The sequence below is a fragment of the Pelodiscus sinensis genome, chromosome 5, assembly GCF_052426305.1.
Source record: "Pelodiscus sinensis isolate ZL-2025 chromosome 5, ASM5242630v1, whole genome shotgun sequence".
Classification (NCBI taxonomy): Eukaryota; Metazoa; Chordata; order Testudines; family Trionychidae; genus Pelodiscus; species Pelodiscus sinensis.
The window spans coordinates 125,782,803-125,920,742 of NC_143056.1; the positions used below are offsets into that span (position 1 = coordinate 125,782,803).

General features: G+C 50.4%; 8 protein-coding genes across 15 annotated transcripts in view; all 8 read left to right on the plus strand.

The window, feature by feature from the left end:
- The window catches only part of LOC112546334 (membrane-spanning 4-domains subfamily A member 15-like), a 10,402-nt gene extending 1,417 nt beyond the window's left edge, over window positions 1–8,985 (plus strand). For 2 of the 3 annotated variants that reach the window (XM_089778732.1, XM_089778731.1), the window contains exons 3-6: window positions 20–134; window positions 3,363–3,488; window positions 5,015–5,128; window positions 7,704–8,985. In XM_089778732.1, the coding sequence (XP_089634858.1) occupies window positions 90–134; window positions 3,363–3,488; window positions 5,015–5,128; window positions 7,704–7,880 (462 nt within the window). In that variant the 5' untranslated portion in view covers window positions 20–89 and the 3' untranslated portion in view covers window positions 7,881–8,985. The remainder of the gene's footprint in view (window positions 1–19; window positions 135–3,362; window positions 3,489–5,014; window positions 5,129–7,703) is intronic. The other variant, XM_089778730.1, reaches the window with a different exon arrangement.
- Window positions 8,986–17,476: 8,491 nt separating this feature from the next.
- Window positions 17,477–32,868, plus strand: LOC102461505 (membrane-spanning 4-domains subfamily A member 4A-like). Of its 3 annotated transcripts, none has more exons than XM_089778734.1 (8): window positions 17,477–17,635; window positions 18,943–19,109; window positions 22,617–22,736; window positions 23,554–23,610; window positions 25,323–25,475; window positions 27,547–27,666; window positions 28,145–28,424; window positions 28,857–32,868. In XM_089778734.1, exons 2-7 carry the CDS (start codon window positions 18,954–18,956, stop codon window positions 28,151–28,153), a joined length of 615 nt encoding a protein of 204 aa, XP_089634860.1. In that variant the 5' UTR covers window positions 17,477–17,635; window positions 18,943–18,953; the 3' UTR covers window positions 28,154–28,424; window positions 28,857–32,868. The 3 variants fall into 3 exon arrangements, with proteins under 3 accessions (XP_089634860.1, XP_089634862.1, XP_089634861.1); XM_089778735.1 differs by having other exon boundaries at window positions 17,489–17,652; XM_089778736.1 differs by lacking the exon at window positions 22,617–22,736.
- Window positions 32,869–34,218: 1,350 nt separating this feature from the next.
- CCDC86 (coiled-coil domain containing 86) lies at window positions 34,219–39,080 on the plus strand. The gene is made up of 4 exons (XM_075928388.2): window positions 34,219–34,534; window positions 35,266–35,395; window positions 37,213–37,287; window positions 38,118–39,080. The coding sequence occupies exons 1-4, from the start codon at window positions 34,239–34,241 to the stop codon at window positions 38,235–38,237; spliced, it is 621 nt and encodes a 206-aa protein (XP_075784503.1). The 5' UTR covers window positions 34,219–34,238; the 3' UTR covers window positions 38,238–39,080.
- Window positions 39,081–42,248: 3,168 nt separating this feature from the next.
- On the plus strand, window positions 42,249–55,416 carry LOC102461871 (bile acid-CoA:amino acid N-acyltransferase-like). 2 transcript variants are annotated; one of them, XM_075928391.2, is made up of 5 exons: window positions 42,249–42,306; window positions 43,237–43,330; window positions 48,505–48,986; window positions 52,236–52,438; window positions 52,874–55,416. In XM_075928391.2, the coding sequence occupies exons 3-5, from the start codon at window positions 48,524–48,526 to the stop codon at window positions 53,462–53,464; spliced, it is 1,257 nt and encodes a 418-aa protein (XP_075784506.2). In that variant the 5' UTR covers window positions 42,249–42,306; window positions 43,237–43,330; window positions 48,505–48,523; the 3' UTR covers window positions 53,465–55,416. The 2 variants fall into 2 exon arrangements, with proteins under 2 accessions (XP_075784506.2, XP_089634859.1); XM_089778733.1 differs by lacking the exon at window positions 42,249–42,306 and having other exon boundaries at window positions 43,143–43,330.
- An 11,256-nt stretch (window positions 55,417–66,672) lies between these two features.
- Window positions 66,673–79,789, plus strand: LOC102461463 (acyl-coenzyme A amino acid N-acyltransferase 2-like). 2 transcript variants are annotated; one of them, XM_075928392.2, is made up of 4 exons: window positions 66,673–66,852; window positions 74,440–74,566; window positions 76,668–76,870; window positions 77,364–79,789. In XM_075928392.2, exons 1-4 carry the CDS (start codon window positions 66,697–66,699, stop codon window positions 77,952–77,954), a joined length of 1,077 nt encoding a protein of 358 aa, XP_075784507.1. In that variant the 5' UTR covers window positions 66,673–66,696; the 3' UTR covers window positions 77,955–79,789. The 2 variants fall into 2 exon arrangements, with proteins under 2 accessions (XP_075784507.1, XP_006116714.2); XM_006116652.5 differs by having other exon boundaries at window positions 66,721–66,852; window positions 74,088–74,566.
- Window positions 79,790–86,102: 6,313 nt separating this feature from the next.
- On the plus strand, window positions 86,103–90,728 carry LOC149524378 (uncharacterized). Its single transcript, XM_089778737.1, has 2 exons — window positions 86,103–86,252; window positions 90,026–90,728. The coding sequence occupies exons 1-2, from the start codon at window positions 86,223–86,225 to the stop codon at window positions 90,377–90,379; spliced, it is 384 nt and encodes a 127-aa protein (XP_089634863.1). The 5' UTR covers window positions 86,103–86,222; the 3' UTR covers window positions 90,380–90,728.
- A 5,684-nt stretch (window positions 90,729–96,412) lies between these two features.
- LOC149524379 (uncharacterized) lies at window positions 96,413–109,837 on the plus strand. 2 transcript variants are annotated; one of them, XM_089778739.1, is made up of 2 exons: window positions 96,413–96,641; window positions 109,193–109,837. In XM_089778739.1, the coding sequence occupies exons 1-2, from the start codon at window positions 96,633–96,635 to the stop codon at window positions 109,538–109,540; spliced, it is 357 nt and encodes a 118-aa protein (XP_089634865.1). In that variant the 5' UTR covers window positions 96,413–96,632; the 3' UTR covers window positions 109,541–109,837. The 2 variants fall into 2 exon arrangements, with proteins under 2 accessions (XP_089634865.1, XP_089634864.1); XM_089778738.1 differs by lacking the exon at window positions 96,413–96,641 and adding an exon at window positions 105,078–105,223.
- Window positions 109,838–121,389: 11,552 nt separating this feature from the next.
- Window positions 121,390–129,684, plus strand: LOC102443439 (zona pellucida sperm-binding protein 1-like). The gene is made up of 12 exons (XM_075928393.2): window positions 121,390–121,630; window positions 122,973–123,094; window positions 123,367–123,946; window positions 125,056–125,199; window positions 125,859–126,043; window positions 126,128–126,225; window positions 127,082–127,209; window positions 127,303–127,492; window positions 127,581–127,731; window positions 128,440–128,524; window positions 128,949–129,071; window positions 129,507–129,684. The coding sequence occupies exons 1-12, from the start codon at window positions 121,390–121,392 to the stop codon at window positions 129,653–129,655; spliced, it is 2,196 nt and encodes a 731-aa protein (XP_075784508.2). The 3' UTR covers window positions 129,656–129,684.
- The last annotated feature ends 8,256 nt before the right edge of the window (window positions 129,685–137,940 follow it).

The window sequence follows — 137,940 nt, forward strand, 5'->3', positions numbered from 1 at the left end:
CCCTCTCCACACCACAAAGGTTCCAGGGAGCCTGAAACAAAATAAAGGGAATCTAGAAGAATTAAAGTAGCCAGAAATATATTAAAGGAATGAAGAGAAGGGGACTTCAAGCATGGTTCCTATTGAGCAAAACAGTTAAGTATCTGTGGGTGTGTCAAGACTACAGTTTTTTTTTTTTAAAGTGGCCTTTTTTCAAAAAAACTATACCTGCATCTAAACTACCACCGTGTTCTGTTGACAATAAATCAACAGAATGCAGCAGTTTTGTCAACAGTGGTAAACCTTGTTTTACAAGGGAGAACGCCTTTTTTTGAAAGACATCTTTTGAAAAAAGGTGTTATTGCATGAAAACAAGGCTTTTTCAAAAGAGAGCATCTAAACTCTTTCGAAAAAGCGAGCCACTTTTTTGAAAAAATCTTCTTGTTGTCTAGATGCTCTTTTTCGAAAGAGGCTTTTTCAAAAGATACTGTCGAAAAAGCCTATGTTGAAAAAGGCGTGCAGTCTGGACGTAGCCTGTGAAACTTCAGGAGGTGCTAAAAATTAGGCACGTGTCTAAGTTTTTGCTTGAGACCTACCACAGATCAAATAATAGGGGAATGAATGAAAAATGTTGTAGAAATGTATTCACCATTTCCCCCCCACACACACAAAATCACAATTTCAATGAAATTTTGAATGTTTCAATGCTTCTTATTTTTTATCATCTATTTTCTTTTCTCTGCATAATAAGAACTGTCTTTTCTAAGGGGAAAGACACATTGCATAATTCGCCCCATGAGCCATACGCTGATAACAATGAGCCACTCCCAAGAATATGTTAGCTAGCCAATGGCAGACTTCGCAGATAACCAACTGCTGGGATTTATTGTTGTGGTCATAGGTAACCTTCCCAACGTCACAGAACTATATGAAGCCCTAAAATTCAGGCAATTCTTTGAACTCCAAAAATTACATAAGCCCCAAAATCTCATTTTTAAATAAGAGGACCGAAGAGAGAAAAATCAGGCTCACTTTTACCCTAGGATCTACGCAGCATGTGTAATTGACTGTTAAACCAGCCACATGGCTTAGATCTTTGGAACCTTGACACCCAAAAGAAAATTCTTTGCTACTTGAACTAGCAGACCAGGAGCCTTAAGTAGCTGCAGTAGCAGCCTTAAAACCCTTCATGTGTCTCCGCTTCTAGAGGGAGACAAAAAAAAATCCATGTTTTCCTAGCATGATGGACAGTGAAATATTAATCCAATACCTGCCGTGACCACCTCTGCAAAGTGAGTGTATAGATCAGCATTCCAGCCCTATTTCCTGCAAGAAGCACCTTGTTCACCTGGTTCCCTCTTTCGGTGCCAGGCTCTTGCAGGTTTGGAGGCACAACTCCTCCAGCTCAGCAAAATGTAACTTCCTTATTTTCTTCCCATATGAATTTACTCAGCAGCGCGTCCACCCCTTTACTCCTTCCAGGGCATCTTGGAAGGAAAATTGTAACTGCAGAATGACCCATACTTGGTCCTTTGAACCACCATCAGAGTGTAGCTCCAGGTGGTTCTGAGGACTGGAGGGAAGGGCGCATGCTGCAGTCCATGCGGTGCTGAGGGCTGTCTGTCCCCCAGCCCTGCCCCTTATGCCGAGGCCCTGTCCCTTTTGGGCATGGAGCCAGGACCACCCCCGCTGGTGCACTCACAACTCCATGAAGGACCCTTGGGTTTAGAGATAGTCGGGACCTCTCAGTCACTAAAGAGGGGCTGATGTTCACTTCTGGCAGGCGTCCTCTTCAGACAGGAGTCAGGCTGCTGCTGGTGCTAGGATTTCCCTTCCCCCACAAAGGGGTGCAGGGCTCAAGGTGCAGATTTTAAATAACTACACTAAAATCCAAAGTTCAGTCTCCCAGACTCTGACGCTCACACAGCAGGCAGGCAGCTGGTAGCCAGAACCGTGGCACCAAGCAAGGCCTGGTTTTACCTAGGCAGCTGAAGCGTTAATGGAGCTTGGCTGGGGTGGGGTATTTTCCCAACAAATCTCCATAAACTCGGAGTCACTTTTAAGAGGGAAAGTGCCTCGTTGAGGGATTTTGCTTCCAAGTCCTCGAAGAATAGTTCTCAGAGAATCCTGCATGCAGGCCTGGACTCACCGCTCTGCTCCCCACCTGGGCCGGATTAAGGGGGGGGGCTAGCCGGGCAGTTACCCAGGGCGCCAACCTATAGGGGGTGCCTGATGGCAGCTGTAAGGGGTGCCACATGCCAGGTCACGCGGCACCCCTTAAAGCTGCAAGCAGGTGCCGGGCGCCCAGGGCCCTTTCAAGTAGGAATAAAAGATCCTCCGGAAAAGGGTTTATTTTCTGGAGAATCACGTCTAGACTGGCGCTAAAGTAGGAATAAGAGATCCTCCGGAATAGGGCTTTATTCCGGAGGATCGGGCCAGTCTAGACGCTTTTTTTCCGGCTTTTCCCCAAGCCGGAAAAAAAGCGGCGGACATGTTTATTTAAATCCGCGGGGGATATTTAAATCCCCCACGGATTTCCCTATTCTCACTTTCAAAATTAGCATGGCCCTTCCGAAAAAGGGGCCAGTGTAGATGTAGCCAAGAGGAAATGTCCGTAAAATAGCTTTGCAGTTCTCCTGGGTGTACCATTCTCAGGCCTAGCTGCCATAACATAAGACTGTAGGAATGGACATATAGGGTCGGATCAAAGGTCCATCTAGCCCCGTATCTTGTCTGCCCACAGTGGCCAGTGCCAGATCCTCACAGAGAATGAACAAAACAGGGCAATTTCCAGATGATCCATCCAGCCCTAATACCTGGCAGCCAGAGGCTTAGTGTAAGCGGGCTACTATTTCTTTCCTGAAACTGAGTTTTTTGGGTTTTGTTTTTTGGCTCTATTCTAATATCAAAAGAAAGGGAAGAACCAGGGCTGGTTTCTATTTTTTTTTCAAAATATATTTACAGAAAAGTAAACTATATATAAATGTCCCATAATACATAAACTCCTCCTAGTGTATAATCCATTTGCTACTTCACCTTGGCTGTGCTTGAATTGTGTATTTAATGTGAATGGTTAAATTATAAGCTAATTATTTGTATTCTATAATTTACAAACAAACATTTATTTATAAAAATCCAATTAGCTAAATCAAAATGATTACGTTAACCTACAGAATAGAAGCAAAATCTATTTGCAGACAAGCTCATTTAATAAGATCATTCAGATACTTCAAGGAGAATATCCCATATCTGTGAGAAATTTTTTTGTGTCTATCCATGGTGGCCATACAGGGGTTCAGGAATGATCTCAGAACTTGGTTCTTATTTCAGCTAAACCTGTGCTATGCCTACACACAGCCTCACCCTCTGCACATCTTTCTCAGGTGAGAAGCAACCAGAAAATAAACAACACTAGTGCTACTGTTTCATCTTTTGGGATAATTATCTTGATAGCGGATCTGATTTTGAATCCCTCACGTTATGATAACCATGAAGAATACCTTTGGTGGGTAAGTGGCCAGACTCTGCCATAAAATTATAGACGTATAAGGCTGGAAGGGATCCTAAGAGGTGTATCACCCTGCACTGAGTCTGAGTTAAGTCTACCAAGACCGGCCCTAACAGGTGTGTGTGTGTGTGGTTTTTTTTTTAATACTGGGAATTGTTTTAAATCCTTAACTCCAGGATAGAAATTATCCGTGCGTTCAGTGCCAGACTTTTGATCTGGGGAAAAACTGACAAAAATTCACTCTCTTGTGTAAAGCATGTGTATTTGTATCTGCATCTGGATACAAATGGACTTTCACACTCACAGTGAACTTTCACGCTGACTTCCGTGGATATCCACATTGATATCCATAGATGCAGACACCCATGGATATAAAGTGGGTATCTGCAACTTTGTAGGGTTCTAGATACAATTTTTGTAACTGCATCTGCAGCCATATCCACAAAACTGAGCTGCGGATATAAAGTGGATATCTGCAGATTTCCAGGGTTCTACTAATGTGCTTGATTCTGCTCCTGATAAAACCAGGGTCAAAATTCCTGCCAGGGTCAAAATCCAGGCAAAGATCATGCTTTTGTTCTGTGTTTCCTACAGATCCTATCCCATTAGGGTGCTAATCCATGGCTGGGGTTTCCAGCTGCTGTCAACATGCAAATTAACAATAACTCCTGTTGACTTCCGTGGGAGCAAGATTGGACCCAAATGCCTGTTTTACTTTGTTTAAACCCCACTTCACACAAATGAGGAAACAGAGGCACGGGGAGATGAAGCCACTTGCCTAAAGTCACCCAGCAGACCCAGTTTTTCTTAATCCTAGTTCAGTCCTCTATCCACTAGACAACACTGCCTCCATAGTGCATAATCCTGCATCTTGACAAAAGACTGCCCCTATTGAGTGATAGAAATGTAGCCGTGTTAGTCTGGGGTAGCTGAAGCAAAATGCAGGACAATGTAGCACTTTAAAGACTAACAAGATGGTTTATTAGATGATGAGCTTTCGTGGGCCACACCCACTTCCTCAGATCAAATAGTGGAAGAAAATAGTCACAACCATATATACCAAAGGATACAATTAAAAAAAATGAACACATATGAAAAGGACAAATCACATTTCAGAACAGGAGGGGGATGCAGGGGGGGGGGGAGGAAGGAAGGTAAGTGTCTGTGAATTGACGATATTAGAGGTGGGGAGAGTGGGATGTTTGTGAGTTAATGGTATTAGAGGTGATAATTGGGAAAGCTATCTTGAGAATCTCAGGGGCACAGATCCCTATAGATGCAGGAAAAAACAGAGCCCTATGATCTCTGATAGTGGAATGGTTCCATACCTCACAATTAGTGGGGCTGTGGAGCAGCTGGAAAGAGGAGGAGAATTCTGTGTGCCCGGGAAAAGGAAGGAACCGGAACCGGATTTCTGCATCTCTAGAACTGGACACCCCTGTGTGTTACCTCACGCCAGTCCCGTGCAGTGTGTTCCCACTAGCAGTCAAAAGTAATTAGCATCCCCTGTGATTTTGTGCTCCCCAGAGTGCTAGAACGGGGATCACAGTCATGCTGCTCTTCATGACCGTGCTGGAGTTCTGCATTGCGGTCTCAACCTCGTATGTTGCGAAGCAAGCCATCGGCTACACCCCCGACACTGTGAGTCTTTCTGCCTCGAGCAAGTGTTAAAAGAGGGAGGGGGAATGCGAAGCACCCTCCTTGATGGGAGGAACATCCTTTAGGAAGGTCCTGAACTGAAGGCATATCAGGGGACAGTGCAAGGGAAACTGACTGGCCCTGAGATAGGACTGGTTGACAATTTTGTCAATTTTTTTAAATGGGAAATTGAGGTTTCCACTACATGAGAATAGTTGTAGAAGGTGCCTGATTTTGTCTGAAAATATTATTTTGCCAAAACTCTGAACACCTGAAAACCAGGCTATTTAGATTCAGAGTGGTGCCACTGTATCTCACATCGGTTGTAGTTCGCCGCGTGCTCCAGTTTCTATGGGCCATTTTCTCTAGCTGGACTACATCTCCCATGTTGCACCATGGGCAGGTTTGCTTGTGACACACCTCCTCCCTTCACCACTAAGAGGAAAGTGACAAATCATGAGAAATATAATCCTGCCAGTGAACACAGCCCGTAGAGGACAGTGGAAGTATAAGGCACCCAAATGACAATTTCAATGAGGCACTATGGCTCTATGTTGAATCAGAATGTTCTGGCAGTTGTTAAATTTTTGTTGTCATTTTTTGCAGACGAAGTTCCCCACTTTCTGTCCTTTTTTACCTCAGTTCTTAACCAAGTCAAATCATCCCCCTTTTTTGGTTATACAAGAGGAAAGTAATCCCAGTTCTCATTGGCTACCATGCTGATCTTCATTGTCAGCATTTTAATTTCTGTGGGGCTGCATTTCATCTTCCTGCACCTGGTGGGGATGGAAACAGGAAACTGTAACTGGGCCAGATCCCAAGCTGCAATCCCACCCTTTTGTGCTCTGGATCTCTCCCGCAGAGAATTCCCATGCCAGGTGGGAATTCTGTGCCACAGCCAGCTCTTACTCCCTTGGTGGAGGGGATGTACAGAAAACACTGCCTGAGTCCTTTGTGCTCCAGCAATACCTGACTGGCAGTCAGCTCCGTGGGGGTAGCCACTGTGTCAGTGTTTTAGAGCAGCTGCTGGATGAACAGCTAACTAGCCATGAAATCATGATGCTGCAAACAATGTTCCCTCTAATCTTTTAAATCCATGCACAGATTTTTTTTTCCTGTCCATGTGTGGAATACATTTTATGTGCACTGAGGCATGTGTGAACGTGCACCACCAGTAGAAACAAAAAATCTAGGTGTGGGCTGTTAATCAGCTGAGCGGCATATGAATCTCTCCTACGTGGTCACACAAGTGCACAGTTGACAGGGAACACACTGCCTGCAAACTCCCCTCCCAAAAGCTACGGCTGTGAACATTCTCCCAGGGACAATGTTTCTCAACAGACAGCAACATAAATGAATCCAGGCGCCAGGAAACTCCTTATTTGGGGCACAACTCACAGCTGGAATCCTGGGATGACTGTGACTCTCCCAAAGGCTGACTGCCTCCTGTGCAGCAGTTCCCCTGGCCCTTCTTCTGAGCCCCTTTGTGAAGGAAAAGGGGCAGCTGAGATAAGGTCACTCCCTTGTTGACCTGGGAGTAGGTAGTTTCACATATGGATAGGCTAATGTTTTCTCAAATGTTGAAAACCATGTTAACTTTTATGGAAAAAAAAACCCTTTTCTGTCTAAATTTTCCACAGACATTTTTTCAGTAGCCACTAAAATACCAAAATATTTTGAGAAAACCCAAAAGATTTTGATTTGGAAATGCTGCCATGGGGCCTAATGGGCTTTGTAGTTTGAATGCCTCATGTTGCCATTCTCCTTTGTACACCAGTCTCCTTGGGCTGACTACAACTCCCATGATGCAATACCATCTCCCCTCTTGGTGAGGCATGTTTTTGCATCCTGGGAAACCTTGGCCATAGTGTGTCTTGGGAAATGTAGTCTAATCTGGGAGGCTGACCTATAGCAAAGAATGGGGACAGCAGGCAACCAAACTACATTTCCCATTAGGTATTGTACCAGAATCTCAGTTTGGGGTTTTATCTTTTTTTGATGAAAAATTTTTTCCTGGGAAACTGGATACTTTTTCATAAAACAATTTGTTTACTCAGACAGAATAGTTTGGCAATTTGTTTTGTGTTGTCAAAAAGCAGCTTTTTTTTTAATAGGACATTTTCAAGCAGGCCTAGTCATGAGCACAGAGAGACGCTCTCTGACATAGTGAGACCTATCACATCAACCCTTTAAGTGCCTCTCAGCAAGCCTGCTGAGTTAGGACCTAAGAGAATTTATTATAGTGTCTGTATCCAAAAGGTAATCACTTCAGCAAAAGATCAGGTTATCTTCTCTCACAGCTGGGACCCATTCACCTCCACAGAGAAAATCCTACCAAGATGGGGGATGATAATGCAGTTAGTGAGGATGGCATAGATTCATCCCTGGTGCAATGCCACCAATCACAAAGGGTGACTTACCTCAGGGATGCACCTGCCCTAGTTATAAGAACTCTAGTGATGAAGAAGATGATGGTGGTAGTGGAAGGGTATGCTGATAGAAGGGTGAGGAAGGCGATGGTTGTAGGAGTGGGAATAGAGATAATGTTATCATTGAGAGCTCACCTCTTGTTTTTCAGTCCATGTTGTACATGCCATATGCTGTCAATACAAACTTCGGGGTTCCCTCCGCACCAATGCCCCCTCCGCCACCGTACACCAATGAGGCTTATGACCCCAAAGAGGAGACTGAAGAAGGGGCCTCAGGAGGAAGTCCTGTGAGAGACGGTGCCAGCAGCAGCTTCTCTGAGAAGTAAAAACCATCCCCATCCCACATGATTTAGCTCATTCCACTTCCTGAGTGCAGGTCTAGAACCCAGCTCATCGCACATCTCAGAAGGAACTCGTTTCGGCCAGCCTCTCCCTGGCTCCACACCATCTGTAGTTCACACTGTACAGAATGAAATAATATGATGACGCACCAGCACAATCCAACTCCCCATGTTTTGGTCCTGAACATTTCCCTGGCAGCTTCTTCAATAAAGCTTCAGGATGGACCCTGAATCAGTCTGAAGCACTTGTTCACAGTGGTATGTCCGCATATACGTGTGGCATTCATGTCGGCGTGTGCATGTGGTACACAGATGTTGTTTCTGGGTACATTTGTGCATGTGTGGTGAGTGTGTGGCATATGTATATCCACATGTAATTCTGACCATGCACATGTGGAGGAGCAGGGCGTCTGCTTGCATTAGTATCGTGCATCACAAAAGCGACTATTGTAACTTGCATTCATTTTCGTGGGTCGGGCCCCAAATTCTTTTATACACTTTTTTCCTTGGGAATCTGACGGACGCAGATTCATAGTGCTTTCATGAAGATGCCCCTAAGCCAGTGTTTCTCAAACTGTGCTCCGCAGAGCCCCAGGGCTCCGCGAGGTTGACAAACTGGAAACATCAATAGGTACAGCACATACAATCAGTGGACAGCTGGGGCTCCGCATAAATTTTTACGCATGCAAGAGGCTCCGAAGCCCAAAAAGTTTGAGAACCGCTGCCCTAAGCTAACAGGAGAGCTTCTCTTGTCAGTGCAGTTAATCCACCTCCCCAAGAGGCGGCAGCTGTCTAGATGGGAGACGCTTTCCTGTCAACATAGGTCTGTCTACCTGGGGGTTTGGTCGGGATAACTACAGCACTCAGAAGTCTGTGGATTTTTCACACCCCTGAGTGATGTCATTATAGGTCTGTAGAGTAGACCTGGCCTGCAGCCTTTTAAGTTGACTTAAGTGACATCTACAGTCATAAGCCACTTTAATTACATTGGCTGTGCAAATCCATACAACGCTCTTAGTGTCAATGGAATGCATCCATGGTCACTGCTCTTGCATCGACAAATGCAACTGTGCAACTTGCCACTCTCTGCCATTGGGACCTATGGGAACAGATAGTGGTGCCTCACGGGGGCATGCTAACCATCACAGTTCTTTCCATCCCATCATTCCATAGGCTTCTGGCTTTGCTTTGCACCTTTTTTTCACCAGCCCTTGTAAATGGTGGGCCTGAAAGCGTGGCTCCTGAACTACTGACCAGTCTGGGGATGAGTGTAATGAACATAACACAGCCGGTGCTGCACTACGTCATGAGCTGCAAAACAGAGAGTGAATCAGAACTCTTGCGTAAGTTCCTATATGGCTCAGTGCTGGGACCAGTGCTTTGATCAGTACTTGGATCTGTTCTGGGATCAGTGCTAGGAGTAGTACAGTGGTCCGTACTGGTCCCAGTAGTGGGATAAGCAAGTCATTAACCAGTATTAGACTGAAGCATTACAGTCCTCTGGAGACTAAGCTGTTGTGGCAGAGGCAAAGAGCAGGTGGGACCAAAATCTGTCAATCCCTGGGGTCCATGCAGTGGCAGGGCATTGATTCAATGAGCTACATAAGGTAGAGACTAAACATTTTTCCAATGGAACTTTTTTCCCATCGGTTGAATGCCAATTCATCAAAAAAGAAACATGGCGATTTTGGCAACATTTTATTTAGAAAGCCACCGTGTTCTGATCTTCTGTTTCACCCGGACATTTCATTTCACTGCCTGTATTATTATTGTTTTTATCTAATAAAAAGGTTACAAAGTAAAAAATTGGAGCTGCTCATTTTGATCACTCAGTGCTTACTTTTGAGTGCAGGCCGGCATGATAAAAGTCTCTGGTTTCCATGCCTGACCCAAAGTCCTGAAACATTGTGCTTCCTACTTCTTCAGCCATGGAAGCCATGGGGCTGGCAGCAATAACTGGTCACATCAGCATACCAGGAGTGTTTCCCCTGCCCACAGCAGAAACGAGGAGCTGTTCTAATCTGTTGTACAGAGACTTGCATGAAACACCCTGCCTGGAGAGGGCCTTTAGGAGAGGAGACCTCCTCCACTCACCAGACTCCTTCTATAAATCATCCAAGTTCTCAAATATGTGGGAGCCAACTGGCATCAGCTAGGAAATGCACCTTCCCTTCTACAGGCAAGTCTGGCCATTCCAGGCGATTGTAGGGATGTCTCTGTGCTGTAGGATCAGGATCCCCTTCACTCCCTTTCTCTGGTTCAGATGGGGAAAGAGGTGTTCCATCTCTACTTCATGCCTAGTGATTAGCCCTAAGACTTTGGAGATGGCTATGAATGGCTGACATTCAGAGATCCCTGTGGTGCTTCATGTGCTGCTGCTCGGACCCCCCTGCCAAGTAAGACCCCTGTACTGATCCCAGCATGCACCCTTAGCCTTCATCCTGCACACACAGGCTATGTCTAGACTGCAGGCTTCTTTCGAAAGAGGCTCTTTCGAAAGCATCTTTCGAAAGAGCCTCTTTCGAAAGATCGCGTCTAGACTGCAGGCGGATCTTTCGAAAGAGCAATCCGCTTTTTCGAAAGAGAGCACCCAGCGAGTCTGGATGCTCTCTTTTGAAGAAGCCCTATTTACATTGAAGAACGCCTTCTTTCGAAAGAGGAACTTTCGAAAGAAGGCGTTCTTCCTCGTGAAACGAGGTTTACCGCCATCGAAAGAAAACGAAAGAACGCGGCTTGAGTCTGGACGCAGGGGAAGTTTTTTCGGGAAAAGGCTACTTTTCCCGAAAAAACCCCTGAGTCTGGACACGGCCACAGTCACACTCCATGCTCAGTTTTGGGTGTCAGTCTTTTTCCATCAAAGAAGGGTGATGGGTGGGGCAAATCAGCTGAGTTCAAAACCAGCCCTGAGATCTTCCAGCTGGATCATCAGGTCAGGGGCATGGAGGCGAAGAGAGTTCTAGGTCACCTCTATGTGCATCCTCCCCACAACCCCTACGTAGCATCTCACTGCCGTTTCGCTGTTGGGGGTTGAGCAGAAGAGTGCTGAGGTTAATATCATCTCCCAGGTCAGAGGTTCACTTTTCATGGGAGTGGCCAAGTTTCCTGCAGGCCCTCAAAGTTTGTTTGCAGACACCAGTCCTGGCTTTCAGTGCTCTGTGCTGTAAGTTAGCTCTAATTTACCCCTAAATGTTTTCTATCAGCTCAGTAAGCAGTGCAAGTGTTGGTAATGCTACTGGACAATAGTGACCTCCATGGTCTGGCAAATTCTCTCGTTCGGAACCAGTCAGGTCCCAAGGGTGCCGGACTAGAGAGGTTCAACCTGTATTTCAGGTGTTGGCCAAAATATTTTTTTTACTGTAAAATGAATTTATTTTGTGGGGAAGGGGGGAGACTTGTTTTACAACCAGCTTTTATGACTGGGAATTATGTAGTGAGGCTGAGCAAAGCCAACTTTAGGCACAATACCAGGAAACATTTCTGAACAATGAGAGCCCATTGACTGTGGACTGAGCTGGAAAGAGCATTATCCTCTGAGTCACTCAGTGTTAGATTGCACAGGAGTGTGGACTGTAGAAAGAAGCCAGACAGTGGAGTTATGCAAGCATAGGGCAAGATGTCTGGAGTCTTTCCAACTCTGAGATCTGTGATCTAGAGATGTTTTCTCCTTCTTTGTGGGCAAAGCTCAGGGGAAATTAACATTTACTTGGTGCAGTAATGAAATGTGTGATTACAAAACTCTGATGAAACCAAATCCTGAACTTGCTTTTTTTTATGACTTTTATACATCCCCACTTTAACAGGGAACTTGTGGGATAATTCTATGGGGAGAAAGTGACCCCTAGTGGTCATTTGAGATTGTGCCTAGTGTGTGAAAGTTTCAGAGGGGTAGCTGTGTTAGTCAGTAATTGAAAAAATTTAAAGAACAAGGAATAGTCCTGCAGTACCTTACAGACTAACAAAAAAATGTAGATGATATCATAATGTATGGTTACATAGATATCATGGGATATGCACATCAATACTTTTCCTAGAAGCTCTTGCTGTCTCATATCTTTCTGACAACATTTTTCTATTGGGCTGACATCTCCTAGCTTGAGCATGGAATTTCTTTTGGAAATATGGTAAAATTCTGATCTGATTCTTTTGAATTTAGTTCAGTATGAACAACTCAACCAAAGATGATCAAATGAAGATAGACCACCATGGAGCACCACAGACTGAAATAATCAGAGGGGGAGCAAATCTACTAGCAGCATATAACTAATTGATCAAGGTTCTTCTGTTTTCTGCTTGCAGAACTTCTTCCAGAAAAAACTTTTAAAAAACAATGAATGGTCATGTGGGAGACTAACAATATATGTATATGGTATCATGAGCTTTCATATTAGTTATTCACCTTTACTAGACACTGTCCCGTCAGAATTTTCCATAGACTAATTTGGAACAGTTTGATATGAGTAGTCCCTGTCTATCTGTCAATTGCTCTGTCTGGCTGTCTATCTGCAGAGCCTCAGCTCGTATAAACTGTCATAGCTCCATTGACTTCACCAACTGAGGATCTGCCTCCTGCCTCTTGCTAGTACTCACAGTTGACAGAATTGGAGAGGGTGCAGAGAAGAGTTACAGAAATGATTTGGAGTCTAGGGGAAAATGTATGCTAATGAGAGAAATGCCATGCTGTTGTAGTCATGTCAATCCCGGAGTATCAGAGAGACAAGATGAGTGAGGTAATAAATTGTATTGGACCAATTGTAATCAATCACTTTGATAGACACTAAAAATAATGGTCTTAATAAAGATACTGGATTTATGGCTTATTGCCACCATAAGTGCTGACTCTATGGGTGCTCAGAGGATGGAGCACCCCTTGGGAAATCCCCTTCACCCTTCCCAAGCCTCCCACACACCAACAGGTCCTATGGATCAGTGCCTCCCCTCTCTCCCACCCACCACAGTCAGCTGTTTTGTAGCATTTAGGATTAGGGTTGCCAGATGGTTTAACCAAAAATACCGAACACCCCCGCCCCCCAAAAAAAACACTCGGGAAAAAATTCTGTTGAGAAAAAAAAGGGGGGAGACCAAAGTTGTTGTTGATCAAAAAAACAACAACAAAAACTGACAACTGGCAGCCCTATTCAGGATCCTCTGGATGGGAGGACGGAGGAGCGAGGATACAACGTGCTCAGGGCAGGGGGTGGAACTGAGCAGGAAGAGGGGGTGAAGGGTGGAGTTCAGACAGGAAGAGGAGAGACCCATCTCCCAGGATCACAAACCAGTCCTAAAACAAACCTTACAGTCTCCCTGAATCATGGGGTTTTATTCTATTTGGGTATGTCTACACTACAAAGTTAATTCGAACTAACAGACGTTAGTTCGAATTAACTTTGATAGGCGCTACACACGCGAACCGCTAGTTTGAACTTAATTTGAACTAGCGGAGCACTTAATTCGAACTAGGTAAACCTCATTCTACGAGGACTAACGCCTAGTTCGAATTAACTAGTTCGAATTAAGGGCTGTGTAGTCACTTAATTCGAACTAGTGGGAGGCTAGCCCTCCCTAGCTTTCCCTGGTGGCCATTCTGGGCACCATCAGGGAAACTTGTTTGCCCCCCTCCCGGCCCCAGAGCCCTTAAAGGGGCACGGTCTGGCTACGGTGCCCGTGCCAGGTGCAAGCCTGCCAGCACCCAGCTAGCAGACCCTGCACCTGGCACGGCTCAAGCCAGCCACCCGCTGCCACCCAGCCCTCCGCCTCTTCCCGGGACCAGGCTAGCGGCTCCCGGGAGCCTGCCCAGGTCCGCAAGAGGCGGGCGCCCGCCTGGTCTAGTGCAGACATCGTGGACCTAATCCACGACCTCCGCACTAGGCACAGGAAAGTGGCCGTCTAGGAAAGTTGGCCACCCAGGAGCAGGTTTGCATGAAAATCAAGGTGGTCCACTGAGACCCCCGACCCTGAGCCCTGAGCTTAGAATGGCCGTACTGGGTCAGACCAAAGGTCCATCCAGCCCAGTAGCCTGTCTGCCGACAGCGGCCAACACTAGGGACCCTGGAGGGGATGGACCGAAGACAATGACCAAGCCATTTGTCTCGTGCCATCCCTTTCCAGCCTTCCACAAACAGAGGCCAGGGACACCATTTCTACCCCCTGGCTAATAGCACTCCATGGACCCAACCTCCATGACTTTATCTCACTTCTCTTTAAAGTCTGTGGGTATGTCTACACTACCCCCCTAGTTCAAACTAGGGGGGGTAATGTAGTCATTCGGAGTTGCAAATGAAGCCCAGGATTTGAATTTCCCGAGCTTCATTTGCATAAAGCTGGCCGGCACCATTTTTAAATGCCAGCTAGTTCAGACTGCGTGCCACGCAGCTACAGGCGGCACGAACTAGCTAGTTCGGATTAGGCTAGTTCGGATTAGGCTTCCTGTACTAGCTGTACGCCTATCATATCCCCCCTCAGTCTCCTCTTTTCTAAGCTGAAAAGTCCCAGTCTCTTTAGCCTCTCTTCATATGGGACCTGATCCAAACCCCTGATCATTTTAGTTGCCCTCCCCTCTCCCACCCTCTCTCTTCCCCTTTCCCACCTCCTTTTCCCAGTCTCCCAGAGTTTTGTTCAATAAAGAGAGTTTCTATTTTTGAACAGACGTGTTCTTTATTTTGTACATCAGGAAGGGGGGCTAGGGAGGGGTAAGTGGAAGGAGGTGAGGGAGGAATGGGGTACGAGCCCCCGATGGGGAGGACTGGGCTGGCTCTGCGGGCTCCTCGGGGTGGAAGCTCTCCTGAAGCCCCTTGATTGACCCCCCTCCTCGGATGGCAGCCTGCGGCAAGTGCAGCCGGGCTGATGGCCGAGTGCTGTGATGTGCTGAATGTGGGCACTCAGGGCACTCCAAGCCAGGACTGCTTTGCAAGCGGGAAACCCCTGAGAACTGTCTGTCCGGGGTGGGGGTCAGATCCCTTTAAGCACAGCCCTCGGCTAGCCTGAGACAGCATCTCCACGCTCTAAGTCCTAACCTGATGCCCTGCCGGCACTGCTTCCGGCCATCCTTAACCTCGGTTCAGGGTCCACTCAGTGTGGACATGCAAGTTCGAATTAGCAAAACGCTAATTCGAACTAGTTTTTAAGTCTAGATGCGCTAATTAGAATTAGCTTAGTTCGAATTAACTAATTCGAACTAAGTTAGTTCGAATTAGTGCTCTAGTGTAGACATACACTTTGATATTTATTTTTGGGTCCATAATTTAATTGGACCCCTTACATTTGGGGGAGGGGAAACTCACACACAAACACACATGCATAGCCAATAGGTATATTCTTTTTCCTTTTTCTGTTTTTCTTTTTACTTTTTTCTTATTTTATTTTTTCTTCTTCTTTTCTTCTTTTTTTCTCTTTCTTTTCTTTTTCTTTCTTTTCTTCTCCCCCCCCCCCCCTTTCTCCCTTTTAGGTATTAGATAATAAAGGATTGGCAACAGCATGATTATTGTGTAAGATCTGAGCTATATATTGACCTTGGTGTTTGGTGGGTCCTTTGGGTTGAGAAGAACCCTTTTGCTTGATGAAATTGTTTTAAATAACCATTTATTATTAAATCTAGTATTTTTTTATGGTGAACAAGGATGGGAATGTCTAAGGAAACTGCTTTTCTGACTTCTTGTTAGCCACTGTGGTGAAATAGAATTTTACTTTTGTTGCTGGTTTGGTATATCTTATGAGAGACTAACCACTCATTTCTGTGTGTATCTGTCCTATTTCTCAATAGTTTGCCCTGAATTTGGTATTCTCCACTGGGGCCCCTGGAGGCAGAGTGACACACCCTTCCTGTGCCATGTCTAGTGACTATTGTCAGTTCCAGGGGGGAAGAATAAAGGTTGTGAGATGAGGGTATCAGGTACTGCAACTTCATTTCTTAGTCTTTAGAGGTTTAAGTTTAATCTCTCTCCATGATCTGGAAGGTCATGAAGCACCACTGGGCAATCTTAACTCCACAATAATAAAGTTTTTGGCAGTTAATTTTCACTAGCTCAGGCTGCTGTGCTGGATAGATTTGCCTGGTCCATCAGCTCAGACACTGGTCGTTTTTTGTTTTGTTTTGTTTTGTTTTTTTCTGAAAGCTCTTTGCTGAAAATCACAGCTATGAGATCCTTTCAAATCCCAGTCTCCTATCATGGGTACCAAAGCCACCGTGCTCTGTTTGTTCACAGCAAGCTCAGGTGAAATCTTCCTCTGCACTCTGTTGCGAAAGCTCGTCCGTTTGTGTCAAGCACTCCTTTTAGGGAATGAAATGCTCGTCAGGCGTCTGAAGAAGGATGTGAAAGTTATTCATATTTCCTTTCTTGGCAAAGACAAATGATTTCTAGTCCCCATTGCATAAGCTGACAAACTGTTCTACCAGGACAATCCTTTATCTTTATTTGTCAAGAGCACACAGCCACATCTGCTTCTTGTTTCTCCCTGGAGACTTTCTTTCTGATAGATTTTGAAATCCCTCAATGTGTTTCAGGGTGCAAATAGACGTCCAGAAAGACGCACACAATACACAAACGGCCTGACAAAGAGAGAAGTGTCTATTACTTCTTGCCCGAAAGGAACATATCTGAGGGTATGTCTACACTACCCCGCTAGTTCGAACTAGCGGGGTAATGTATGCATACCGCACTTGCTAATGAAGCCCGGGATTTGAATTTCCCGGGCTTCATTAGCATAAGCGGGGAGCCGCCATTTTTAAATCCCCGCTGCTTTGAACCCCGTGTAGCGCGGCTACACGAGGCTCGAACTAGGTAGTTCGGACTAGGTTCCTATTCCGAACTACCGTTACTCCTCGTGAAACGAGGTGTACAGGGGTAGTTCGGAATAGGCACCCTAGTCCGAACTACCTAGTTCGAGCCCCGTGTAGCCGCGCTACACGGGGTTCGAAGCAGCGGGGATTTAAAAATGGCGGCTCCCCGCTTATGCTAATGAAGCCCGGGAAATTCAAATCCCGGGCTTCATTAGCAAGTGCGGTATGCATACATTACCCCGCTAGTTCGAACTAGCGGGGTAGTGTAGACATACCCTGAGGTAGTCACTGTCTGGTGACCAGCCTTGATTCAAGACTTTAAGAAAAATAGTTTTTATTATTTTAGGTATTAGATAATACGTGTTTACTTAAATATTACCCACTTCACAACGATGGTCACAACCAATAGGACACTGGCTCTCAATAGCCTTCAGTGAGCTGACCCTTCAATGAACTGTATGCAGACAGCCATCTTAGAGGATCCCTTATAAACCGTGAGGTCCCCCTAGGCCCTCTGCCAGAGGACATCTAAGGCTCCCTGGGTCACAGGGCCATGCTACATACAGTGGATAAACTGGGGATACAGAGGGGCCTTCAAGTGCCCAGGGCTATGCTGTGGGGGCACCACAAATTCATGGAGAAACGGTTATTCGCATTGTTGTTTTCGCCCTGCATGTGCAATCTCCAGCTCCGGAACATATTGTTTTCTCTCTTACAGGCACCAAGGTCTGCTGATCCTCCCCCTCTGGGAACCAGGCCAGAAAGGCAGATTTGGGGGAAAAGGAGCCCTCACACATGTCCACAGACACACTTCCTGTCAGCGCCGAGCTGCCAGAACAGCACTGAGTTCCCCTGTCAGGCTCCCTGCACTCCCGCCCACCCCTGGACACCGGCCAACAACCTCTCGAAAGCTACCAAGGCAGAGCGAACCCTGAGACACAACACAGCAGCCACAGCACAAGGCAGAGTAAGTGAAGGCAGCAGGTCAGCCCCCGATGCTCACTGCACTAGGGAGCCCCTGGGGAATGGGAGATCCCCAAGCAACTGGGGGGTGATTGTTAGGTTGGTGGCAGGGGACAGAGAGAGATCTCCAAGCAGCTTGGGGGGAATTATTAGGTTGCGGTGGAGCTGTGGGTAGAGGGACATTCCCAAGGAAACCGCCGGGGGGGGGGGGGGGGAGAGGAATTGTTAGATTGACACTTGCATTGTAACCTTTTTGAATCCATCAAGTGTCCTGAAAGTGTCTTTGTCAACTTCCCTCCTGAGTTGATCATTTCATTTCTCCCTCCAGCCGCCTTTTTTCCCTCTGTGCTTCTCCTTCCCTGCTCCAGCTCCTGCGGTCATATTGCATCTCTCTGATCTGTCCTCCTCCTCCTTCTCACCACTCGCTGTATCCCTCCCTCCCCTAGGGAGCTCTGCTCTGGGGTCCCCATGGCTAGCAGAGCCGTGCGATCTGGTCTCCTAAATACTTTGTCTCTGCTCCTCACATTTCGTCTTTCCTTTTTGTTTTCTTCTCCCGTCCTGTTGCTTTTCTACTGTGGCTTCCCCTCCCCGCCAGTTCAGTTTTTCTCTCTCCCCCTGTTTCATTTCTCACACTCTTCCCCCCATCTCTCTGGTGTGTTCCCCAGACTCTGCTTTCTCCCAGTGAATGGCAGGGTGGGGTCCTAGTTCCCTGTTTTGGCCTCTCTCAAACCCTGCCCACCCCCTTATGCTGATCAGGGGAGGACCCGGGAATTTTTTCTCCCTTTGCCAAGGCAGGGGGCATGATGGGAAGTAAACAGTGTTTGGCAGGGAATGCATCCATGCTGCTGTCACAGGTCTGTGGCATATCCATGCTTGCTTTGATCCAACTAGCGTGGAGCAAATTGCCCTGAAGATGTGGCAGGCTCTAGTGTGAGCTGCCCACGCCTGCCCTGGGTCCTAGGGATGTTCTCGTATTGCCAGTCTGCCAGTCATCACCGCGGTCTACCCAGAGAGGGGTTATTAGCCTGCGCTCCATGACCTCCTTCCCGTACCCCAAAGCCTGTAGCCTGATTACTTCTAGGTGCCTGGGATAAGATCTGACCTGCTGTCCCCACAGGATGCAGCCACAGCCCCTATGAGCTCCCTCCTGGGATCTCTCCCCCAGGATCCTCTGGGAAGGAATCAGCTGCCCCTTTCCACTGGCAGGAGGCAGAGGCCTCCCCTCTACTTGATGTCCACTGCAGGGAGCTGTCATTCCCTCGGCCCCGTCTTGTCCTGCTGCTGACCCCAACTTGCCTCTTCTCTCCACAGCTGGCACCAAAATGGCCACCACGGTGACAGAATCCCAGGGGGTGAAGCTGGTCACAGAGGTTGTCTCACAGACCGACTCCCGGGCTGCTCAGCTGGCCTCAGTGGTACCACAGCCCACCTCAGCCCAGGTCAAAGGCTTCCGGAAGGCACAGCCCAAGGCACTGGGGGTGAGAGTCTGATGTTTGTACCGGACGAACGGGTGACTGAGGGGGAAGGACAGAAAGCGAGGGGCAGATGGGCCCTTGCCCAGCGTCACTGGGAGACTAATGGACTCTCCTGCCCTTCACTTGCAAGGGTGCTGTGGGTTAGGCCTAGAGAAGCAACAATTAACTCTTCCTTGGGTGGAGGGTGGCGAGAGGTGGCATCCACGCCCTGCACTTTCAGTCCTTGCCTGGCTGCTGAAATGGCCCAATTAGCACTAGCTTGAACGGTAAGCGTCAGACCCACTAGTTGGTCACCCTTGCCTCCATGAAGATCCCACGCTGCGGCTCCTCCAGCTGCCAAAATGCAGCCACCTCTGGAGTGGTGCCAGCAACTGTGAAGCAGCTATTTCCAGGTGCGGGGAAAATCTGGGGAAGGCAGCAGGTAATTGCATGGGCCAGGATGCCTGACCTATTCCCGCATTGGCATCCTGAAAGGCCAGAGCAACCTCCCTTTTATCTCTGCTCCAAAAGGTAAAAGCCTCACCAGGGATGAACATCTCTTACATTTCTTACAGGTGCTGTTGGGTTGCAACACCGCCCCCCCTTTGGCGGGTGTGAGGGGCTTAGGGCACAAGTATGTGTGTGAATGGGGGGGGGGGCTTTGGGCAGTTCTAGTAGGTGGGCTCAAAGTTGGGGCAGTCCCAGTCGTGGTCAGTTACCTAGTCCCTGCCTTGTGCTGTTCCTGTTCCCAGCCAAAGGGAGTTGACGGTGTGAGGGCGCTGCATGCAGGCAACAGCAGTGGCATGTGGCGACCCCCTGTCACTTCCTTAGCCCTCCTTGTAGGACTACCATACCATAGGGACAGGCTGGGAGCCCCACCGGGAGCTAGCGGGAGGACACACTTCCAACTAACGCTGAGCCCTCCAGGACAGACCCCTTTCCTACCAGTGAGGCACTCTGGGGCACATGGGCCTAATTTCACCTTTGCCACTTCTCCCAGGCTGTGTCTACACTGGGCCACTTATTCTGGAAAAGCGGCTTTTCCAGAATAAGCTGCACGCTGTCTACACTGGCCCCTTGAATTTCCGGAAAAGCACTGACGATCTACTGTAAAATTGTCAGTGTTTTTCCGGAAAAACTATGCTGCTCCCACTCGGGCAAAAGTCCTTTTTCCGGAAAGCTGTTCTGGAAAAGGGCCAGTGTAGACAGCCCAGTAGTCTTTTCCGGAAAAAAGCCCCAATCGCGAAAATGACGATCGGGGCTTTTTTCCGATAAAGCGCGTCTACATTGGCCACGGATGCTTTTCCGGAAAAAGGGCTTTTCCGGAAACACATCCTGCCAATGTAGACGCTCTTTTTCCGGAAATACTTATAACGGAAAACTGTTCTGTTTTAAGCATTTCCGGAAAAGGGTGCCAGTGTAAACGTAGCCCTAGGGAGCAGATCTGAGGTGAAGCCCAAATGAAGAGTTCCCCTATTGCATCCCCAGCCTCCCATGGCATTATCAACCCAGCTGAGTCCCATTTAGCTGGTGAGACTATTATGGAAGAAAACAAGCCTTCAGTCTGCATTTGTGAGCAATGAGTAGTCAGAGACAGTTTATTTGAGCAATATTGCAAGGGAAGAAGCCGCTGCTAGTCAGATCGTCGAATACAAGCAATTATGAAGCAGTTTATATACTAGCCATTAGATACAATAACATTAAACAATTAGGCTGTGTCTACACTGGGCCACTTATTCCGGAAAAGCAGCCGCTTTTCCGGAATAACTTGCCAGCTGTCTACACTGGCCGTTTGCTTTTCCGGAAAAGCAATGACGATCTACTGTAAAATTGTCAGTGTTTTTCCGAAAAACTATGCTGCTCCCGTTCAGGCAAAAGTCCTTTTCTGGAAAAACTGTTCCGGAAAAGGGCCAGTGTAGACAGCACAGTAGTCTTTTCCGCAAAAAAAGCCCCGATCGCGAAAATGACGATCGGGGCTTTTTTCCGGAAAAGCGCGTCTACATTGGCCATGGACGCTTTTCCGGAAAAAGGGCTTTTCCGGAAAAGCATCCTGCCAATGTAGACGCTCTTTTTCCAGAAATACTTATAACGGAAAACTGTTCTGTTTTAAGCATTTCTGGAAAAGGGTGCCAGTGTGGACGTAGCCATTGTCTCCTTCCCATTACAAACACCAATGGTTAACAGTTATTTTAATTCCACCCAGATGCTCCTTATCTCAAGGTCCCTGCCAGAGTCAGCATTCTATCCTTATCTCCGTATGGAGGCGAGAGGCGAAGGCAGCATCTTATTACAGCTCTCCCGTTGTCAGGCCATAAACTTAGCCTGACTCTTGCTCTCTTGCTAACACGACCAAGATAGCTGCACACAAATTCCTTTATTCCCTTTTCCCTGCCTCCACACTGGCAAGCACACACCCTAAGGTGTGACAGCTGCAGGATTTCCCAATTTAACCCTGGCACCCAGAGGCATAAACATCTCCCCATGTGTCCAGACAAGTGCTGGCCAGCCAGGCAATGGAAGAGAAAGGGGAAAGCTCCAAAGGTGGTTTTTGGTGCTTCCAACCTGATTTCCCCTAACTGCTTTCATTCTATTGATAAGTTTAGGGTCTGTGGCTAAGCACACCAGGGGTTCTCAGGAGACTTGTTCCTATGGGAACAGAGGCCCAAAGTGGCAATGTGATGGGGAGCTGCAACTTGTTCCTGAGGCGGAGGGGTGGTGAAAAGGGGAAATAACGATAACAGCGGCAGTGAGGGTGTTGGAGATGGAAAAGACGATAGTTAGCATTGGTGGTAAGGGTGAGGGCAGGGGCAATGTTGGCAGGTGAGGGTGATATTAGTGGGGGTGACGACAGTTGCAGGATGATGAGGTTAGCAAGGTTGATGGCGGTAATGATGTTCAATGGGTATGTGATTGGTGGCAGTGATGACATTAGCAACGATGGTGGAGGCGATGGGGGTGATGTTGGCAGGTTGACAGAGTCAGTAGGGGTGATAACGGTCACAAGGTTGTTGGGGTGATGGTAGTGTTGATGTTGGCGGGGTGATGGGGTTGGTGAGGGTAATGGCAGTGATGATGTTGGTGGGGTGACAGGGTTGGTGGTGTTGATGTCGGCGGGGTGGTGAGGATGATGGTGGTGACGGTGATGGCGGTGTTGATGTCGGCGAGGTGGTGAGGATGATGGCGGTGACGATGTTGGCAGAGTGGCGAGGGTGATGGTGGTGTTGATGTCGGCGGGGTGGTGAGGATGCTGGCAGAGTGGCGAGGGTGATGGTGGTGTTGATGTCGGCGGGGTGGTGAGGATGATGGCGGTGACGATGTTGGCAGAGTGGTGAGGGTGATGGTGGTGTTGATGTTGGCGGGGTGATGGGGTTGGTGAGGTTGATGACATTGACAAGGTGATGGATGGGTGATGGAGGTAATTATGTCAGTGGCAGTAGCTATGGTGATAACAGCAATGCCATAAATCATGGCAGTGCTACCACATGCACTGTGTATCGGTGGAACCGAGCCCCATCTCCTCTTCCCTTTTAGTCCATACAGATCATGTCCGGATTCACGCACATCTCCTTTGGGATTGCCTTGGTGATAATACAATCCTCAACCCCAGCCCTTACTGTGGCCAGCGGAGTCTACTTCTGGATCGGCTTCCTGGTAGGCACAGCCAGCTGCAGGACTGAAAGCTTGGCCCTCTGACCCAGTGTCAGGGGCAGCTGGGGGTGTCTCTGCAGATCTGCTTTGGGATATTCCCTGGACTCCAGTGCTGAAGGCTTTGAGCATAGCCAGGCAGGCTTTCAGAATAATGGAGGGGTAGCGGGGTTAGCACTGAGCCCAAGGAAGAGAAGATAGCAGTGACCTTGCAAAAACTTTCACCCCTACATTCAAACAGGCTCCACAGTGTATACACCCCAGCCTGAGAGATGAAGGATCTTTGCCTCCCTCGCAGTAAGTGTGCCCCATAAGGCACTTCTAAAACTGATACAGCCACCCCCGGGGACTAAATTGGCCCTCATTTCTAGATCAAGAGCCTGATGTGATTTTTTTCTGTGGGTCTGAGGCTCAGAGACAGCTGCACATACAAATGTTAGGCTCCTGTCTATCTGGCATGGAGGAGATGGATCCAGGTGGTGACACAGAAGGAAAGCAAATCCCTTTTGGAGAACTTCAGAGCGACCCTGCTATACTGAAACACGTACTGTGGGACCTGATTATGGGCCTTCAGCTTCAGAGAACTCTTCAGGGCCCCTCTGCAGTGGGATCAGAGGAGAGGGGGTCCCACGAACTGGGACTTGAGAGCCTGAATTTGGATCTCATACCTCAGTCCTAATGAGGATCTTTGTGTTATGGGGACAGAGCTTCCATGGCCCATAATCCTGTGGGACTTGTTCCACATAGTTCTCAATGTGCATGTGATTTGAGGTGGGATGGAAACTTGCCAATGAGTCTTCCCCTGTTGCTGTTCCCTCGGCAGCTTGTGTCCTCGGGGTCCGTGCTGGTGGAGGCTCAGAGAAGAGAAGGCATGTGGCTGGTAAATATCCTCCAAACGTTTTTGTTCATGGGCGTGGGTCTGGCGAGTGGCTGCACTCCAGCTAGCCTCCGCTCCCAGGAGGCCCCATGTAGCCTGGACACATTTTGGTAGCCTGGAGCCTGCCAGGTAGAGGAACATGCACTGGGTCTGCTCGATCTGGCATGCTGGTGGCAGCACAAGTTATGGCTCCGAGTCCAGTGCTGTCCGAGATCCCTGTCAAGATCTGCCCGAGCGGGGAGCCACGCTCCTCAGCTGCTGTGAAGATGGACCCTTACGCAAAGTGCCAGGAAGTGCAAGAGTGGCTTTAAACCCACTGGCCACCCTCTCTGTTCCTGCATCCAATGGAACGAAGACTTGGGACTTCCCTGGGAGTTCATGAGGCTCTGAGCCTCACAAAATGGGGCCCTCTGAATCTAATCCCACAGCTGCATAACCGTACAGCCTCAGCCCCAAGCCTCACTGTCCCTGCTAGAACAGACATGCTGCGGCCTCCAAGTCAATGCACTCAGACTCCGTAGGACCAGCACAGGATGTTCCTTCCAGACCCCAGAGCTCCCCCACATGGGCCGCTCAGCCCCAGCTGTCCCACCCCATAGATGTGGCAGAGTCATGTGTCCTCCCAACTGTGACGTGTTGTGTGAGAGGACGTGGACACAAACGGACCGCCTGCCTCTGCACAACAGCAGGATGCTTAGAGATTCACCCCAATGCATTTGCCGTGGGGATGAGCTTTGTGGTTAAGACTGTGGCCTGGGGCTCTGGAGAGCCGGCTTCTTTTCCCAGTTTTGTCACAGATTTGACCTCACCTACCATTTCTGTGCTCCAGGCCCACACCTGGAAAGTAGGGGGAGAGTGTAATAATAGTTCTCTCACCCTCTCTGCCTGGTCTGTTTGGACAGTCAAGGGTATGTCTAGACTACATGGCTCCATCGACGGAGCCGTGTAAACTAGTTTACCCGGCATAGGCAAAGAAATCCCCACTTCATTAAAATAAACATGGCCGCCACTCTGTGCTGACGATCAGCTGATCCGGCACAGCGCGGCAGTGTAGACGTGGATCAGTTGGCTGGGGAAGCCTTTCCCGACAGATCCTGTAAGCCTTGTTTCACAAGACATAAAGGATCGGTCGGCAAAGGCTTCCCCAGCCGACTGATCCACGTTTAGACTACGGCACTGTGCCGGATCAGCTGATTGTCGGCACAGCGCAGCGCCCATGTTTATTTTAATGAAGCAGGGATTATTTAAATCCCTGCTTCTTTGCCTATGCTGGGTAAACTAGGGTACGTCTAGACTACCGGGTTTTGTCGACAGAAGTTTTGTTGACAGTATCTGTCGACAAAACTTCTGTCGACAAAGAGCGTCCAGACACATTGAGTTCTGTCGACAAAGCAAGCTGCTTTGTCGACAGAACCCTGTAGTCTAGACGCAACCCTACAGGCAATAACACCTTCTGTCGACAGAACTCAGCGGTAGTGTAGACGCTGGTATAGTTTAGTCGACAAAAGTCCACTTTTGTCGACAAAATTCAGTAGTCTAGACACACCCCTAGTCTACATGACCATGTAGCCTAGACATACCCTAAGATCTTTGGGGCAGGGACTGTCTCCTGGGGTGTGCGTAGGGCTGCCATCACCGTGGGGTGCTGATCTTGGTGCATCTGTAATGATTAGATTTGTGCCCTGCTCTCCTCTGATTGGCTATGATTGATCCAGGTGAAAGTCTGCTGCATTATCAGCAGCATAGTCATCGTGGCCACCCTGATGGCCGTGATCATCCACGGCGTGGAGATCGGCCAAGCCATTCCATGGTGCGACACGTTCAAGAACGACGACGGGACCGTGATGAGGTGCTCCAAATCTGCCTACGTGGGTACCTCTGCCACGCCCCCCACTCCTGCAGCAATCCACAGCCACTTTGCAGGGAGCTGACTGGATCTAGAGCACTAGGAATCCTTCTCAAGACCCACCTGCCATGTAACCTAGGGAAACAGCGGAGCCAACAAATCCCCCGGGCAAGGAGGGGGGTAGGCCTGGCTCTGCACCTCCAGAAGGGGCAGGGCTGCGATTAGCTTCCCTCAGGCAGCCTCAGCCCAACCTAGAGACTGCTGCACGGGGCTCTGTGGTGATTTAAAGGGCCTGGGGCTCCTGGAAGCACTAGGGGCCCCTTTGAATCACTAGGCTCCATGGCTTTTGCCCCTTTGCTCCCCCGTCGGGAGGTCTATGAGGAAACTCAGCAAAGAGCATTGAATCCATCTGTCCACCTGGTGAGGAATGAGGACTGAGCAGGGTTTCAATCAAGCAGGAGAGGTGGGAAGCTGTAGTAGTTATTCACTGGACCAGGGTGGGTCAGGAGATCTCAGCTCTGACACTGACTTGCTTTCCAACCACCTCTGTGCCTCAGTTTCCCCATCTAGGAAATGGGGATAGTTGTGTCTTCCTTTGGGAGCTAGCCATCATAATGGTTGTGAAGCCCTTTTGAGAGGCTCAGAGACAAACCATGCTGCTGTCTCTTGACGTTTTAGTTGAGTGGCACAATACTTGGTGTTCTTCTTACAGCCCCCATTGATTAGGGCCGATTTTCACCTGCCATAAAAAAAAAGTTAAGGTTCCTCTGCCCTTCCTGTTTGCAAGGAACTGGGAGACAAATAAAATACACCCTACATTTGTTGTGTTTTTTTTAACAACATTGTGATTTTTTACAACACTATTGCAACTTTTTTGAGGCCTGACTCCTGATTTTTGCTGGCTTGGGGTAAGCAATACAGCTAGAGAGGCACTAAAAGGTTAAGAGATGGGCTGTTTTGTTAACCGAGTGGTTCCACAACAGCAGTGTTATCTCAGGAATGGAGGTCGGATCACTCAGAAGCTGTATGGCCTTGTGGGAGGCTCAGTGTGTGGGTGTTATGGGCCCCCTCAGCACCTGGTGCACAGGAGCTGCTTGAGACCCAGCTCTTTAGCTAGATCACTGTTTCTTAAAGTGTGTTCTGTGGCACACTGGTGTGCCGTGAGGCAGTCGGAAGTGTGCCGTGGAGAACAACAGAATTCAAAATGGCCGACCTTAAAGGGGCAGGTGACTTTTTTTTTTTTTTTTTGGTCAACAAAAAATCCTTGGTGTTCCTCATAAAAAAAAATTATTGTTTAAGAAACACTGAGCTAGATCTTTAAAGATTTAACAATTTAGAGCTGGGGGTCCTCAGGGAACAGAACTGGGGGACTAGCATAGATGATGACTCATCCCCTACAATATAAAGTAAGCACTTGTAATGTTAACACCATTTTCAGTATCCCACATGCCAGAGACTCCCAGCTCAGGCCCTGGTGTTGCAGCCATTACAAGGGCTGTTGTGGGGGGAACAGCACAGAGGCTTTGCTTAAATACATGGCTTTGGAGGGGACCCATAGCAGGAGTTTCTTCAGCCTGCCCTGATCCAACACGGCACCCCCTGCTATGGCATCCCTGCCCTCTACCCTGTTGCCAAATCCTCCTCCCTCAAACTCGTGAGATGGGCCACTGGGTGTGCCCTGGCCGTGGCTCCTGCCAAAGCTATTAGCATCTCAGCTTCATGGTCGAGTGAGAACTGGGGGCAGGAGACAAGCTAGAGAAGAAAGAGGGGTCCCTGCTAGACTCTGAAACAAGACAGGGAGGAGAAGGGTTCTCTTTGTCTGCCCTGGGACACCCACTGCCCCTGGCAGCCATCTTGAGTCTTAGACAGTGCCACACAGGGCTATACCCATAGTATGTCTGGCCACTGGATGGCTGGGCCTTAACGCCAGGCCCTGCCCCGTGTCAGGGCATGTAGCAGAGTTCAGGAAATCCTCACCCCCTCGCTGTGCAGTAATGACACCTCCCAGCTGGGGCTCAGGCCTCCCCCCAGCAAGAGGCACCCCCATGCAGGAGGGTTGCCGGATGAACTCCCCTGGGCTTGCTTCCCCCCAGATTCTGAGCCACGGACTTAACTCGATGTTCATCCTGCTTTGCCTGCTGGAGCTGTGCACGGCCGTCACCGCTCTGGTGTACGGCTACAAGGCCATGAAACAACAGGACTACACGCAGATGGTAAGGATGGAGCCCAGACACACTCCCTGCCCTCCCTCCAACTGAGCAACTGCACAACATTCAGTGCTCCTCCTCATCTCGGGCCTGATCCATAGCCCATTGGCATCCCATTCCCTCCGCCCTGGAGAGACCTCCTGTCCCCTTGCTTGGACGATGGCGCCACCAGCTGAGCCCACGCCCTCCCCGCAGATATAATGAAGGGTTTGTCCAAGGAGTTCAACCGCAGCAGTGGCAGATCCCTTAACCCCTTTCCTTGGGGAAGAGAGGAATTCATTGCTCGTGTCAGATCAGTCTGGCACTTTGCCTCTTTGTGGCTCCACCGATGGTTTCCAGCTCTGCTGCGGACCCTGCTATCCCGGCGTGAGAGGAGAATTCCGACCCTGTCAGAAAAGGTGGAAGCGGGGAGGGGCTGAGGCCACGTTTTGGTGTGATCCTGAGGTGATAGGAAGGTGAATTCTGTGCTGTGATTATTCCCCAGGTGCTGTGATGGAGCAGAGGCCAGCTTCACTCTTCCCACCACCCAGGGGCACTGAGAACATGATGGAGACATCCTGCATTGGAGACCCAGCAACATGGACCCTTGGCCACTTCTTCAGCTTCCCAGGCAGGATGGTGAATGGAGCAAACTCTGAGCCCCAACATCTCCTGCAGTCCACCCCTTTTCCCAGTCTCCTGTGTGGTAGGAGTGAAGGATAGGCAAACACCACTATCCCTGAGCCCCACAACTGACAGATGAGAGCGGCTTTAACACTCAAAGGGTACGTCTAAACTACATGCCTCTGTCGGCAGAGGCATGTAGATTTGTTTGTTCAGCAAAGCTAAATGAAGCCGCGATTTAAATGATCGCAGCTTCATTTACATTTACATGGCTGCCGCGTTGAGCCGACAAACAGCTGATCAGCTGTTTGTCAGCTCGCCGCTAGTCTGGACGTTCCCCCTGTCGACATCAAAGCCCTTTGTCGGCAGCCCCGGTAAACCTCATTGCACGAGGAATAACGGGGCTGCCGACAAAGGACTTTGATGTCGGCAGGGGGAACGTCCAGACTAGCGGCGAGCCGACAAACAGCTGATCAGCTGTTTGTTGGCTCAGCGCGGCAGCCATGTAAATGTAAATGAAGCCGCGATCATTTAAATCGCGGCTTCATTTGCCTTTGCTGATCTGTCTAATCTACATGCCTCTGCCGACAGAGGCATGTAGTCTAGACACAGCCAAACTGTCCCCTGACTTCTCTTGCAAACACTCTGTCTGTAACATGCAATCTATGACCTCTCTCAGGATCTACCTTACAGAATCCCATCGTGGACTCTGAGCCCTGAACCTCCCCCCCATTTCCTGCTCCTGGAACTAGGAGACAGGAGTTAATGCTGCCCCTCAAAGTCTCCACTTCCCCTCCTCTGATCCCCAAAGTCTCTAGCCTCTCTGGAGAAGGTGAAAATAAACACTGACCCACACACCTTCCTTGGCCCCTCAAACTCACCATTCAGTAACAGGGGAGGCGAAGGAATGAGACTGAACCCAAGTCCCCCTCTCGCCTTAAACCCTCCTATAGTCTTTGGAACTCTCTGCAACTGGAGCCCAAGACAGAAAACTTCAAAGCTGCTCCTTCTGTCTTGCTTACACCTCTCTCCCAATTCCCCATACTCTCTCATCTGTGACTTGCACAGATATACAAGACGGGGATGGGGAAAGCAGTAGGAGTCAACACAATTATAGTGTAGAAGTTGATCCATCCCTTTTCTGTCTTTGCACCTGATTCCTTCTCTGCCCCAACTTAATCACACCAAGGCAGACAGTTTATATTTTTTAAAATTTGTGTTACAGTAAAGGATTGCAGTAAACAGTGAGCTGTGGGTGGAAGGTAACAGATTCTGTGGCCAGATATAAACACATCCGTTACATGCTGGAACATACAGAGCAGCATGTAATATGATTTTTTTTTTTTGGCTGTGTTAATCTGAGTTTACAATATTATTAAAGCAAATCTTCCCACAGAATGTTATGTCTCCCTACATCCCTATCTGTCCATTCCAAACCAAGCTTACATCTTTGATTTGTGCAGTGTTTGCTAGAGCAGAGGTTTTCAAAGTTGGGTCATGGGCCCACCTGGGTAAACCACTGGCAGGCTGTGAAATACTTTGTCTATCTAAGCATCCATCAGCATGCAGCCTTGCCATTCCCATTATCTGCAGAGATTTATTGCTGCATTTCAAATAGTAGATTTGCAATAAAAATGTTCAATGCATTTCAATGTAAATACTTTCATTGCAGCTTTTGAAAACTAAAGAAATTGGGTTGGTTATTCCTTCTCGCTAAAGAAAAAGAGGAAACCGGTTGAGAAAAGTAAAAATAAAATAAGGAAGCATCTTTTCATACTTTTTTCAGTTGTAAGGGAAAGTACAAATAGTGAAAGTAGCACTTTTAATGACTATGTTTTTTTTTTACTGTTTCACATTTTTTCAGTTCACAAAAGCTAAAAAGTGGGAAAGAGCTTTTCAGTGTTTTAACTCCTTTAAGTTGCAAGAAGTTTTCAACATTTTTTGCTTCTTCCTTTGAAATAACAAGGAGGAGAAAGTCACCAAAGGGGGAACAAAATATCCCCAAACCCAAAGGAAAATGGAACTTTTTAGTATTCAAAATAAAATAGCGTTTTAAATAAAAAATGAAAGAATAAATGTTCTTTTAGTTGTGGAATGTCAGCAAAAAAGGGCCTGTTGCAAAATGTTACTTCAAAACAGCATGGACCTTGCTCCCTTAGAAAAAGCTTGTTTACATAAAGAAATTGACCAGAATAACTATTTCAGAAGAGCTCCCCATCTGGACATTCTGTTTCAGAATAAAAGCCACTTTACTCTGAAATGTGCTTCCAAAGTGGAGTAACTATTTAGGAATTAAATTACTTTTATTCTGAAATAGTGTGACCAACCATTCTGGTCAATATCATAGTACCAACAAACTGTAATGTAAGGGAATCAGGAAAGTGGTCACTGGTGACAATGTGAACTTCATAAGCAGTTTTACATATATCCATTCAGAAATAACTGGGTGAACTTCTCAGGCCTATGTTATTTTAATCCTTCTGCCAGGTCACCAGCATCAGCCAGAGTGCCTCTCTCAGTTTGAATTAGCGTGTCTTCACTAGACCCGCTAATACAAACCCTGGAAGATCAACAGTGGCAGCTTCGATCTTCTCTGTATTGTAGACATACACTAGGGGTTCCTCTCCATCCATCCAATACATCCCAACTGGCTCAAGCCCCCATCCAGTAACCTGGGAAATTCACACATCACCCCTGAGTGCCTCCGAGAGGCAATGCTTCCCCACTTGCACGCACAGAGCCTGAGGGCAGCAAAGAAACTTTTATTTAAAAGGGAGGGAAGTAGCTTGGCATTTTAATTTGGGAAAATTCATAAACATAAATCTTGAGTAAATGTCTCACCCCAGCTAGGTTGGGCAGTGTCTTTTAAGTCCAACATTCTAAATGCCCCCTTCTCATGTTCAACCCTTCTCTGCACCCCACTCTCTCTTGTTACCCTTGGTCAGAGCAGACCCAGAGTTCAGCGGTGCATCCACAGAGTTCACCTCCCAACCTGATTTGAGGGGAGATAAAGAGGCATCTTAGGGCATGTCTACACTGTTTCGAAATAACAAGGCGAGCATCTGCTCTACCACTCCTGTTATTTTGAAATAATAACTCCTGCTTGTGAAGAGGAATAACACTATTTTGAAATGGTTATTTGAGGAGTTGTTATTTCAAAATAACTCCTTATTGTAGACATGCCCTTATTGATTCCTCTGGTCACTTGCCATCTGCCTGCTTGCTGCTCTCTGTCACCTCCTAGCTAGCAGAGGCCATTCATCTGCTGCTGCCCAGCTGGCTCTCACATCTACTGCCCTCTACTTCTTGGCTGTGACTTCTGCCCATCAGACTCAAGTGATTTCAGCTCCCAGTAATTACAACTCTTAGCAAGCAAGGTAGAAGAAACACACAACTCCAACACAATTCATGTAGAAAGAGACACTTAACGATACCTATTTAACTCTGTTCTTCAAAGGAAGGGGGACAAGGAACAGGTCAAACCAGTCCAAATTGAATGGAATCACCTCACCTCTGTCTCTCTCATAGAGCTCTGAAAGTTGAGTCCTTGCTTAACAAGATCCTGCTAACTATAAGCCCCTTCATTTGGAACAATTTAGCACAGTCCTACTTTTCTGTATTCCCACAAAATTACAAATGTTGGTAACCATATGTCAGCTATCCTTGCATTTACTGCAAACATAGCTGGTGTTGGGTCACAAATTAAGTTGAGCAAATACCACTAATGGACAAAATATCACTCCATCTGCTGAATATCTAATAAATCTAAGCAAAGCAGGAGCAAGTGGTATTTACATAGACACACCCAGGGACTCTCCTCACTTCCAGCTAGCCATAATGGCCACATTCTTTCAGATCCTGCTTATGTTATATAGGTCGGACTAGAATGTTATGAATCTAAATCTTTGGAAAATGAGATCCTTGGACATTCTGCCTTGTTTAAGCAGGTAAATGATCTAGTTTCAGGAGTCTACTTAGAACTCATGCCTTTTCTTTTGATAGGAGAAGTGGGCTGTGCCCACAAATGCTCATGATACCTTCTATATGTTTTGTTAGTCTATAAGGTGCTACCAGACTATTTGTTGTTTTTTAAGTTTATCTTGTATAGACTAACTCAACTACCCCCTGAAGCCTTTTCTTTTGTCAGCCACAGAATGAATGTCTTTTCTGCATGGCTATATCAGCGTTAAGAGTTGAGGAGAATAACCACATGTTGCAGTACATACCTGCTTCTCCCCATGCAATTCGCTTTTCAGATTAAAAGTGATACTATTTTGTGAAATGTTTTGTTCATCATTTTGTCCCCTAATCATCACCTTCCCCGTGATGGAGGGAGAGGGCAATGGAGGAAGGGAGAAAGGAGGTATGGATGGAGGGAGAGAGTGGAGAATGAAAGCAGCAGTGACCAGGGAGAGGATGAAGGAGGCAGAAGCTTTGCCCTGTATGGTTTATCATCAACTCCCCTCTGTTCCTGTGTTAATGTCACCATAACAACAAGAGGCTGGAGCAGTGTTTGTGGATTCTTCAAGGCACAATGACCACACACAGTGGTTCTCAGACTTTTGTACTGGTGACCCTTTCACACTGCAAGCCTCTGAGTCACCCTTCCTTTAAAAATTAAAAACACTTCTAAAATATTTCAATATTTAACACTATTCTAAATGCTGGAGGCAGAGCAGAATTTGGGATTGGAGGCTGAAGCTTAAGTTGCTAGTCTTTCTTGTTTCACAGGGAGTCTTCCAGAATCAGATTCTATCTCCCAGAGAGGCTACTGAAGCCAAAGCAGATTTTAGGTAGCTAAAAGTTCAGCGGGACTAAGGCAGGGTCCCTGTCTTTCCCCCTGGAACCACATTGCTCCCAGAAGTGGCCGGCTCATCCCTGGCAGACCCTGAGTGGGGTGGGGCAAGATTTCCATACTCTGCCCCAGCCTTAAGTGCCCACTCCATTGCCAGGGACTGCAGCCAATGGGAGCTGCATTGGTAGTGCCTGCAGGAAAGGGCCGCATGCAGAGCCACCTGTCCCTCTCTTCCTATCCACAAGGGGTAACACTAACAGGGATGTGCCAGCTAGTTCCGGGGGCAGCACAGAGCCAGGGCAGGTAGGAAATCTGCCTTAGCTCTGCTGCACTGCTGACCAGGATCCCAACATAAGGGCTGCTGTACCCCAAACCCTCTACTGCACCCCCAACTCTAAGCCCCCACCTGGGAGCCAGCACCCGCAACCCTTCCACACTCAAACCTCCAGCCCTGAGCTTCCTCTAGCACACAAACACCATCCCAGAGCTTGCAACCCCTCCCACACCCCAGCCCTCTGCCCCAAACTCAGCCTGGAACCCCATCCCACTCTCTGAACCAGTGTTCCCTGTAAGACAGGGGTCTCAAGCTCACAACCTGTAGGCCATCTACTGTGGGGGAGGGAGGGCAGCGTAGTCACAAACTGGCTGGGGGGGTGCCCATTTTGCCTGGGTGCACATAAAAAACTCAATCCCCACATGCATGGAAAAGATCAGAGGGAACTTTGCTCTGCACCCCTGGCCCCAGCCCAGAGCCTACTCCACCCCCGCCCCCACAACCCAGCCCCAATTCCAGCCCTAGCCTGGGGAGGCGGGGCAAGCAAGGAAAGGGAGGTGTGTGAGCAGTGAGTGGGATGTGGATTTGCATACGGGGCGGGACCTCAAGGTAGGGGGCGGGGCAGGGTCTTTGGGTCTGTGTGATTGGACAGTTGGCAACTCTACTGACAGCTCTGGACTGCCTGTCTGAGAACTCCCGGCGTAGCAGGACACTGCTCTGCGCGCCCCTCACAAACATGGCGGACAGAGGGGCGGAGCTCTTCAACGGGCCCCTCACAAACATGGCACCCTGGGCGGCCTGGCTTCTGCGCATGCGCGCACTTGCGAACGCTTCGTGTCGCGGGCCAGTGACGCCACTGGCGGCCGCGCCGCGCGCGAAGGGAGGGAGGCGAGCGAGCACGTGGGGATGGAGCCGGCTCAGGGCGACGGGGCTGGGATGCGGCTGCGGAGGAGCCGGCGGCTGCGGGCGCAGGGGCCGGAACCGGCGGGGCCCCGCGAGGAGCTCCCGGCTGCGCCGCTCGGCCCCGGGGACGCGCAAGCGGCTGCCCCGGGGGATCCCGGCCGCGGCGAGACGCTGGGAGCGGCCCCGGCCCCCTCCCCTGCTCCCGGGCTGCAGCGGCGGAAACCGGGCAGGGAGGCGCCGGCGGTTCCCAAGGGGAGACCCAAGTCCGGGCGGGTGTGGAAGGATCCCGGCAAGAGGCGGTGAGAGGCCGGGCGGGAATGGGGGGTCAGGGGGGCTGGGGGAGCCCGGGGGTCTGGGGCAGCGGGGCGGGGGGAGAGGGGGAGGCCCGGGGTCTGGGGCAGCGGGGTAGAGGGAGGGGGGAGCCCGTGGCAGTGGGGTGGCGGGAGAAGGGGAGCCCGGGGTCTGGGGCAGTGGGGTGGCGGGAGAAGGGGAGCCCGGGGTCTGGGGCAGCGGGGTGGCGGGAGAAGGGGAGCCCGGGGTCTGGGGCAGCGGGGCGGGGGGAGAAGGGGAGCCCGGGGTATGGGGCAGCGGAATGGAGCAGGGGCAGGGCGGGGGTGGGGGAGAGAGGGGGAGGGGGCGGGGAGAGGGGGAGGCCGGGGGGGCGGGGTGGGGGAGAAGGGGAGCCCGGGGTATGGGGCAGCGGAATGGAGCAGGGGTTAGGTGGGGTGAGGGCCCTCGGGGAAGAGGAGCCGAGGGGGGGATGGGAGGAGCTAGAGTTAGGGTTCAAAGTGGCATAAGGCACTTGAGGTGCTGGTATTTGGGCAGGCGTGTACTTGTATCACAAGTGGACAGAGTTGGAGATGGGCACTGATGCTAAATGAGCACCCAGGATGAAAGCTGCTACCCCTTGTGGAAGTGCTCTGGAATCTGTTCCTGACTCTGGCTTGTTGCTGTGTGAAGTTCCCTTTGTGCAAATACTTGCTGTGCTGATGGCAGATGGTAATTTTTTTTTCTCTTCCTCTTTTTTTAGGTTTTCCCATATGATTCAGGACAAGCCCCTCCGCACCTCTTGGGAGCGAAAGATGAAAGAGCGCCAGGAGAAGAAAATAGTCAAGGAATTTGCCCGGCATCTACAGGAAGAAAAACAAAGGGAGCGAGAGGTAAAGGGAGGGGATTATGAAGCAGAGCTTTGTACCCAATTATCCTAGCCCTGTGTGTGTCCCATCCTCCTCAAACTCTATCACAATGGTAAACTAGGCTCCAGAAGGTCTGCAAAGGAAAATGAATCCCAAGATCTTGACATTGGAATTGCCACCCCTCTGCCTGTCATTTTTCCAGTAGAAGAGAGAACATTGACGCAGTGTGAGTGTAATCAAGATGTGACGTGGAGATATTTATAGTCTCCATAAGCCTGGCAGAATTAATTTTTTAACTTTTTATCATTTTATTAAATAATGTCAATGTTTTTTTTAAAATGTTTTTCCATTTTTTATTTAAGTATGCACAATTGTGGCATATTATTGGGGGTCGGAATAATTATTTAGAGACACACTGGGATTTAAAGAGCTAAAGCTTTGTTAAAACAAATTGTCAACATAATGTCCAAATATGTAAAGTAAGTGGCTTTAAATCAAAACCAAATAAGTTCTCAAGCAAGATTTGTTCTTACATTGCCCATCTGTACTCTTGGATTACTGTGGCTGGGAATATTTTTTCATTAATATCAGCACGTATAGTAAAATCAGCATTTACTGATAAATATCTAGCCCTTCCAGGCTTAACCATACACCAATCCTGGAAAAGAGTGGTCAAACCACATACAAGGCAAATTTCTCCTTCCAAGAATTTCTGTGCCGCACCAGTGCCTGGTTTCCAGAGAGCAACTCTGTCTTCAGAATTGACTAATTGGAGCAAAGTACCAACTCTTACTGCTCTTGTAGCTTCCTCCTTTCCAGGACCACTGCTACCGGAACTTTGCATGACCAAAACTTAATGACCAAAAGTTAATGTCTTTCTAAGAGTCAGCTTGTTTAAAGAAATGCTCTCCAGGTCCAATATGTTATGCTGCAAGCTACCACTTGATCTCTTTATCAGTCTGTAGGTACCTACTTAAGGAACAGAAACTTGATAACAGAGGAGTCTTTAGTAGATAAACATATAATATGACTAGAAAATGAATCTAGGTAAATGCAGACTAGAAAGAATGTAAGTGCAAATTTAAGCTAAGATTATATGATCACAATTATCTCATCTGGCTTTAAATTCTATGAATCTGCAAGACTTTCTATCAATCTGCAAGAAAATAAACTTGCTGGCAAGTGTAGAACAGTGCTACCTCCTGGAATAGCTTTGAGAAATTAGCGCAGCAGCTGGAAAGAGATCCATCTTATACATAACACGGCAGATTAGTGCCACAGGTCCCCACAAACTCATCACCCCAGTTTCTTTATTTGCTGTCTTTTCTGGCCCCTATTGGATACAGAGTGCAAAGCAAGGGTCATGTCTTGCTATTCAAAGCTCTGGGTGGGGCTGTCTCTGGCTTCCTGAGATCTCTTCTTCTTCCTGCAACCTTGATCCCAGAATTCCACTGAATCAATGAAAGAACCACCCAGTGAGAAAGATTTACGAAAAGAATCAGAATTTCCCTCACAGAGGTCCCTAGAATTATTCAGCTCTCACCCACTCACTGTGCTGGCTTTCCTATCCCCCAGGAAAGATTGCTTCACATAGACACTCAACTAGTTACCAATGTACCAAGAAAGAACCTCTCGGGGTCTGGTGCAAGAGCTTTCTTTTCAGCTCTTGCCCTTCCTGTGCTCTCTTGCCTCACTCTCTCCATCTTTCTTCAAGTCTTTGCTGGGGACCTCTTACTTTTTCTGCCTCTTCCACCTCTGCTCCCATTCCTGAGCATGACCTTAGTGCACTTTCCCTGAATGGCAGGATATAGAATCAAAGCTTCACTCTGCTGTTTTTGTAGGAGAAAAAGCAGCGCCGGGAAGAGAACTTGAAACGACGCCTAGAGAACGAGCGGAAGGCAGAGATCGTACAAGTGGTGAGTGTCCTGGCTTTTTAGCCTCTCCTACAAGGAGATCCAGAACCCGCCCCTGCAGCATGGGGAGGGATTCTTTTGTGTGGACAACAGGGAACTCAGCTCCTTTCTTCTTTCTGTACTCATGGTGACCCCATTGTTGTTCAGGAGAACATATTTGTGTTAAGGCCTGACACATGCACATATCAGAGTTTTGAGAGTTGCCGGGGCCAACCCAGTTTTTCTCCCTGCAGAGACAGGTTCTTGTTGAGTGTCCACAACTGGGACAAGAAGGTGAAAACTAGCTGAGGGAAAGAAGTCCAGATTGATTGTGGGGAGAACCACCACACAGTGGAAGCTATGTGCCTCTGGAATAGTCTTGCTGGTGGGGGAGCCAGTCACTAAAATATTCAGAGCTAGAATAGCTGGCAATACTTTATGGAACAACTCTGAGATTTGTGACTTGCCCCTGTGCTATTGGTGGCCGAAAGCTTTCCACTAAATTGAAAAACTGAAATGTTTCAATTTGGAAAAGCTGCTGTAGTGCCTTCTAGGAGCTGTAATTCAATTACCTCGTGCTCTCATTTGACTTTATGGGCTGAATTCTCCTGCCAGACTATATTTCCCATGATGCACCACAGGCAGGGCTGTCCATGATATATAACTTAACAAAGGGACACTGCTGCATCATGAGAGTTGTACCCTTATCAGGCTGCCCAGCTTATAGAAGTGAATTGGGATTATGAGACACCTGCAGCATTTTTTTGATCAGCTGTCCCCAATAGGTGCATTGTCCCTGGTATGTCTTGCGCCATGGCTGTTCACATCTTTTCTCTCTTGCTCCATCCCGCCAGATCCGGAATCCGCTCAAGCTGAAGCGTGCCAAGAAGAAGCAGCTGCGGAGGATTGAGAAGCGGGATACGCTGGCTCTGTTGCAGAAACGCCAGGCACAGCGCAAAGAGGGCAAGGAGTGAGGCAGCAGAGAGGGTGGGAATGACATCTCAGGGCTGCTTTTTCTCTGGGATCTGTCTGTCCTGATGCTGCTTTCTCAGCTCTCCTGCCCACCACTGCCTCCTGCCCTGAGTGGGCACTCCTTATCACCTCCCCTCCCTGCTGTGGACTGATTGACCATGCTGGATACACGCTACCAGATCACATGCAAGAGCAGGGAGCTATACAAACCCATGGGCTACACAGCTGCTCTTCAGTGGAAACCTACATTGTCTTCTAGCCCAAATAAGTTCTGTAGTCCATGATGCTAGAAGGTGTCATAAAGACCCCTGATGGGACAGGGTTGAGGTGTTCTCATGTTACCTGACTCGGGGCAAAGAAACCAAAGACCATGGCAGCTGAGCTAATGTGTGAACTGAAGCTCTTGGTGCCAAAGCTCTGTATCTTAATTTGCACATGTCCACTTGTTTGTGCAGCTGGAGGGGGGAAGGGAGCTGCTTCTGGTGTCTGTCTTGACCTTTGCCTCAATAATTTGATCTTCTTTTAGGAGGAACCATATGGAAAAAGATTTGGGTTTGTCCAGTAGGAACCTGGGTTGTGGGGTGGGTGCTGAATCTGTTGTGCTGTCTTTTTTTTTTTAATTAAAGGGCTGTTGTTTTGCTCTGTGGTAAAGGACAGGTGCCCCCCCCAACCCAGAGTAGGCTAAGCTTCTCTTTCTCCAATCGGCATCCTCACCAGGTTTGAGGGAGTGTTTGTCCTCTGTGCCTTAGCCAATCATTGGCCTTTCTGCTTGGACTGACAATCAGGAGCCTGATTAATAAATGCAAGGGCAGGTTTTTATTGTGCCTGACGGCCACTGGAAATCAGGCAGAGGTGACCCATTGCCTCATTGGCAACAACTAGGGGAGGAGGTGAGGGGAAGATTGCTCCCAGCAATGGGCTTAAACTGCAGCAAGGGAGGTTTTAGTTGCACATTAGGAAAAACTTCCTGCCTGTCAAGGGGGTTAATCACCAGAATAAATGGCCTAGGGAGATTGTGGAATTGCCGTCACTGGAGATATTTAGATAGAGCGGTCAGGGATGAGATAGGGCAACTCAACTTTGGAAGTCCCTGGGGCCACACTTCTACTCACAGAACATGCTGAGGGCCTTGATTTAGATTAAGGCAAGACTATACAACACACAGACCCCATTTAAGTCAGTTCAGCTGATACTAAAAAAATGCAACATTTCCCTGATTTCTACCCATGTGACAGCACTTTTCACAAGCAATGACAGTCCAAGAATTTAACTACTAAAATGCATCTCAACAGAAAACCATTACATTGACTCCTTTTTTGTTTTGGCTCCCACCTGCCAGTCACTTGTTGATCCCCACCTAACCCCAAACCTCACCACGGGTCACAAACAAACTGGCTGTGGGCAGCATGCGGCCCACGGGCCATGTGTTGAGTAGCCCAGGGTGCTTGGTCCTACCATGAGGGCGAGGGACTGGACTCAATCTCTTGAGGTCCCTTCCAGCTCTAGTGTTTTGTGATTCTATGCTGCCCACATGGGGTTAGATGGGTGCTGGTGCCCCTTAGAAGGGATGGGTCCCCAGAGCCCATCCATATCTCTGTGAGCCAGCCTGTGCCTCCTGCCCTGGGACCGAACTGGAGTCAGCATGCCCTAGAGAGACCCTGTAACCTCCTGAGCACCAGTGGGATTTTGGTGCCAGGCCCCTCCCTCAAATGGCTCCCTTGAATTGGGGGTCAGGCCCTGTTCTCTCCCACACTTTGGGGTCCCAGGGGCCGGGCCCTGTGGTGCTTCTAGGCAGATGTTGTGGTGTGTGGGGAGTGAATTGGCTAGGTCCGAAAAATACCCCCAACAGGGCTCAGCAAACCTGGGGGCGGGGCTCAGCAGATGGGAGAAGTGGGCTGGGGATGGCTGCTGGGTATCAGTCTCTGCCCCTCACTGCTGTTAGTTGGGCTGCACTGTGGGCCAGCAGGCAGCTCCCAGGACTGTCTCCTTTGAGCAGGGGCGGCTTGATCGCAGTACAAGCTAGCCAGGGCATGATTGCTGAAGCCCCCCCACCCTGCGGTTGTTCCCCACATTAGTCAGATTGCAGTGAGTCGGGTTATGCCAGGCTGTGCTGCGGTCACGTCTTCATTACCTGAACCACTGGAAACTGAACTTCCTAGTCCAGCCTGGTGTGTGACCTCAGGCATGTCACAGCACCCACTGTGCCTCAGTTTCCTCAGCTGTAAAATGGGAACAATGCTGGCCTCCTTGGGAAAGCCCTCTGAGTGCTACCAATGGGCGGAGTGAGGGATGGCGAGGTTTAGCCTTGCCTTGGTCAGATGGGCTTGGTTCTGTTCCAGTGGGCGGGTGGTGCCATCAATTGCTTGACAACACTGGCTATGTCTACACTGGCGCGATCTTGTGCCAGAGCTATGCAAATGAAGCCAAGCGTGGAATATCGCTGTCTCATTTGCATATCTAATGAGCCACCATTTTTGCGGAAGAGGCTCTTGCGCAAGAAGGAGCTGTCTACACTGCCCCTTCTTGCACAAGAAAAACCCTCTTGCGCAATGCCGCTACGCTGATTATTTTCAGGAATAACGGCATTGCGCAAGAGGGTTTTTCTTGCCCAAGAAGGGGCAGTGTAGACAGCTCCTTGAGCAAGAGCCTCTTCCGCAAAAATGGCAGCTCATTAGATATGCAAACGAGGCGTGGCAATATTCTACGCTTAGACTCATTTGCATACCTCTAGCGCAAGATTGCATCCTTGTAGACGTAGCGTTTGTGTCCATACGAAATCAAGTGAGGTAGTCCAGTGACAGGCGGGTGAGTGGCTGAAAGTCAGTGGGCAGGGAACTGGGTGCCGATCACTGACAAATTCAGCATACGGGGAAGGGGGCTCCCCACACCTCCGGTCTTTGCACTTTTGGGCGACTTCACAAATGAAAAATCTCTTCTCACTTCCCCGCCAGCCAAGCCATCACTTTACTCCAGGTCCTTAACACGTGCTGTCCCTTGCCGGGGCTGGGCACTGCTCCAGAGCGGGTCCCACTCTCCTAGCCCAGAATCACAGAAGTGCCCACAAAGTGGGGTTGGGGGCACCCAGACCTGTGAGCCCCCACCCTGCTGTTCTTGCCCCAAGGCCCCCACCCACACACTGTCCCACCCCCAAAAAATGCTCCTGAGCTACCTTTTCCTCCCAAGACCCACCCCCCACTTATGCTCTAACCCTGCCATTGCCTGCCCTTACATGCCTCTGGCCCCCTGCCCCCTGGCCTGCCCGACCATGAGCTGCTGCTGGAGACGGGCAGGTTTTCTACCAGCTGATGCCAGAGCCAGGCACCCCCGGTGCCTCCCACAACCAAATCCCCCTCCCTCAGAGCCAAGCAACCCCAGAACTGCCCCCCCACCAAATCCCCCTCTCTCAGAGCCAAGCAACCCCAGAACTGCCCCCCACCAAATCCCCCTCCCTCAGAGCCAAGCAACCCCACAACCACCCCCACCACCAAATCCCCCTCCCTCAGAGCCAAGCAACCCCAGAACTGCCCCCCACCAAATCCCCCTCCCTCAGAGCCAAGCAACCCCACAACCACCCCCACCACCAAATCCCCCTCCCTCAGAGCCAAGCAACCCCAGAACTGCCCCCCCACCAAATCCCCCTCCCTCAGAGCCAAGCAACCCCACAACCACCCCCACCACCAAATCCCCCTCCCTCAGAGCCAAGCAACCCCAGAACTGCCCCCCACCAAATCCCCCTCCCTCAGAGCCAAGCAACCCCACAACCACCCCCACCACCAAATCCCCCTCCCTCAGAGCCAAGCAACCCCAGAACTGCCCCCCCACCAAATCCCCCTCCCTGAGAGCCAAGCAACCCCACAACCACCCCCACCACCAAATCCCCCTCCCTCAGAGCCAAGCAACTCCAGCCCCCCAAGCAAATCCCCCTCCCTCAGAGCCAGGCATGAGAGGAACCAGTTGGGTAAGTTAAATCTTACTTTTAAATGAGGCTGCTCCTGCCAGCTGCCTCTGCTTGCAGTGTGTTCTGGGTGGCAGCACGTGACCCAGCTTCCTGCTTGCTGATCTAAGTGTCAGGTGGGCCTGCGCGGCGTGTGCTCTGCTCCCACCCCGGCCCAGTGCCCCCCTAGCATGGCACCCGGGGGAAATTGCCCCTCCCTGTCCCCCCCCCCCCCAGACACCTCTGCCGTGGGAAGACCCAGATGGGGCCCAACCCTGGAACAGCAGCGGCTGTGGGACAGAACTGAGGGGCACTAGCCGAGCTGTGTGTGGGGGGAGAACCAGGGTTGGAATAGCAGGGAGCGGGATTGGGGTGTGGGGGTAAGCCCATGCTAAAATGGCAGGTAGCTGTGGGTTGGGACTGAGGGGCCCTGGCAGTGCTGCGGAAGCTGTGATTTGAGGGGCAGTTGCAGGCGAGGAGACCGGGCTGAGGTGTGGCTTGGGATTAACAGGCATTGGCAGCGCCATGGGAAACACAGGACTGGGATAGGAGAGAGGCAAGTCTGAGGTTCGTTGGCCCCTCAGTCAAATGGAGTCAGAGGCATCTCTCCAGCTTTGATTGTGGCTCTGGGACAGGGCTGGCTCGAGCCATTCCTGCGCCTCGGGCAGTGGGCACGCGACGCTTGTGCAGCTCCGCCCCTGGGTGCATGGCGCATGTGCAGCCCTGCCCCCAGGCGCGCTGCATACCTTACAGCTGCCATAGGGCGCGTGGCACCTGATTACAGCTCTAAGGGGCGCCGTGCGGCCGGGTGCGAAGCATCCCTTACAGCTGCTATCAGGCGCCCCCCCATAGGTTGACGCCCCGGGCAGATACCCAGCTAGCCCCCCCCCCCCCCCTTAATCCGGCCCTGCTCTGGGTTAATGATTCTCTCAGCTATTGAGCGCAAAGGGCATCCCACAGGGCTGGGGGGATATAAAGTCTGAACGTGAGGTGTCTGGAGTCAGATGAAGAACAAGGGCCGGATCTCACGCACCCTTCTCTTTGCTGCACCTCTTGTTCCATTGCAGACTCTCTGGGGGGATCCTTAAAGCAGCCTCATCTCGGTGGGAATCCTGGCAATTTCCAGCACTCAAGGAGCTCACCTTCATTCAGTCCCGTCTGGTAAAAAAAAGACCTTGATTTTCCTCATGGGCTCAGGAACAGTCCCCCCTGGGGCTAGCCGGGCCCCTCACAGCGGTATCTGAGCTGTCTGGTGGCTGGAGTTCTCAAGTTGTGAGGAGCCTCCATTTCCCCTGAGGCCTGTTGTGCTGGGAAGGGAACAGGTTGAATGTGGGTGGGATTGTGGGCCTCTCACTGCAGATTTCCTCCCCTTCTCCGGCAGAGATGCTGGGACAGTGTGTCCAGGGGGGGGTGCTGAGACCAAACATTACACCCTGGCTGTGTCTAGACTGGCAAGTTTTTCCGCAAAAGCCCCTGTTTTTGCGGAAAAACTTGCCAGCTGTCTACACTGGCCGCTTGAATTTCCGCAAGAGAACTGACTTTGTAATGTACAAAATCAGTGCTTCTTGCGGAAATACTATGCTGCTCCTGTTCGGGCAAAAGGGCCAGTGTAGACAACTCGGATTTGTTTTGCGCAAAAAAGCCCCGATCGCGAAAATGGTGATCGGGGATTTTTTGCGCAAAAGTGCATCTAGATTGGCACGGACGCTTTTCCGCAAAAAGTGCTTTTGCGGAAAAGTGTCCGTGCCAATCCAGATGCTCTTTTCTGCAAATGCTTTTAACGGAAAAACTTTTCCGTTAAAAGCATTTGCGGAAAATCATGCCAGTCTAGACGTAGCCCCTGTGTATAACGACAACCACACTGAGCCAGTGGGGGCAGCAGTAACCCGAGTTTCAGTGCCCAGGAGAGAGAGCTGCCAACAGTGAGAGTCATGTGGGGGTGACATGCTGGCTGAGCACGTGAACGTGTGTCTTCTCCCAGCTGCGGCAGCCCTGACTACTTAGTGACACTCTGTGAAGTTGGTCCTTTGAGGGTATGTCAGGTTTGGGTATTGGTGATGGCAGGTTTGATTCCTGGTGATGGTTGCATATGTAGCAGCAGGGGTTCGACTGGATACAGGTGGAGTTACTGTGTCAACCAATTCAATCCAAACATCCTGGCTCCGTCACTTAGGGCTAGAACACACTTGCCAGCTGCAGGCCTTTTGGATGGAGGAGCATCTGTCTTTCCCCAGCTCATGGATCATGCTGGGCCTCTAGAGGGAGGCAGCAGCCTGCACGTTAAAAGGCAGAAACAGAGGTGCCTAACTAATCTCTACTGCAGAAATGCAGGTGCCTAGTGAGTTTAGGCTTCTAATCTAGAGGGTTATATGGGCGGATGACCATCTGTCTCTATGTGGCCGAGAGATTCCCTTATTTAAGCTCTGTCCTGGCTGTCCCAACTTAATTGGTAACAGGAAGCCTTGACTGGTTGGGAAGAGCAAATGAGGTGAGGCCTCCTTTTGTCAAAACTGTGCAGTGCAGAAGCCAAGTGAGAGAGAGGGTGATGACCCCATACAGGGTGGGGGCAGGACTGGGTCGAGCACCAATGCCAACCCAACTTTTGAGAAATATGGTCCCCTACCTAACCTGTGTGCTGCTGCTCACCAAACTCTGCCTGTCCTTGCAAGCGGAGGGGGTTTGGACGAGCAACAGGGGCTCAGGTGCGTGGCTGGAGCCTCTCCATGCACTGTCCTGTTTTCCTGTTGGGAAATGTGGCCATCCTAAGCATCTATGACTTGGGCCCCTAAGTCTCTTGGGGTATGTCTACACTACAGCACTAATTCAAACTAACTTAATTCAAATTAGTGCATCTAGACCTAAAAACTAATTCAAATTAGCATTTTGCTAATTCGAACTAGCATGTCCACATTGAGTGGACCCTGAACCAAAGTTAAGGCTGGCCGGAAGCAGTGGCAGCAGGGCATCAGGTTAGGACTTAGAGTGTGGAACTGCTGCCTGCTTATAGGGACCTGATCCCCACCCCAGACAGACAGTTCTCAGGGTTCCCCGCTTGCTTGTCTACCTCAATGAGGGACAGCAAAGCAGTCCTGACTTGGAGTGCCCTGAGTGCCCTCACTTGGCACATCACAGCACTCGGCCATCAGCCCAGCTGCACTTGCCACATGCTGCCATCCGGGGGGGTCAATCGGGGAGCTGTCAGGATCCAGGAGGCCCTGCAGGAGAGCTTCCACCCCGAGGAGCCCGCAGAGCCACCCCAGTCCTCCCCATCAGGGGCTTGTGCCTTATTCCTCCCTCACCTCCTTCCACTTTCCCCTCCCTAGCCCCCCTTCCTGATGTAAAAAATAAAGGACACGTGTGTTCAAAAATAGAAACTCTCTTTATTTAACAAAACTGGCCGGAGGGCCGGGGGGGGAGAATTAACCTCTGGGGAGACTGAGAAAAGGAGGTGGGAGAGGGGAAGAGAGAGGGTGGAAGAGGGAGCTGGAAGGGGGAAGCCAGGGGAAGAAGGAGGAGGGGAAGTATAAAACTATGGTACGCCATATCTTCAGTACTGTGTACAGATGTGGTCTCCTCACCTCAAAAAAGATATTTTGGCCTTCGAAGGGTTCAGAAAAGGGCAACTAAAATGACCAGGGGTTTGGAACAGGTTCCATATGAAGAGAGGCTAAAGAGACTGGGACTTTTCAGCTTAGAAAAGAGGAGACTGAGGGGGGATATGATAGAGGTCTATAAAATCATGAGTAGTGTGGAGAGGGTGAATAAAGAAAAGTTCTTCATTAGTTCCCATAATACAAGGACTAGAGGACACCAAATGAAATGAATGGACAGCAGGTTTAAAACTAATAAGCAAAAGTTCTTCACACAGCACATAGTCAACCCGTGGAACTCCTTGCCACAGGAGGCTGTGAAGGCTAGAACTAGAACAGAGTTTAAAGAGAAGTTAGATAAAGTCATGGAGGTTGGGTCCATGGAGTGCTATTAGCCAGGGGGTAGGAATGGTGTCCCTCGCCTCTGTTTGTGGGAGGCTGGAGATGGATGGCACGAGACAAATGGCTTGGTCATTGTCTTTGGTCCATCCCCTCCGGGATACCTGGTGTTGGCCGTTGTCGGCAGACAGGCTACTGGGCTAGATGGACCTTTGGTCTGACCCAGTACGGCCGTTCTTATGTTCTAAGCTCAGGGCTCAGGGTCAGGGGCCTCATTGGACCAACTTGATTTTCATGCAGACCTGCTCCTGGGTTCGCATGTGGCCTTTGATGGCCAGGCTGGCAGCTATCCTGCTCTAGATGGCTGCATTCCTGTGCCTAGTGCGGAGGTCATGGACGTTGCAGGCCTCCCCCCAAACCTCAATGAGGTCCATGATCTCTGCACTAGACCAGGCGGGCACCCACCTCTTGCGGCCCCGGGCAGACTCCTGGGAGCTGCCAGCCTGGTCCTGGGAAGAGGAGGAGGGCTGGATGGCAGCGGGTGGCTGGCTCATGCCGTGCCAGGTGCAGGGTCTGCTTGCTGGGTGCTGGCAGGCTTGCAACTGGCACAGGCATTGTAGCCAGACCGTGCCCCTTTAAGGGCTCCGGGGCTGGGAGGGGGGCAGAAAAGTTCCCCTGGTTTGTCCCAGAGGGGCCACCAGGGCAACCTGGGAAGGGCTAGCCTCCCACTAGTTCGAATTAAGTGGCTACACAGCCCTTAATTCAAACTAGGCGTTAGTCCTCATGGAATGAGGTTTAGCTAGTTCAAATTAAGTGCTCGGCTAGTTCGAATTAAATTCGAGCTAGTGGTTTGCATGTATAGCCGCTATTAAAGTTAATTCGAACTAACGGCTGTTAGTTCGAATTAACTTTGTAGTGTAGACATACCCTTGGGGACTCCTGCACCTAACCTTGCTGTGCCTCAGTTTCTCCATCTGTCCAATGGAAGCATTTAAAGACTGGGACAGAACTGCGGGCATTGGCAGAGGGGATGAGTTCAGGTGCTACGGTAATGGAGGCCATGTAAGTACCTAAGCTAGATCCCCCTGTGGCAGGGCTACACGCTGTTCCAAGTTAGCTCAGTGCCCTTGGATTTCTTAGAAGCCAGTGGGGTCTTAGAAGCCAGTGGGGTTCAGTTCAGTGAACTGAACTCTCCAGGCCCCGTACCAGCCATGATTTCAGCCTGGACCAGTGGTGCAGGGAAGGGGCAGGACTGGATCAGAGCCAAGGGGATCCAGGTAGCCCAAAGGAGGCCAGCACCTGATGCGTTAGAGGAAGGTAACCCCCATCCTGCCACTAGTAGCAGTATGCATCAGTGGTAGCTCTTATCCAGCTCTTTCCATCAGCAGATCTCAGAGCACGTCACGAAGGCGGGCCGGGACTGAGGGAGTTTAAGCCACGAGGCAAGGGGGTTGAATATTCCTGGAACTTGGCACAGGAAGGGCAGGGTTGGAAATAGCCTTGTAACTCGGGATCCCCTAGCCACAGGGGGGAACAGCCCCACTCTGCCCTCACGCATCGGAAGGGAGGAGAGACCGCACTCTGCAGGGTCACAGGGTGTGGGCTGCGCTCTGCAGGGCTGTCTGGCCTCTGGCATTGGGGGAAGCTCAGGATGTCCCCAGGGATTGGGAATGGGAGCTAGTGCCCGAGGGAAGCCTCAGGTGCAGGGGAAGGGGAGTTCCCACGATTGGAGGAAGGCAGGGGCCCCAAGATGTCCTGGGGCTGGGGGAGACATGGGGAGCCCCATAGGAGATGTAGGGGTGCTGAAGAGATGAGCTGGGGCACCAAGGTGCCCTGGAATAGTGGGAGAGTCAGGGGGCGCTGAGCGGCCCAGGACTGGCGGGACAAGGGTAGGTGTTATGGGGCCTGGGGCCGGAGGAGGCGCTGAAGGGGCCTGTCTGGGGCTGGAGGGAGAGGCAAAGGCGTCAAGGGGTCCAAAGGAGGAGGCGAGGGTGCTGAAGGCACAGCTGAGGTGACAGGGAGCCCTGTTTTTAGATTCACAAGCACTGAACTGAGTGCTCGGGTGTGGGACTCAAAGCTAAGGTACCTGCCGTGGGAAGTCAGGCCCGGTGTGTTTGAGGGGCAGAGGGTGCCTGCCATCGGGTACAGCACATCAGGGAGCTTAGGGCCATGGAAGGAGGGTGCTGGCTCTAGTCACCCATCTGCCAGCATCACTGGGGGAGGTTCTGGTCTTGCTGTCTGTTGCCCCCAAGCCCAGCGACTCCATTTTCACTGCCTTCAGGAGGCTGAGGTACCAGGGGGCTGAGGAGGGACGGTTTGTGCTGCTCCCCTCCAATATTTCCAGGCTTCTCCCATTGACAACAGCTCCCCTTCCACCATTGCCCTTTACTCTGTTCCCCTTCCCAGGTCCCAGCACCCATCAGCCATGATCCAGCTACAGGTCACCCCTGAGATATCGCTGGCTGACAGGCCGGTGAAGATCCACGTCTCCGGCCTAGCGCCTGCCCAGCTGGTGACCCTGCAGTCGTCGCTGACGGATGAGCAGGGGGTGCACTTCGAGGCCCGAGCCTTCTACCGGTCAGATGAGGCTGGAGAGGTGGACTTGGAGCAGGCAGCTGCCACGGGGGGCGACTACGTCGGCGTTTGGCCCATGGGCCTCTTCTGGTTCCTCAAGCCGGAGAAGCTGTTCCACAGGCTGATGAAACGGGACGTGATGAGTTGCCCCTTTCGCTTCCAGCTCGACCTCTTTGATTCCTTCCAGCTCCAGCCCTCAGACAAGATCGTGCCGCTGGCCACGTGCATTGTGGAAAGGTGGTACGTGCGCCCCGAAGTGGAGCGCATCCCAATCAAGGAGGGCCGGGTCCGAGGGGCCCTATTCCTGCCTCCTGGTAAGCAAACTGGCTCTTCACATCCCTGCCTCCTGCATCCCTTATCCTTGTTCTACTCCCTTCCCAGCCCAACCTGGCAGCCCCTTCCTCCCGCCCTCTGGTGTTTGTCTTCCCTCTTTGCCATACACTAGCTCCTCTTGCACCGCTACCCCAGCCTCCCCATGATAGGGCATGACTCATCAGGTAAGCCCATTATGGACTCTCTCCCCCTCCCCTGTGTCTCAGGAGCAGGGAGGCCGACAGAACAGCTGGACAGTAGGTAACGGGTGGGTGTGGGTGGGGGGGGGGGCTTTGTGCTTCTGGAAGGGGCGGGGTTTCAGGCAGAGGGGCGGGGGGATGCGACTTGAGCTACCGTTCCTCTGCCAGCCCTTCAGCACCGCCAAGGGTGCACCCCTCAGCACTCCAGTGGCGATTTAAAAATTCTGGGGCTCTGGCTGCTGTGGCAGCACCGTCTGGGAACCCTGGGCTCTTTTGAGTCACCAGGCCCTGAGGCAACTGCCCCCTTTGCCCCACCCTGTTGCAGGCCTGCCCTGCAATGCCAACAACTGAGTCCCATCCTCACTGTCCGAGCGCCCGCTGGTGGGAGGGTGGGGAGGCACGGCTGTAGGCTCCTCCTCCTCCATGGTACTATGGAAAAGCCACCCACTGACACACCAACGTGTATATTCAGCATAAAGCCAGACTAATCCCCGGTCTCTTCCTAAATCACCCTGGCTATGTCTAGACTGGCATGATTTTCTGCAAATGCTTTTAACGGAAAAGTTTTTCATTAAAAGCATTTGCGGAAAAGAGCGTCTAGATTGGCACGGACGCTTTTCCGCAAAAAAGCCCCGATCGCCATTTTAGCCATCGGGGCTTTTTTGAGCAAAGCTGTACTGTGCTGTCTACACTGGCCCTCTTGCTCAAATGATTTGCGCAAGAGGGCTTTTGCCCGAACGGGAGCGGCATAGTATTTCCGCAAGAAGCACTGATTTCTTACAGTAGGAAGTCAGTGTTCTTGCGGAAATTCAAGCGGCCAGTGTAGACAGCTGGCAAGTTTTTCCGCAAAAGCAGCTGATTTTGCGGACAAACTTGCCAGTCTAGACACAGCCCCTGAGTCCCTGCCATAGTGAATACTAAGCCCTTCCTGATCATGGGGGCAGAGGGTGGGTCTCACAGTAACAACCTCTTTGAGGCAGGCTGGTTGGTCTCCCAGGCCCTGCATTCACTGGGAGATCTGGTCACTCATAGAACCACCTTTGCTGATGAGATTTATTGTGCCCTCGTCACAGCAAGAGTAGTTTGTATTCTCCTTGACCCCGAGCAGCAGGCTCATTTGCTGAAGGCCATCCACTTAGGGGGAGTATATCATTGCTTTAAGCTGAGCTAGTTCAGCCCCATTACCCTGCAGCGACCACAGGTTTGGACCAAAGATTTGGTTTAGATGGTTCTTATAAACACACTTTGTTTTTTATTGGTACATAAGAACATAAGAAGGGCCATACTGGGTCAGACCAAAGGTCCTTCTAGCCCAGTATCCTGTCTGCCGACAGTGGCCAGCACCAGGTGCCCCAGAAAGGGTGGACCGAAGACAATGATCAAGCGATTTGTCTCCTGCCATCTCTCTCCAGCCTCTGACAAACAGAGGTCAAGGACACCATTTTATCCCCTGGCTAATAGCCTTTTATGGACCTAACCTCCATGAAATTATCTAGATTCTCTTTAAACTCTATTTTAGTCCTAGCCTTCACAGCCTCCTCTGGCAAGGAGTTCCACAGGTTGACTACACGCTGTGTGAAGAAGAACTTTCTTTTATTAGTTTTAAACCTGCTACCCATTAATTTCATTTGGTGTCCTCTAGTTCTTCTATTTAGGGAACTAATAAATAACTTTTCTTTATCGGCCCTCTCCACACCACTCATGATTTTATATACCTCTATCATATCCCCCCTCAGTTGCCTCTTTTCTAAACTGAAAAGTCCCAGTCACTTTAACCTCTCCTCATATGGGAGCCGTTCCAAACCCCTAATCATTTTAGTTGTCCTTTTCTGAACCCTTTCCAAGGCCAAAATATCTTTTTTGAGGTGAGGAGACCACATCTGAACACAGTATTCAAGATGTGGGCGTACCATAGTTTTATACAGGGGCAGTAAGATATTCTGGGTTTTATTTTCTATCCCTTTCCTAATAATTCCTAGCATCCTATTTGCCTTTTTGACTGCCGCTGCACACTGCTTGGAAGTTTTCAGAGAACTGATTTCCCCAGATATGTACAAATGGATAGAAAATATTTCCTATAATAATCAAATTTGCTGATAAGCAAAGTAAGAATAATAGACAGAGAACTTTAGAGTTTGATTGAAGGGTAGTTACATATTTAAAGTTTTAACTTTTTGAATGTCAGCATCTGCTCTGCTTAAATCATCATTATCTGACCCTCCCCCATAATTTCCCATAACAGCGAAAATGCTGATAACATTTACAAATGCTTAAAGCCCAAACATTTTGCACAATTGTAAAAATGTAAACCAATATAAACAGAGAATATGCTTAAAAGTAAACATTAGTGTTATCTGTTGACATTACAATTGCACCCCCTTACATATAACTGCATTAAGGCTCATCACTAACTTAGTTCTCTTTAGACAATTTTCAAAGTCAAAACTTTCAAGCTAATCACTCAGCCCCTCAGAAACAATATTGCCAACCCCAGCCATTCAGAAATCACAAGATTGGCTTAAAAACCGAGATTAAAAACATAATGAATGCACTTTATACTTAGCCATCTGCTTTTTAAACGTGTATGGGTCACATTTAACATTTCAACAATGGGGGCTAGAAACTTCAGAAAAGAAAACTGGGAACCTCGGGAGCATTACAGAAAATCCCTAAGGATCAGGAGATCTCAGGATAAAATGGTGAGAATTAGCAATAGTCCTGTGGCACTGGCTTCAGTGGATGATCAGCAGGAAGATGGAATTGCTAGCCAGCCTTTTTCTTGAGGCAGTGGCCCGGATCAACAAAGGTATTTAGGTTTTTAGAGTTTCTGTTAATGCCCAGTTCAGTGGAAGATGTTTTCACAAGTGAAATAGATTCCCGTCCCTGCAGCACCTCCTTCAGCTATCTACCTCTCTGCAAATACCTACTGTACATTAGCCCTACCGAGTTTGCCTTGGAAAACAAGCTAGGCCTTTAGCTGTGGGGCTGCCAGAATTACCTGTGCTACACTCTGCCCTTTCCCTACAATTTCTCTCGCCCCGTTCTCTGCAGGGCCGGGCCCCTTTCCAGGGGTGATCGACATGTTTGGTGGGGCTGGAGGGCTCATTGAATTCCGAGCCAGCCTGCTCGCCAGCCGGGGCTTCGCAGCATTAGCACTGGCCTATTTCGCCTATGACGACCTGCCGCAGGTGCTGGTGGAGGTGGACCTGGAGTATTTTGAGGAAGCAGCCAACCTGCTTTTGAAACACCCCAAGGTATGGCCTATGCCCTACTCTTTCACTAGGGTCCCTTCAGAGCCACTTGAGGAGGGGATCCAGGCTCCAGTGTAGATATCTGACATGTAGCAGGCCCTACCATCATCTGTCATCCCTGGGATCCTCCCTTCCCTGATATCACAGCGCCTCCTATTGGAAAAGATGGGACTGGGCAGTGCAGGCTCTTCCCACTGTCCCAGGGTCTCAGTACTCAAGTCAGGAGGATAGAGCAGTGCAGTACAGATTCCTCCCTCAGGGTCATAGTGCACCTTTGGAGGTTGCGGGGGTGGGGGGAGCATGACTGAGTAGTGCAGGTTCTAGCTTCATCTGTGTCACAGCACCCCCTACAGGTTCCCATCCCGTGCTGGCTCCAAACTGCAGATTCCCAAGCTGTTGGCCTGATTGTTCCAATGTGGCTTCTCTTTGGTTTTTCAGGTGAGAGGTCCAGGCCTTGGCGTTATTGGGGTGTCCAAAGGGGCAGAGGTCACGCTGGCCATGGCTAGCTTCTTAAAGCAGGTGGTGGCTGCGGTCTGGATCAATGGGACGGGATTTATGAACGGCACGCCGCTGCGTTACAAGGGGGTCCACATCCCCTACATCCCCTACTGCCCCGAGTGTCTGCTCATCACAGAGATGGGAGCCCTGGACAACTACCACGTCTTCCAGGACCCCCGGAACCCAGTGCACGCAGCAGCCGCCATCCCTGTGGAGAAAGCTCGAGGAGAAGTGCTTTTCGTGGTAGGAGAAGCTGATCGCAATTTTAACACCAAGCTCTTTGCTGAGATGGCCATTGAGAGGATGAAGAGCCATGGGAAGAAGAACTACACCCTGCTGTCCTACCCCGGGGCTGGACACCTGATCGAGCCACCGGGGTCCCCACTGTGCAGCATCTCACCGACTCGAGGTAGCCCCAAACCTGTGCACTGGGGGGGTAATCCAGAGCCCCATGCTAGAGCCCAGGAGCATTCCTGGCAGGAGATCCTGAAATTTCTCGAGTGCCATCTTGGTCCCACCAGCAGCCTGTAACAGCCAAGGAGTGGGCCAGGCAGCTCTACCCCTGCCACACTAGATGCTCCTAGAATCATAGTGTAGCGCCCCTCTCCACCTGGTTACCTTCTTGAATGCCAATCTCCTTACAGGTTTTATGGATAGGTCTGGGTTCTTCTGGATCCCGCCACCCACTCAATTTTATTTTTCCTATGGATTTATTTGGCGATGCCTCCACTCCCCTCACTTCTTCCTGGCAGGGTCACCAGGGCAACTTGGAAGGAAAATTCGAACCCAGGGGAAATCCCACGTACTTGCCAGATAGTTGAAAACTCCCAGAAAATAACAGGCTAGGACTAAAATAGAGTTTAAAGAGAAGCTAGATAATTTCATGGAGGTTAGGTCCATAAAAGGCTATTAGCCTGGGGATAAAATGGTGTCCTTGGTCTCTGTTTGTCAGAGGCTGGAGAGAGATGGCAGGAGACAAATCGCTTGATTATTGTCTTCAGTCCACCCTCTCTGGGGCACCTGGTGCTGGTACGCATACTTTGTTGGTGCGCTTGATGACTTATGACCACAAAATTCTTCTCTGCAGTGGTTTAGCAGTGGGGCTGACTGGGTCCAGTACAGCCCAAAGGACTCACAAGTGGGAGAAGATGGTAAATCCCTCCACAGGTTTAATATGCAGCAGGTTATAAAATCCCCAAGCAAATTCCCTGACTGACTAACTACAAGATGGTGCACTCACACACTCCATGAATGAGCCTCAGGTTCAGAGATAACTCAGTCACTGCAGAGGGACTGGTCTCTTCTGGCAAGGATCCTCTTTGGGCAGGAATCAGGCTGCTTTGGTCCCAGAATTTCCTCTCACCACACAGGGGTGCAGGGCTCAAGGTGCAGGTTACACAACTGCACTAAATTCAGACTGTAATCTCCTAGGCCAGCATTCAGACCCACACAGCAGGCAGCAGCCCTGAACTAGCAGACAGCAGAGCTGACCATGTGGTGGCTGGTCTCACCCAGGGAGCTGTAGAGCTAACTCAGCCTGGCTGGGGAAGTTTCCCAGCAAACTCTACAAACTGGGACTCAACAGCGGAGACATAAAACCCAGCTGAGGGATCCTGCCTTAAGGTCCCTAGAGGCTAGTTCTCAGGGGGAACCCTGCATGCAGGCCTGGGGCTTACTTGCTCCCACACAGCCAGTCCTGCTGGCTGGCTGGCTCCAGACTCCCAACAATGGCTTCTCCTCCCCCTCCTGAACTCTCTGGGAGGGGCATCTCACTCCCTATCCCTCATGAAATAAGGGATAAGGGATCTTTCGAAAAAGGCTTTATTTTTCGAAAGATCAGTGTCTAGACTGGCACTTTTCTCCGACAAAGCTCCGTGCCGAAAAAAACCGGCAGCCATTTTTATGCTAATGAAGTGCGGGAGATTTAAATCCCTGCTTCATTAGCAATTGCGGCACGTCTAATTTACATCCCTTTTCCGAAAAAGGGATGTAGTCTAGACGTAGCCTCTGTGTGTGGAGTTAGGGATCTGTATTCTGTATGGAGACTGGAAGTCTCTCTGAATGTGCTTGAGTAATGGGCTAGGAATGTTTGCCTATGGACATGCTAATGAGCAAAGCTCCAGGGAACAATGGGCCTATGAAGGCCAAAGACACACCTGGCCACTGGCCATGTGATTCTAGCCAGCCTGGAAGAAACCAGGAAGAAGGTATAAATTGGCCATGTGGCCATCTCCATCTTGTACTCAGCTCAGCTCTTCATCCCAGAGGCAGCAGTGCAGGGATCAAAGAGCCGGAAAGAACTGTGGACCCATCCTAACCTAGGATGTGCAACAAGGACTTTTAAGCCAGCAGCTATAACATCTCTGCTAGAACCTGCATGGAGAACTGGGAGATTCGGTGCATGTAACGTATGATACTTTAGCAACCTCACTCTCATGCTTTTCTTTATTGTAGTAATAAACTTTTAGATGGTAGATTCTAAAGGATTGGCTCAGCGTGGTTTGTGGGTAAGGTCCAGAGGGTAAATTGACCGGGGATCTGTGGCTGGTTTCTTGGAACCGGAACTTGTTCGGGGTAGATGAGATTGGGTTTTAAGATCCCTCACCTTTGTATGAGGCCCAGGGCCATCTGGGGCACGGATATTGCTGGGGTGCCAGAGGGGTTTGCTTGTGAGGCTTCAGGCAGGCAGCTGAAGCGCTCTGTGTGACTGGTTTGTGGCCCGGTTGGAAAGGTCATCAGTCTGGGGGCTGTAAGGAGCCCTGAATTTGAGCAATTCGCTCTGAGCGGATGCCCTCAGCTGTGCCCAGACTCGGCCCGGTCCATCACAGAGGGCTATATAGGGGAGGGCTCTGCCTTGAATGGAGAAGGAGATGCCTTGCATTTATAGGCAGGGCAATCGGTGGGAGAGAATTAAGCTTAGATACAAGGGAATAGGTGCCCTCTCCTCCCATTAGGTTAGGCCAACTTCAAAGCGGATTAAGCTGCAGCTATTGCACCAGATGTTACATTAGATCTTCTCATGGCTGGTGAGTGAACTTAGGGCTGGGAAAGGCAAGCCCAGGTCCCGCCTGTTCTGCCCGAGGCCTTGCCCAGGAGTGCAACCCTCCCTCCCCCCACTCCTCTTCTGGGAGTCTCCCCGGCTCTGGAGCACAGACAGGGCGCACCGCTCCATCATCCTCAAGGTGGCTGAAACCTGGAGACAGCCCGGGAGCCACGCTGAAGCAGGGAGTATTCTGGGGGCGGAGTGTGGGTGGGGTCAGGCTGGCAGTTTGGGAAGGCGGATCTTCTGGTGTCCTGACCCTCCGCTCTCAGCTCCAGAGAGGTTTGGTGACTGTGCCTTCCTGGCTGCTTGGTTTCCAAGGTGATTCACCGAGAAGGACGTGAAAGTGAGACGGCACGGGTGCCATGGTCATTTACAGAAAGCCGTCCCATCCTCACTGGTGTGAATGAACTGCCACGCGAGCCCAGCCGTTGCGATTGGTGCCTCTGGCCAGCCACGGGGCCCGCAGAGCAAGCTTGCACATCTGCAAGGGAGGAAGGTGATTCACTGAATCACTTCTCTAAGTAGCCACAGACCGTACTCCTCATATCCAGGGGTGCCCCAGGCCAACCAGTGACAAGCTACTCTGCTGTGGGCGGGAGCAACTGAATGAGTCTTGGGGCTGATTAGAAAAGAGAATGTGTTAAAGAGGCACGACCGTGTTGGAAACCATCCTACCTTAAAAGCCACACAAACAGCCTGCAGTGCGTTGCTTTAATTCTGACAGAAAAAAAATGTCTAAGTGTCTCATTGATTCCCAGCAGGACGTTGGCTTATTTATAATTTTGTCTCCTTTGGCAAAATGACAGTTGGTTTGTCAGGTCAAGGCTGGGGGGGGGGGGGTCTGTTTGATCAGTGTCATCTCACGTTAGCACAACGCCTGTCTCCGTTACAATGGCAAGAGTCAAACGACTCGCTCACACCGCCATTAACATTTCAACATGACCCTGGATTGGAAAGAATGGCCCACGGGTTTAACCCAGTTCCAGGGGAACAGAGCTGGCTTTCAACCACCTTCCTATTCTGCCAACCCCTGGAGCAATCACAGGATGAGTCTAAATTCTGCTGGTGTCCCCAGCCATGGAATGTTGAAACACACGGTACGATGGGTACACCCACTTGGGTCATGCTGGGAAGGAGAGTAGCTTGAGATCAAAGCAAAGTGTTATTTACTCCCCTTCATATAACTCATGAGCCAGGAGGTCACCAAATGCAATCAGTAGGCAGCTGGTGTAATAGAAACAAACAGAACTGAACACAAGGCACAGTGACCCGTGAACTTGTTGGCAAAGGGTGTCGTGAAGGCCAAAACCCACAGGGGTATAAAAAACCCCTTAGAGACAGTCATGGAGGAGAGGTCCATCAATGGGTATTAGCTAAGAGGGAGAGGGAGGCTCTATATTTTAATTTGCACATGCCCACTTGTTTGTGGAGCTGGTGGGAGCAGGGAGCTGCTTCTGGTGTCTGTCCTGACCTTTGCCTCAATAATTTGATCTTCTTTTAGGAGGAGCCATATGGAAAACAAGGTGGGTTTGTCCAGTAGGAACCTGAGTTGTGGGGTGGGTGCTGAATCTGTTGCTGTCTTATTTTTTAAAAGGGCTGTTTGTCCTCTGTGCCTTAGCCAATTGTTGGCCTTTCTGCTCGGATTGACAACCAGGAGCCTGATTAATAAATGGGAGGGCGGGTTTTTATTTTGCCTGACTCTCACTGGAAATCAGGCAGAGGTGACCCATTGCCTCATTGGCAACAGCTGGGGGGAGAAGGAGAAGGGAAGATTGCTCCCAGCTGCATCCGGGCTGCATGGCTTTGAGCCATGCAGAAAGACTGCAGGGAGCATCCACAGCACATGCTGTAATGGGGATGATGGGGCAGAGCCAGGCACACTGTGCAGGGGCCTTCAGGGTGGTAAGGCCGTAGCTAAATTGCTTCAGGGACACGAGGGAGCAGGGGGCTAGAGAGGAATGGGGGAGAGGGACTGTATGTAAAGTGAATTGCTGTGGGGAGAAGTGTGCAGGTAGGCAGGAGATAGATGTGTGAAAAGGCAGGTCTAGGCTGGTGGGATGGGCCTGAAGTGAAAGAAAAGGGGGTGTGGTGAGGACTAAGACTGGGCATGATGGATGCTTAGAGGGCTGGCTGGACGTGTTTCCAATAACAGAGCCTTTGATCCTTCCTGCCAGGCTGATGCCTGTAGGCAGTAGACCAGAGCTGGGCAAGATGCGGCCCAGGGGCCAGATCTGACCCACCAACACCGATCTGGCCTGTGGACTACGTCCGACTGTTTTCTACTTATAGCCTGCTGCCCGTGCTGCCGAATTTCTAGGCAGTGGCTCATGCAGCCAGATCCTATATAAATGGCTTCTGGCCACACCGCTATCTTAGGAGGGGCTGGAGCTGTGAGCACTTTAAATTGCCGCAGCAACCCCGGGCAGCTGCCAGACAAAGGGGTAGCGGAGGGAAGCTACTCCCCTGCCCCTCCCTTTCTGCCCTGGGTCCCACCCCTTCCAGGGGGTGGAGCCAGCCCATGACCATAAACCAGCATTCATTAAGTGGCCCCACTTATACTGTTGCCCACCCCTGCAATAGACTGTCCTGTCACAGCTGCTGGACTTCCCATGCCCAATAGTGCATCCTGCCCCTTGCTGCACCAGCAGCCTGCTGAGCTGCTGCTCCCATCCCACAAGGAGAGTCCTGTAGCTGCCATAAAAACAGGCCTGTGTCAAAGAGCCTGATCAGGTTCACTAGGATAAGCATGGGTGGTGGAGCCCATTGTGTGGGGGCAAGTTGGCCACTGACACTGAGCTCTGGCTTTCCCTGTGGGCACTGAGTGGATGTGGCAGCAGGGTGTGTGGTCAATTGCAGGGTACCTCTGTCCCTGGTGAACGCTGCCCTGCCAGAGAGCCGACTCCTTTGCTCTCACGAAGGAACGGGCAGGGAGGAGCATTCGGAACAAACCTGGGGCAGGAAGCACAGGAGCTGGGGGCTTCATTTCCAATCTTGGCACCAGGGCTCGTTAGGCTGAAGAGGGGCTACTGAAGTGATACGCTGACCATAGTCCAGAAGGGCGGAGTGAAAATGATGCCCGAAACAATCCTGAGATGTTCCTTCATGGGCTTTGCACCATGGAACAAATTAGGCTATTGGACAAGTTCATGAGTCTACTAAATAGGAGTACAAGAGCTAGCTGGGTGGTGAAGAGGTCTGTGGTTGCAAAAGAGCTGAATAACCCTGGCCTGTTTGTGTGAGAGGAATCTAAAAGGTTAGAAGATTCCTGAGACCAGATTCAGCAATTGTAGCAGCTGGGGGTTGATGTAGGGGAGAAGGCTCCACATGAAGATTCCACATCACAAGAGAATGGTGCAAAGCGGGGGGGGGGACCTTTTTGGGGTGGAGGGCTGCTGACCTACGGAAAAGTCAGGGGCTGCACAAAAGTGAGAAGCACTTCCCCAAAAAACCTTGCGGATGTAGCCCCCAACTGAGAAGCAGAAACATTCCCCTGGCAGACCGGAGCCTGGGGCAGGGACAAAAATGAGAGGCTCAGTGTATGGGAGGGAGCTGCTGTGAAGCAGTCTTGAGGTGTGGGGTCTGAGCAGGAGAGAGAGAGTGCAGTAGTGGGGGCCAAGCCAGGCTGGCCTTCAGTTTCTCACCTCTGGTGGAAAGCATGTGCTGAAGACAAGCTGTAAGGCATTTATGAGAACTAGTGGCTCAAAGTACAGAGGGAGCAAGATAATCATTTAAGGAAAACAGCCACAAAGGTGGCACTAAATGCGGATCTGAACCTACCGAGCCAGCAGGCTCTGGCTAACCATGCCTATTGCTAACAGTAAACTGCAGCTCAAGGAGCAGTGCTATAGTGAATGAGGTTTGCAGGGACGTCGGAATAGCAAGCCTGTTACAGAATCATAGAATACTACCTCGAGAGGTCGAGTCCAGTCCCCTGCTCCCGTGGCAGGACCAAATACTGTCTAGACCATCCCTGATAGACATTTATCTAACCTACTCTTAAATATCTCCACAGATGGGGATTCCACAACCTCCCTGGTCAATTTATTCCAGTGTTTGACTACCCTGACAGCTAGGAACTTTTTCCTAATGTCCAACCTAAACCTCCCTTGTTGCAGTTTAAGCCCATTGCTTCTTGTTCTGTCCTCAGAGACCAAGATGAACAAGTTTTCTCCCTCCTCCTTATGACACCCTTTTAGATACCTGAAAACTGCTATCATGTCCCCCCTCCACCTTCTCTTTTCTAAACTAAACAAACCCAATTCCTTCAGCCTTCCCTCATAGGTCATGTTCTCTAGACCTTTAATCATTCTTGTTGCTCTTCTCTGGACCCTCTCCAATTCCTCCACATCTTTCTTGAAATGCGGTGCCCAGAACTGGACACAATACTCCAACTGAGGCCTAACCAGTGCAGAGTAGAGTAGAAACTGTTATTTTGAAATAACAGGCTTGCTGTTAAGACACGGGATGGCTATTTCGGGATACCTCTGCTATTCTGAAATAGCGTTGCAGTGTAGATGCGGCGCTTCAGAGTTTGGGATAAAGAGAATGCTAAAAACTGCCTTAAGAAACTAGTGAGTCATCAGGTTAAGGATTGGAGCTGAAAATTTCCTTTAATATTACTGGCCATCAGAGGAACAGTCACGTCACACGGAGTAAGTCTGTTTAAAGACTTTATACTGACCTGGCATAATATGAGATTGCCTGAACAATGGTGGGTGGTTGGAACACCTCCAGATGAATTACAACCCAAAGTACTCACAGATCACGGAATGCAACACATTGCTGAAACATAAACAGGTAGTAGCCCTTGTGCTCAAGGGCAATATTAAACAAATGGATACGGCTTGATCCTGCACCCACAGGGATGGTAAACAGGTGATACAGTTATGACAACGCAGTTAGAGTCCCCCCGATCCTGCAGCCCCGTAGTAGTACGAACAGACTCCACCAGCCAGTAGAATAGAGGGCGTTTATTGCTTCTCCAGGATACAGCACAGCATAGATGTAATCAGGTTACAGGAGCCAGGGCTAGGATGCCTCACGCCCCTTGCGATGGGGGTGACTGGGCCCCTACAATGCCAGCTCCCTGCTTAGACTGTCTGCTCCTTGGCTCCAGCCAAGACTGGCTCTTTCCCCAACCCCCGAGTTCCTTTGTTCATCCTCTTCCCTTCTTGTAGAACTGGTTTTGGCCACTGCCCTGGGGTGGTAAGGCGCCCCCTGCTGGGCCATGCTTACAGACAGCTGCCAGTGGGGGTCACCCACAGCCCGAGCATAGCAACCAGCAAGGAACACTACACCACACTGGGTTAATACACATTTGGGTGAGTCAGTGAGAATCTCACATCCCAGTGCAGGGGGACACCAGTTACAGAACAGACAGCACCCCCACTACGCCACAAAGGACTATCAAAAGAATCAAGTATTTAGTTCAATATGGATGGGACCATTACGAATGGTGAACAAGGCCAGGCCTACAGTATAGCAACTTGATACTTGTCAAAGACAGGGGTTTTTTTTTTCCAGAAAAACCCTCTGTAGTGTAGACATACCCCAAGTGAATGAGCTTTTGACTGTGTGATTCGGTCCTATGATGGTGTCACCAGGGTAGATGTGTGGACAGAATTGGCAACGGGGTTTGTTGCAGGGATTGGTTCCTAAATTAGTGTGTCTGTTGTGGGGTGTGAAGTTGGTGGTGAGTTGGGGGGTTGTGTGTAAGTGAGAACTGGCCTGTGAGAGTGAGGAAATCATCATCTATGATAGGTTGTAGATCCCTGATGATGTGTAGGAGAGCATTTAGCTGGGGGCTGCATAGAGTGGTCAGAGGTGTACTGTTGCTTTCTTTCCAGAGTCTGTCCTGTAGCAGGTGACTTCTGCATATCTGCCGGACATTATTTACCTGTAGACAGGAATCCCTGCCGACAATGTAAAAAGAGATCTCTCGACACAACTCTAGTAGGGGCGGGAACAGGTCGTGGCGTGTTAAATAGATTGTTGTAGAAATGTTCGCTAATAAATTAAATGCTTTGTCTAAACCAGTGGTTCCCAGACTTTTCAAGCTTATGGACCCCTCTTCAATCTATTGAAATTTCATGGACCTCCCACCCTGCGAGAGGAAAGGAAAGGAAAGGAAAGGAAAGGAAAGGAAAGGAAAGGAAAGGAAAGGAAAGGAAAGGAAAGGAAAGGAAAGGAAGCCCAATTCTTACTTTTAAAATTTCCACAGACCACCTGCAGTACCGTCACGGACCACATGTTGGAAACCACTGGTCTAAACCCTTAAAATATCTTTAAATGAGAGAAGCACTAACTATCCTCTGATAGCTAGTTGGCTCCCTGGATGGGAGAAGTTACAAGAAGTGGATCACTTAGTAGTATCACAAACCGGGTGCTACTTCAGAGCAATGCAGATACAGTAAAACTCCATTGGTCTGGCATCCAATGCTCCGGCACTCCTGATGGTCTGGCACCATCAGGAACCCGGAAGTGCTCCAGCTGCCGGACAATTGGAGCTGCTCTGCGCCCGGCTTCCCCGATTCAGCTGCTGCTGAAACTGACCAGCAGTTGAAGCGGGGAAGCCGGGGGCAGAGCAGCTGGGGTGCTGCCAGGTTGGTCCCATAACGCTGCCCCTCGGGGCTGCGGGACCAACCTGGCAGCACCCCAGCTGCTCTGCCCCACGCATCCCCAAGTCAGCTGCTGCTGAAACTGACCAGCGGCTGATTCTGGTCAGCCGCTGGTCAGTTTCAGCAGCGGCTGAATCAAGGATGCCTGGGGCAGAGCAGCTGGGGTGCTGCAGGGTTGGTCCCATAGCGCCCACTCCTCGGCACTGCGGGACCAACTCAGCAGCACCCCAGCTGCTCTGTCCCAGGCGATCCCAAGAGCAGCTGGGGTGCTGCCGGGTTGATCTTGCAACGCCGAGGGGCGGCGCTACCGGATCAACCAGCAGCGGCAGAATCGAGGACGCCTAGGGCAGAGCTGGAGTATCGGAAGGGAGAGCTATGAGGCGTCTGGGGTGGCACCCCCCCCACCCCAAACCTCTCATATCCCCCCCTTCCGATAGTCTGGCATATCTGATAATCCGGCACCCCCTGGGTCCTAAAGGTGCCGGATTATCTGAAGTTTACTGTATATAGAAAGAATAACCTAATACCCTGCTGTCCTTCAATAAGGAAACTCTGACCTACTAATGAGCCCTAAGTACTGGGGCAAAGGGGGCCCTGTGATAATGAACCACAGCTTTATTGCCTTCCTATCAGGCTCAGCTCCCAAGGGGATCGGTACAGTGTAAAGTACTTGGATGGATAGAGAGATTAGATAGCAAAGCGCTGGGTCATAAATACTTCACGCCTGGGGCAGTATTCACCTCACAGGAGGGAGGGGGGGAATGGTCTGGCAGGCTCTGAAGTAACCAGATCCTTCCACCGTTAGAGACTTGAATGTCTCTGGGAGCTGGCTGGCAGCACAGCACAAGTGAGATTGCCCCCAGCCTGCCCTCTTTGAGGTGGGATCAGGAAGTTAGGTGGAGCAAGGGGCTTTTGCCAGTTCCATGAGGCACCTGGCTGCAATTGTAAGCACCTAATGCCTTGGCAAATGTGGTGCCTACTTTGTTTTTTTTGTGGGAATGAAGTGCCACAGCACACTGGGGGTACGTCTAAACTACATGGCTCCGTCGATGGAGCCATGTAGATTTGTTTTTTTGGCAAAGGCAAATGAAGCTGCGATTTAAATGATCGCGGCTTCATTTAAATTTACATGGCTGCCGCGCTGAACCGACAAACAGCTGATCAGCTGTTTGTCTGCTCAGCGTGCTAGTCTGGACGCTCCCCTGCCGACATCAAAGCCCTTTGTCAGCAGCCCCGGTAAACCTCATCCCATGAGGAATAACGGGGCTGCCGACAAAGCGCTTTGATGTCGGCAGGGGAGCATCCAGACTAGTGCGCTGAGCGGACAAACAGCTGATCAGCTGTTTGTCGGCTCAGTGCGGCAGCCATGTAAATTTAAATGAAGCCGCGATCATTTAAATCGCGGCTTCATTTGCCTTTGCCTATCTGTCTAATCTACATGGCTCCATCGATGGAGCCATGTAGTCTAGACACAGCCTGGGTGTTGAATAAGCCCCAAGTGGGAGACAGAGCTGATGTCCTGAAGAGCTGATGCTCTAAAGAGGCAGAGGAAGGATGAGGCAGGAGTGAGAGGGGTCGCTGGATCAGGAACGAAAACCATGGGTCAGAGGCGTAGCGAGGGTGTTCTACGCCTGGGGGCAAAGGAAAAATTTCTTGCACAGCTGAGCCTGACCCTAGGAGGAGGAGGGGAAGGGAACTTGTACCGCATCTTCCCCCGCCCCCTCCAGTTTGGAGCTGGGCTCCCGCATGTACTAACCCGCCGGCGGAGATGGAGGAGGGTCGGGCTAGGAGCAGAGAGGCAAGCGGAGTAGAAGCAGGTGAGCTGAGGGATGACAGGGGGAGCAGAATGGGATTAAATTGGCACCTCCCTAGCATGGTGCCCAGGGGCAATTGACCCCTCCGGCCCCTTCACTATGCCACTGCTCCCCCCTCCTGAAGATCTATAATCTTATGCATGTGCAAGATCTGTGAAAGCCATCCCATGCATCTGCAGTTCGTGTCTGTGATGCCTGCTTCTGGGGGGTATCTCAATGCCGCCACATTCACTTCCAAAGAGGGGGCTTCCCAAAGCAGGCCCTTGCTGCTGACCCCCAAGGCATCCACAGGTCCAGTCCCCTTTCAATGGGCCCTCTTCCCAGGGCTCATTGGTCTTGGATCTGGCTTCCCTCCCCTAGCCAATCCTTGCAACTGCCCAGAGGTGCTCGCCTTCCGCCTTATCCATTCCCACCTCATTCACCCCACAGGGACAGTCTCTGCCTCACTTGTCCTAGGGACTGTTCTACCAAGATGTAATACAAAGGTTCCATGTAAAAGGACTCGCTACAAAGCTAAAAACTTCAATGAGAGAACAATTAATACAGAGACGTGTCTACATCTGCTGCAGGGAGACACCTCTGCCTGCCTCCACCCCTCTCCCCCAGAGTCTACAGCCCCATTGCAAATCAGGGGAGGGGAAGGAAAGGGACTGAGGCCCATTCAACCGGGCGCCATTCCCCTGTCCATTGCTGGTGCTGCGGTGTTTCAGGCATGCTGAAATGCAGTCACCTCTGGGGTGGGCTGAACAGCTGTTTAACACCTGCACAAGGGGCTGGGGGCAGTACGGGCTGCCTTCCTGCAGATCCCCCGTCAAAACCACTGTGCCCTCCTGGCTTAGGAAAAGAATAAACAGGAGGATGGGAATCATCTCCTCATCATCTCCAGCCTGATCCTGGCCTGCATATTTATTCCTGCCTCTGGAAATTTCCACTACATGCATCTGACGAAGTGGGTCTTTGCCCACGAAAGCTTATGCTCCTACACTTCAGTTAGTCTATAAGGTGCCACAGGACTCCTTGTCGCTTTTGAGGATGGGAAATTAACCCACCCTGTCTCACGTCCCCTAGGCATGGCATGACCCATCCACATTAGGCTCCAGCTGGAGTATTGTGTCCAGTTCTGGGGGCCACATTTCAGGAAACGTGTGGAGAAACTGGAGAAAGTCCAGAGAAGAGCAACACAAATGATGAAAGGTTTACAGAACATGACCTATGAGGCAAGGCTGAAGGAATTGGCCTTCTTTAGCTTGGAAAAGAGAAGACTGAAAAGGGACATGAGAGCAGCTTTCAAGTATCTGAAAGAGTGTCATAAGGAGGAGGAAGAAAAATTGTTCTCCTTGGCCTCTGAGGTTAGGATGAGAAGCAATGGGCTTAAACTGCAGCAAGGGAGGTTTTAGTTGGACATTAGGAAAAACGTCATGCCTGTCAGGGGGGTTAATCCCTGGAATAAATTGCCCAGGGAGATTGCGGAATCTCCATCACCGGAGATATTTAAGAGCAAGGGGCAGTCCCTGGCTGCAATTGTAAGCACCTAAACCCTTGGCAAATGTGGTGCCTACGTTGTCTTTGTTTGTGGGATTGAAATGCCGCAGCATGCTGGGTGTTGAATAGGCCCCCAGTGGGAGACAGAGCCTGTCCTGAAGAGCTGATGAGCTAAAGAGGCGGAGGAAGGATGAAACACGAGTGAGAGAGGGTCACTGGTTAGGGTTAGGGTCACTGGATCAGAAAACCATGGCTGCTTGGATCAGAAAACTGATCAGAAAACCATGGCCCGGATGGGGCCCAACCCTGGAACAGCAGCGGCTGTGGGACAGAACTGAGCGGCATTGGCAGAGCTGTGTGTGAGGAGAGCCCAGGGTTGGAATAGCAGGGACTGAGAGGCCTTCGCAGAGCGGAGGGGGAGTGGGATTCGGGTGTGGGGGTAACCCCATGCTAAAATGGCAGGTAGCTGTGGGTTGGGATTGAGGGGCCCTGGCAGTGCTGAGTGTGAGCAGTCCAGGCCTGGGACAGCAGCGGAAACTGTGATTTGAGGGGCAGTTGCAGGCGAGGAGACCGGGCTGAGGTGTGGCTTGGGATTAACAGGCATTGGCAGCGCCGTGAGGAACACAGGACGGGGATAGGAGAGAGGCAAGTCTGAGGTTCATTGGCCCCTCAGTCAAATGGAGTCAGAGGCATCTCTCCAGCTTTGATTGTGGCTCTGGGTTAATGATTCTCTCAGCTATTGAGCGCAAAGGGCATCCCACAGGGCTGGGGGGATATAAAGTCAGAACATGAGGTGTCTGGAGTCAGATGAAGAACAAGGGCCGGATCTCACGCACCCTTCTCTTCGCTGCACCTCTTGTTCCATTGCAGACTCTCCGGGGGGATCCTGAAACAGCTTCATCTTGGTGGGAGTCCTGGCAATTTCCAGCACTCAAGGAGCTCACCTTCATTCACTCCCGTCTGGTAAAAAAAGACCTTGATTTTCCTCATGGGCTCAGGGAACAGTCCCCCCTGGGGCTAGCCGGGCCCCTCACAGCGGTATCTAAGCTGTCTGGTGGCTGGAGTTCTCAAGTTGTGAGGAGCCTCCATTTCCCCTGAGGCCTGTTGTGCTGGGAAGGGAACAGGTTGAATGTGGGTGGGATTGTGGGCCTTCCACAGCAGATTTCCTTCCCTTCTCCGGCAGAGATGCTGGGACAGTGTGTCCAGTAGGGGTGCTGAGACCAAACGTTACACCCTGTGTATAACGACAACCACACCGAGCCAGCGGGGGCGGCAGTGACCCGGGTTCCAGTGCCTGAGAGAGAGCTGTCAACAGTGAGAGATTATAGGGGGTGACATGCTGGCTGAGCACATGGAAGTGTGTCTCCTCCCAGAGGCGGCAGCCCTGACTCTTTAGTGACACTCTGTGAAGTTGGTCCTTTGCGGGTGTGTGGGGTTTTGGTATTGATGGTGGCAGGTTTGATCCCTGCTGATGGTTGAATATGTAGCAGCAGGGGTTGGACTAGATACACGTGGAGTTGCCGTGTCAGTGACCGTATGGGCCCTGGTGAACAACCGGTTCAATCCAGATATCCTGGTTCTGTCACTTAGAGCCAGAACACACCTGCAGCTGGGCACACTAGGCACCTGCATTTCTGCAGTAGAGATTTATTAGAGGCCTCTGTCTTTCCCCAGCTCATGAATCACGCTGAGCCTGAGGCACCTGGGCTTCTAGAGGGAGGCAGTAGCATGCATGTTAAAAGGCAGAAACAGAGGTGCCTAATAAATCTCTACTGCAGAAATGCAGGTGCCTAGTGAGTTTAGGCTTCTAATCTAGAGGGTTATATGGGCGGATGACCATCTGTCTCTATGTGGCCGAGAGATTCCCTTATTTAAGCTCTGTCCTGGCTGTCCCAACTTAATTGGTAACAGGAAGCCTTGACTGGTTGGGAAGAGCAAATGAGGTGAGGCCTCCTTTTGTCAAAACTGTGCAGTGCAGAAGCCAAGTGGGAGAGAGGGTGATGACCCCATACAGGGTGGGGGCAGGACTGGGTCGAGCACCAATGCCAACCCAACTTTTGAGAAATATGGTCCCCTACCTAACCTGTGTGCTGCTGCTCACCAAACTCTGCCTGTCCTTGCAAGCGGAGGGGGCTTGGACGAGCAACAGGGGCTCAGGTGCGTGGCTGGAGCCTCTCCATGCACTGTCCTGTTTTCCTGTTGGGAAATGTGGCCATCCTAAGCATCTATGACTTGGGCCCCTAAGTCTCTTGGGGTATGTCTACACTACAGCACTAATTCAAACTAACTTAATTCAAATTAGTGCATCTAGACCTAAAAACTAATTCAAATTAGCATTTTGCTAATTCGAACTAGCATGTCCACATTGAGTGGACCCTGAACCAAAGTTAAGGCTGGCCGGAAGCAGTGGCAGCAGGGCATCAGGTTAGGACTTAGAGTGTGGAACTGCTGCCTGCTTATAGGGACCTGATCCCCACCCCAGACAGACAGTTCTCAGGGTTCCCCGCTTGCTTGTCTACCTCAATGAGGGACAGCAAAGCAGTCCTGACTTGGAGTGCCCTGAGTGCCCTCACTTGGCACGTCACAGCACTCGGCCATCAGCCCAGCTGCACTTGCCACAGGCTGCCATCCGGGGGGGTCAATCGGGGAGCTGTCAGGATCCAGGAGGCCCTGCAGGAGAGCTTCCACCCCGAGGAGCCCGCAGAGCCACCCCAGTCCTCCCCATCAGGGGCTTGTGCCCTATTCCTCCCTCACCTCCTTCCACTTTCCCCTCCCTAGCCCCCCTTCCTGATGTAAAAAATAAAGGACACGTGTGTTCAAAAATAGAAACTCTCTTTATTTAACAAAACTGGCCGGAGGGCCGGGGGGGGGGAGAATTAACCTCTGGGGAGACTGAGAAAAGGAGGTGGGAGAGGGGAAGAGAGAGGGTGGAAGAGGGGAGGGGGAAACCTGGGAGGAGGGAGCTGGAAGGGGGAAGCCAGGGGAAGAAGGAGGAGGGGAAGTATAAAACTATGGTACGCCATATCTTCAGTACTGTGTACAGATGTGGTCTCCTCACCTCAAAAAAGATATTTTGGCCTTCGAAGGGTTCAGAAAAGGGCAACTAAAATGACCAGGGGTTTGGAACAGGTCCCATATGAAGAGAGGCTAAAGAGACTGGGACTTTTCAGCTTAGAAAAGAGGAGACTGAGGGGGGATATGATAGAGGTCTATAAAATCATGAGTAGTGTGGAGAGGGTGAATAAAGAAAAGTTCTTCATTAGTTCCCATAATACAAGGACTAGAGGACACCAAATGAAATGAATGGACAGCAGGTTTAAAACTAATAAGCAAAAGTTCTTCACACAGCACATAGTCAACCCGTGGAACTCCTTGCCACAGGAGGCTGTGAAGGCTAGAACTAGAACAGAGTTTAAAGAGAAGTTAGATAAATTCATGGAGATTGGGTCCATGGAATGCTATTAGCCAGGGGGTAGGAATGGTGTCCCTCGCCTCTGTTTGTGGGAGGCTGGAGATGGATGGCACGAGACAAATGGCTTGGTCATTGTCTTTGGTCCATCCCCTCCGGGATACCTGGTGTTGGCCGTTGTCGGCAGACAGGCTACTGGGCTAGATGGACCTTTGGTCTGACCCAGTATGGCCGTTCTTATGTTCTAAGCTCAGGGCTCAGGGTCAGGGGCCTCATTGGACCAACTTGATTTTCATGCAGACCTGCTCCTGGGTTCGCATGTGGCCTTTGATGGCCAGGCTGGCAGCTATCCTGCTCTAGATGGCTGCATTCCTGTGCCTAGTGCGGAGGTCATGGACGTTGCAGGCCTCCCCCCAAACCTCAATGAGGTCCATGATCTCTGCACTAGACCAGGCGGGCACCCACCTCTTGCGGCCCCGGGCAGACTCCTGGGAGCTGCCAGCCTGGTCCTGGGAAGAGGAGGAGGGCTGGATGGCAGCGGGTGGCTGGCTCATGCCGTGCCAGGTGCAGGGTCTGCTTGCTGGGTGCTGGCAGGCTTGCAACTGGCACAGGCATTGTAGCCAGACCGTGCCCCTTTAAGGGCTCCGGGGCTGGGAGGGGGGCAGAAAAGTTCCCCTGGTTTGTCCCAGAGGGGCCACCAGGGCAACCTGGGAAGGGCTAGCCTCCCACTAGTTCGAATTAAGTGGCTACACAGCCCTTAATTCAAACTAGGCGTTAGTCCTCATGGAATGAGGTTTAGCTAGTTCAAATTAAGTGCTCGGCTAGTTCGAATTAAATTCGAGCTAGTGGTTTGCATGTATAGCCGCTATTAAAGTTAATTCGAACTAACGGCTGTTAGTTCGAATTAACTTTGTAGTGTAGACATACCCTTGGGGACTCCTGCACCTAACCTTGCTGTGCCTCAGTTTCTCCATCTGTCCAATGGAAGCATTTAAAGACTGGGACAGAACTGCGGGCATTGGCAGAGGGGATGAGTTCAGGTGCTACGGTAATGGAGGCCATGTAAGTACCTAAGCTAGATCCCCCTGTGGCAGGGCTACACGCTGTTCCAAGTTAGCTCAGTGCCCTTGGATTTCTTAGAAGCCAGTGGGGTTTTCAGGGTTGAACTGAGCTCTCCAGGCCCCGTACCAGCCATGATTTCAGCCTGGACCAGTGGTGCAGGGAAGGGGCAGGACTGGATCAGAGCCAAGGGGATCCAGGTAACCCAAAGGAGGCCAGCACCTGATGCGTCAGAGGAAGGTAACCCCCATCCTGCCACTAGTAGCAGTAGGCGTCAGTGGTAGCTCTTATCCAGCTCTTTCCATCAGCAGATCTCAGAGCACGTCACGAAGGCGGGCCGGGACTGAGAGGGAGTTTAAGCCACGAGGCAAGGGGGTTGAATATTTCTGCAACTCGGCACAGGAAGGGCAGTCCCTTGTAACTCGGGATCCCCTAGCCACAAGGGGGAACAGCCCCACTCTGCCCTCACGCATCGGAAGGGAGGGGAGACCGCACTCTGCAGGGTCACAGGGTGTGGGCTGCGCTCTGCAGAGCTGTCTGGCCTCTGGAATTGGGGGAAGCTCAGGATGTCCCCAGGGATTGGGAATGGGAGCTAGTGCCCGAGGGAAGCCTCAGGTGCAGGGGAAAGGGAGGTCTCACGACTGGAGGAAGGCAGGGGCTCCAAGATGTCCTGGGGCTAGGGGAGACATGGGGAGCCCCATAGAAGATGTAGGGGTGCTGAAGAGATGAGCTGGGGCACCAAGGTGCCCTGGAATTGTGGGAGAGTCAGGAGGCGCTGAGCAGCCCAGGACTGGCGGGACAAGGGTAGGTGTTATGGGGCCTGGGGCCGGAGGAGGCGCTGAAGGGGCCTGGCTGGGGCTGGGGGGAGAGGCAAAGGCGTCAAGGGGTCCAAAGGAGGAGGCGAGGGTGCTGAAGGCACAGCTGAGGCGACAGGGAGCCCTGTTTTTAGATTCCCAAGAGCTGACCTGAGTGGTCGGGTGTGGGACTCAAAGCTAAGGTACCTGCCTTGGGAAGTCAGGCCCTGTGTGTTTGAGGGGCAGGGGGTGCCTGCCATCGGGTACAGCAGGTCAGAGAGCTTAGGGCCATGGAAGGAGGGCGCTGGCTCTAATCACCCATCTGCCAGCATCACTGGAGGAGGTTCTGGTCTTGCTGTCTGTTGCCCCCAAGCCCAGAGACTCCATTTTCACTGCCTTCAGGAGGCTGAGGTACCAGCGGGCCAGGGCCGGCACTAGGCACCAGCAAATCAAGCATGTGCTTGGGGCAGCACATTTCCAGGGGCGGCATTTCCAGGTAAGCAGCTGCCCCCGGCAATACCTGGCCCCACCCTGCCAATTTGAAAGAGCTGCGGGAGATGCCACTACTCGCTGCGCAGCGCTGGTACCATGTGCGCCCGGAGCCTGCTGGCCGCCCTCTGCCTCCTGCTGCTGCCCCGCTCCCCCGCCTACTTTGGGTTAGCCCTACCCATGGGGGGCCTGGGCAGGTTCGTGGGGGGATGGCCCTGGTGCATGAAGCCCAGTCTCCCCTGCGGCCAGAACCATGGCGGCTGCAGGGGGTTCGGGCACCCGCCGGGGTCTCTCTGCCCTGGGCACGTCCACGCAGACCTTGCTGGACAAGGCCCTGCAGGCGCTGGAGAAGCTGCAGGTACTGGTGGAGCAGCCGGGCTTGGGGCTGAGGACTCAGCAGGACCGGCTCTGGCGGTAACTTGCTGCTTCGTGTGAGGCCAGGAAGCGAGTGCGGTGAGAACGGCCTGGCCCAGCTGCCTATGGACCAGCCCACAAAGCCCGCGGCTCGCCTTCCCCGCACCAGCTCCACGGCTGTGCGCCCCACAGGTCCCGCTCCCCCTCCCCCTCGGCACTGCTGCGGGACAGGGTGCTGGGGGAGATTTCCCTGAAGCAGGTCAGCAGTCTGTCCAGGGGGGAGCTGTCTGCAGGTTCAATAATACAACCCCCCGTCCAGCATCAGGATGGGGCATGTCATGGGCCCCCGGGGGATTTCAGGAGCTGGCAACATCCACTCGGCCCAAACATTTTTAGGTTAAAAAGAGGGCGATTAAGATGAATTGAAAAGGGTCAAATCTTCATGGCTCTTTCTCACTCTGCCCGGCCCCTTTCTTTCCCAGAAGCACGTGTGGGAGTCACAGGTAGCGTCCGCCCCCCCCCCCGCCCAGATCCGTGGTCCGCCCATCCCCACCCAACGACACAGCCCCATCCACTTCCCACTGAGTTTACACCTGATCACCTAGCCCTTTCTCGGCTTCTTGTCTTCCCTGCCGCGCACACTCTCCAGGACCCCGGCACCCGTCTCGCCTTTCCCAGGACCTGGCTCTGCCCCTGCCTGCCCCAGCTCCTGCCCCTCAGCACCTGCTGCTGATCCAGGGCCAGCCCGGGCCCAGCCTAAGCCACCTCTGGGAGGCCGGCTACTTCCCCATCTTCATCAGCAACCTCCAGTGCAAAGCCAAGCAGGCCCCCAAGCTCTTCACGGGAGACCCCGAGGGAATTTGTCAGGAGGGGTCGGCCCCAGGTACTGGCACCCGGACAGTGGGGGCGGGACGAGGCAGGGATGCCCAGGGCTGTGGGTTGGGGGTGAGAGGCACTGGCAGGGCTGTGGGTCAGGAGTGAGGGGCACTGGTAGGGCTAGCCTGGGCTGGGCTGTGGGTTGGGAATGAGGGGCACTGGCAGCTGGGGGGAGACCAGGGCTGGGCTGGCTGTGGGTCAGGGAGTGAGAGGCACCAGCAGCTTGGGGGGGGGGGGGGCAGGGCTGGGCTGGCTGTGGGGGCTGTGGGTCAGGAGTGAGGGGCACTGGCAGCTAGGGGGAGGCAGGGTTGGGCTAGCTGTGGGAGCTGTGGGTCGGGAGTGAGGGGTGCTCGTCCATAGGGAGGGACTGGACAGAGCCAAGCCGCTGTTAGAGGGATAGTTGGAGGGTTTCGGGGAGGGGGTGCCCCTGCCCTGGTCTGGTCATTTCTGAGCAGAGCCCAGCCCCCTGCGCCTAACCAGCACCGAGCCCCAGTGCCCGGCTAGGCCGTGCCTGGGGAAGCAGCAGCCGGGGGTCTGAGTCTTGTCTCCCTGCTCCGTGTGGCTGGTGGGGGCTGGAAGAGAATTTGTGCGGGACGGGCAGGGAAAAGGCTGTTGTGAGCACAGTTTCTCAAAACTGAAATTACTAAAAAATTATTTGAGGTCCACCATGTCTCAAAATCATTTATCAGGACTCGCATTCATTTCAATTGAAAGAACCATTGCAAAAAATTTAGATTTTAATGAATTATTAAAAGGCTACGCAAGTATAAAACCCAGAAAAAATTCAGTTTGTATAAATTCTTTTAATTTATGAGAAACTGGGCGCACCGGAAGAGACTAACGTTTTTCATTACAGTGTATAGTTGAACCCAAATTGTTTGTAACTGATTTTGTTAAAATAAAACGAGTACACTAGTAGGAAATTGTTTTATTTCACTAACTACACATTTTCTGTTTTCATTTTCTTTTTAATTTTGAAGTAAAAACAAAACTAAAAAAACCCCACCATTGCAAAGTGCAAACGTGCAAAAGCCAACAAAAAATGGCGCGGTGGAGAGGGGGGGATTTTTTGCTTGGGGCAGCAAAAAACCTAGAGCCGGCCCAGCAGGGGGCTGAGGAGGGACAGTTTGTGCTGCTCCCCTCCAATATTTCCAGGCTTCTCCCATTGACCACAGCTCCCCTTCCCCCATTTCCCTTTACTCTGTTCCCCTTCCCAGGTCCCAGCACCCATCAGCCATGATCCAGCTACGGGTCACCCCTGAGATATCGCTGGCTGACAGGCCGGTGAAGATCCACGTCTCGGGCCTAGCGCCTGCCCAGCTGGTGACCCTGCAGTCGTCGCTGACGGATGAGAGGGGGGTGCACTTCGAGGCCCGAGCCTTCTACCGGGCAGATGAGGCTGGGGAGGTGGACTTGGAGCAGGCAGCTGCCACGGGGGGCGACTACGTCGGCGTTTGGCCCATGGGCCTCTTCTGGTTCCTCAAGCCGGAGAAGCTGTTCTACAGGCTGATGAAACGGGACGTGAGTTGCCCCTTTCGCTTCCAGCTCAACCTCTTTGATTCCTTCCAGCTCCAGCCCTCAGACAAGATCCCGCCACTGGCCACGTGCATTGTGGAAAGGTGGTATGTGCGCCCTGGAGTGGAGCGTGTCCCGATCAAGGAGGGCCGGGTCCGAGGGGCCCTATTCCTGCCTCCTGGTGAGGAAACTGGCTCTTCACATCCCTGGCTCCTGCATCCCTTATCCTTGTTCTACTCCCTTCCCAGCCCTGCCTGGCAGCCCCTTCCTCCCGCCCTCTGGTGTTTGTCTTCCCTCTTTGCCATACACTAGCTCCTCTTGCACCGCTACCCCAGCCTCCCCATGATAGGGCATGACCATCAGGTAAGCCCATTATGGACTCTCTCTCCCTCCCGTGTCCCAGGAGCAGGGAGGCCGACAGAACAGCTGAACGACGGGCAAAGTGTGTGTGGGGGAGCTTCAGACCAGGGAGACGGGGGGAGATGGGACTGGAGCTACCCTTCCTCCACCAGCCCTTTAGCACTGCCAAGAATGCACCACTCAGCTAGCGGTGACTTAGAGTGTGGGGCTCTGGCCGCTGTGGCGGCACCGTCTGGGAGCCCTGGGCCCTTTTGAATCACCGGGCCCTGGGGCAACTGCCCCCTTTGCCCCACCCTGACGACAGGCCTGCCCAGCAATGCCAACAACTCAGTCCCATCGTCACAGTCCAAGCGCCCCCTGGTGGGAGGGTGGATAGGCACAGCTACAGGCTCCTCCCACTCTATGGCGCCACGTAAAAGCCACCCACTGACACACCAACGTGTACATTCAGCATAAAGTCAGACTGATCCCCGGGCTCTTCCTAAACCCCCTGAGTCCCTGCCATAGTGAATACTAAGCCCTTCCTGATCGTGGGGGCAGGTCTCACAGTAACAACCTCTTTGAACCAGGCTGGTTGGTCTCCCAGGCCCTGCATCCAATGGGAGATCTGGTTACTCATTGAACTTGGCCACCTTTGCTGATGAGATTCACTGTGCCCTCATCGCAGCAGGAGGAGTTTGTATTCTCCTTGACCTCAAGCAGCAGGCTCATTTGCTGAAGGCGGTCCACTTAGGGGGAGTATATCATTGCTTTAAGCTGAGCTAGTTCAGCCCCATTACCTTTCACCACCACAAGCTACTGGTCTTCTTGGACCAAAGATTTGGTTTAGATGGAGCTTATGAACACACTTTGTTTTTTATTGGTAAACACTGATTTCCCCAGATATGTACAAATGGATAGAAAATATTTCCGATAATAATCAAATTTGCTGATAAGCAAAGTAAGAATAATGCTGACTGAGAACTTTAGAGTTTGATCAAAGCATCGTTACTTTGCATATTTTGTTGTCATGTTGATTGTTTTTAAAGTTTTAACTTTTTGAATGTCAGCATCTACTCTGCTTAACTAATCATTATCTGACCCTCCCCCATAATTTCCCTCAACAGCAAAAATGCTGATAACATTTACAAATGCTTAAAGCCCAAACATTTTGCACAATTGTAAAAATGTAGAACAATGTAAACAGAAAAAATGCTTAAAAGTAAACATTAGTGTTATCTGTTGACATTACAAAAATTGAATTTTGCACCTTCTTGCATATAACTGCATTAAGGCTCATCAAGAACTTAATTCTCTTTTGACAATTCTCAGAGTTAAAACTTCCAAGATAATTGCTCGGCCCTTCAGAAACCATATTGCCAACCCCAGGCATTGAAAAATCACAAGATTGGTTTAGAAACCATGAGATTAAAAAAATAATGAATGTACTTTATACTTAGCCATCTGCTTTTTAAACGTGTATGGGTCATATTTAACATTTCAACACTGGGGGTAAGAAACTTCAGAAAAGAAAGTTGGGATCCTTGGGAGCATGACAGAAAATTCCTGACAATTAGATCTCAGGATAAAATGGTGAGAATTAGCAATAGTCCTGTGGCACTGGCTTCAGTGGATGAACAGCAGGAAGATGGAATTGCTAGCCAGCCCTTTTCCTGAGGCAGTAGCCCGGATTAACAAAGGTATTTAGGGTTCTAGTTGCTGTTAATGCCCAGTTCAGTGGAAGATGTTTTCACAAGTGAAATAGATTCCTGTCCCTGCTACACCTCCTTCAGCTATCTACCTCTCTGCAAATACCTACTGCACATGAGCCCTACCGAGTTTGCCTTGGAAAACAAGCTAGGCCTTTAGCTGTGGGGCTGCCAGAACTATTCGTGCTATGCTTTGCCCTTTTCCTACAATTTCTCTCGCCCCGTTCTCCGCAGGGCCGGGCCCCTTTCCAGGGGTGATCGACATGTTTGGTGGGGCTGGAGGGCTCATTGAATTCCGAGCCAGCCTGCTCGCCAGCCGGGGTTTCGCAGTGCTGGCACTGGCCTTCTTTGGCTACGACGACCTGCCTCGGGTGCTGGTGGAGGTGGACCTGGAGTATTTTGAGGAAGCAGCCAACCTGCTTTTGAAACACCCCAAGGTATGGCCTATGCCCTACTCTTTCACTAGGGTCCCTTCAGAGCCACTTGAGCAGGGGAGCCAAGCTCCAGTCTGGATATCTGATGCAGGTCCTGGCATCATCTATCATCCCTGGGATCCACCCTTCCCTGATATCACAGCGCCCCTTGTTGGAATGATTGAGGCTGAGCAGTGCAGGCTCCTCCCCCTCCCTGGCATCACAGCGCCTCCTATTAAAGGATAGGCTGAGCAGTGCAGGCTCTTCCCACTATCCCAGGGTCACAGTGCTCAGGAGGATAGAGCAGTTCAGTACAGATTCCTCCCCCAGGGTCATAGTGCCCCTTTGGAGGTTGGGCGGGGGGGGGGGGGGGGCATGATTGAGTAGTACAGACAGGTTCTAGCTTCATCTGTGTCACAGCACCCCCTACAGGTTCCCATCCTGTGCTGGCTCCAAACTGCAGATTCCCAAGCTGTCAGCCTGATTGTTCCAATGTGGCTTCTCTTTGGTTTTTCAGGTGAGAGGCCCAGGTCTTGGCGTTATTGGGGTGTCCAAAGGGGCAGAGGTCACGCTGGCCATGGCTAGCTTCTTAGAGCAGGTGGTGGCCGCGGTCTGGATCAATGGCACAGGATTTATGAACGGCACGCCGCTGCGTTACAAGGGGGTCCACATCCCTCAGATACCCTACTGCCCCGAGCGGTTGCTCATCACAGAGATGGGAGCCCTGGACAACCATCACGTCTTCCGGGACCCCCAGGATCCAGCCTACGCAGAGGCTGCCATCCCTGTGGAGAAAGCTCGAGGTGAAGTGCTTTTCGTGGTGGGAGAAGCTGATCGCAATTTTAACAGCAAGCTCTTTGCTGAGATGGCCATTGAGAGGATGAAAAGCCATGGGAAGAAGAACTACACCCTGCTGTCCTACCCCGGTGCTGGACACCTGATCGAGCCACCGGGGTCCCCACTGTGCAGCATCTCACTGATCCGCGGTAGCCCGAAACCTGTACACTGGGGAGGTAAGCCAGAGCCCCACGCAAGAGCCCAGGAGCATTCCTGGCAGGAGATCGTGAAATTTCTCGAGTGCCATCTTGGTCCCACCAGCAACCTGTAACAGCCAAGGAGTGGTGGGCCAGGCAGCCCCACCCTCTCCTCCCACCTGGGGGAGGCTCCTGCCATCCCTCCAGCCTGCTCAACACAATAAATACTGAGAACACAGCAATCATCTGTGGGTGCTTCCAAGGGGAGACTGTGGGGAGAGGGGGGAGGTAGCGCCCACACAAGGAAGCAGGCTGGCCTGCTGCTTAAGGCTTTTCTCTGGGATTCAGGAGACCTGGGCTCAAGTTTCAGCTCTGCCGCCAGCCCTCTGGGTGAGTCGCTGAAACTTTGTAGGCCTCTGTGGCTGGTCAGTAAACTGGGAGTGATGCTTCTGCCTTCTCAATGCATGCAGCAAGCTCTTCAGTGGAAAGAGCAGGTGTGTGTGCATGGGACCCAGCTCAGTGGAGCATGGCTCAGAGCCGAAAGGTGCCACTGGAATGCCGAGTGGTAAAGAGGGCTATGTGGGAGTGGGGGGGCAGAGAGCACCACCTTGAAAGGAGAGTACCGCCTTGCATTTATAGGCAGGGCACTTGGTGGGAGAGAAGTAATCTTAGAGACAAGGAAAATCCCCACATCAGGGCAGCTATGAACAAGAAAGCAGAGTCAGGGAACATGCTGATGGCTCACAACCCACCTCCTCCCAGTGAGGTTCTGCTCTGAACGTAGCCCATGGGATCTGAGGACGCTGAGGAAACTTCAGAGCCCATCAGATCCCAAGCTGGGATAGCTCTGAGCTAGGCTTTAATAAGCACCTTGACACATCACAGACACATTGTTCTCCAGCGAGCAGCCTAAGCTGATCCAGTGTCGGTCCCAGAAAATCTGTGTCACTCCCATCCCATGGCAAACCAAAACCCTAAGCTGGATAATGGAAATAAGCATGGATGAGCTCAACTCCTGCTTTCCTCACGGAAAATTTCCTTTGGGGATTTGCAGGGTGGGAGGGCTCTGACTCTGAATCCAGCTTCTCCAGCCTATTGGGAACTCTCTCTTAGAAGAAGCCTCACCTTCTCCAGTCATCACTCCCAGCCTCATGTCACCCATCTCAACTCTAGATTCCCGTTTGCTCAGCTCATTCCCTGATTTGTGCCTTGCTCAGTGTCTACAACCTCCTCTCCTGCCCCATCACCTTCTAACTCCTCTGGTGCCCTCCCCAGCCAGCTGCCAACCTGCATCTGCTTGCCCACACTGCCAGCGTGCCACCTCTGGTAATGCGCTGGAACCTGTCCACCTGGTTACCCCTGTTGCAGTGTTCTAGAACTCCAGGGGGGTAGCCAGGTTCCAGCCCCTCTTTGTTGCCATAGCTCCCCTTCTTGGAAAATTCCGGAGTCCTTCCATTTCGTTGCCATGGTCACCCCATTACAAGTCAGGGAAGCTCCGAATTGGTTGCCAGCTGCTCTGGCTGCTCCTGCAATGGCTGGAGCAGTTTTTGCCCCAGCTGCATTTGGCGTCCAGGAAGCGGATCAGTGTTCTCCGGTCCTATGTCATCTGCAGAGTGGGCCAACAACAAGGACCTCAGCCTGGCAAGCACTGACCCAGAAGTATTGATTTCAGCGGCACATGCTTATTCTTTTTTTTGGGGGGGGGGGCTCCTGTCCCAAATGGATTGTCCCATTGGCAGCACCTGACACACGCTCTGTGACCCCTGCTGGCTGCCCATCCATTTCCAGCAGGTGTTTAAGATGTTGACTTGAGCTGTAAGACACCCAACCTGCCTCAGCTAATGCAGCAGAGCTGGGAAGCACTATGTTTACTGGCAATATGTGATTTGACCACCAGATGTCCCTGTGTGTGCTGTAAACTTCCGAATGCAGAGCCTGGTCTCCATTTAATAACAACCCCTGGCTCTTGTCCTAGCACGCTTCATTTGTGGTTTCCCAAGCACCTTGCTAAGAGGGATAGGATCATTATCCTCAGCGCGCAGATGGGGAAACAGAGGCACCAGGAGGGGAAAGCCCCGACTGAGAGTTCACATGGGTGGCAGGTATAAGAGGCAGGGGAAGGCAATGCTTTCCCAAACTGCAATCTGGCCCTGCCTCCCCTTCTCCCCCTCCTATGCTCTGGGGAAATCTGGGGATGCCCACTGCCTGACCTCCTTCCCCTCCCCTGAGCTCCAGTTAGGGGGAAGGGGAAGGCTGAGGACCGTGTGTCACCCTCGCCTCCCCCCCTACTCCTGGGCTAGAGGGAAAGCCTGAGGTGGCCCGCTGGGGGAGGGGTTGCCTGCCCTTACAGCGAGGGGGGCGCTTGGTTCCCATGGAACCTCAGGTGGTGGGAATGGGGACTTGTCTCCCTTAACCCTAGGATCACCCACTGCCCATGTGAAATACCTTTGAGGATTTGGGCTAAGGTTCCTTGCCCAGGGTCACTTGCAGGCCAGTGACAGAGGTAGAAATAGCAACACTGGGCCAGTGCTCTATCCACTAGGCCTGGGCAATAAACCCGTCCAACCCCAAAGCAGACCAGAAATACATGGGCGAGATGACCAACGCTTGCTATTACCAGAGAACGGCTGCCTTGCCCTGCAACTCCCCCATCACGGAGACGATTTAATTCATGTCTCTTGCGCCAGGGCCTACGGACCCCAAAGAAAGATTAGGGTTCTAGTGTATTAGGCACTGTACAAACCAGCAACACAGACTGCTCTTGTTTCAGTGGCCTCACAATCTGGGGGGTAGGCTCTGAGTAGAGGGTGAGAGAAGGTTACAGCAGACACACCCATGTGTGGCAAAGGGAGCAGTCACGGGTTTGCTGGCCATGTGCCTGCAAGCCTACATAGCAATTCACCCTGCAATCGCCTCAGCTGGGCCAGGGTGCAGAGCCCTGGGAGCAGCCCTGGCAATACCAACCTGCCAGAGTCCTTGAATCCCAGCAACTCTGGACATCAAACTGTGTGTGAGGCTCTGGGGAGGAGGCGTGGCTATAAGGTACCAGGTAATCATCGTTAGAGCCCCGCACGGATACACAATTTTGTATCTGCAATCTCCTCTGTATCTGCAAAAATGAGCCGCGGATTCGCATGCGGATACCCACGGATATAAAGCAGGTATCTATGGATTTGCAAGGCTCTCCTTATAATGACCTGAGGAGAACAGAAGTTAGCACTATTGCTAAGACACTTGGAGCGGGGGGGGGAGGGGTCTGACCTACTAGATATAACTGTCCCCTCTTTGAGCCCCTCCAATCAGGTCCTCTTTGTTTTAACCCTTGCACTCAGAATACATGAGTACAGCTGTGCTGCCTATCAAGGGCTCCTGGAGATGGCATCCCTGTACTCCCCCCCGCCCCTGTCCCTGTCTGGAATAAATTTTGTTGTGTGCATTGAGGCATGTGCCAATGTGCACCACCAATAGACACACCGCCTACCTGAATCTCTCCTGAGCATCCGCCCAAGCACTCAGCTTACAGGGAACACTGGGGGGGGGGGGTATATAATTTCCCAGGTTTCTGGGTGAGGGCTTGAGACAATGTTACTTACCTGGCCCTTTTTTGCTGCTGACAGCAGCTGGCAAGAGAGTTACATAGCTGAGAACCTGGGTCATTTGTGGAGACAGCTCTGCAGTGTCACAGAGGAGGAAGCAGCAGGGAGTAGATACCCCACCTGGCTCTCAGGGGGTGGCTAAGTAGGGAAGATTGGGGTGCGACCCCTGGTGACCGAGAAGGGGTGAAGGGAAGCGCTGGGAAGTGAGGATCAGGAGTTGTGTTTGGGCTGTGTTGATGGGAAGTCAGCCGTTCCCGAGGAGCTGTCAGTCAGACAGGTGGGGAGGGGCATTTCCATGGACGGAGTGGAGAGGCAGAGAACCAGGGAAGGCTGGGGAGGGAGAAAGATTGATTTGATCCCCCTCAGTCCCAACCTGCAGCCCCCTGCTATTTCAGCCCTGGGTTCCCTTGTGCTCACAGGCAGTCTGCGGATGGCCTTCCACCTTGACCTGCAGCCCTCTGCTATTCCATTCCTGCCCCCCTCCCGAAGCTCTGCTGACACCCCTCAGTGCCAAGATGTAACACCCCCTTTTTCTAGGCAAATACTGGACTCCCCTCTCTAAGCTTTGGTGAGGAATCTCAGCCCTGCACCGCTGTTCTAGTCCTGGGCCTTTCCCAGCTCGAACGAGGATTTCTATTGTATGTTTCCTATAAACACTTATGTTTATGGGGGAAACCCCGAACCGGGGTCATGGGCAGGTCTCACATTATGCTGGGTTCTCTCCTGTCTCACCCATAACACAGGCTTGTGTCAACATCCAAAGATCTTATAAACCAGCCCATTTACGGGAAGCCCAGAGCTTTCTATTATAATGAGCAGACGCACCCAGCAGCCACTGATGGTTTTTAATAGAGGTTTACAATCTCTGGGCTTCCAGTCTGCCTAGTAACAGCTGACGGGTGCCTGAGCCCTTGGCCATGCGCCAAGCCTGGTTTGCAAAGAGAGTTTTGAATGACGCAGGCCAAATTAACACAGTACGTGACTGCGCTAGGTTGGAGTCTCTGAGCTCCGTTCTCCTGTGTTTCCCTTCCCACCATCTAGATGTGCATGAAACTATATTCCAGGCAGTGTTTCTGTGGCACCAAAGGGATCCCCTTGCGTTGTCACAGCAATTTAAACCATGGACTAGTAAGCAGTGGCTTCTTTTTCCCAGCTTTGCAGAGCATTGTAAGGGGGTTTCACGGAGACTGGAGGCAGGGTATAGGGCTATGTTCAGAAACAAGATCACCCTAAGTGTGCTAATCCAGACTGACATGCAGATTTCAAGATTCCCAGAGGTGGGAGTGTAGGGACCTAAGGCCACAGTTTTCCCACATAGGGAGCAATTCCCTTTGACACCAGGGAGAGCTAGACGCACCCTCCAGCATGGAAATGGGGCCTCCCTGGGTTGCTCTGGCCCATTCTTCTGGAAATAAAATGAGCTAATTAACATGGGACTGGCTGCAGGAGGTGGAATGTGGTGGCATGCAGGGTACAGCATATGGACACAGTAATCTAATCAGCTTCTTCTGTCTGTAAAGTCTGATCTATTCCTCACCTTTCATGCCAAGTGAATCAGAAGGCCCTACAAACCCTAGGGTTGCCAGGTATCCGGTTTTGAACCAGACAGTCCAGTATTTGAGCTTTCTGTTCGGGAACCAAATGGAGAAAATATAAATGTCTGTTTTTTTCTAAATAAGATGCAATTTAGATTGTGATGTAATGTCAAGTGTGTCCAGTATTTTTGTTGAAACCATCTGGCAACCCTAACAAACTCTCATCGTCGGCCCAGAAACTGACACCAAAGTGACCCTGAAGTGACACCAAAGTGCTTTTCCAGGCATCACAAAAGTTTATGGTGCTTCTGTGGCACGGTTGATCAGATCAAGAAACAGATCATGTAAGATGGGAAGTTTAGTGGCTTGGGGTCCGTCCTCCTGCTTTACGGGAGCCAGGAACTACAGCGCCCAAAGACCCTGGGTCAGCACAGAGCGAAGAGCCCAGCCACCTTGTTTATCGTCCACAAATGCGTTGGGGATAAGCAGCCACAGCGTGGTAAAGGCAATGTGGCAGAAAGCAATCAATTAAATTAATGCAGATGCCTTGTTTCCTTAAATTAATCTGTTTTCTGATCTTAGTTCCAGTGATTGTGCTTAGTGTTAGTCATTGAGGAGCTGTGTTAGTTCTAAATGAGCATTAAAATAGACAAACAAATTGTTTTTTCAAGGAGATGGATTTCTTTTCTTCTGTTCACAAGCTGGTTTTCAGTTCCTTGTCCCTCTGAGTGGCTTTTCAGATGCCAGTAGCATGATCTGTGCACAGCATGAGGTTTCACAATTGCAAGGGTTCAGATCTCATGTCTGACACTAACCTTTTCCGGGCTGGTGCAGTTCGGGGCCCCAGGTGCTTCTGCTGGTGCACCTCAACCTACTCCTGCTGCTATTCCTGTCTTGCACCCTGTATTAACTCTGCCAAAAGATCTGTCCTCATCTGTTATCAGCCTGGGCCCACTGTGCCACTGCATTTCTGTTTTCAGTTATACACTGTCAGTCTCTGATGTACACTGATTAGTCAAATGGAAACTTTTGGTGGGAAAACTTTTTCTGCTTTTGAAAAAAATCACTGAACCAAAACAAAACAAACAAACAAACAAAAAACCCTTGAAATTGTTGGAAATGTCCCCTTGTGACTTTTTTTGGGGGGGGGGGGACAACAAAAAGTTGCAATTTTATGAAACTGAAATGACTGAAGAAGTGGGTTGTGCCCACAAAAGCCCATGATACCATCTACATGTTTTGTTAGTCTTTAAGGTGCTGCTAGACTATTTGGGTTTTTTTAAGTTTTTCCAGTTACAGACTAATTTGGCTACCCCTCCGAAGCTTCAAAATTTAAAATTATTTATTAATTTTAAATGGACAAAATGGTTTCAAAATGGTAAAAGCAAAACATATTGATTGTAACAAAACATTTTTATGTTTTATCTTCGGATCACAAAACATTTTCAAGACAGGTTGGGGTGGAACCATTTTTTTCAAAATCTTGAAAATGGTCCCAGGATAGGGGAACTATCAGCCAGCTGTAATACTGCTGTCCCCATGGGTTTCCCAGAGTTTTCCTTAGTGCAGCATCTTAGCCATAAAACTATCCTTTCATGGTACATACACCTCTACCTCATTCACCATGTCCTGTTCACTTCAGCTGCATAGAAGGCAAGGGCTCTACCTAAAACAACCCCATCACTACACCACCCTGCTTCCTTCTTCCATCCTGTGCACTGAAAGAGGCTGGGATTCTGTTTAAAAGAAACAGTGCATGATCCTGTAGCAAAAGGCTGCATCATAAAGCACATACACAAGGGAGCAGAGTTTAGTGGTGTGGTTTATTACTCACTCACATCTGAACTGGGTTTTTTTTCAGCAGGACAATAAAAAGTACCTGCTTGACCCCAGGGCTACCCAGCTACCAAATTTCTAGTTCCTGCTCAAACCCCCAAAGGTGCTAGGTCACTTACAAACAATTGGGAAACAGGATTGCAAGTGGAAAAGCCACTTATTGCCTCCACTCCTGTTCTCTAAAATGGCTGGTAAATGTTTCCAATCCAGTTTAGCCCAAGGCAGGAATGACTGGGCCAACCGATAGCAGGGAAGTCGGAATGAAGGCAGTTGGCTTTGGCCATGTTATAGAGCATGCTCAGTACCACCCAGGCAGTAAGTCTGAGGGAGACAGGTGTGCCTGCATGCTCCTGCCCCCGTACGTCCTCTCTGTGAGGCAGGGAGCAATTATAGGAAATTCCTAAAGGGAGGGTTAAAACATTGGCAAAGCTATAAGCTACGGAAGTGCTGGTCAACCTATAGGGCCTCATGCTAGATTTGACTTTCAGCCCATTTACGAGAAACCCGCAGCTTACGGTAACAAACAGCTGTGATCAAAGGTGACCTTTGAATCATCTCCCAAAACCTGCAAAGTCCAATGTGCCTTGTGATGCTTGCAGTAGCTTCTAAGCTGGTGAGAGGGGAATCGCATGAGCATAAGCAAGGCAGTGACAAAGGAGCCTAGGCTTTTGAATCCATGCCATGCCTCTGGGGTCTTGATCAGACCCTGACTCCGCATGTCAGGGCTTGTGGGGCAAATGCCACCCTGGCATAACGTCACTGATGGAGCTAGGTTACACCAGGGCTAGGTTTGTCCCTGTGTCTTCCCCGCCCTTTACAAACACTAGCTGATCAGCCCTGGAGCTGCCACACTGAAAGGGGGGTTTATGGAAAGTGAAAAGCTAGATATGGAGCAATGCTCTGGAAGGAATGCTCCAAATGCCAGGCTGAGCTCCCAGCCTGATTTAAACAACCCCATTTCCAGTTCTAATCTCAAAGTGATGGAGGTGAGCAATTCCCCTTGTTGCCACTGGCAGTTACCGGTATCCTGAGATAGGAGAATGCAGCTTCCCTGTGCTTTGCTCCAGCCTGGTATGAAGACGGTGGGGGATGGGGGTGGGAGAGGGCTGTTGGCGAAATTCAACTCCAGACATGGGTCCAGATCTCAATCACCCACCAAGTTCAGGGGTGTTGAGATCTGGGTCTGTGTCTTGGGCTGACAAGTGAGGTTTTAGCTTAGCCAGGGTAGAGGGCTCAATTTACCTCACCCTGCTGCCCTTCCTGTGCGTTTCTCTTTTTTGGCCTTCGGCTGGGAACACTGCCAGGGGCTTTTGGACGTGAAAGCTGTACAGAGCCAGCTGTGTAGCTTTTGCTTTCATTTTGAACGTATAAATATAATCCGATGGACTGAGAGAGGTTGGAACCTCCTAGACAACCAGCGGGTGCCAGGATAGCCATGCAAGCTGTACAACCAGGACCACCCCAGGTAAGCGGCTGAGAGGAGGGACCTGCCAACTAACCAGGACAGAGAGAGGGAAAAAAGGCTATTTTAATTTTCACTGTTGCAAACCTGCCACCACTTCAACCCACCCATCTTTCTTTCTCCCAGTCTCTCCATTATTCTGCTCTCTCTCTCCCAGTCTCTCCCCCATTCCTTTCTCAGCCTCCCTCTCTATTTCTCACCTTGCTTCGTTCTCTCTCTCTCTGTGGAGACAGACTCTGAGCTGCCAGCGCCCTGTGAGGAGAAAAGACTCATTTGTTTCCACATCAGCTCTGAAACACTCCTCTTGACAATGCTGATGGCCATCAGAAAAGACCATGGATGAACTGATTTAGAGAGACTGAAGACCCCCTTTCTGCATGGATGGACTCACGTTACCAATAAAAACAACTTTTAAAAAAACAACGAGGAGTCTGGTGGCAATTTACAGACTAATAAAAATATATATAGTATCTTGAGCTTGAAGAAGTGGGTTGTGCACATGAAAGCTCACAATACTATATATATATTTGTTAGTCTCTAAGGCTATGTGTAGATAGACACACTATTTTGGGATCCTGGAAGTATCTTTAAACACACCTGTTATTTCGAAATAGATTTCGAAATAACGGGCGAGCTATTCCAGTGTTCCTTAAGCCCTCCTTCCACAAGGGTTAAGGGACGTTTCGAAATAACACTTTATTTCAAAATTAGATCAAAATAAGATACACAATTTGCGTAGCTCAAGTTGCATATCTGATTTCAACCTATGGGTGCAGTGTTGATGCACCCTACGGTGCCATAGGACTACTATTATGTTTTTTAATTGTTTTTAAAGTTACAGACTAACATGGCTACCCCTCTGTCACATTACTAGTGTAAACGGACTTATGCCTTTCTGTGGACTAATTGTGAACACAGTCTTATGTTAACCTTTTTTCCTATGTCTAGAACTGTGGGGTCCTGATCCATGTCTGATGTTTATAGGCACTAAAGCAGGGCAATCAAACAGTAACTAAGGGCTGCCAGCACCTGCTCTGCAGGGCTGAAGGCAGAACTCTTCCTTTCCATCCCACTGAGCCTATAACACCATTTCTCAGTGTGAGTCTGAGCAATTACCCTGGGGTCCACGCAGAGCATAGATAAAGTAGAGATTCTTTCTTGTTTGCAAGCAAGCTCCTGGCTCACCCCCTCCTCCCAGTCATGGAGGTGAGCTCCCGCAGAGGGTACAATAAAGAAACCCAGGCATGCAATAAAGGAGAGAGCACAGAGAGGGAAAAGGAGGCAGAAAAGCCAGGGCTAGTAAGATAATGACCTCCAAGAAAGCAGCCAAGAGACTTCACACTCTACAACGAAGGGCTGCTAGACTCGTGTGGAGGCCTGATTGAGAACCTCAGGAGAGTCAATTAAGACCCTCTAGATCAGGGGTGGGAACCTTTTTTGGGTCAGGGCCCCTGACCCACAGAAAAATCAGTTGGAGGCCACAAGTGAGAAACAAACAAACAAACAAACAAACAAACAAACAAACCAAACCTTCAGGGACGTGGCCCCTGACTGAGAAGGAGAAAAACACTCCCCACATTCCCCTCCCACACCAGAGCTTAAGAGGGCCCAGGCCCTCTTAGATTTTGTGTGGTCCAGCCCTGTGGGGGAGGTGGAGGAGGGGCTGGAGCAACAGCACAGGCTCCCCAAACTGGGGGGTCCTGAGCCTCAGGGACTGGGCGCTGCATCCAGCCCACGAGCTTTAGGTTCCCCACCCCTCCTCTAGACAGACTGTGTAGAGAGGCAGCAGCAGCAGCAATGCAGTGTCCTGTCCCTCAGCCCTACCTCATCCAGAGCCAATGTGAAGCTTATGAATCTGGGATGCAGTTGTAGGGCCAACCCCTCTGCTGTGGTTTAACGTGTTCATTTAAAGCCCAGTTCCCAGGAAATGTAAACTCTCAAATGTTTTTTGCCACAGAGATTTGGGGGGAGGGGATGGAGAGAAATGCAAAAGATGTTTCGAAAGGAACAATTTCATATTTCATGTAAAAATGAAACATGTTACCAGGGTGCACCCCCTGGCAGCCCATAATGCTGATCAGCAACAGAGTGCCAAGGGGCTGGGGAACCTCCTGGTTCTGGGATGTACATTCTATTTTCACCAAAGAATTTGACATGAGCTAAATGATTTGCTGGTCATCAATATCATACCTTAGAGTGCATCTACCCTGCACCGTAACTCGAAATAAGCTAAGCAATCTGTGCTATGCAAATTGTGTATTTTATTTCTAAGCTATTTCAAAATAGTTTATTTCATCATTTGGTGCTGTCTACACAGCACCACATTTCGAAATAAAGCACTATTCCAAAACGTCCCTTACTCCTCGTGGAAGGAGGTTTACGGGGACATCGGAATAGCAAGCCCACAATAACGGACTTGCTGTGAAGTCTCAGGATAGCTATTTTGGGATACTCCAGCATCCCAAAATAGCATTGCAGTGTAGAGGTAGCCTAAGGGTGCATATACACAGCACCCTAAACTCAAAAGTAAGATACCCAATTTGTGCTACGCAAAATGCATATCTTATTTAGAATCTATTTTGAAATAGCTTACTTAGAAATTTGGTGCATATACACAGAGCCAAATTTTGAAATGCTATTTCGAGGCATCCCTTAACCCTCGTGGAACAAGGGTTACCGGGATGCCGAAATAGTGTGCCCATTATTTCGAAAAATATTTTGAAATAGCGGGCAGCTTGTGTAGACATGGGGTAGCTATTTCGGGATACCTCTGGTACCCCAAATAGCCGTGCAGTGTAGACATACCCTTAGAAACTAACATATATATTGTGAAGGATACAGACAGGCACTTTGCAAGGGGCTATAGGGCTGTACCAGAAATGTATGTTCTTAGGCATGCCTGTTAAAAGCAGGTCTCATACACCAGACCGCTTGGGATATAAATTGTGAGATACCACAGTGGATGTCCATAGTCCTACAAGGTCAAAAGGTAACTAAGAGATGTGAAATCAAGAAGAAAAAAACAAGCCAAAAGGGGGTGAGGGAGTATCCTGTCTATGAGTAAAGACAATGTACTTTGGAGGCAATTCTGAAAGTCAAAGAGCACACCCTCTCTCTCTTCATGGAGGAAGTGGCTTTGCTTCATGAGAAAGGGGTCTCAGCCAGGCTTGGTTAAAGATGCTCCAGAGAATGTGTGGGGGAGAAAGGGGGCAGAGAGAACAACAGGGTTAGCCTCTAGAAAACAGGTTCTGATTGTGTTCTCTGTGTATTTGCTTCCAATATTCCAACTCCCTGTTACTTGCATCTCTGATGAGAAACATTCCTTCCTAGAGATGACTCAGTGCTGTGGAGGTCAGCAAAGGGCTGGCCCTGAGCTGAGCTGAAAGTTACAAGCTGGTGTGTTTGGCTCCTTCGGGAAGAGCAAGATTGTTGGGTCTGTGAGTGCTCAGGGGATCAGGAGCTGGTTGCTGCTGGGAAGCTTAGAGGACTCCAGGGTGGGTGCACACCTATCGCTAGCTATACAGAGTGAGCGAGGCCTGCCAGGCAATGTTGGTATTGCCAGAAGCCCTTGGTCTCAGGGAGCTGATCCACAGCAGGCCTCTTTCATGCAAAGGGGAGGGGGTACAGAGGTGCCTCACAGCTCTGGGTATGTTTAGGGAGCATCACATGGAGTCAAAGGTCCATTTCCTAGGCGTACATTACACGGGCCAGATAACACACTTGTTCCTGTCTGGCGGTAGTGACTGATTCTTTCACTTCTCTCCCTTGAACGTTAGCTCGAGCAGAGGAGTGGCTGCTCGCCATTCCAGCCCATTTCTCCTGGCAAAGTTTTCGATGGGATCTTGCAAAAGGTCACACACCTGCATCCCATCAACAGCAGCCCAGCAACTGACACCAGAGTGACCCTGAACATCACCAATGGCCAGAAACGCTCTAGCCTAGAAGCTGATCTCAGCAACACGGTGGATCAGATCAAGAAGCGGATCATTCAAGAGAGGAAGTTTGGTGACTCAGGTTCCATCGGCCTGTTGAACGGGAATCGGGAACTGCAGGGCCCGAAGACGCTGAGACAGGAGAATGTGAAGAACATGGCCATGCTGCTCATCTTCCACAAATGCCCTGGGGGCTAAACAGAATGAAAGATGCACAGGGGGCCGCACGTGTCAGACAGAACGCATGCTGATTGCTTGTTGCTCCTTCCCCGTCTAGCTGCTCTCTGTGCACAGGCTGCCAGTTGCCATGGTAACAAATCGAATTGATCATTTTTGCTTCATAGAATGTCATTTCCATGCTGTAAAAGCCACTTGCTTGGGCGGGCGCAAAGATTTAATTTTTGTAGGCAAGGGGTTGAAACCCCACCGAGAGATTTAAATAAATGTGAACTGCTACAGTGAAAGGGAACTCCGACCGGCATTGATTTAGTTGCTTTGAGCAGGGAGTGAGACTAGCTGGCCTCCCGAGGTCTCTTCCATCCCTCATCTTCTATGGTTCTATCCTTATGCATCACATGTACGTAAAAATCACAAAAATAATAGAAATTTCTTTTCTCCTTGTTTTTGACTCCTGGCCTCCTCACCACTCTCACTGTGCCGCGGGGAGACAACATGGCCTGATCTGACCCCAGGAAAAAGAACCAGGGCTCCTGGATTCTGATTCCAAGTCTGACACTGGCCCACCACTGGGCTATGCCGGTTTGCTGGGTTTCGCATAGTTCTGCTGAGTCACTTCCACTCTCCTGCGACTCCAGCTCGGGGCGCCTCCGTAACTCTGCCAGTGGGTCTCAATCCTGCCCTGCTGATATTGCCCCACCTCCCACCCACTTCTATTGTCAGTTCTATTCTTGGGCCCACTCAACACTCACTTCTATTGTCAGTTCTGTACATGCGCTCACACTTGCAGACGGGTGCTGGGCGCTCACTCTTGCAGATGGATGCTGGGAGGTTACACTTGCAGAGGGATGCTGGGAGGTCACTCGCAGATGGGTGCTGGGTTCTCACACTTGCAGATGGGTGCTGGGCTCACACTCGCAGACTGGGGCTGGGCTCACACTTGCAGACTGGGGCTGAGTGCTCACACTTGCAGACTGGGGCTGGGCGCTCACACTTGCAGACTGGGGCTGGGCGCTCACACTCGCAGATGGGTGCTGGGCACTCACACTTGCAGACTGGGGCTGGGTGCTCACACTTGCAGACGGGCTGGATGCTCACACTTGCAGACTGGGGCTGGGCGCTCACACTTGCAGACTGGGGCTGGGCTATCACACTTGCAGACTGGGGCTGGGCTCTCACACTTGCAGAGGGAGTCAGTGGGAGTGGCAGATGCTACATCTCTGAAAAATCAGATTCTAGGCTTCTCACATGGGGCACTGGATTACTGAGGCACTCACAAGCAGTGGACGAATGTGGCCCTTGCCCTCTTTATGCCTCCATTCCCTTCCCCCAAAATGGGGATAACAGTACCTTTTACCTATCAGGGTGGGGGGCTGAGAATAAGCCCATTAATGCTGGTGGAGGGCACAGGGGCTGGGGTGATGGCTGCCATAGAAAAGCCTATGAGGAGATTCATTTATTCTGTATTGTGGGCAGGGTTTGGCTGGTGGGCAGGAACCCAGGCACACATATTGCATGAGGTCACAAAGAAGTATTATGCATTGGTCATAGCTGTGACTGCTGACACACTGAAAGAGGTGGGGAGCCCACAGAAGAGAACAGCATGTGATGGTGCAGTCAAGACCATCATAATGTAAATGCACGAGGGAGTGTGACTATAATTTACCTAAATCCAGGTCTGAGCTTCACAGGGACAGCGAAATGCACCTCCGTGACTCCAGGGCTAATCCCCTACCATGTTTTCAAGTACCTGTCCCCATCCTACCACTCCAGGGACTAGACTTCTTAAAAAAAGATGTGGAAAATGTGCCTGGAATTGGGCAAAAATCCCTATTTTTCCTAACAGTGTGAGTGAGGTCAGAGCCATTTGTGAGGAAAGCTGGCCAAAAACATTAAGCCGTGGGAGGGAGCAAATAAGGGATGTTTTATCCTAGTTAACGTTTGGCCAGTGGTGAAAGTAACTTAAAATGTCTGACAGGGACTGTCCTATTGCAGCCCAGGTCCCTGCCAGCTCTTTAAATAGCTCCCCGCTGTCTTTTTTCCACAACTAAGCCAGCTCTTGCCAGAGCCGCACACCAGGGCGCACCCACGTACTTTTGCCTCTGCGTTTCGCAAAGTTATAAGCCAAGTGAGGAGGTGGGTGGGGGTAGGGCATTGATCTTTACTCCACTTATAATACTTTGGGCCATTTCCAGGATTCGCCCATTTTTGAACAGCGATATTGACGAGCCGAGATGATCAAAGTTGACTGAGGGCTCTTATCTCTGGCAAATTCTGCAGCCTGAGTCTGGTTAGTGACAGGCAGTGGTAGTCACAGGGACTCTTGCAATTGGCCTCCCAGTGAGTGGGAAGGCAACAGTGTGAGGAAAAACCACTTGGAGGCCAAAACGGTGGCATTAACCTTTGCAAGGGTGCTCAGGTTCCCGACGTTCTCTCTCCTGAGCATGCTCATTGTCTTCATAACACTCAGAGCTTCCATGGCCCGGCTGGACCCCTGTATCCTTGGTGCAGCATCACTGATCACGTGGGGGATAGATTCAGCTTATATCTCTACACCACTGTATAAGCACTAGCGCATTCATCCTCCTGGCTCCGCAGCACATTGCAAGGGAGCATCACTGAGACACAATAGCTCCAGGCAGGCTCTGAAGTGATGCTCAGACATGGGCTCATGCTGCAAAGCCCCAGTCCAAAGCCACATCCAGATTTCAGACCTCTCAGAGGTAGGGGTGCTGCAAACCACAGAGCCAGTTCTTTCCATGTCATTGGGAGTTATTTTTACCCCGCTGGGGGCAAATGGGTCTCCAGGGTTGGTCCAGGCTAATACGGACACTCAGAGCCAACCGTACCCATACACAGAATATGCAGCTGTATAGAGCACCCGAACATCCACCCACCCATCTCTTCCTATCCCCGATCTGTGGCTCTGCTTCCTCTGGAGAGGAGCTAGTTAACTTAAAAGTGAGTAAGTGCACCAGACCCATCAGTGCAACACGGAACCCGTGAAAGAGTCATCCAGTTTCATAGACATTGCCAACCCCAGGTACATACTGTCAGTTCTGAATGTGCTGGGTTAAGCTCCGGGGCCTTAGTTTAACGTTGTTTTAAAATGTTTCACTAGTGTGTTCCTGATGATTATAAAATCACATCTCTAAAAAATCATTCCCTCTCCCCAGCTGCCATCAGGCACAGGGGCATCAGGTTAAGAGCACTGCATAGGGCCCCATAAATCCTAAGGACCACCCGGAGGGCCCAGGTGACATGCAGATCCGGAGCTGGGTTCAGATTTCGGACACCCTCAAAGTTTGCATCTAAGTATCTTGGGGCAGACCTGTCTCCGGTGATGTTTGAGCTAAAGCAGCAGAAAACACTCCCGCCCCTCCCCCATCTCCCCTTCCTGTCCTCTTAGGTTGTACAGCAGTGAACCAACTCAGGGACTTTCCTGGGACCTGAATGCAGAGAAAACACTTTCTTTTTTGGTCACGCAGGCACTTTTGCACACAGATAAAATGGCCAGGGTGACCAGACAGGCAGCACACAGCAAGGCCAGGAAGGACACTGACAGCTACAGAAACTGCCTGACAGTGGGCTAGAAGAGCAGGCAGGAAAGTATCTTGCTACCTTCCTCCATTTCCTTCTCTTGACTTGTCAGTCAAGAAGCAGATCACACAGGAGAGGTGTTTGGGGGCTCAGAGGCCGGCTCTCTGGGAGTCAGGCATCGATTCTCTTTCCTTCACCGTGTAACTATGGGGCTTTTTTAGCCTAGCACCTATTAGTAGGCTCAATGCGGGGACCATGAGGAGGATGATCTGTGGTACACAGGAGGGCAGACACAGTTATTGAACGGTCGCTTTCCTGGCCTTAATAATATTTATATAGCAGGGCAGAGCTAAGGTGGTTGGATGCCTCCCCTTCATAAATAGGTGGGGGCAGCCGTAGCTGGGGGATGGGAGGGACAGTGCTGTGTGGAGTTAGCTGCTCTGTGTCAGCGGAGTAGACGGCTTCAGACAGGGAAGAATGAGGGGGCTAAGGAAGGGTGGAAAGAGTTAGGTCAGAGAAGTGAGAAATTCCCTCTCTTATCCACCACCCCATTAATTCTGCTCTCCCATCTTACCCATTCCCAAGCCAGACTAACCACAGTTTTTTACCTAGCCTACTTCTTCTATGGGGAGGGACAGCTCAGTGGTTTGAGCATTGGCCTGCTAAATCCAGGAGTGTGAGTTCAATCCTTGCAGAGGCCATTTGGGGCAAAAAATTTGTCAGGGATGGTACTTGATCCTGCTGTGAAGGCAGGGGACTGGACTTGATGGTCCCTTCCAGTTCTAGAAGACAGGCAATCTCCATTTATTCTCCTTCACTTTACAATAGGAACAGGGGAACCTCAGAAGGACGAGGGACAGAGCCCTCCCCCCTGGGCACTCAGCCCCCCCCCCGAGCTACAACCAGGACAACCCTTCTATCATCCCAATGAGCAAAGAGCTTCCCTGCACTCCCCACCCCACTGGGGCCATATAAGCTGGTGACTAACCACACACAGATGTGAGGCTTCGATACAGACATGCCCAGGCTGAACAAACACTGTGAGTGTCATGAGAGGGCTCTCCCAGGCAAAGGGGTATTACCCATACCCTGCACCCGGAGGGGAGCTGGAAGTTGCGTTGCCAGGGCAAATGTTTTTAATTTCAAACACACACTGACCCCAAGCTAGGACCCATCTCATGGATTTTTTTCTAGCACCCTAAAGGGATCAAGTCCCCCTGCCCCTTGGTTCCTGTTTGTCACTTGCAGATTCTCTGATCTCTCAGCTGCTGAACTTTCGACCCTGAGACAACACCTTTTGCTTTCAGTTTCTGTAGGCTGGGAATTATAGCCTCGAACTCCAGGGGTTTTCTATGGTGGTGACTCCAACATCCCCAAGGGAATGTCCTAGGGCCCACCAAACAACACAGCAGAGCTTAAAGGCGATAGCCATCAGAAAAATAAAGTGTGGATAGGAGACAGCTGTGACGTAAAGCTAGTGGGCATGGCGGTTCTGCTGGCTAACAAGGACAGCCCGAAAAAAGGGGTGAAGGAGGAACCAGGACAACCATGCAAAGGAACGAATAAAATAAAGTTGGGTTTAATTTTGCAAACCTGCCAACCCAGATTTTCTCTTTATCAGTCTTTGTTTTTCTCTCCTCTTTCTCCTGGTTCACAGTCTCACCATTCCCCTCCCCCTCCCCCAGCCGCTTTTCTCTTGTCCCCGATCCCTGTTTGATCATTGACTCAGAGGATCATTGTGTCTCTGTGCCTTTGAGACCTATACTGATCTGGGTTGCCAAAAACAGAGGGGAAAATGAACAACTTGATTCTCAATCAGAGCTAAAATCCTCATCTTGCAAATTATAGAATTGTAGGAATGGAAGGGCCCTCGAGATGTCATCAGTTCAATCCCTTGGACTGTCATGCAAGGACTATGTAAGGACCATCTTTGGCAGGTGTTTGTCTAAACTGCTCTTAAAAAACACCAATACAGAGATTCCACAACCTCCCTAGGCAATTTATTCCAGTGACAACAGGAAGTTTATCCTAATGTCCAACCTAAACCCACCTTGCTGCAATTTACATCTGTTGCTTTTTGTCCTATCCTCATGTAACCCCCAAGAAGATTGCTTGGATTCCCGGGGCCTTGTCTGCTGGCAGCTCAGGGAGAGGCTCTGAGTTTGCCTTGGCTCCCCCTCCCTACCAGGGCCAGAGTCTGCCCGGCATCCCATGGGGCGTGAGATGCCCCTCCCGGGGGGAAGGAGAGACCATTGTTGAGGGGAATCTGGAGCCAGCAGGGCAAGGGGAGGACTGGCTGTGTGGGAGCTAGTAAGCCCCAGGCCTGCATGCAGGGTTCCCCCTGAGAACTGGCCTCTAGGGACCTGAAGGCAGGATCCCTCAGCTGGGTTTATGTCTCCCCTGTTGATTCCCAGTTGTGGAGTTTGCTGGGAGGTTTCCCCAGCCAGGTTGAGTTGGCTCCAGCTTCCTGGGTGAGGGAGTCACTGCATGGTCAGCTCGGCTCTAGCAGCAAGTTCAGGGCTGCTGCCTGCTGTGTGGGTCTGAATGCTGGGCTGGGAGGCTGTAGTTTGAATTTTGGTACAGTTGTGTGGTCTGCATCTTGAGCCCTGCACCCCTTCGCGGTGAGGGGAAATTCTGGGACCGAAGCAGCCTGGTTCCTGCCTGAAGAGGACCCCTGTGAGAAGAGAGCAGCCCTTTGCAGAGACTGAGTCATCTCTCAACCTGAGGCTCATTCATGGAGTGTGTGAGTGCACCAATTTTTAGTTAGGCAGGCAGGGAATTTGTTTGGGGATTTTATTACCTGCTGCACATTAAACCTGTGGAGGGATGTACTGCCTTCTCCCATTTGTGAATCCTTTGGGCTGTACCGGACCTAGTCATCCCCACTGCTAAACCACTGCAGAGAAGGATTGTGTGGTCAACAGTCATCAAGGGCCCCATCCAAGTATGCGTACCAACGGGACACTAACCTCACAGTTGCTGGGCACCGGTGACCCTAAAAATAGTGTTTTACCCTGTTCTGTTATAATTGTCTCCTGTTTAATATAATTATGTTTATTATAGTGTATGTGTTTGTGCTATTTTCTGGGAGTCTCCAACTATCTGGCAAATACATGGGGATTACCCCGGGCTAGAATTTTCCTCCCAAGCTGCCCTGGTGACCCTGCTAGGAAGGAGTGAGGGGGGTAGAGGCACCGCCAAGTACATCAATCAGAAAGATTAAAATTGAGTGGGTGGCGGGATCCAGAAGAACCCAGACCTATCCATCCGAACCTGAAAGGAGATTGGCTTTAAAAAAAGGTAACCAGGTGGAGAAGTTAAGAAGGGAAATAAGGACAACCCAGGAAACTACACACCCACATGGGTGTGTCGGTATGTTAGGCAGGGGAAGGCTTTGCCTTCCCAAACAGCCAGACTGGCCCTGCCCACACTCCACCCCCAGAACTCCTTGCTGCCCCCAGCGCCCACCCTCCCTGTGATCCATAGCTGGGGAGGGGAGGGCCGTACACCACCTGCCCTTGCCGTGCTCTGGGGCCAGAAAGGCTGGGGCTGTGGGTCACCCACTTTCCCTGTGCTCTGGGCTGGAGAGACTGGGGCACACACACACGCCCACCTGTACTCCCCTCCTCATGATGGAGGGCACCACACGCACCCACTCAGTGCATTGGCCTGGTTCCCTATGATGGGGGAGACGGCTTGGTTCCCAGGCGGGCGGGGCTTCAATAGAAGGGACAGGGCTGGGGGTGAGGCTGGGGGCTTGCCTCTCCCAGCCCTACCCTCACCGACTGCCCATGCAAACCAGTCAGCTTAACTTCTGTTCCCAGAAAGATAATGGAGCTAATAATCTAGGATGCCACCTGTAAACATCTGGAGGATAATAAGGTGATAGGTAACAGCCAGCATGGATTTGTAGTGAACAAATCATATCAAACCAACCTGATAGATCTCTTTGGGTATGTCTACACTACAAAGTTAGTTCGAACTAACTTAGTTCGAATTAGTTAATTCGAACTAAGCTAGTTCGAACTAACGCATCTAGAACTAAAAACTAGTTCGAACTAGCGTTTTGCTAGTTCGAACTAGTAAGTCCACATTGAGTGGACTCTGAACAGGGCTTAAGGATGGCCGGAAGCAGTGCTGGCAGGGCATAAAAGGAGGACTTAGAGCATGGAGATGCTGTCTCAGGCTAGCCGAGGGCTGCGCTTAAAGGGTCCCGACCCCCACCCCGGACACACAGTTCTCAGGGGTGCCCCGCTTGCAAAGAAGTTCTGGCTTGGAGTGCCCTGAGTGCCCACACTGGGCACATCACACCACTCGGCCATCAGCCCGGCTGCACTTGCCGCAGGCTGCCATCTGGGGAGAGGGAGTAATTGGGGGGCTGCAGGAGAGCTTCCACCCTCAGAAGCCCACAGAGCCAGCCCAGTCCTCCCCATTGGGGGCTCGTACCCCATTCCTCCCTCACCTCCTTCCACTTACCCTTCCCTAGCCCCCCTTCTTATTGATGTACAAAATAAAGATAACGTTTCTTCCAACATTGACTCTGTCTTTATTGAAAAAAACTGGGGGAGACTGGGAAAAGGAGGTGGGAGAGGGGAAGAGAAAGGCTGGGAGAGGGGAGGGCAACTAACATGATCAGGGGTTGGGAACAGGTCCCAGATGAAGAAAGGCTACAGAGACTGGGACTGTTCATCTTAGAAAAGAGGAGACGGAGAGGGGACAGGATAGAGGTCTCTAAAAGCAGGGGTTGGGTGGAGAGGGTGCATTCAGAAAAGTTCTTCCTGAGTTCCCATAAAGAAGGACTAGAGGACAGCAAAGGAAAGGAATGGGTAGCAGGCTTCAAACTAGTAAGCGAAAGTTGTTCTTGAGAAAGCAAATAGTTAACCTGTGGAACTCCTTGCTGCAGGAGGCTGTGAAGGCTACAACTAGAACAGAGTTTAAAGGGAAGTGAGATAAAGTCATGGAGGTTGGGTCCATGGAGTCCTATTAGCCAGAGGGTAGGAGTGGTGTCCCTGCCCAAAGTTTGTGGAAGGCTGGAGAGGGATGGCACGAGACAAATGGCTTGGTCACTGTCTTCGGTCCATCCCCTCCAGGGTCCCTAGGGTTGGCCGCTGTCGGCAGACAGGCTACGGGGCTAGATGGACCTTTGGTCTGACCCAGGACGGCCATTGTAAGCTCAGGGCTCAGTGTCGGGGGTCTCAGTGGACCCCCTTGATTTTCATGCACACCTGGTCCTGGGTGGCCAGGCTGGCAGCTCTCCTGCCCTAGACGGCCACTTTCCTGTGCCTAGTGCGGAGATCGTGGACGAGGTCCACGATGTCTGCACTAGCCCAGGAAGGTGCCCGCCTCTTGCGGTCCAGGGCAAGCTCCTGGGAGCCGCCAGCCTGGTCCCGGCAAGAGGGGGTGGGCTGGGGGGCATCGGGTGGGTGGCTCTGTGCCGTGCCAGGTGCAGGGTCTGCTAGCTGGGTGCTGGCAGGCTTGCACCTGGCACGGGCACCGTAGCCAGCCCGTGCCCCTTTAAGGGGTCCGGGGCCGGGAGGGGGGCATAGAGTTTCCCTGGTGTTGGCCAGAGTGGCCACCAGGGAAACCTGGGGAGGGCTAGCCTCCCACTAGTTCGAACTAAAGGGCTACACAGCCCTTAGTTCGAACTAGCTAGTTCGAACTAGGCGTTAGTCCTCGTAAAATGAGGTTTACCTAGTTCGAACTAAGCGCTCCGCTAGTTCGATTCAAATTCGAACTAGCGGAGCGCTAGTGTAGCACCTATTAAAGTTAGTTCGAACTAACGTCCGTTAGTTCGAACTAACTTTGTAGTGTAGACATACCCTTTGATAGTCTAGCAAGCCTTGTGGCTAAGAGGGAAGCTATAGATGTGGTATACTTGGACTTCAGTAAAGCATTTGATACCGTGGGCCATATGGCTCCCCAGGGGGCACGCCCTACCTCTAGGGGGCCACATGGAAAAAACGGAACATTAGGTAAATAACGTACCTTTTTTTCCAACTAACAGCAGCTATGAGGGGGGCCGCAGGGGTAAACGAGGCTCAAAAAAAAGGTTGAGAAACACTCTAGAGAAATGCAACCTAGATGGATGCTACTAAAAGGTGGGTGAATAACTGGCTAGGTAACCATTCCCAGAGATTAATTATCAGTGGTTCACAGTCGCGCTGGAAGGGTATAACAAGGGGATCCACAGGGTCAGTTTTGGGCCCTAACCTACCAATTCCCTGAGTTTGCTAAAGTCTGACTTCCTGAAATCCATTGTCTTTACTTTGCTGTTTTCCCTCCTACCATTCTTTAGAATCATGAGATCTATCATTTCATTATCACTTTCACCCAAAGGGCTCGTCTACACTGGCCCCTTTTCCGGAAGGGGCATGTAAATTTCAGCAGTCGTCGTAGGGAAATCCGCGGGGGATTTAAATATCCCCCGCGGCATTTAAATAAAAATGTCCGCCGCTTTTTTCCGGCTTTTAAAAAAGCCGGAAAAGAGCGTCTAGACTGGCCCCGATCCTCCGGAAAAAGTGCCCTTTTCCGGAGGCTCTTATTCTTACTTCAAAGTACTCTTACTGGGGGGGGGGGAGGGCTGGAGCAACAGCGTGGGCCCCACTGTGTTGTGGGGGGGAGCCCCAACCCTCAGAGTCCTGATTCAGGTAAGCCAAGGTTCCCACCCCTTAGATCATGGACTGTCAGGCAACAGGCTGGGGAGCTGGCATGGTTGGTGGGGTTGCCTGTGACAGCAGGGAGCTGCACTTGAGGTCCTTTCTTTTCAGGTATTTCCCTCACTTGTCTACTTTCCTACTCTTTCCCTCTTCCACTTCCTCATCCTGCCAAGTGGCTCGGAGCTCTCCATACACATTCACTGAGCTTCACTACACCTCTGGGGAGAGACGTATCGTTATCCCCATTATACAGAAGGGGAAACTGAGGTATGGAGCAGCACAGCCACATACCCCAGGTCATGGAGCAGGAGCAGCGCCAGGCCGAAGATTAGAGCTCAGGGGGTCATGACTGCATGTGCCATATGCAGACCAGTAGGCCGTGCTGCCTCTCTTTCAACGTGGAAGTTTGACGGGAGTATGCCTGGAAATGAAAGTGAAAAGGGGAAAGGAAGCCCTGGGAGAAAAGGAATCCAATTGGTTGGCTAATAGTGGTCTTAGTCTATTTAAGAAAGATGTGGAGAAATTGGAGAAGGTCCAGAGAAGAGCAATAAAAATTATTAAAGGTCTATAAATCATGAACTATGAGGGGAGACTGAAAGAACTGAGGTTGTTTAGTTTGGAAAGGAGAAGACTGAGAAGGGACATAATAGTAGTTTTCAAGTGTCTTAAAGGGTGTTACAAGGAGAAGGGAGAAAAATTGTTCTCCTTGGCCTCTGAGGATAGAACAAGAAGTTATGGGCTTAAGTTGCAGCAAGGTGGGTTTAGGTTGGACATCAGGAAAAACTTCCTGCCTGTCAGGGTGATTAAACATTGGAATAAATTGTCTAGGGAGGCGATGGAATCTCCATCACTGGAAATATTTTAGAGCAGGTTAGACAGACACTTGTCAGGGATGATCTAGACGGTGCTTGGTAAGTAAGAATAAGAGCCTCCGGAAAAGGGCACTTTTTCCGGAGGATCGGGGCCAGTCTAGACGCTCTTTTCCGGCTTTTTTAAAAGCCGAAAAAAAGCGGCGGACATTTTTATTTAAATGCCGCGGGGGATATTTAAATCCCCCGCGGATTTCCCTACGACGACTGCTGAAATTTACATGCCCCTTCCGGAAAAGGGGCCAGTGTAGACGTAGCCAAACTGTTCTTGGTTTGATTTTAACAAACAGGAAGGAATGGGTTGAAAATCTGAAAGAAGAAGGCAGTCTCCCCCTGTAGCTTTCTCTAGCTTCTGAAATTAAAAAAAAAATTGTTTCCAATACATTCCAAGAATGTGTTGGATAATCTGTGCCCTGCTGCGTTATTTTCCCAACAGATGTCTGGATAGTTGAAGTCCCAAATCACACCAAGTCCTGTGCCTTGGATGATTTTGTTAGTTGTCCGAAAAAAGCTTCAGCCACCTCTTTTTCCTGGTTAGGTGGTCTATAGTAGACTCCTAACCTGACATCACCCTTGTTTTTAACCCTTTTATCCTTATCCAGAGACTCTCAATAAGTCGGTCTCCTACGTGCACCTCAACCTCAATCAAGTATATGCATTTTAATATATAAGGTAACACCTCCTTCCTTTTTCCCTGTCTGTCCTTCCTGTGCAAGTTGTATCCTATCATATTCCAGTCATGTATATTATCCCACCAACTCTTTGTAATGCCAACATGGGGTTTGTTTACTAACAGACAAGGGAGTTCTTCCTGTTTATTTCCCATACTTTTCACATTAGTATACAGACAACTAAGATATTGATTTGATTGCCCCCCAGTTCATAGAATCATAGTACACTAGACCTGGAAGGGACCTCAAGAGGTCATCAAGTCCAGTCCACGGCCCTCACGGCAGGACCAAGCACCGTCTAGATCATCCCTGACAAGTGTCTGTCTAACCTGCTCTAAAATATTTCCAGTGATGGAGATTCCATCGCCTCCCTAGACAATTTATTCCAATGTTTAATCACCCTGACAGGCAGGAAGTTTTTCCTGATGTCCAACCTAAACCCACCTTGCTGCAACTTAAGCCCATAACTTCTTGTTCTATCCTCAGAGGCCAAGGAGAACAATTTTTCTCCCTTCTCCTTGTAACACCCTTTAAGACACTTGAAAACTACTATTATGTCCCTTCTCAGTCTTCTCCTTTCCAAACTAAACAACCTCAGTTCTTTCAGTCTCCCCTCATAGTTCATGATTTATAGACCTTTAATAATTTTTATTGCTCTTCTCTGGACCTTCTCCAATTTCTCCACATCTTTCTTAAATAGACTAAGACCACTATTAGCCAACCAATTGGATTCCTTTTCTCCCAGGGCTTCCTTTCCCCTTTTCACTTTCATTTCCAGGCATACTCCCGTCAAACTTCCACGTTGAAAGAGAGGCAGCACGGCCTACTGGTCTGCATATGGCACATGCAGTCATGACCCCCTGAGCTCTAATCTTCGGCCTGGCGCTGCTCCTGCTCCATGACCTGGGGTATGTGGCTGTGCTGCTCCATACCTCAGTTTCCCCTTCTGTATAATGGGGATAACGATACGTCTCTCCCCAGAGGTGTAGTGAAGCTCAGTGAATGTGTATGGAGAGCTCCGAGCCACTTGGCAGGATGAGGAAGTGGAAGAGGGAAAGAGTAGGAAAGTAGACAAGTGAGGGAAATACCTGAAAAGAAAGGACCTCAAGTGCAGCTCCCTGCTGTCACAGGCAACCCCACCAACCATGCCAGCTCCCCAGCCTGTTGCCTGACAGTCCATGATCTAAGGGGTGGGAACCTTGGCTTACCTGAATCAGGACTCTGAGGGTTGGGGCTCCCCCCCACAACACAGTGGGGCCCACGCTGTTGCTCCAGCCCTCCCCCCCCCCCAGTCTCACGCAGGCTGGAGCACACAAAATCTACTAGCCTAGGAGAAATGTCTTTCTCCTTCCCATTTGGGGGCCGTCAGTCAGTCCGAGGTGGTGTGGTTTGTTTTTTGTTTAGTTTTGTTTTGTTTTCTTGGAGGTTTGGGGGTTTTCGTTCGTTTGGTTTTTGTTTTTGCTTCTCATTTGTGTGCGGCTCCCAACTGATTTTTCTGTGGGTCAGCAGTTCCCAATCCAAAAGAGGTTCTCCACCCCGGCCTACATGAAGGAGGATCACAGGGAACGGGAGTGGGGAGAACAAGGGGAGAAGGAAATTTCAAATCCCTCCAAGATACCCACACAAGAACCAGGAGGGAGGGAAGGAGGTGCCAGGGTGACATTTGGAGATGGGGGAAGATAGGAGCTGTGCTGATGTTTCCCTTTCACCCAGAGCTTTGTAATTTTCACCAAGTCCCTCTACAGCTGCCGGCAACTCCCCAGGGGCAGCCTCTCTGCTCACCTGGTTCACACCGCGCCCCTTCCCATACTGATCCTATAAAGCCTCAGCCCCACAATCCAGTAATGAAAAGTGGTTGCTGGGTAAATGTTTCCAATCCAGTTTAGCCCAAGGCAGGAATGACTGGGCCAACCAATAGCAGGGAAGTCGGAGTGAAGGCAGTTGGCTTCAGTCATGTTATAGAGCATGCTCAGTACCACCCAGGCAGCAAGTCTGAGGGAGACAGGTGAGCCTGCATGCTCCTCCCCCCGTACGTCCTCTCTGTGAGGCAGGGAGCAATTATAGGAAATTCCCAAAGGGAGGGTTAAAACATTGGCAAAGCTATAAGCTACGGAAGTGCTGGTCAACCTATAAGCCCTCATGTTAGATTTGACTTTCAGCTCATTTACGAGAAACCTGCAGCTTACGGTAACATTGCTGGCAAGCAGCTGTGATCAAAGGTGACCGTTGAATCATCTCCCAAAACCCCCAAAGTAAGTCCAATGTGCCTTGTGGTGCTTGCAGTAGCTTCTAAGCTGGTGAGAGGGGAACCGCACAAGCAAGGCAGTGACAAAGGAGCCTAGGTTTTTGAATCCATGGTGGGCCTCTGGGGTCTTGATCAGACCCTGACTCCGCATGTCAGGGCTTGTGGGGCAAATGCCACCCTGGCGTAACGTCACTGATGGAGCTAGGTTATACCAGGGCTAGGTTTGTCCCTGTGTCTTCCCCGCCCTTTACAAACACTAGCTGATCAGCCCTGGAGCTGCCACACTGAAAGGGGGGTTTATGGAAAGTGAAAAGCTAGATATGGAGCAATGCTCTGGAAGGAATGCTCCAAATGCCAGGCTGAGCTCCCAGCCTGATTTAAACAACCCCATTTCCAGTTCTAATCTCAAAGTGATGGAGGTGAGCAATTCCCCTTTTTGCCACTGGCAGTTACCGGTATCCTGAGATAGGAGAATGCAGCTTCCCTGTGCTTTGCTCCAGCCTGGTATGAAGACGGTGGGGGATGGGGGTGGGAGAGGGCTGTTGGCAAAATTCAACTCCAGACATGGGTCCAGATCTCAATCACCCACCAAGTTCAGGGGTGTTGAGATCTGGGTCTGTGTCTTGGGCTGACAAATGAGGTGTTAGCTTAGCCAGGATAGAGGGCTCAATTTACCTCACCCTGCTGCCCTCTCTCTTGGCCTTCGGCTGGGAACACTGCCAGAGGCTTTTGGACGTGAAAGCTGTACAGAGTCAGCTGTGTAGCTTTTGCTTTCATTTTGAACGTATAAATATAATCCGATGGACTGAGAGAGGTTGGAACCTCCTAGACAACCAGCGGGTGCCAGGATAGCCATGCAAGCTGTACAAGCAGGACCACGCAAGGTAAGCGGCTAAGAGGAGGGACCTGCCAACTAACCAGGACAGAGAGAGGGAAAAAAGGCTATTTTAATTTTCACTGTTGCAAACCTGCCACCACTTCAACCCACCCACCCACCCATCTTTCTTTCTCCCAGTCTCTCCATTATTCTGCTCTCTCTCTCCCAGCCTCTCCCCCATTCCTTTCTCAGCCTCCCTCTCTATTTCTCACCTTGCTTCGTTCTCTCTCTCTGTGGAGACAGACTCTGAGCTGCCAGCGCCCTGTGAGGAGAAAAGACTCATTTGTTTCCACATCAGCTCTGAAACACTCCTCTTGACAATGCTGATGGCCATCAGAAAAGACCATGGATGAACTGATTTAGAGAGACCGAAGACCCCCTTTCTGCATGGATGGACTCACGTTACCAATAAAAACAACTTTTAAAAAAACAACGAGGAGTCTGGTGGCAATTTACAGACTAATAAAAATATATATAGTATCTTGAGCTTGAAGAAGTGGGTTGTGCACATGAAAGCTCACAATACTATATATATATTTGTTAGTCTCTAAGGCTATGTGTAGATAGACACACTATTTTGGGATCCTGGAAGTATCTTTAAACACACCTGTTATTTCGAAATAGATTTTGAAATAACGGGCGAGCTATTCCAGTGTTCCTTAAACCCTCCTTCCACAAGGGTTAAGGGACGTTTTGAAATAGCACTTTATTTCAAAATTAGATTAAATAAGATACACAATTTGCGTATTTCAGATTGCATATCTGATTTCAACCTATGGGTGCAGTGTTGATGCACCCTACGGTGCCATAGGACTACTATTATGTTTTTTAATTGTTTTTAAAGTTACAGACTAACATGGCTACCCCTCTGTCACATTACTAGTGTAAACGGACTTATGCCTTTCTGTGGACTAATTGTGAACACAGTCTTATGTTAACCTTTTTTCCTATGTCTAGAACTGTGGGGTTCTGATCCATGTCTGATGTTTATAGGCACTAAAGCAGGGCAAACAAACAGTAACTAAGGGTTGCCTGCACCTGCTCTGTGAGGCTGAAGGCAGAACTCTTTCTTTCCATCCCACTGAACCCATAACAACCATTTCTCAGTGTGAGTCTGAGCAATTGCCCTGGGGTCCACGCCGAGCATAGACAGAGTAGAGAGTCTTTCTTGTTTGCAAGCAAGCTCCTGGCTCACCCCCTCCTCCCAGTCATGGAGGTGAGCTCCCGCAGAGGGTTCAATAAAAAAACCCAGGCCTGCTATAAAGGAGAGAGCACAGAGAGGGAAAAGGAGGCAGAAAAGTCAGAACTAGTAAGATAATGACCTCCAAGAAAGCAGCCAAGAGACTTCACACTCTACAACGAAGGGCTGATAGACTCGTGTGGAGGCCTGATTAAGAACCTCAGGAGAGTCAATTAAGACCCTCTCGTTCAGGGGTAGGAACCTTTTTTTGGTCAGGGCCCCTGACCCACAGAAAAATCAGTTGGAGGCCACAAGTGAGAAACAAACAAACAAACAAAAAGCCCTCAGTGACGTGGCCCCTGACTGAGAAGGAGAAAAACACTCCTCACATTCCCCTCCCACACCAGAGCTTAAGAGGGCCCAGGCTAGTAGATTTTGTGCAGCCCAGCCCTGTGGGGGAGGGGCTGGAGCACCAGCATAGGCTCCCCAAAGCTGGGGGGGCCCTGAGCCTTAGGGACTGGGCGCTGCATCCAGCCCCCGGGCTTTAGGTTCCCCACCCCTGCACTAAAAAAACCAACAAATGGTCTGGTAGCACTCTATAGACTAACAAAATATGTAGATGGTATCATGAGCTTTCGTGGGCACAGCCCACTTCTTCAGATGACCAGAGTTATGAGTAGGGGATATGAAAACTCTAAATAAATGGGAGAGGAGAAGGGGACAGAGGAGAGAAAGAAAAAAGGAAGGGTGGGTGGGAGACAGAGCATCTTTAAGTATCTGGAGAATGGGTACTTAAACCTAAGTAGATAAAAATCAAAGTCAATAGATAGATTGCTAAGACAGACAGCAGCAGCAATTCAGTGTCCCTCAGTCCTGCCTCATCCAGAGCTAATGTGGAGCTTATGAATCTGGGATGCAGTTGTAGGGCCAACCCCTCTGCAGTGGTTTAACCTGTTCATTTAAAGCCCAGTTCCCAGGAAATGTAAACTCTCAAATGTTTTTTGCCAGAGAGATTGGGGGGGGGGGGAGGGGGGGCGGGAGGAATGGAGAGAAATCCAAGAGATGCTCAGAAAGGAACAATTTCATATTTCATGTAAAAAGGAAACATGTTGCCAGGATGCACCCCATGGCAGCCCATAATGCTGATCAGCAACAGAGTGCCAAGGGGTCGGGGAAGCTCCTGGTTCTGGGATGTACATTCTATGTTCAGCAAAGAATTTCACATGAGCTGAATGATTTGCTGATCATCAATATCATTAAAAAATAAGTAGTCCCTTGGCACCTTAGGGTACATCTACCCTGCACCATAACTTGAAATAAGATACGCAATTTGTGCTATGCAAATTGTGTATTTTATTTCTAAGCTATTTCAAAATAGCTTATTTCATCATTTGATGCTGTCTACACAGTGCCACATTTTGAAATAAAGTGCTATTCCAAAACGTCCCTTACACCTTGTGGAAGGAGGTTTATGGGGACATCGGAATAGTGAGCCCACAATAATGGTCTTGCTGTGAGACACAGGCTAGCTATTTCGGGATACTTTGGCATCCCAAAATAGCATAGCAGTGTAGAGGTAGCCTAAGGGCACATCTACACAGCACCCTAAACTCAAAGTAAGATACACAATTTGAACTACGCAAATTGCATATCTTGAATCTATTTTGAAATAGCTTACTTTGAAATTTGGTGTGTGTACACAGAGCCAAATTTTGAAATAACATGCTATTTCGAGGGCTCCCTTAATCCTCGTGGAACAAGGGTTACTGGATTGCCAAAATAACGTACCCGTTATTTCAAAAAATATTTTGAAATAACAGGCAGTTTGTGTAGACACGGGGTAGCTATTTCGGAATACCTCTGGTATCCCAAAATAGGCATGCAGTGTAGACATACCCTTAGATACTAACAGATATATTGCTAAGGATACAGACAGGGACTTTGCAAAGGGCTATGGGGCTGTACCAGAAATGTATGTTCTTAGGCATGCCTGTTAAAAGCAGGTCTCATGCACCAGACCGCTTGGGATATAAATTGTGAGATACCACAGTGGATGTCCATAGTCCCACAAAGTCAAAAGTTAATGAAGAGATGTGAAATCAAGAAGAAAAAAACAAGCCAAAAGGGGGTGAGGGAGTATCCTGTCTATGAGTAAAGACAATGTACTTTGGAGGCAATTCTGAAAGTCAGAGCACACCCTCTCTCTCTCTTCATGGAGGAAGTGGCTTTGCTTCATGAGAAAGGGGTCTCAGCCAGGCTTGTTTGAAGATGATCCAGAGAATGTGTGGGGGAGGAAGGGGGCAGAGAGAACAACAGGGTTAGCCTCTAGAAAACAGGTTCTGATTGTGTTCTCTTTGTATTTGCTTCCAATATTCCAACTCCCTGTTACTTGCATCTCTGATGAGAAACATTCCTTCCTAGAGATGACTCAGTGCTGTGGAGGTCAGCAAAGGGCTGGCCCTGAGCTGAGCTGAAAGTCACAAGATGGTGTGTTCGGCTCCTTTGGGAAGAGCAGGATTGTTGGGTCTGTGAGTGCTCAGGGGATCAGGAGCTGGATGCTGCTGGGAAGCTTAGAGGACTCTGAGGTTGGTGCACGCGTATCGCTAGCTATACAGTGGGAGCAAGGCCTCTTTCATGCAAAGGGCAGGGGGTACAGAGGTGCCTCACAGCTCTGGGTACACTTAGGGAGCATCACATGGAGTCAAAGGTGAATTTCCTGGGCGTACATTACACAGTGCACCTGTTCCTGTCTGGTGGCAATGTCTGATTCTTTCAGTTTTCTCCCTTGCACGTTAGCTCAAGCAGAAGAGTGGCTGCTCGCCAGTCCAGCTTGCATCTCCTTCTCCCAGAGTTTGTGATGGGCCCTTCCAAGGGGTCACACACCTGCATCCCAGCCCAGCAACTGACACCAGAGTGACCCTGAACATCACCAATGGCCAGAAACGCTCTAGCCTAGAAGCTGATCTCAGCAACACGGTGGATCAGATCAAGAAGCGGATCATTCAAGAGAGGAAGTTTGGTGACTCAGGCTCCTTAGGCCTGTTGAACGGGAATCGGGAACTGCAGGGCCCGAAGACGCTGAGACAGGAGAATGTGAAAAACATGGCCATGCTGCTCATCTTCCACAAATGCCACGGGGGCTAAACAGAATGAAAGATGCACAGGGGGCCGCGCGTGTCAGACAGAACGCATGCTGATTGCTTGTTGCTCCTTCCCCGTCTAGCTGCTCTCTGTGCACAGGCTGCCAGTTGCCATGGTAACAAATCGAATTGATCATTTTTGCTTCATAGAATGTCATTTCCATGCTGTAAAAGCCACTTGCTTGGGCGGGCGCAAAGATGTGAGAGGGCTGAAGGATGCAGAGCTGGAATTGAATTTTTGTAGGCAAGGGGTTGAAACCCAACCGAGAGATTTAAATAAATGTGAAATGCTACAGTGAAAGGGAACTCCGACCGGCATTGATTTAGTTGCTTTGAGCAGGGGGTGAGACTAGCTGGCCTCCCGAGGTCTCTTCCATCCCTCATCTTCTATGGTTCTATCCTTATGCATCACATGTACGTAAAAATCACAAAAATAATAGAAATTTCTTTTCTCCTTGTTTTTGACTCCTGGCCTCCTCACCCACTCTCACTGTGCCACGGGGAGGCAACATGGCCTGATCTGACCCCAGGAAAAAGAACCAGGGCTCCTGGATTCTGATTCCAAGTCTGACACTGGCCCACCACTGGGCTATGCCGGTTTGCTGGGTTTCGTATAGTTCGCTGAGTCACTTCCACTCTCCTGCGACTCCAGCTCGGGGCACCTCCATAATTCTGCCAGGGGGGTCAATCCTGCCCTGCTACTGCCCCACCTCCCATATTCTTGGGCCCACTCAACACTCACTTCTATTGTCAGTTCTGTACATGCGCTCACACTTGCAGACAGGTGCTGGGAGGTTACACTTGCAGACGGGTGCTGGGCACCCACACTTGCAGGGGGTGCTGGGCGCTCTCACTTGCAGAGGGGTGCTAGGAGGTCACACTTGCAGAGGGATGCTGGGAGGTCACACTCGCAGGCAGGTGCTGGGTTCTCACACTTGCAGACTGGGGCTGGGCGCTCACACTTGCAGACTGGTGCTGGGCTCTCACACTTGCAGAGGGAGTCAGTGGGAGTGGCAGATGCTACATCTCTGAAAAATCAGATTCTAGGCTTCTCATATGGGGCACTGGATTATTGAGGCACTCACAAGCAGTGGACGAATGTGGCCCTTGCCCTCTTTATGCCTCCATTCCCTTCCCCCAAAATGGGGATAACAGTACCTTTTACCTATCAGGGTGGGGTGCTGAGAATAAGCCCATTAATGCTGGTGGAGGGCACGGGGCTGGGGCGATGGCTGCCATAGAAAAGCCCAGGAGGAGAGTCATTTATTCTGTATTGTGGGCAGGAACCCAGGCACACACATTGCATGAGGTCACAGAGAAGTATTATGCATTGGTCATAGCTGTGACTGCTGACGCACTGAAAGAGGTGGGGAGCCCACAGAAGAGAACAGCATGTGATGGTGCAATAAAGACCATCATAATGTAAATGTACGAGGGAATGTGGCTATAATTTACCTAAATCCAGGTCTGAGCTTCACAGGGACAGCGAAATGCACCTCTGTGACTCCAGGGCTAATACCCTACCATGTTTTCAAGTACCTGTCCCCATCCTCCCACTCCAGGGACTAGACTTCTTAAAAAAAGATGTGGAAAATGTGCCTGGAATTGGGCAAAAATCCCTATTTTTCCTAACAGTGTGAGTGAGGTCAGAGCCATTTGTGAGGAAAGCTGGCCAAAAACATTAAGCCGTGGGAGGGAGCAAATAAGGGATGTTTTATCCTAGTTAACGTTTGGCCAGTGGTGAAAGTAACTTAAAATGTCTTACAGGGACTATCCTATTGCAGCCCAGGTCCCTGCCAGCTCTTTAAATAGCTCCCCGCTAGCTTTTTCCACAACTCAGCCAGCTCTTGCCAGAGCCGCGCACCAGGGCGCACCCACGTACTTTTGCCTCTGCGTTTGGCAAAGTTATAAGCCACTGGAAGCAAGTGAGGAGGTGGGTGGGGGTAGGGCATTGATCTTTACTCCACTTATAATACTTTGGGCCATTTCCAGGATTCGCCCATTTTTGAACAGCGATATTGACGAGCCAAGATGATCAAAGTTGACTGAGGGCTCTTATCTCTGGCAAACTCTGCAGCCTGAGTCTGGTTAGTGACAGGCGGTGGCAGTCACAGGGACTCTTGCAGTTGGCCTCCCAGTGAGTGGGAAGGCAACAGTTTGAGGAAAACCCACTTGGAGGCCAAAACATCGGATTAACCTTTGCTAGGGTGCTTAGGTTCCCGACTTTCTCTCTCCTGAGCATGCTCATTGTCTTCATCACACTTGGAGCTTCCATGGCCCGGCTGGACCCCTGTATCCTTGGTGCAGCATCACTGATCACGTGGGGGATAGATTCAGCGTATATCTCTACACCACTGTACAAGCACTAGCGCATTCATCCCCCTGGCTCCGCAGCACATTGCAAGGGAGCATCACTGAGACACAATAGCTCCAGGAAGGCTCTGAAGCAATGCTCAGACATGGGCTCACGCTGCAAAGCCCCAGTCCAAAGCCACATCCAGATTTCAGATCTCTCAGAGGTAGGGGTGCTGCAAACTGCAGAGCCAGTTCTTTCCATGTCATTGGGAGTTATTTTTACCCTGCTGGGGGCAAATGGGTTTCCAGGGTTGGTCCAGGCTAATATGGACACTCAGAGCCAACCGTACCCATACGCAGAATATGCAGCTGTATAGAGCACCCGAACATCCATCCACCCATCTCTTCCTATCCCCGATCTGTGGCTCTGCTTCCTCTGGAGAGGAGCTAGTTAACTTAAAAGTGAGTAAGTGCACCAGACCCATCAGTGCAACACGGAACCCGTGAAAGAGTCAGCCAGTTTCACAGGCATTGCCAACCCCAGGTACATACTGTCAGTTTCTGAATGTGCTGGGTTAAGCTCCGGGGCCTTAGTTTAACGTTGTTTTAAAACGTCTCACTAGTGTGTTCCTGATGATTATAAAATCACATCTCTAAAAAATCATTCCCCCTCCCCCAGCTGCCATCAGGCATAGGGGCACCAAGTTACTAGCACTGCGTGGGGCCCCATAAATCCTAAGGACCACCCGGAGGGCCCAGGTGACATGCAGATCCAGAGCTGGGTTCAGATTTCGGACACCCTCAAAGTTTGCATCTAGGTATCTTGGGACAGGCCTGTCTCTGGTGATGTTTGAGCTAAGGCAGCAGAAAACACTCCCACCCCTCCCCCATCTCCCCTTCCTGTCCTCTTAGGTTGTTCAGCAGTGAACCATCTCAGGGACTTTCCTGGGACCTGAATGCAGAGAAAACACTTTCTTTTTTGGTCACGTAGGCACTTTTGCACACAGATAAAATGGCCAGGGTGACCAGACAGGCAGCACACAGCAAGGCCAGGAAGGACACTGACAGCTACAGAAACTGCCTGACAGTGGGCTAGAAGAGCAGGCAGGAAAGTCTCTTGCTACCTTCCTCCATTTTCTTCTCTTGACACTGTCAGTCAAGAAGCAGATCACACAGGAGAGGTGTTTGGGGGCTCAGAGGCCGGCTCTCTGGGAGTCAGGCATCGATTCTCTTTCCTTCACCGTGTAACTATGGGGCTTTTTTAGCCTAGCACCGATTAGTAGGCTCAATGTGGGGGCCAAGGGGAGGATGTTCTGTGGTACACAGGAGAGCAGACACAGTGATTGAACGGTCACTTTCCTGGCCTTAATAATATCTATATAGCAGGGCAGAGCTAAGGTGGTTGGATGCCTCCCCTTCATAAATAGGGGGGGGAGGGTGAGGGACAGTGCTGTGTGGAGTTAGCTGCTCTGTGTCAGGGGAGTAGACGGCTTCAGACAGGGAAGGATGAGGGGGCTAAGGAAGGGTGGAAAGAGTTAGGTCAGAGAAGTGAGAAATTGCCTCTTTTATCCACCACCCCATTAATTCTGCTCTCCCATTTCACCCATTCCCAAGCCAGACTAACCACAGTTTTCTACATAGCCTGCTTCTTCTATGGGGAGGGACAGCTCAGTGGTTTGAGCATTGGCCTGCTAAATCCAGGAGTGTGAGTTCAATCCTTGCAGAGGCCATTTGGGCAAAAAATTCATTAGGGATGGTACTTGGTCTTGCTGTGAAGGCAGGGGACTGGACTTGATGGTCCCTTCCAGTTCTAGGAGACAGGCAATCTCCATTTGTTTATTCTCCTTCATTTTACAATAGGAAGGGGGGAACCTCAGAAGGACAAGGGACGCTGGAGGGACAGAGCCCTCCCCTCTTGGCACTCAGCTCCCCCCACCGAGCTAGAACCAGGACAACCCTTCTATCATCCCAATGAGCAAAGAGCTTCCCTGCACTCCCCATCCCGCTGGGGCCATATAAGCCTGTGACTAACCACACACAGATGTGAGGCTTCGGTGCAGACACGCCCACGCCCAGGCTGAACAAACACTGTGAGTGTCATGAGAGGGCTCTCCCAGGCAAAGGGGTATCACCCAGTCCTATACCCTGCACCCGGAGGGGAGCTGGAAGTTGCGTTTCCAGGGCAAATGTTTTTAATTTCAAACACACATTGACCCCAAGTTAGGACCCATCTCATGGACTTTTTTCAAGCACGGTAATGGGATCAAGTCCCCTGCCCCTTGGTTCCTGTTTGTCACTTGCAGATTCTCTGCTCTCCCAGCTGCTGAACTTTCGACCCTGAGACAACACCTTTTGCTTTCGGTTTCTGTAAGCTGGGAATTATAGCCTCAAACTCCAGGGGTTTTCTATGGTGGTGACTCCAACATCCCCAGGGAATGTCCTAGGGCCCACCAAACAACACAGCAGAGCTTAAAGGCGATAGCCATCAGAAAAATAACGTGTGGATAGGAGACAGCTGTGACGTAAAGCTAGTGGGCAAGGCGGTTCTGCTGGCTAACAAGGACAGCCCGAAAAAAGGGGTGAAGGAGGAACCAGGACAACCATGCAAAGGAACGAATAAAATAAAGTTGGGTTTAATTTTGCAAACCTGCCAACCCAGATTTTCTCTTTATCAGTCTTTGTTTTTCTCTCCTCTTTCTCCCTATTCACAGTCTCACCATTCCCCTCCCCCTCCCCCAGCCGCTTTTCTCTTGTCCCCGATCCCTGTTTGATCATTGACTCAGAGTATCTTTGTGTCTCTGTGCCTTTGAGACCTATACTGATCTGGGTTGCCAAAAACAGAGGGGAAAATGAGCAACTTTATTCTCAATCAGAGCTAAAATCCTCACCTTGCAAATTATAGAATTGTAGGAATAGAAGGGCCCTCGAGATGTCATCAGTTCAATCCCTTGGACCGTCATGCAAGGACTATGTAAGGACCATCTTTGGCAGGTGTTTGTCTAAACTGCTCTTAAAAAACACCAATACAGAGATTCCACAACCTCCCTAGGCAATTTATTCCAGTGACAACAGGAAGTTTATCCTAATGTCCAACCTAAACCCACCTTGCTGCAATTTACATCTGTTGCTTCTTATCCTATCCTCAGAAGTTAAGAAGGGAAATAAGGACAACCCAGGAAACTACACACCCACGTGGGTGTCCGGTATGTTAGGCAGGGGAAGGCTTTGCCTTCCCAAACAGCCAGACTGGCCCCGCCCACACTCCACCCCCAAAACTCCTTGCTGCCCCCAGCACTCATCCTCCCTGTGATCCATAGCTGGGGAGGGGAGGAGAAGAAAGAGGAGGGGAGGGCCATGCACCACCTGCCTTTGCCGTGCTCTGGGGCCAGAAAGGCTGGGGCTGTGGGTCACCCACTTTCCCTGTGCTCTGGGCTGGAGAGACTGGGGCACACACACACCCACCTGTACTCCCCTCCTCATGGTGGAGTGCACCACACGCACCCACTCAGTGCATTGGCCTGGTTCCCCATGGTGGGGGAGACGGCTTGGTTCCCATGCGGGCGGGGCCTCAATGGAAGGGACAGAGCTGGGGGGGAGGCTGGGGGCTTGCCTCTCCCAGCCCTAGCCTCACCGACTGCCCATGCAAACCAGTCAGCTTAACTTCTGTTCCCAGAAAGATAATGGAGCTAATAATCTAGGATGCCACCTGTAAACATCTGGAGGATAATAAGGTGATAGGTAACAGCCAGCATGGATTTGTAGTGAACAAATCATATCAAACCAACCTGATAGCTCTCTTTGATAGTCTAGCAAGCCTTGTGGCTAAGAGGGAAGCTATAGATGTGGTATACTTGGACTTCAGTAAAGCATTTGATACCGTGGGCCATATGGCTCCCCAGGGGGCACGCCCTACTTCTAGAGGGACACATGGAAAAAACGGAACATTAGGTAAATAACGTACCTTTTTTTCCAACTAACAGCAGCTATGAGGGGTTCGCAGGGGTAAACGAGGCTCAGAAGGGGCCATGAGCAAAAAAAGGTTGAGAAACACTCTAGAGAAATGCAACCTAGATGGGTGCTACTAAAAGATGGGTGAATAACTGGCTAGGTAACCATTCACAGAGATTAATTATCAATGGTCCACAGTCATGCTGGAAGGGTATAACAAGGGGATCCACAGGGTCAGTTTTGGGCCCTAACCTACCAGTTCCCTGAGTTTGCTAAAGTCTGACTTCCTGAAATCCATTGTCTTTACTTTGCTGTTTTCCCTCCTACCATTCTTTAGAATCATGAGATCTATCGTTTCATTATCACTTGCACCCAAACTGCCTTTTTCTTTCAGATTTTCAACCCATTCCTTCCTGTTTGTTAAAATCAAACCGAGAACAGTCTCCCCCTGTAGCTTTCTCTAGCTTCTGAATTTTTTTTAAAAAAATTGTTTCCAATACATTCCAAGAATTTGTTGAATAATCTGTGCCCTGCTGCGTTATTTTCCCAACAGATGTCTGGATAGTTGAAGTCCCCAATCACACCAAGTTCTGTGCCTTGGATGATTTTGTTAGTTGTCCAAAAAAAGCTTCAGCCACCTCTTTTTCCTGGTTAGGTGGTCTATAGTAGACCCCTAACATGACATCACCCTTGTTTTTAACCCTTTTATCCTTATCCAGAGACTCGCAATAAGTCGGTCTCCTACGTGCACCTCAACCTCAATCCAAGTATATGCATTTTAATATATAAGGTAACACCTCCTTCCTTTTTCCCTGCCTGTCCTTCCTGTGCAAGTTGTATCCTATCATATTCCAGTCATGTATATTATCCCACCAACTCTTTGTAATGCCAACCATGGGGTTTGTTTACTAACAGTACGAGTTCTTCCTGTTTATTTCCCATACTTCTCACATTAGTATACAGACAACTAAGATATTGATTTGATTGCCCCCCAGTTCATAGAATCATAGTACACTAGAACTGGAAGGGACCTCAAGAGGTCATCAAGTCCAGTCCCCTGCCCTCAGGGCAGGACCAAGCACCGTCTAGATCATCCCTGACAAGTGTCTGTCTAACCTGCTCTAAAATATTTCCAGTGGTGGAGATTCCACGGCCTTCCTAGGCAATTTATTCCAGTGTTTAATCACCCTGACAGGCAGGAAGTTTTTCCTGATGTCCAACCTAAACCCACCTTGCTGCAACTTAAGCCCATAGCTTCTTGTACTATCCTCAGAGGCCAAGGAGAACAATTTTTCTCCCTCCTCCTTGTAACACCCTTTTAGAAACTTGAGAACTACTATCATGTCCCTTCTCAGTCTTCTCCTTTCCAAACTAAACAACCTCAGTTCTTTCAGTCTCCCCTCATAGTTCATGATTTCTAGACCTTTAATAATTTTTGTTGCTCTTCTCTGGACCTTCTCCAATTTCTCCACATCTTTCCTGAAATACGGTGGCCAGAGCTGGACACAATACTCCAACTGAGGTCTATTGAGTTTCTGTCTTGTCCTCTCAATTTCTAACCCTTCTCCCAGGCTTCCATGTTTTTCACTTACTTGTGGGCTTTGCTCACCTGCCCCCCGTCAAACCTGGTTTAAAGCCCTCCTCACTAGGTTAGCCAGTCTGTGTCCAATACTCTCTTCCCTTTCCTCCATAGGCAGACCCTATCTTTGCTTTACAGACCTTCTTCCTGGAACAGCATCCTATGGCCAAGGAAGCTGAAACCATGCTGGTGACACCATCTTCGCAGCCAGGCATTCGCCTCCAGGATGCATCTGTCTTTGCCTGAGCCCCTACCTCGGAGTCCATTGGTCTCAAGCTGAGAACTAAAAGGGCCAGAGAACATGGGGCAGCAGGGAGTGAAGAACCAGGCCAACCTGGTCATCCTGTTCAGATGCCTGGGGGGAGGGGGCTGGGAAGGGGAAGCAGGAAAAGGCTGAGAGGAGAAGGTCCTTAATCATAAAAGCTGGAAGCTGTTGGTATTGGAGAGACGCCAAACCACTTCTAGGCCCTTCTATGGTGCCAGCCTACAGCACATTCTAGGCACTGGTTGCTGGGCCCCGCTTTTCACGCCAGGAAGGTTTGAAAAAATGCCATTTCAAAGACTTACAAAGCTGTTGGTTTGTTTTCAAAATACACCCCCTGGGTGGAAAGTGGAAATAGACTAAGACCACTATTAGCCAACCAACTGGATTCCTTTTCTCCCAGGGCTTCCTTTCCCCTTTTCACTTTCATTTCCAGGCATACTCCCGTCAAACTTCCACGTTGAAAGAGAGGCAGCATGGCCTACTGGTCTGCATATGGCACATGCAGTCATGACCTGCATATGGCACATGCAGGAGGAACTAGTTGAGAACTTGAAAGTGGAAGACAGTATAGGGGACAGTGATCACGAAATAATAGAGTTCATGATCTTAAGGAAAGGTAGAAGGGAGACCAGCACAATTGAGGTTATGGATTTCAGGAAGGCAGATTTTGATAAGCTCAGAGAACTTGTAGGTAAGGTCCCATGGGAAGCAAGACTGAAGGGAAAAACAACTGAGGAGAGTTGGAAGTATTTCAAAGGGACGTTGTTAAGGGCCCAAAAGCAAACAATTCCGCTGTGTAGGAAAGATAGAAAATATGGCAAAAGACCAGCTTGGCTTAACAAGGAGATCTTGCATGATCTCAAAATTAAAAAGGAGTCATATAAAAAATGGAAACTAGGACAACTAACAAAGGATGAATATAGGCAAGCAACACGGGAATGCAGGGGCAAGATTAGAAAGGCAAAGGCACAAAATGAGATCAAACTAGCTACAGGCATAAAGGGAAACAAGAAGACCTTTTATAAATACATTAAAAGCAAGAGGAAGACCAAGGACAGGGTAGGCCCACTGCTTAGCGAGGAGGGAGAAGCAGTAACAGGGAACTTGGAAATGGCGGAGATGCTCAATGACTTCTTTGTTTCGGTCTTCACCGAGAAGTCTGGAGGTGTGCCTAACGTAGTGAATACAAGCAGAGAGAGGGTAAGTTTAGAAGATAGGATACACAAAGAACAAGTTAAAAATCACTTAGGAAAGTTAGATGTCAGCAAGTCACCAGGTCCTGATGAAATGCATCCCAGGATACTCAAGGAGCTGATAGAGGAGGTATCTGAGCCTTTAGCTATGATCTTTGAAAAATCATGGCAGACAGGGGAGATTCCAGAAGACTGGAAAAGGGCAAATATTGTGCCCATCTATAAAAAGGGGAATAAGAACAACCCAGGAAATTATAGACCGGTCAGTTTAACGTCTGTCCCAGGGAAGATAATGGAGCAGGTAATTAAGGAAATCGTATGCAAACACTTGGAAAGTAATAAAGTGATAGGGAATAGCCAGCATGGGTTTGTGAAGAACAAGTCATGTCAAACTAATCTGATAGCTTTCTTTGATAAGATAACGAGCCTTGTGGATAAGGGAGAAGCGGTGGATGTCATATACCTAGACTTTAGTAAGGCATTTGATACGGTCTCGCATGATATTCTTATTGATAAACTAGGCAAATATAACTTAGATAGGGCCACGATAAGGTGGGTGCATAATTGGCTGGATAACCGTAGTCAGAGAGTTGTTGTTAACGGTTCTAAATCCTGCTGGAAAGGGATAACAAGTGGAGTTCCTCAAGGGTCTGTTTTGGGACCCGTACTGTTCAATATCTTCATCAATGATGTAGATATTGGGATAGAGAGTACGCTTATTAAGTTTGCAGATGATACCAAACTGGGTGGGGTTGCAACTTCTTTGGAGGATAGGGACATAATTCAAAATGACCTTAGCAAGTTAGAGAAATGGTCAGAGGTAAACAGGATGAGGTTTAATAAAGAGAAATGCAAAGTGCTCCACTTAGGAAGGAACAATCAGTTCCATACATACAAGATGGGAAGCGACTGTCTAGGAAGGAGCATGGCGGAAAGGGATCTAGGGGTCATAGTGGACCACAAGTTGAATATGAGTCAACAGTGTGATGCTGTTGCAAAAAAAGCAAATATGATTCTAGGTTGTATCAACAGGTGTGTTGTAAGCAAAACTCGTGAAGTCATTCTGCCGCTCTACTCTGCACTAGTTAGGCCTCAGCTGGAGTACTGTGTCCAGTTCTGGGCGCCACATTTCAAGAAAGATGTGGAGAAATTGGAAAGGGTACAGAGAAGAGCGACAAGAATGATTAAAGGTCTAGAGAACATGACCTATGAAGCCAGGCTTCATGAACTGGGCTTGTTTAGTTTGGAAAAAAGAAGATTAAGGGGGGACATGATAGCGGTTTTCAAATATTTAAAAGGGTGTCACAAGGAGGAAGGCGAAAATTTGTTCCTCTTGGTTTCTGAGGACAGGACAAGGAGTAATGGGCTTAAAGTGCAGCAGGGGAGGTTTAGATTGGACATTAGGAAAAAATTCCTAACTGTCAGGGTGGTCAAATATTGGAATAAATTGCCAAGGGAGGTGGTGGAATCTCCCTCTCTGGAGATATTTAAGAACAGGTTAGATAGACATCTGTCAGGGATGGTGTAGACGGAGCTTGATCCTGCCTTGAGGGCGGGGGGCTGGACTCGATGACCTCTCGAGGTCCCTTCCAGTCCTATTATTCTATGATTCTATGACCCCTGAGCTCTAATCTTCAGACTGGCGCTGCTCCAGCTCCATGACCTGGGGCATGTGGCTGTGCTGCTCCATGCCTCAGTTTCCCCTTCTCTATAATGGGGATAACGATACGTCTCTCACCAGAGGTGTAGTGAGGCTCAGTGAATGTGTATGGAGAGCTCCGAGCCACTTGGCAGGATGAGGAAGTGGAAGAGGGAAAGAGTAGGAAAGTAGGCAAGGGAGGGAAATACCTGAAAAGAAAGGACCTCAAGTTCAGCTCCCTGCTGTCACAGGCAACCCCACCAACCATGCCAGCTCCCCAGCCTGTTGCCTGACAGTCCATGATCTAAGGGGTGGGAACCTTGGCTTACCTGAATCAGGACTCTGAGGGTTGGGGCTCCCTCCCACAGCACTGTGGGACCCCCGCCCCCCCCCCCCGCCCCAGTACACAAAATCTACTAGCCTAGGGGAAATGTCTTTCTCCTTCCCATTTGGGGGCCGTCAGTCAGTCCGAGGTGGGGTGGTTTGTTTTTTGTTTAGTTTTGTTTTCTTGGAGGTTTGGGGGGTTTTCGTTCGTTTGGTTTTTGTTTTTGCTTCTCATTTGTGTGCGGCTCCCAACTGATTTTTCTGTGGGTCAGCAGTTCCCAGTCCAAAATAGATTCTTCACCCGGGCCTACATGAAGGAGGATCACAGGGAACGGGAGTGGGAAGAACAAGGGGAGATGGAATTTTCAAATCCATCCAAGATACCCACACAAGAACCAGGAGGGAGGGAAGGAGGAACCAGGGTGACATTTGGAGATGGGGGAGGGTCGGAGCTGTGCTGATGTTTCCCTTTCACTCAGAGCTTTGTAATTTTCACCAAGACCCTCTGCAGCTGCTGGCAACTCCCCAGGTGCAGCCTCTCTGCTCACCTGGTTCACACCGCGCCCCTTCCCATACTGATCCTATAAAGCCTCAGCCCCACAATCCAGTAATGAGAAGTGGTTGCTTGGTAGGGTTTTTTCTAGCAGTCCCTGGAGCTATGGGGTGGGGCTGTAGGTATTTTGGGAGCATAGTGCTGCTCTGGTCCCTGGGATTAGCCCTGGGGCAGGGGGAGTTCCGCAGGGTCAGTTTCTCTGTCTTGCAGCATGGGTATGAGTATGAGTGTGGAGACTATGGGATGCAGCTGCTGGTCTTTCCCAACCAGGGCCACACTGTCCGTTTCAAAGTTGTAGGTAAGTGGCTGCTTGGATGCCTTCTCATCTGCTAATGGTGCTTACTTGCTTCTGTTGGGCAGGCTAGAGAAGGGAGGTGATTTTTAGTTTTAGTAACTTGCCTCTTGCCATGATCTCAGTTGGCTTGTCTATTTCCACTTAAGCTCCTAAGTGCCTGGAGTAGTATGCAGGAAGTTGCCCAGCCAGGTCTGGGGAGGCCTGTGTTTAATGCAATAAGTAACTTCCAGTGCATTGTTCTGCCTGGCTTAGGGCTGACTTATGTCCCCCTCTGTGCAGCTTAAAAACAGTGAGGGGTGACTGTAACTCCCAGAGAGGTACCACCTCCTGGAGCTGCCACTGGAAACTAGTTCAACCAGGGGACAAACAGTCAAAGGACTCTTGCACAAAAATCTGGAGTCTTAAATGGACCCAGGGCTGCTTTTCTGCTCAGCAAAGAGGCAGGCCCTTCTCCCTGGCATTGGGGGGAAGGCTTGTGGGAAGCCTGGAAGGAGTGATTCTTACTAGTGCCGGAGCTGGCAGTTGGGTTGCCCTCTGATCCGCTTCTTGGCAATATTTGGCTGGTTGAGTGTGCTTAGCTTGCTACAGCAGAACTGGCTGGACACCTCCGCTGTAGGGCCTTGCTGAACTTCTCCTGTCTTAAGAATAAACAGGCTGGCTTAGAAGGTGCTGATATACATTCTCCATGGAGAGAAAGTGAAATGCAGCCACTGGCCAGTCTGGCTTGCTGGGGATACCTCTGTCTCGGCAGGGAACATGCTGGTCAGGAGGCAGAGGTGCAGGCTTCTGGGCAAGAGGTGGTGGCTGTGGAACCAGGGGCCTAGAGTGATGTTCTCAAGGGGCCCCAAGGAGGGGATACAGCTGCATTCACTCTGAACGGACATGCCTGTGATCCAATGGTCCTGAAGTGTAGCTGGATGTTCTAAATGAATGGACCCAGCCCTCTTCCTCCTTGCTGATATCACTGCACGTGCTCCTGCCCCCAACAGACCTCTGGGTTGTAAGTGCTAGAGGGAAGGCACAGGACACGCCTTGTGAGCGCACAAGGCAGAGGAATCGTAACTAGTCTAGTCGGGTGGGAGAACACTCCCCTGCAATCACTGCAGTGTCCTACTATGGCTGTGCCTCAACTTCACTGGGGTGTCAGCTGATCCTCTCTAGAACAGGGAGATCCCCGTTTATAACTGGGCCTCCCTGAGCTGCACTGAGATGACACAATGTGGTGGGCTGCTGCCCCTGCTCCACATAAGAGTACCTAAGACGCTGGTTGTCTCCACTACTGGAGGGGGCTGATGGAGCCATTTCATGGCAAATGCTACTTGCCCCAATCCTGCTATCCCCACAGATGAGTTTGGGACTGCCTTTGAGGTTACCAACTGCTCCATCTGCCTCCACTGGGTCACCTCTACCCAGGAAGGGGTTGTGATCTTCTCAGCGCGCTACAATGGCTGTCACATGCTGAAGAAGGTGAGTCTGTGTCTGGCATCCTTGGTGCTCCTGTTAGGAAGACCTGGGCCTGTATCTCAGCAAACCATGGTCCCTGGCTCTGGTCCAGAAAGTGTTGCTGAGCTGTCACAACCATAAGTGCCGACTCTGGGATGTCCAGCTAATCTGCATGTTTTCCATAACCCCCAGCAGAAAGATACTGCTGGTGGCCCCCACAAGTTCCCCTGCTCCTTGGGGGTATGAATGCCTTGGGGTTGATTGATACAAATTGTCACTCTTTATTTTTTGGACAGGATGGCCGTAACCACCTAAAGGTCCGAGTGGAGGAGCTGCAGAGCACCGGGACTGTCGCTGCTGCCTACGATGTGAACATGATCTGCCCCAAACCCACTGAACATGACTTAAGCCCAGAGGAGACCATGCGTGCCGTGCCGCAGCCCGGCCTGGTGCGCCCGGGGCCCGTGCCGCAGCCCGGCCTGGTGCGCCCGGGGCCCGTGCCGCAGCCCGGCCTGGTGCGCCCGGGGCCCGTGCCGCAGCCCGGCCTGGTGCGCCCGGGGCCCGTGCCGCAGCCCGGCCTGGTGCGCCCGGGGCCCGTGCCGCAGCCCGGCCTGGTGCGCCCGGGGCCCGTGCCGCAGCCCGGCCTGGTGCGCCCGGGGCCCGTGCCGCAGCCCGGCCTGGTGCGCCCGGGGCCCGTGCCGCAGCCCGGCCTGGTGCGCCCGGGGCCCGTGCCGCAGCCCGGCCTGGTGCGCCCGGGGCCCGTGCCGCAGCCCGGCCTGGTGCGCCCGGGGCCCGTGCCGCAGCCCGGCCTGGTGCGCCCGGGGCCCGAGCCGCAGCCCGGCCTGGTGCGCCCGGGGCCCGTGCCGCGGGCTATAGGTAAGCTTTTTTTTTTGTTTTTTTTTCTATACATCCACCACTGGGATTCAAGGAAGCTGGTTTTGGCCTTTCATGCTTTTCCTGGGACACTTCTGAATTTTAATGTCTTTCTGCACTTAATTCACCTAGATTCTGAAGTATCTACTGAGAACTAATATGGCTTGTTGGGCTAGATGACACGGTGCAGCTACATCCTTACCCACCCCAAGCACTCAGTCACATAAGTGTCAGTACAAGTATCGAACGCCTGCGGTCACTGGGCCTGCAAACTTATTTTGAGTTTGAATGTCCCCTATCTTAGCCAATAAAATTTCACCTCTATTTCTGAGGGGTGGGGCAGAGGAATTTAAAGAAGAGTTCATATTAGTCTAGTCTAAATAAAAACCTCACTGAACTCAAAACCCGAGTTGAAATCCTACTCAGTGAAAACAGATGCAGAGCCAAACACAAATGGACGTCTGATCAATGGAGCCTGAAAAGATGAGTTGGTCTACCCACCACTTCCTTTTGGGTTGTTTAAGACTTTGGCTGTGGAGGAAGATAACAGAGGGAGGCTACGAAAGTGAGCTTCATCATGACCACCAGCCATGGGCTCCTAGGCTCCTTGATCTCTGCCCTAATCCTGAGGCATATCTGAGATGTTTTTGGGGTTTCACTACAGAGTGGGTGAGATTAGACAAGGTTGGGTTTCAGTGACTCTAGCATGAGCCACTTCAGTTCATCTCCCTAACTTTCCCCAGAAGGGCCACCTTTGATCTGCTCTAAGATGCTTTCAAACAAGGAGCTTGTTCCCTTTAGCTGGAGAAGTTTTAGGAGCAAGAGGAAGCCAATTGATGTGTCCTTCAAGGCTAAAACCACTTAATGGTACTACAATACTAAGCAGACCGAAGTCTACATTCCCAACACCAATTCGCAGTCTCAACTGTGGAATGGTGGATAGTGCCTGTGGGGTTCTAACACCTTGGGCCACCCCTTCCATCTAAACTGCAAGGTCTCTTGTCCAGGGACACTGATGTTCCTCTGCAGTGGTATCTTGGGGGTGGCAGAGTAGCCATGTACTGGGCTCAAGCCATCTCCTGTGCTCAGGGGACTGTACCTTGCTTTTCCAGGGGCCCACCTGACTCAGGAGCAATGCCAAGAGGTGTCTGGGAAGATCCCCTGTGCAAACGGCCATGATCCAGCTGCTTGCGTCCATGCTGGCTGCTGCTATGATGGGACTGACATGACAACTCCCTGCTACTATGGCAACACAGGTAAGAGACCACCTGAAAACTTGCACTGAGCTCTGGAGGGCATGTAGACAAAATTATGTGAATTGTTGGAGGGAGGAGAGGTGAGGCCAAGGGACAGTGATGGCTGCTATCTTGCGCCATCTCCATTGGGTGGGGGTATAGATGCAGGGATCAAATGTCCTTGGGTCACTTATTCATTCAAGACCCAATCTGATCTAAAGTGAGTGCACCTGTAGATGTTCACACCTGGGCTCATGCTCTTTCCACTTGAAGCAAGGGAGCTCTCCAGTGATTCCCACTGCCCCAACTCTAGAGGTGGAGAGGAAATGGCTGAAGAATACAAGCCTGAACTCTACCACAACATTTGAGAAACTTCAGTCAGTTTAAAGGCCTACACATGAACATCTCCCTGCAAGGCTCTTGCTTATCCCGGGGGGGTCCCATTGGGAATATGACCCCAATGCCCCTTTTCAGTCTTGTGTTTTTCCTTGAGGGAGACAATGGTGGGGGAGGTGTATTAATATCGCCTCTGCAGCATAGTGAATATTGGCCTATTCCCTCAGCATGTCTCAACCCAGACCTTACTCTGGCTTGTAGTAATGGACTTGAGGTTTCTGCCCCACATGTTCCAGCATCATTAGGCTGCACTTGCCGTGCTTAACCTTTCTGCTTTGTTCCAGTCACTGTACAGTGCCTTGTGGATGGTCACTTCATGCTGGTGGTCGCCAGGGACATGTCTGACTACCCCATCGTCCTGGACAGCGTCCGGCTAGCCTACGCCCAGACTGGGTGTGAGCCCATCAAGAAGACTGAGGCTTTTGTGCTTTTCCGCTTCCTTCTCTCTCAATGTGGCACCACGGTCCAAGTGAGAATACCTCCCCTAACATCTAGTGTAGACTGCCTCCTACCTCTCAGAAAGGATTAAACAGCCCTTTCCATTCCCCTCCAGGTGGCTAGAGACAAACTGATCTATGAGAACCAGCTGATCTCTGGCATTGACATACGGGCTGGGCCAGATGGCTCCATCACCCGGGATAGCACCTTCATGTGAGTTGGCTCATTTCTCTCCGGCTTAAACAAGTCTTCCATTCTGTCCGTGAGGGACACATTCTTTCTGAGGAATCTACTAGACTTGTCAGCTCCCTTAGTTTTTAGCTGCTTCAGGTCAGAAGAATCTCAAAATAAAGATTTCCCCCTTCCCCACTCAGTCTTTCTATGGTGAGTCAACCATCTAATACCACCAAGTTACCCTACCTGCCAGTTAGAACTTGACCACTCCACTTTTCAGTGGAAGGCAAAGTTCTTCTCTGGAAGAACCAGCAATCAAACCTGGTCTGAGTATTTGTAGAACTCTAATTTTGATTAAAATCTTCTAAAACAGGTCTGGTTTTTTTTTTTTCCAGCACTGCAATTGCCTATGCTGGGGGGGGGAGGAGAATATAACAGACTGAAATGAGGCTGGGAAACTAGGATAATAGCTTCTACTGTAGCATACCTAGGAATACTCTAGTTGTTCACTTGCTGAATCTGAGCAGTGCCTGCACACCTGGGTCCCTAATTAGGTGCTGACCTCAGAACCTGTCAGACTGAATTGTCAATTCTTCACTGAAGATATCCAAGAGAACCTTCAAAGGGCTGACTCTTTAAATCAGCCAGTGAGGTTCCATGTGATGCTAAATCCCAACTTGAGACATCAAGGCCCAAAAACCTCAATCTGGGGCAGGGAGTGAGCAATTGGGCAGGACCTTGTGCAGTCAGTGAGTGGCACTGGGGTCTTGCCCGTTGAGCAGTGGTTGGCATTAAGCTGAATGGATCAAAGCTACAGGGCAGGGGGAGTGAAGATGCACAAAGTGACTCTTAAAACATTTTAACCTGACCATCCCCCCTCTGCTCTCTCCTGCAGCCTCCATGCTCGCTGCATCTACAATGCCAGTGACTTCCTGCCACTGCAGGTCCAGGTCTTCCTGCCCCCCTCACCTGTTCCAGTCACCCAGGCAGGACCCCTCCGCCTTGAGCTGTGCATTGCCGCAGGTAGGCTGCCCCTCTTGCTCCAGGGTAGAGATTCCAGCCCCTGGAGGGCCCCAGTGTCTTAGCTCTGCTCTCCTCCTGCCCTCTCCCCCGCAGACCTGAGCTACACATCCTACCTTGAGGAGGGAGACTACCCTGTGCTGAAGGTGCTCAGGGACCCTGTCTACGTGGAGGTTCGCATCCTGCAGAGAACAGACCCCGTCCTGGTCCTGGTTCTGCACCAGTGCTGGGCCACCCCTAGTGCGAACCCCCTGGAGCAACCGCAGTGGCCCATCCTGGTGGACGGGTGAGTGGACCGAGGTGAAGGGATCACTGATGTGCTCAAGCAGAGGTACTCTAGAGAACCAGCTTTGAATTTTAATCCTTGTTCCCAGCTGCCCGTTCCTGGGAGACAACTATAGAACCCAGCTCATGCCTGTGGGCCCAGCCTCCTCTGAGCTGCCCTTCCCGGTGCACCACCAGCGCTTTGTCCTCTCCACCTTTGCCTTTGTGGACTCTAGCACTCAGATGATGATGGAGGGACTGGTAAGGGGGGGGGGGATTCTTATAGCTTGTAACAACCATTCCTACCTCAGCTGGGGGGGGGGGGGGGAGAGAGACCTGAACAGCCTCTGCCAGCTCAGCCCACCCAACTGGCAAGCTCCATTTCTAGGGGTGGGGGTGTTTAGCACAGCACCTGAATGGGTTGCAGGCTGAATCCCAGTGCCTGGGTCACCTTGTGGTAGGAGTGTGGGGCCAGCTGGCTTGAGCTCTGCTCCTCAGGAGCAGTAGAGCATGAAGTGCTGAGAGAATGGGTCCTGAGCCCTATGGCTGCTGGACTATGCTGTTCTGGCCACTGCTGACCTGTGTATAGCACTGATCTTGGGTGGCAGCAGCTTGTATGTGAAGAAAATATGGAACTCTGGCCCCCCTCCAGTGGGGTCTCCTTGGGTGAACAAACATCCCAATACCAAATCCAAAACCAGAATAACCAAGTTTTTCCTGTTCGGAAAAATCTTCCTGAAATCCTCCAGTGACTTGTATGCACTGGCCCCTCCTTGGATAATGTACCAGGGAGGCATTGCCCTCTGAATACCATGACTAATTCTGGGCTTGTAACATCACTGGGGAAGTCCCTAATCTGGCATCAAGAAGGGCTGGCCTTCTAGGCATGTTGGAGGTGCTGCACATGCTGACTGAGCCTAGACTGGCCAGTGCATTATCTGACTTGGGTTCCTCACATGTCTGGCTTAGGTCTACATCTTCTGCAGTGCCTCCGCCTGCTCCCCATCCCTGCTGGAGCCCTGCAGGACTGTCTGCCCATCAGGGGTGACAGCAAGTAAGTCTGGCCTTCATGCTAGGCATGGGGGGGGGGAGGGGGGGCATGCTGATCTGGTTCCAGACCCTCCCTGGTCAGAGCGCACCTGACTGCAGAAGGTAGAAGAAGCTCACACCAAGCTGGGGTTAACTGAGTGGTAGCTGAGTTGCATGAGTAAGTTGCTCCACATCCCCTACAGAGTCACCTCTCATGCTGACAGACCAGTCAGGCCCCCCTCCCATGGCAGCCATGAAGGGACAATGAGCTCTGACCTGCTCATGTAGCTACACAGGAACCAGCCAACATACCTGGCACTCCACAGCTCTTGTCTTTAGCCCTTGCCCCACGACACCCATGAGTGGAGGTCAGCAGCCCAGCCTGAATGAGCTCAGCTTGCACTGCAGATTAATTCTCTGCCTCTTTTTTTTAACCCCGTCCACCCCAGGAGGTCGCCGGTTCCTCACTGCCCACAATGGAACAGAGCCTCTCAATGTGGTGAGCTCTCCTGGGCCTATCATCTTCCAGGACAGTCCAGGAGCACCTAAAGAGCTAGTCCATGGCAATGGAGGTGAGTGACTCAGTTCTGGTCCCCAGCATGGCCTGGCTCGTGGCACCTTAAAGGGACGACCTTACAGAGGCACCCCTTCCTGTGAAGAGGCAAATGGACTGACTCAGTAACCAGCATTGTAGGAACAGAAGCTTCCATTTGTCCTGGCTCTTGGCCAGCTGTCCTGCCTCCAGGGGAGGGGAACATGGGACTGAGCCAAGGGAGTAACTGAGGTCCATTACAAAAGTCTGTAGCCAGAGTTCAGAGGCCACTGAGGGGGCAGGGAGTAGTAGAAAGAACCATCCACCTGCTGCTAGTTTGGGATAGGAGTAGGGGTGGAGTCTGTCCAAGTGCAGGTGTGGACAAGACAGTATCCTTCTCTAGCCCCACCAGGGATGGGTCCAATTCCTATCTCCTGACACCCTAGTGGAGCTGGTATCTCCTCTTTCCCCACAGACCAAAGCTCTAGACCAGACCTGTCCCCAGTGCTCCTGGCTGGGGTCTCATTGATGGCTGTGGCCTCCATCCTCACAGTTGTGCTCATCCTCTGGAGGAGGAAAGGCTGGAAGATCAGCTCTCCCAATCCTGATGAAGGAACATTGTAGCAAAAACCAATAAAACTGGTTGGATTGTGCTTGTGGTCCCCATGCTTTTTGGGGGTGGACCAGGACATGCAGTAGTCAGAGCAGCTAGATTTCTGTAGGCAAGTTTCAGGGCAAGTAACAAAGGTGGTATCCTTCCCCACTGCCCCAGGCAAAGCCTTCAAAGGGACCCTGTCCCTTAGTGATACAGAGGGGACTTAGCTCTAAGGAGATCCCTAGGAGAATCCCATCACTGCTCTTAGATCTATGTGCATTAGAGCTACCCAGCAACAAGGCTTTGTCTCTGAAGGGACGGTAGCTGGCCTTGGCAGTCGGGCCTTCTGAAGCAGAGGTCAAACAAAGGCAGCAAATTCTAAGGATGGAGCAGCCTAGAGCTGACACTAACTTCCTGGGTTTTTCCATACACGGCTGTGTGAGAGCCACTATCCCGCTGCCTAGATCACAATGCATCTCTTGAGGTCGTGTGATTGTAAGGGGAGAATCCTGACAACCCAGCAAAATGCTTGGGCTGCTGCTAGTATGGGAGTAGCTATTGTAAGCTCTGCCTAGCAGGCTCAATGACTAGAAGTCCACATGACCATGCTGCCTGCCTTTGTTTAGCAAGTGCAAAAGTGCACAAGCAAAATCTAGCCTTCTCTAAAAATAGATCTTTGGGTGGCTTTGTGTAGGAGTACAGCTGTATTCCTACACCAGCCTAGAACTAAATGGTTTTTTCTTAGCCTGGTGTGGTGGTGTAAGTTCCATCACCACAAACTAAGACTTACCCAGCATTGCCTGACTCCTTCAGGGTAGAGGCTAGCTGGGGGGGGGAGGGGGGTGCATGCAGAGAGCAGGGTCTTGAGGCTGGGGTGGGGAGGCTCAGGATAGGAGGGTAGGGAATCCACACATCCAGGTGGGGAGTTGAGGAGCTCAGGGGTTGGGGATGCAGGGGCTTGTTGCTGGGGAAGCAGGCAACTACCCCACCCCACCCACTAATTTGCCCCTTGGGGAGAGGAATAAATCCTGACCACCAAATTCTCAAGGGCTGGTCCATAGGGGTAGTGGCCATACAGCCCACCCACCAACTTGTGCCTGGAGCTTAGGACAAGCCCATTCTGGCACTGCATCCAAGAGCAGAAGGGAGGAGTTTGGGCCAAGGTCACTTGACCAGCCACCACACTGGTTAAGTGGAGCCCTGTCCCAGCTGGCTGATCTCTTGGTAGGGCAGTCCCCCTCTACTCCACCCCATCCTGGCCATTCTGCATAGCACTCTTCTCTGGTCAGCCCTCTCCCTTTCCATCTTATGGAAAACAATTCCATTCTAGACAGATCCTATTTTTCCCAACAATGAAACCCTAATCTCTTTGTCAGAGGAAACTACATAGCAAATTTGGCCCTAGCTTGTACTAGTTTCTGAAACTCATGGACAGACACTTCTAAAATAGATTAAGAGGTAGACTGGCTTGTTGGGCATTGACAACTTGTACATTTCTTGGCAGCCCTAGTGATGGGTGGATAGTTTGCCACTTGAACCTTGTTTGACCACTTGAGACAGGTAACTATTGTTTGGGGTAGCGTTGCCTGCCAGCTTTGTGTTCCAGGACAACCTGGGCATAATATCCTGCCTGTGTGACTCTCAAAAGATCTCTGCCTTCCAATTTCTACTCAAACCAACACTGATCAGAAGAGACTTTGGCTGTATCTACATTGGCACGATCTTGCACCAAAGCGGCCACTCTAGCGCACAAACTTGTTGCCTGTCTACACTGGCAGGGAGTTCTTGCGCAAGAACACTGACATTCTAATGTGTGAAATCAGTGCTTCTGGTGCAAGAACTATGATGCTCCTGCTCAGGAATAAGCCTTCTTGCACAAGAGGCCAGTGTAGACAGACAACATGAATTTCTTGTGCAAGAAAACCCTATGGTTAAAATGGCCATCAGAGCTTTCTTGCACAAGAGTGCCTACACTAGCACAGATGCTCTTGCACAAAGCACATCTTGCACAAAGGCACATGCCAGTGTAGCCACACTCTTGTGCAAATACTTTAATGCAAGACTTCTTGCGTTAAAAAGTATTTGCACAGGATCATGCCAATGTAGACAGCCTTTAAGTGTTCAATTAAAAGGCAGCTGGAAACATACCTAATCCCCTCCACTCCAGAAACAGCCCTTGCCTTATTTGCATAGAGGCGCAAAGGCATTTATTAGCATTCAGATTGGAGAACAGATAGTCAAAGGCAGGAACCACACTAAACTCTGGGACACAAAGCAGGGAAGCAGTGCCTGGGGGGGGGGGGAATCCTCTGCTCTAGATGTTAATGAACCCCTGCATAGTTTTCAGGCCAATTCTAGTAATAAATTCTCCATGGGTATCCAAAATACTGAAGCTGCCTGATTGCAATATGAGCTGTCTGGAAGGAACACTGCCCACAGCTGGGAATGAACAGTTCTTATTATCTAGCCTAAATAAAGCAATTGTAGAATACTTCCTTTAGATTGGTTTATGGGTAAACTAATTTATCTCCTTTGAACCATTATTCTTTCCCTACCCCCCCCCCCCCCCCAAAATCCCTTTGTTCAAGTAAAGCATTCTGGTACCTGGGTCTAAAGTCTGCATCAATTACATTGAAACTTCATCTTTCACTGACTGATTATGCTGGGGGATTTCCTCTCCCTGGCTCTAGCCACCCCTTACCATCACCACCTAGTAATCCTGATCCGCTCAAACCTTCAAAGAGTGGTGAGATCTCTCTCTCGGCATAGCCTCCTGCCTTATGGTGTCAGTTATGGTTTGCTAGCCCTAACTTTTGTGGTCAGATTTAATATTACAGGGTGAGCCTCTGTCCTGTACCATGCATGGTTTGGCATGATTTTAGTTAGCCAGATGTCTACTTATCATGCATGTGGCTAAGTGTCCTGTGGGCCCATAAAGTTTGTTTAAAGCCACCAGTCCTGGCTCTGTGTTCTCTGCTGTTCAGCTGTAATTTACCCCTGGGCTGCGTCTAGAGTGGCCAGTTTTTCCAGAAAAGCAGCCGCTTTTTCGGAAAAACTTGCCAGCTGTCTACACTGGCCGCTTGAATTTCCGCAAAAGCACTGACTTCCTACTGTAAGAAATCAGTGCTTCTTGCGGAAATACTATGCTGCTCCCGTTCAGGTAAAAGTCCTTCTGCACAAATTTTGTGCAAAAGGGCCAGTGTAGACAGCTGAGATTTGTTTTCCCCAAAAAAAGCCCCGATGGCTAAAATGGGGATCAGGGCTCTTTTTGCGGAAAAGCGCGTCTAGATTGGCATGAACGCTTTTCCGCAAAAGCGCTTTTGCGGAAAAGTGTCCGTACCAATCTAGACGCTCTTTTCTGAAAATGCTTTTAATGGAAAACTTTTCCGTTAAAAGCATTTCTGGAAAATCATGCCAGTCTAGACGTAGCCCTGATGTTTTCTAAAAGCCCTGTAAGCAGTAGAAATGTTGGTGATGCTGCCACATAATACAGATCTCTGGTGGTTTGGAAAATTCTGTGCTTGGTACCGGTTAGGTCACAAGCGTGCTAGGCTAGAGAGGTTCAACCCGTAAAACTATTTTGTTTGGCTTCCCTTGCATGGTTACTATCTGACTAACTTCCATGGTTAATAGTGGTGTGTCTCTCCCACCTCTGCTTTGGGAATGTTGTTTTTAGCTTCTCCATTCACTCCACAGTGAAGCCCCTTGTCCCTAAGCTAAACTTGCCCAAAAATCCTGTGGGGTTTGTTCATTGAGTGAGTTGCTAGCAGAAAGGTTGTGGTGTGAAAGTGGGGACAGGGATGTACTGAACCTGGGGGCACATAAGTAACCCTAATAAAGGAACATATCCCAATGTAACGGGCGAATCTGGTAACCATTTTGCATATCTGATGTGCTCGAGCTCTAATAAAATAAGTTTGGATGAAAACCATTTGGATTTGACACTTGAATCAGACAGAGGCCTTACGTCCCCCTTTGATTTGTTCCTGACATGGCCTCCCGCAGAGTACAGTTACCCTAAGCTGTGAGTTAACTCGGTAACTGACTCATCAAATGAAGCAAGTTCCAGGCTGCCATGCTAGCGCCTAGTCACTGAGCCAATAACCCAGTAGCAGGCATAGCCAGTACTCCAGGGAGAATTCTGCACCAAAAAATTCTGCACAAGCTATTTTCAAATTCTGCATCTTTTATTTGACAAAATAACACACTAGAATCACACTAGTGTCAATTATTTTGGTTGTTTATTTTAAAAAAAAACTATCAGCAAGTATGACTGCAAACAATACAGACAAAAATGATTCAGACAATGTTTTGATACACAGATTCTCACTAGGCATATTAAATGAGTTTGATGAGTTTGGTATTAAATTATACTCCCAGCCCATATTTCCCATACACCTGACAAGCATGCTGTGTCTACAGTGGCATGATCTTGCGCAAATACACTTTAACGCAAGAGTTCTTGCGTTAAAGTATTTTCACAAGAGAGCGTCTACACTGGCATGTGCCTTTGCACAAGAGCATCCGTGCCAGTGTAGATGCTCTCTTGCACAAGAAAGTGCAGATGGCCATTTTAGCCATCGGGCTTTCTTGCGCAAGAAATTCATGTTGCCTGTCTACACTGAGCAAGTACAGTTGTGCAAGAGGGCTTATTCCTGAGCAGGAGCATCATAGTTCTTGCACCAGAAGCACTGATTTCATACGTTAGAACGTCAGTGTTCTTGCTCAAGAACTCCCTGCCAGTGTAGACAGGCAGCATGTTTTTGCGCAAAAGCGGCTGTTTTGGCGCAAGATCATGCCAATGTAGACACAGCCGCAGGGCGAAAGCTGTGGGGAATTGAAGATAATGGAGGAGCTGAGGGAGAGGAAAATAATTGCTGGGAAAGAGCCTGGGTGTGAAATTGGAGGGATACTGGGGGTGTGTGGGAAAAGTATTGAGCATGGTTTTTCAAGAGGGGGACTGTTAGGGAGTTTCCCTGATAAAATCCCTATCTGACCCCTCATCTCTCCCATTCAGTCAGGTACAAGTGTCCTGACACCCATTCCCCATCCCCTTGTGTCCTTGCACCTCCTATCCACATGTGCCCCTCCACTCACACATTCAGTTGCCAGGTATCTGGTTTTCACCCAGAGTGTGCGTTATTTCTGGTCCCTGCCCGGTAAAAAAACCCAGAAAATACCAGACATGTAAAAGGTCTGGCATTTTCTGTTTTGCTCAGACTGAAGGCTGGCGGTGACATTGTTCCCCTGCCATGTTGGGCGTGGGCGGGGGGGGGGGGAGGGAAATGAGCAGCAGGGGGCTTCTTAAAGGTGCAGCAACTATTTTGTTCTCTCCCCCCCCCCCCCTTTTTTTTTTTTTGCTCAAGGAGTTTGATGTTTTGTTTTGGTTTTGCTCTTGCTCAACCAAGTTTTTTTTCCTGCCATGTTCAGGATTTTTGGTGAAAGCATCTGGCAAGCCTACTCACACACCCCATCCCTTGTGGCCCTGAGCCTCTACCCTCATTCAGCCCCCGCCCCAGTCTCTCCTGCCCCACTAACCCTTATGAGCCCCTGTCTGACCCTCCCCCCCCCCCCCATACTTTTGTTTCCCAACCTGGTCCAACAGGTGCTGTGAAGAAGGCAGGCTCTATCTCCTCTCTCACTGTGCTGTGGTCTAGTGCCACAGAGCCCTCTGGTGGGCAAATGACAGGACTGCAGCCACGTGAGCCAAACATTGTGTCTGAGCAAAAAATTAAAAATATGTACAACTTGTTAATTATGCGCACGCACACTGGTGCCGGGTTCTCCCAGGAATGCCTGACCAAAAGGCCAATGCGCGCTCAAGGGCACAGAGAAGGGGCCTTATTACGTGCTACGCACACACATTCCTGGGTCCACTCACCTGTTTCACCAAGGTTCCCCTTCTCCCGCCAGGCTCTGGCTCAAAGGAAGCGAACAACGCAGGCTCCTTTTCTTCCTTTGACAATCCCAGCCTCTCTCACTCCCTAGTGATGCCACCTCCCCTCATCTTCCTGCTCCTCTTAGGTGGTTGTTTGCGCCTTTGCTCCGCTTCCCCAAGCAGCCCCCTTTCCCTGTTCCTTTAGAGCCGAAAGGTTCACATCCTACAAGACGAAATAGAAGCCCAGTTGTATTTCTCGCATCTAAGGCATGGTGAGCATGTGGCGCTAGCAGCGTTGTGCACCCATCCTGCGTCTGACACTAAGAGCCAGGTGCCTGTGATAGAGATGACACTAGAACACAGGGGTCTTGACTCCAAGCACTCTATGGGCTATCCCCCAAGAAGCAGAGCTCTAGCAACTGCAAAGAAGATAGACTGGGAGGTGGGGGTGGAAAATGGCCAGAGCCAACATATAGGAGGAAGGTGTGAAGGGTCATGTGCCCCCTTGCCCCCATGCAGAGGCCTGAAGGCAATCTGGCCATTGGATGGTTCAGGGCAACCACCCCGGGCTCTGCATGTCGGTCAGAGGCTGCTGAGATTGTCCATGAACGACACACTATGCCTTGGAGGAGCACCCTGGAGAACCCCCCTATTCCTCACGTGTGTATGATTGTGATATTGCATCTAGCGCCTAAAGCTAACTGACAGGACAGTCCCCTGTTCCATAAAGTGTAGCTCAGCCAAAATTTGTCTCCCTGCATCATACAGCCTTATCAGCTGTGATCTTCTGTTCATAGCACAAGCCAACCAGCAGCTTGCTTGTTTCCCTGTGAAAGATAAGTGGGTGTGTCTCGGCACCTGCAGATGTGATCCCACTGAGCCATTGTCTTCACTTGCACACAGCGTGACCTCCTACTGGCTTATTTCTCCCTGTAAACTCCCTCTCTGGAAGCTGCTACACTCCCTTCGTGAGTATTTGGCTCAGACTGTAGGTGGGCATCCGCTATGCTTTTAATATGGTCAGACAGCCAAGCATCTCTGGCTGGAAAGAAACTTGTTTATCGCCTTCTGGTGACCAGCCCCAAGACACAGACCTGAAGAAGATAATTTTCTGTCTAGATTCATATCTACACATGACCCATCCATCCATTGCTGTTGCAAGGCTTATGAGGACCTATGAGAGACAGGCTTTCAAGAAAGACCTTCCATGATACCTTGTGGCAAACTAGGATGTTGTCACCAGACCCGGGGATCCCTGTGACTCTGCACCGCTCTGCCAATTGGCACCAATAGGTTCCATTCTCCCATTGCCCAATGCGGTACCTCAGCCAGGGAGAAGTGTATCATGGGAGATGTAGTCCTTCCAGAGAGCACAGCCCAGAGGAGAAAGGGAGCAGGAAGACCTGAACTATACCCCCCACAAGACAGAATGGTGGCATTGCCCCATCAAAACGTTCACTTTTCAGTTAAAAATTATGGGCAAGAAATGTTGATTTTTCAACCAACTTTTTTTTTCTCAGTTTTAGTCTGAAAAATCTGAACATTTTGACTTTTCATCAAATAGTTAACATTTTTCTACTGGGGAAAAAAATGGCAGAGTTGCCTAACCCTTATTCAGGCTGATCAGTAGTTTGCACCAGTCGCGGTCCCAGCCTGGGATGCAGAATCTGGCCCTTTGACCAGAATGTCTTTGGAGGCAGGAACCGTTTCTTACAATGCATATATTCAGCGTCCAGCACGATGGGGCCTTGATCTCAGTTGGAGCTTTTGGATGCTGCTGTAATACAAATAATAATATCAGTCGAGTGATGTGCCCAAGGATACACAAAATCTGTGGCAGAGCCACATTCATATTCAGGCCATAGTGACCCACTGCCAGACCTGGCTGCCCCCAAAAGTCACTGTACTGAACTGCGGCTAGTGTGCTGCCCCATTCCTGTGTGTACTGCAGAATTGGTCACAGGCCAGGAATGGCTCTCACGGCAATAGCAGAGGGCACAGGCTAGGATGGATAATGACTGGAAGCGATGGGCACTAGGCCTTGCTCAGAGCAGAACTCCAAATTAGTCCCTCTCAGTAGCAGTTTCTTTAGTTCCTCCTCACCCACTGGGAAGCAAATGAATACTGGAATGAGTCCCCCTTTCCCTCCCATGTGAGAGAGAAAAGTGGGAGTCAGGCAGGGAGAGAGAGAGAAAGCCAGAGCAGGAGAGGGGACAGCCAGGGGGCATCCCAAAAGGAAGATATAACAGTAGGAGTAACTGGGAGAGACTTTAGTTTGTTTTCATTTGGGGGATTCAATGGCTATGGTTCTCTTTCACCCTCAGCTTTGCACTTTTCACCCGGCCCCTCAGCAGCAGCCAGCCGCTCCCCAGGTGCAGCCCCTCTGCTCACCTGGTTCACACGCCGCCCACTCCTCTCTGCTCATCCTTCAAAGCC

Bases quoted from the DNA above. Each gene is read 5' to 3' on its own strand.
- LOC102461505 (XM_089778734.1), top strand. From the start codon at position 18,954: ATGGCCACCACGGTGACAGAATCCCAGGGGGTGAAGCTGGTCACAGAG. The intron at 19,110-22,616 runs GTGAGAGTCTGA...CTTCCCTTTTAG, and splicing joins CACAGCCCAAGGCACTGGGG to TCCATACAGATCATGTCCGG. The intron at 22,737-23,553 runs GTAGGCACAGCC...TTCCCTCGGCAG, and splicing joins ACTTCTGGATCGGCTTCCTG to CTTGTGTCCTCGGGGTCCGT.
- CCDC86 (XM_075928388.2), top strand. From the start codon at position 34,239: ATGGAGCCGGCTCAGGGCGACGGGGCTGGGATGCGGCTGCGGAGGAGC. The intron at 34,535-35,265 runs GTGAGAGGCCGG...CTCTTTTTTTAG, and splicing joins AAGGATCCCGGCAAGAGGCG to GTTTTCCCATATGATTCAGG. The intron at 35,396-37,212 runs GTAAAGGGAGGG...CTGTTTTTGTAG, and splicing joins AAAAACAAAGGGAGCGAGAG to GAGAAAAAGCAGCGCCGGGA.
- LOC102461871 (XM_075928391.2), top strand. From the start codon at position 48,524: ATGATCCAGCTACAGGTCACCCCTGAGATATCGCTGGCTGACAGGCCG. The intron at 48,987-52,235 runs GTAAGCAAACTG...CGTTCTCTGCAG, and splicing joins GGCCCTATTCCTGCCTCCTG to GGCCGGGCCCCTTTCCAGGG. The intron at 52,439-52,873 runs GTATGGCCTATG...TTGGTTTTTCAG, and splicing joins TGCTTTTGAAACACCCCAAG to GTGAGAGGTCCAGGCCTTGG.
- LOC102461463 (XM_006116652.5), top strand. From the start codon at position 74,107: ATGATCCAGCTACGGGTCACCCCTGAGATATCGCTGGCTGACAGGCCG. The intron at 74,567-76,667 runs GTGAGGAAACTG...CGTTCTCCGCAG, and splicing joins GGCCCTATTCCTGCCTCCTG to GGCCGGGCCCCTTTCCAGGG. The intron at 76,871-77,363 runs GTATGGCCTATG...TTGGTTTTTCAG, and splicing joins TGCTTTTGAAACACCCCAAG to GTGAGAGGCCCAGGTCTTGG.
- LOC149524378 (XM_089778737.1), top strand. From the start codon at position 86,223: ATGCAAGCTGTACAACCAGGACCACCCCAG. The intron at 86,253-90,025 runs GTAAGCGGCTGA...CTTGAACGTTAG, and splicing joins TACAACCAGGACCACCCCAG to CTCGAGCAGAGGAGTGGCTG.
- LOC149524379 (XM_089778738.1), top strand. From the start codon at position 105,194: ATGCAAGCTGTACAAGCAGGACCACGCAAG. The intron at 105,224-109,192 runs GTAAGCGGCTAA...CTTGCACGTTAG, and splicing joins TACAAGCAGGACCACGCAAG to CTCAAGCAGAAGAGTGGCTG.
- LOC102443439 (XM_075928393.2), top strand. From the start codon at position 121,390: ATGAGAAGTGGTTGCTTGGTAGGGTTTTTTCTAGCAGTCCCTGGAGCT. The intron at 125,200-125,858 runs GTAAGAGACCAC...GCTTTGTTCCAG, and splicing joins CTGCTACTATGGCAACACAG to TCACTGTACAGTGCCTTGTG. The intron at 126,044-126,127 runs GTGAGAATACCT...ATTCCCCTCCAG, and splicing joins AATGTGGCACCACGGTCCAA to GTGGCTAGAGACAAACTGAT.